The sequence below is a fragment of the Besnoitia besnoiti genome (genome assembly GCF_002563875.1).
Source record: "Besnoitia besnoiti strain Bb-Ger1 chromosome Unknown contig00007, whole genome shotgun sequence".
In the NCBI taxonomy this organism is placed as follows: Eukaryota; Apicomplexa; class Conoidasida; order Eucoccidiorida; family Sarcocystidae; genus Besnoitia; species Besnoitia besnoiti.
In genome coordinates this window covers 3,906,724-4,044,277 of record NW_021703915.1, presented here as the reverse complement: position 1 = coordinate 4,044,277, position 137,554 = coordinate 3,906,724, and the positions used below count along the sequence as shown (strand labels likewise).

The following is a 137,554-nucleotide window of genomic DNA, read 5'->3' as shown; positions in this document are numbered from 1 at the left end:
ACTGAATAGGGTACGGGCCGCGCGCTGCGGAGGTTTAATTCACGGCATACCACAGGGATATATTTTTGGTACGTTTGCCACACACGTCTGAGTCTCTGCGTGTCACCTCTCAGGAGCTCGGTGCGTTACCTACCAGAGATCATGCATCTGTGTTCACCGGAGGGTAAGCCAACTACACGGCTAAGCGGGCAAAATCAGACTTTCCGACGTATCTAATCGCTTAGCCGCCGGATGAATACAACTGCGCTATGGGCAGCTTTCTGTGTCTGAGGAGAAACTTCGTATGCGTTTTGAAGCGGCTACACGTCTCTAACGAGTCATTGTGCGTTCCGCGTCAACAGCGACAGCTGTTTTGCTTCTTTCCTTCTCGAGTCCCAGGAGGCTAGTCTCTCCAATCACGCTGGAAAAGGCCGCTCGCATACTTGAGTCTCTTTGCGGAACGTCCCGCCCCCTGGCCGCGTCTTGGAACCCTGTACACGTGGCACACGAGCGAATGCCGCGGGGCAGGAAATCTGACAAAACCCGCGGTACCTACAGTGCGTGATGAGGGCCAGTACCACCGACCTACGGCTCCCCACTCCGTGCGTGATTGCGTGGGCCTGCCTTTTGCTGCTCACTCTTGAGCAGGTATTATGTGCACGCCCCAGACCGAATGCAGCTTCAAGGCTCTCCCTTCGCTACCCCCTGCTCATCATGCAACAGAGATATGTTCTGGGCGAAGCGTGAGAACTTCGTCTTTGCCTTCGTAACCCTCTTAGCCACAGCCATCATAAGTGAAACTCTACATCAAGTTCGGGTCCGACGCGAGGTTCGGCGTCGCCAAAGAGGGGGCAGTGTCAGCTCATCGTCGAATTCGAGTCTGCCGTCGTGGCGCGATTGGCGGAGCCACCGACGCATCCATCCACATGACATCAGCCTCTACGCCCGTCGCATTGGAAGAGGGTTTCCCGACGACAGAAGCGACTACTATTACCGTGCGCGCAGTACGTCGGAGGACGAACTCGAATTACCCAGGCATCGATATAGGGGCAAGGCAAGAGTAACCCCTTTTTCACGGAGGTACAGAGCACCCTGGGCCGACCGAACCTATGACGCTTCGATAAAGGAGGAGGAAAAGGAACCTCACCATCCACACACCGGTGTTCCAGCTGCCGCTGCAACGAACGGTGGCATTCGCCGCGCGAGCGGTCCGTCGCGGCTGCATCAATTGCAAGACAGCTCCGCAAGAGTGCTGCTGACGTCCGCCGAGCGTGAACTAGCCTCGCCCTCTCATGGGAGCTCCGACGCAGTGGCTGTACCGCAAGTTGCACCTGACAAACAAACGTCCACCTCAGAAGGGAAGCTTGCTCGATCGCCAGTTTTAAGCGGCAGCGCAGGACAAACCAGCACCGCCGGTGCACTGACGCAGCAGAGCACTAAGCTGCCGGATCCAACGGGAGCTATTTCAGGATCCGTAGCCAGGCTCCCGTGTTCCTGCGAACATGCAAAGAAGGGTGTCTGAGCCGCTAGCCTCTCGCATTGGACAGGGGGGAGAAGTGCCATCAGGGAATCGCTGTCTCTGCGGCTTACGACCGCCGAACGCTACGGCACATCGACCATAAACCCTCGGAAAGGCGGGCACATGAGGTCACTAGCACCGTTCTCGTGCGCCGCGAAACACGCAGCGCCATGTTTATCGGGGTAGTGGGCATTGCCGTGAGACAAGGCCTCACAGCGCTAAAGCGTGAGACGATAAATGCTTCCTGAAGAAACGAAGCAGAGAAGTAGAATCTGGCGAAGACACCTCTTTAGCGTTCTGCAAATGGCTCGCGATCATCGTGTGAGGTCGGCGTTTTCTTGAAACGTGTGTGATATGAGCACCAGTAAGCGTCGAGGTGGTGCTCCCTTAGCGAGGTACACTGGTGACCGAGGGAGAAAGAGGTGTTACGCCGGCGGCGAAACCGACAGATGTGCATAATGCACTTGTAGCGGACTCTCTGAGACGGTGCAGAGAGTGTCTTCAGGCAGCAGGGACTGCCGCAGCACTGAAGAGTTATGAACGTGTCGGTGAAATTCACAGTGTAGATCTGGTCTGCAGCTTTGTCGCCATTTGACAGTTCTACGTCAGCAGAAAGTGACACAGGCGTTGCCGATGTGCTCACCAGGGCACGGTACCCCGTGATCTGGCAGGTCGAGAAAGGGCCGATGTGCAGTGGACGCTATTTGATTGCGGTCGCCTCGACGGCTGCTGTGGTGACGGTATCTCAAGAACGGAGGAACAAGCCGCTAGGGCGATGCACGAAGGCAAAGAGGAGAGAATGTTGTCTTGCAGCCGAACTTTTCGGCGACGTGACTACCACAGGTTGTGAAAGGTCTCATGCCCGGTCGCAGCCGATGTGCCTTCTGCTAATGCTGTAAACCCGACACGTGGGTCCGGATGAATGATTCGGCCTCCCACGTGATTTGAACGTGCGACTAGGGAAGAAAGGGAAACGAGTTGCATTCTTGTCCTGCTATTTTTAGGGCGGAACAGCCTTTTGGTGCAGTTGCATGTGACCCAGCGTAAACTCAGAAGAAGGCTGCGAGCTGCATGGCCACGGCATTCATAGCGCGCACTCTCACGTGGAGAACTTTCCGCGCATGCTTCAGAGACCACTTACCAACACCTTTTACATTCCTTTGTCGTGGGTTTTTTTACCTGCCCTGTGGTGAAGTAGTAGTAGACCTCTTCAGCCTCTGGTTGCGAACGCACACGCCGCCATATATACCCAAAGAGCTTACGCAAGGGTGCATTAGTAGCCCTACTCAGCACTCCGTACCCTAAAGAAAAGTTATAGACGAACACTGGGAAATGATGCCATGGTCTGCTAGAGGACGCGATTACTACACGGTCCTGCACGGCGCCCGATCACCGGGGCATACGTTCACGAACATTTCAACTCATTGCGCCGCTCTGTCTGAACTTCCCCTAGCATCCTGTTGGACCTGGTAGAACTTGAGCAGCGTGTGGATTCGAGCATTCGTGTTTGTCTGAATGATGGGAGACGGAGTTGTCAGTTCCCAAAACACCAAAGAGAACATCTATCTGGCCCAGTAGCTTGGACATGAACGTCACATGCAGTCAAAAATTTGGTGGCCACGGTGCCACCGTGGTAGCTCGCAGAAACACGATAGGTCATGCTTTGTGCATATCGGAAACCTACAGCTAAATCTCATGCGAATAGCTTCTACACTGCATCGATTTTCATCTTCCGCTTGCCCCCATCAACAAGAAGTCGAGCAGGCTGCTTCACGCCCTTTCACGATGCGCTGTAAGACGGCAGGCAATCCAATAAGTGCCACTCAGGCATCATCCTCAGAGCATGCCAGTTCACACACGACAGATTTAAGTAGCCTCTTGCCTGGGAAGAAACATCGTGGTGTGCTGCCTCGCACACAAACAGGGGTATTCGCAGGTGCGTGCCATTGCCGCTTGCCCTCCGACGCCCTCGAATGACGTGTCTCCCCTTGCTCCTTAAAGCTTAGCGATGGCGCTGCTCTCCGGTTTGAACGACGGATCTTTTCCAAGCAGTAAACGGCGCACCTCTCCCGGTGCCATCTGTTCTCCTCTGCTGCGGCCGTAAGACGCGTTATACAGCAGGCGGCATACGAAGGCTAATCCCTGCTGTACAGTGTCAATGGCCTTGAGAACTGAGGTGGTCACGTCTCGAGTGGCCTCGCCATCGTGTGCCGCTTCAGGGTCCGAGTTTTCTGGGACGACAGACATCGACTCGGTCGAGATTTCTTTTGGACTGCTGTCGTATAGATTCGAGGAGGCTTCTCGTTCTGTCTGTGCCATTGACAGCAGCGCCTCCATGGCCGTAGTCGTGCCGTGTAACTCAGGTCCCATGACGCGCGTTGTCGCGAGTAACGCGAGCGGGATCCTGCCAGGTAGCCCGCCCCTCGTCCGCGACGCCCGGCTGTTCCGAGGGCTGGCCGGCCCCGTCATCTTGTCCTCAGATACGAATTGAGGAGGGTGGCTGTCGTCAACAGCTCCCCGGTCGCTCCAAGTGGAATCGTCATCGTAATGTGCCGCCGCGGCGTGCAACGCACCGCCGACACGAGAGAGCATTGTGTAGGCCGATAACAAAGCTGGGACCGCCGCATGGAAAGATGATGCGGCTGCAGTGGAAGCAAGAGAAAGTGCTCTTCTGTTAGCGTTGTGAAGCGCGCGAGTATATTCACTGAGCAAGCTTTTTGACTTAAGACCCTCTCCATTTCTGTATCTGCGCGACCACGCAGATAAGACTTCCACTGCCACCTGCTGCGCCACTACGGCGAGGAGGAGCCGAGCTGCCCATCGAGAGCGTGCCTGCGAACTTTCACACTGCGGATCCCCGTCGGTCTCGCATCGCCCTGATCGTACCTTCCGGGAGTGGTTTCGGCTGTCACATGAGGCGATGACTTGACGGAGAACATCGGCCACGCGTGTTGAAGGAAATCCTCCTGATGTGCCAGACGCTGGCTTCAACATCCCTTTGGGTCCAGTGCTAGGCAGCATAGTGCTTTCCACAGCTCCACAAGCGGGTTCTTGTGTCTGGCACCCGTCGCAACCTGGAGTGAAGACTCCGCATTTGGGAGAACCTTGTCGCAAGTGTTGAAGTAAATGCTGTAGCACCAGAATGATTTGTGGAGGCGAAAGGCCGAGCAGCGTTGGCGTGTCCGGGGCCAATCCTGCTGCCGCCGTAAAAAGCAGCGAAACGCGATCCATCCCGAACATACGCTTGACGACGTACCTAGATGACTTCGTGACGCAGCAGAGTCCTTTGTGCCGTTGGTATTCATGAAAGAAAAATCGAAGCCGCTGGTTTTTGACTCTACCCTATCTTGCAAAGGGGTCCAACATCTCGTTGAACCCCCTCGGCCCAACGTGCTCCTCTTGCGGGTGCTGGTGGTAGGAGCTGGAGGAAATACTTCAGCAGCCAGCAGGTGTGCAGTGGCCTCGATCGGCGACACACGGCTTTCTTTCACCGTGTTGCGAGCAAATGGCTGGTGCCTTGCACAACAGCCGGGACACACTTGCGGCTCACTGACACCAAACCTGGGCCTGAACTATAAACACAACGAACGTTCTTTTGCCTTTGTTTCCAAAAAGCGGGTACAACTCTACGCTGCCCTTTCTCCCTTGCAATGCGTAAACACAATAATACGCTTTAACAACAGCGCACGAATGAACTGAACCAATCTTAGAGATATAAACCAAACAGGAATCGATAATAGTTTCCGCGTAATAACGCATCCGGCGAAAGGCCCGTTCACTTGTGGGCGAGTGCCAAAAATATCCGCGGCACTGGCGGAACGTTACAGAGGCTCTTTTCTGTCTGTATACTAGCAGTCTAGATGGAACTAATGCACCACAATGTTAGGCAGCCCGCACATCCCCTATTTATCAAATTTATGGCGAAAGTGAAATCCGGTGAGTCATGATTGACTCACCAGTTCTGTGATGGGGGTGGCGGAGATAGCAGAATTCGCGCCGCGTGCACTAAGCGCGATCTACGTATCCGATGTGCGCTGCTCTGTGGCTCGCCTGGATTGAGTGACTGTTTCGCTGGATTTCAGGGCAGATATCTTACAAGTGTGTTGACCCGCGGCCGACGCGAAAACCTGGTAGACAGTCCTTCGGATTTTCTGAAGAAGTCTTCACCACGGTCGTGGCAAAAACAGGTAAATCCCGCATGTTGCTACGGTTGGATTTCTGTTTCTCCGCGTTAGTGCTCGTGTGGGGTTGGCTATACTCCCTGAACTGGAAATGAGACTCTTAACGCTGCGAAGAATTCGACATGGCCGCTCCTAAAAGAGGGCGAGAAACCACGATGCCTCGGACAACACGCAGTGCAGTCGCTTCTCAGTTTCAGCGGGAAAGAAGAGGCCTGACAAACCAGCTGGTCGACTTGAAGCAGAGGAACAGAAACCATGCCACGTGCTTCTCGGATTGACAAGGGTTTAGGGTTCTTACAGCGTTGTGTTGGTGGGGCGCCCAGTTACGAGCTACAGACCGCATAAAATCCTGGCATAGCTTTCGGGCAAATCCACACCATTTAAGAACGTAAGTCGAACTCATAATGCAGACTCTCAAAACCCTGAGCTCCGTTGTGGTTCCCTGGCATCGTACACACATAATGACAGAGCATCGGTCCTCCTGTTGATCAACGGCGACTGCAGACCAGCACTGTGTTTATGAGTTACTTTAACAAATGCATCAGTCGATACCCACAACAGCCTCAATATCATGTGTTATCTCTCCCCTTCAATAGTGTAGTTTGTGAGCGCAGGCACTGGGAGATTTCACCGTACGATAGTACATGGCGACGGATGGATACTGCCGCAATAACAAGCGGACCCATCAAGAAAAGCACGAACTCAGGTTTCAATTTGAGATCGATTTCATCTATGGCGCCCGCTGGTTGGCTGTGAACGGAGATCACGGACCACTGTCTCGAATGCGAAGACCAAGGACACGGCTGAACTCGCTTTCCTTGCAGTGCGGTACAACGAGAATCATCTGTTTGTAATAGCAGGTGCAATGCCAACGGGGCAACTGACGATAGTTCGATTAGCTAAAAAGTGTGCACCTTTGACAGAGACGGCTCGAAAACATGTTTAGCAGACACGTTTGTACACTGCTTCATGCGCTGCGGAACCGTGCAGGGGAGAAATCAGGGTCGGGTCAGTCGTCTAGATATTTTCTGCAAGCCGTAGAGCACCTAGGCGCAGACAAACAGTTATCCCACAAGTTCCGAGACACGCCATCCTGACTGAGTGATACATCGCGCAGTGCGCCGATTGTCAATGGTGGAATTCCGTACGCCAGATTCACAATTGAGGCTACGGGTGGAGCGTGCCTCCGAGAAGAGAAGGTGTATGTCGTTGCCCAGAGTACGGCCTGAAAAAGTGCCTTGCATACTGCAGCCGAAAGAAAAATGCCGACCGCGGGAGAATGACAACGGCAGGCGAATTTTCAACTACCCATTCGTGTTGATACAGTTGTGGAGGCACTTCAACTCTCACCGTCCGAGTCAGTCCTGCCGACACAGCATTTTTGCATGCTGAAATCGTTGACGATCGACGAACAATAGAAGCGATGACCTGAGATACGCGCACAGGTGGCGGCGCGTGCGCCAACGTAGCTGGTGCGGAGTTCCTGGAGTGCCCGCCACTCCCTGCAGGGTGGCCACGCACATACAGACGACAAAACCAACATTTTTATGCTTGGCGCTTCCCAATAGCTAAGAGACTCCGCTCACGTGCTTTCGGACCACAACTTATCCTGTGGCCCTCCCGAATTCCCTGCAAATGCGCGGAGTACTTCCTGCATGTGGGGTCATTCCACCCATTTACCTGAGGATGCACAGTTGCCTAGGTTAACCCTCAGAGACACAGAGCTTCCAGACACGGGGCATACGATCGAAGACCACGCCGTGAAGTAGGCGACTCTCTCGCACAGGTGGATGCCTGCGTCAACTCGTCAGGCCTCGCTCTTCAGTGTTCGAACACGTGTCAGATGCTCGAAACTGCAATGTTTTTCTTGCACTCTAGACTACCCGGCACAGCCGAACATGCCATCCACGGGACTCCTGGAATACAATGTCCTCTAAACAGCGTGGCGGTGGAGAGCTCACAGGTGTTTGTAGGTTGCAACCTCGACCGCAGGCCGGAAGGAAAAGTGTCGAGAAGCGATAGGCGGAACGCATCAAGCCGCGACGAATCCAGCAGACAATCCTTAACCTGACAATGCCCGCGGCCGTCGAAAGATACACCGCTCAAAAATGAAAGGAGCGAATGGGCAGACGCACGAACAACGCGCCGTGCACAAGCATTGTTACACGCGCCCGCTCATCTCTGCGCTCAGTCGCGCAATCCGGAGAGAAATGTTGTCTCTTGTTGACCCGCGAAAGCACCTCCCAGCAACACAGTCAGCGGTGCGGCGCTGGCCGCTCCAGACACCGTGCCATCGCACAGATGACCCAGCATTGCACGTGCGATAGACATTTCGTCCAGAAACTACCGATTTCACACGCAAGCAGACAACAGGGGGGAATAAGGAGTGGGTATCTGCAACGAACAATCTTCTTGGTATCTACATAGTCCACCTATGGTCGGAACTTCAGTACTGCATAACACTGGAAGCGAGCGTGTTACAAAAAGTATGCACGCGGCAACGCAATGCCGAGGATGTAAATGAACTTCTCTTGGCATGACCGACTGACTGTTCACCGGCAGACTAAGCTGCGAGGTACACCTTGAGAACTTTGCGGCAGGCTGCGCAACCCTAATCCCTTACCTCAACAAGCATATTTCCGCTAAGAATTTCTGCGCATACACGCGTTGTCTCCGCTTCCATCCCGAGCCTGGCTTCGCCTGGCCGAGGCCATGGGGCCTGTGAATCTTCGGCCTTGCAGCCGTGAACCAAACTTGTATCAATTTCACTGCGTGACTCTCGTCGCACGCGGCGGTCGTATCTACCTGAGGTATCGACTTCAAGCAATCCAGCGGAGACGGCGTCAGGCCCGTCTGGATGCCACATGCGGCAGACCGCGGTGAGCTGCTCCGAACTAGTTTGTGTTAGCAGACGGAGTTCGGGAATGCGCGCTAGAAGAGGATAATATAGAGAGAAGAGCTGTACGGTCTGCCCAGACACCTGAAAAAAACTCCCCACCACAAGGTTGCTTGCACATGTTTTGTGCGTGCTCCAGGGAACAAGCAATCACAAGCGACAGCCGCACAAATGTGTGAACGTGCCGCATATGCACGTCGCCCCGAATGGAATGCATTTCCAGTTCTTTGGCACTGGCACGACTGCGCTCACGCACATCTTCTCTATGCAGTATCGTAAATGCACATGAATAATGCTGTATGTGCGCCGAGAGGCGTGCTTCTAGGGGGGGTGCGTCGCTACGCGGAACGATGTGTGCAGGTTTCAGAGTCCTGGTGCTGAGGCTAGACGCTTACTACTGCCTCCGGTCGGCTTCCACTAGTAACGAGCTTAGGGCCCACCGTATTGGGGCACCCCTCCCCTCTTCCCCTGTGGAACCGGTGCGTAGCGTTTCTCTTCGTGAGCCAAGAACGACACCAAACAACCGCGGGACTCGCGTTGCTAAAGGATGTGTACCGCCACAACTGACCAGGTTAGAGAGTTTCCGAGGGTTCTCCACAAAGGCCATACGAATATCTCCTGTACAGAATGAAACAAAGTACGCCAAACCCGACTGAGGCCACCCAGTGAGCCGTGCGCAGAGATATGAAAAGACAGTATTCTGAGGAGAGCGCAAGCGAAAGAATACATGAACCCAGATTGACTAATTCCGCTGTGCTGCAAAGTAAACGGCAGTCTCTTCTGGAGGGAGACCTAATCGCGATGGGATAAGGCAGCTCTAATCGATGATGCACTGCACTCACCTGTGTACGACAGACCACAAATTGCATGGAGGAGGTCTTTGAACGGAAACACAGATTTCGCCTGCAACAAAATCGCGGCGCGGAGCTGCAGAAGAGGAATGCCGGCGCACAGTAGCATTGCATGCACTCGAGAGTCTGACGGTGCCTTTAAGAGCAGTGGACTACACGACCAGGCGCAAGCACCGAGCAACCTCCAAACTACGCACGACAGTCCGTCTAGCACGACGTCATCGACCCCCCCCCTCCCCTTCCCCCCCGGGCTGCTCATATAGTTTGCGACGTTGAACCTCTGTTGCGCCATGCACAGTCCCGCTAATGGGAAATGACCAAACACACTTCTGTCCAGGAGGAAGTCGTACATTGAGGCTTACGGTGGAATGCGAGAACTAAGGAGTAATATACCTTGCCCCCTAGCTCACGAAAGGTCTGCACAGCTGCTGCAAAAGCTGCGCCGACAAAAAAGTGCTGTTGACATGCTGCCTGCGCGACGATAGACAAGGGCAGCAGTCACCCGCCATCTGGCAGCAGGGTGCTTCTTCGCTTCACTCTCTCATACATGCCGGCTACCCGTGACTAAACGCACTTTCACGTGGAAACGACGCTTACTGCGCTCAAGCGGTTTGCTTGCAAGTGATGCCAAAAGGGGGCCTCAGTCACCTGTAGGCCTTTCGAAGAGAAGAAGTGCACCTGCAGCACGTGTCACAGTGGGGTTCGGAAGCGGAAGGCATCTTACGAAAGTCACTTTTTGCTCAATGTGGTAGGCGAATTCTGGACACTTTCATTCATGGTGCGCCAGGGCGTTGTAACGCCTCCCAGTGGTCACAGCTTACTGAAGGCCACGGAATCGCGAGTGTTCGCCCGGAATAACACGGAAAGCAACCAGGGGGGGACGCCTGCGTACAGCAAGGACGATGCGGGCACTGTTGTGAAACAGCTGTGAAGTCGTGCCTTCACCTGCATGCGCGCGCGGCGTCTACACAGGGCAGAAAGTAACATGGTAGAACGGCCCTCGAACCTGTGAAAGAAAGAAGGGCAGTTCTTTTCGTGCCTGTATCACTCTGGCAGCTGTAGTGACGTCTCGTACCGGCTTGTGAAGCCTGCCGCTGAAAAACAGCGACGTCCAGTCCGTAAGCTCGTTCTGGATGTCCTCCACGGCTGCCACGCCATACTTGGCCAGCTGAATTGATGCACACAGAGAAGAGCGAGGGCGTCCTACATGTGGCGGATGTTGCTGCGACACGCGATAGAAAGTGCTGTACGCGCCGACAGCGGCCTCCATCCACTGTCGAGACATCATGCAGCAATACGTTATTTCAACGAGGAACTGTCTTGCCAGTGAATGCCCACACATATTCGCCTCTTCGCCCAGGGAAAGAATCTCCTGCACGTTCCAATTTCGTCGGAAATGTTGGCTAACCGAAGGTTCCTAGCAGTCTCGTTCGCTCCGGACGTCAGTTCAGTGGAGCGCGTCCGGCCGTTCCGCGTGATGAAGAATGCATAGACGGCTAAGGGTCCTGCACGCGGGAGTGCCCGACCACAGGGAATTCCTCGCGATAGCAGACATGCAAGGACTGCCCTTCGCAGTCCGGCTGGCTATGGTGTATTCACCTGTCCATCAGGAGGCAGCCGAACAAGTGTGTTGTAGAAAACCTCAACGCCCTGACCTAGTCGCTGGTAGCGCGCGACAGCTTCTGCGCCAGCCAGCCGGAAAGGCCACGAATAATGGTGTGGTTGAGTGCGGAGATTTTCGCGGTGGAATGCCTGGACGCCGGCCGCGGGGACCAGCAGCAGGTAATCACGGCACGACGGTGACAGAGGCTGGGCCGATGATGGGCAGTTGACGGCGGAAGAAGACAAGGGCCGCCCCGTTTTGGGACAGTGACCTGGCACGGGGGCGCAAGCTGGAGATGTAGGGGGTACGGAGCCGCCAGGAGGAAGAGTTCTAGATGAAGCAACCTTCGGCGAAAAGGAGCCGACCGCGCTCGCTTGACTGTGATGACCAGACAACGGCATCCCTGCGGGAGCTGACTGCAGCGAGCGAGGGCACTGCGAGAAGAAAGACGAACCGTAGGCGATCGCCCACTCGACATTGAGAGGGAAGACGTGCCACGGGAAGTTTGGTGGCGCTGGGGGGGGGCGCAGCAACATCCTCTCACGCAAAACTGAAACAAGTGCTTGAATACCGTCGTCTCTTGTTTCGCTTGCACACGAGCCAAAAACCAACAGCTGGCGCTACGTCCGTGCTCGAGATACCGTCACGTTATTGTCCAGCTAACGAGAAAGCAGTTCTTTACTCCACAAGGTCTCGGTTCAAACACACAACAACATCAACAACACACACACACACAAAGAAAAAACCCTTTCGGACGCGTACATGCAAACGCGCATGCGCAGTAAAACAGCTTTGCATGAGTGCGCTCATTCAGAATGGATCACGTCCATCGCTACCGCTGCCGATCCGGATGAGTTATCCACCCATACAGGCATACATCCACGACTCCTTCTCTGGATTTTCCGAGGGGCCGGGATTAAACTGAAACAGCCACACTAATTCTAACATTGATTTACTCAATTATCGTTCTACTGCGTCGTGCACCTGCGCGATGCCACTTGCAGATGCAGGGTCACACGCTGGGGCGGACTCTTCCCTCATGTTGCTTGCTTTTGCCCACTCGGCTTCCTTGCTTTTTTCATGCTCGCTTGTCCAATACCAATTCCTCATCCCAGCAACGGGACCCGCAAACCAAGTAGGACTGAGCATGCTACCTAGCGGCCGGGCACTAGCACTTTTACAGGGCGGTAGGCGGGGCTAAGGGGTTCAGCGAGAACTCTTCGAAGAGACCTTGTTGCAGGTATCTGCCAGTGTCGTTAACATTCAGGGAGCGGCTAGAGGAGGTCGAAGACTGCGTCTGTTGACAGCAGCTGTGAAGAACGCGCCTTCGAGGGCAGCTCCCGTGCAGCATTACGCGCGATGCACAACCGTCTTGAGCTGTCGACTATCAAATGGAAGGCGATCTATCCATCTCTTGGACAGAGACGTGATATAGCTGACGCCACATGTGGAACTCGGAAAGTTTATGAAGTTCCACACACTAGCAGCATGAAGGACCACCAGGAAATTACTTTACTGATCCTTTGCGTGGCTCAGTGCCTCGTGGGTCTCGTGGCAAGCACTGCACATCAAGTGGGGACTGTTACACTCTGTTACATAGGGCTGACCGAGGTTATCTTGTCCCGTTGAACATTCTCACATACCAACTGCAGAAAATTTCATCTTTCCCGAAAGCGACCTCGTGTTGGACCCTTCTCAGGGGATGCGAGATGTCAAAACGCGCTACGGGACTGCTTGCGCGAAAACTATGCCCAGTAGAGACCCAACAGTCGTATGTAGTGCATACTTGCCACCGTGTGAGACAATGTTGTGTTGCCCAAACAAGGCGGTAACAAGAGCCGCAAGATGTTTTGCGCCCACTGACCGCTGTCGCCCGACGGCGGCGCGTCGAAGTTTTTCGCGTCGGATGGTTTCTAGGGAATCTTGCAAGAGTGACCAGCTTGTGGCCGCTTGTAGGGCAGATGAAGTTGGTCTAGCTGCCGACCCGCAGTAAGGCGTGCTACACAGCAAACTCCTCGAGGGCATTAAAACGGCGGTGTACGGTACCAAGCTGAAGTAGACGCGGGCAAATCTACCCGTGTACCATTTTCAGGTGACGCGAGGTCGACACGACGGCAAAGACCACATATGGAAATGGTGCGAATACGGAGAACGAATGCCCAGCACTTCTGCGTTGGGCTGTTTTCTGACGCGCAGGGCAATACCACATGAGTAGTTCTGCCACTGTGCCCGCCACTGACCCAATGAGATTCGCGTTTCTTCTTTCCGGGTAATTTTCCAAAGCCTAAGTTGCGCTGAGAGCAACAAACACGCTTCATTGTACAAAACCGACGTCAGCGTGCCCACTGCAAAGGACAAGGCGGGTGTGCAACATTGCACGAGCCAAGTCGACGGAGATTCCCTGCGTTGGCAGTTTCCCAGCGCTGACTGTTGCTACCCGGCACGAACCCCTTCTGACCACTTGTCTCCCGTAAACCCGTCCCTATTTCTTACAGCGGGCTCCCTCGATGAAACATTGATTGTCTCGTGCGCCTCCTCTGAGAGGAAGACGCTGCATTAAGCACACGAATTACACCGCATCTCCAAAGGAATATGCATCATTCGCACGATGAACGCCATCATAAGAAGCGCAGCTGCCTCACGTAGTCGCACACACGATACCTGCTTCTACGTGGGAAGCTTCTCTGTGAGCTTTCGTTGCCGTTTTCCACAGAAAAGGCCATAAAATGCCTTTACTCATTCCATTTGAAGAGGCGCTTTCCCCGTTTCGCTGACCTTGCACTCAACCGAGTGCACCAAAACCAGTGCTGTCATTTGGATGACACCCCGTCCACCAACTCGCGCACACCCGAGTGAAACCACACTGGGACGCTGAAGACGAGAATACCTCTAACGCCAAGCGTGTTGAATACAAAAAAAACGTCAAAATGCCCGACTGCATAGAAGCTCCCGTACCACAAATATGCCAAGTGGGCTGCAGCACTTTTTCATACGTCCTTACAAACGAAAAGTGGATCGCACTGCACATTGACCGTGCATCTCGCGGCAAGCACGCACAATTCAAAAGCTGTTGCTACGACGACGGTGTGCTACTGGCGCCCGCCCAATCTCATAACGAGAAAGGCCGGGATGGCCTCTCTTCTCCGGGGAAAATGCGTCACACAGAAAAGGAACGGCAAATCCGCAGCAGCGTTGCTGCCTCCTGCGCACACATACTCTTCACCCACAGAGTCTGCAGAATAGCAAACTCTCCGGAAGGTAACCGTGAACCGTGGCTAGGCATATGCGTTGCGGCCCTAACTCCCCTCGTTACAACGCCATTAGTTCCATATACAGTGAACACAATGACCTCAGTCCTTGCGTAAGCTCACACCCGGAATCGCCATACTTTTCGGCGTTCGTCACGAACCAGTTCGGCGCACCGAACTTCAACGCACAGACACATGCGAGCCTCCAACTGTTCGCCGGTCCAGAGCTGCGCGTCCACAAGGACGATGGAGCGAGCGGCACCACTCTGATGCTAAGAGCACGGCAGCGGTTCCCCACTTCAATCCATTCGGACACTGGGAACAGGAGGACTGCTGTTCTCAAACGGCTCCAAAATCTGGCCACCACTTCCGCACGCCTTGCGCAGACGGCGGACCGAACGTGTAAATTCTTCTCTTCTCCTCTGCAGTGCACCGGGGCGTCCCCTAGGTGCTGAAACTGTTCAACTGACACTCCCGTTCAACCCACCAGACAACATCAGCTCGCGGGCATTCGACAGCTGTAACTCAGCCCGTTGCCTCCAGGGATCAACTCATTCCACACACATATACCAGAAAACTACCCTTCCCGTCCAATCAAGAAATAAATTCTTTCCGAATGTGAATGGCTCGCCACCCACCCAAACTCCAAGCTCCGTCGCAACGGAACACTCGCGGCAATTCAGCTTTCCCGCGACCTGTTCATTTCGCAACCCGCCACTTTCAGACGCTCGGTGGCTTGGATCATACGAAGAAACAGAGTTTCTAAATGCTGGCGAGGAACGCGATCTGCAGCGAGCTCGAAGTCTTCGTTCAGACGACGCGCTAATGTCGACCGTTTCTGATTACACATCCCGGACTGGACATCACTCTCAGAAAACTCTGCCGACGACCCTGGGTCGCGTGATGACCTGCTTTTCCTCCTCTTCCAAACCTCACTCCCGCAGTCCATCCGGCCGCATTTCATTACTTCGTCCAGCGGATCGCCCATGTTACGCTTGCGCTGTCCAAGGACACCATCGCTACTTCGTTTGCGCTGCCCATGTCCTTGCACCGGAAACGCTGAATGCCTTTCACCAACAACAAGTTCCCCGACGACAGATTCACGCGGACGAATCCCTAGAAGTCCCCCTCGAATTCTTTCTCCTTGGTTGATACGCAAACGCGACGCCCGGTGGCTCTCACAAGGGGCATGGCCCTTTGGGGGTGCGTAACTACTTATCGCCGCGTTCGTCTCACACGTCGAACCAGAATGCCTATCAGAAGAGTTAACGTGTGGGGTGGCGTTTATTGCTGCTTCCCAGTTCATGTTTTCCCCCAACGCTGCCTCTATCAAGGTCCGAACAGTCTTCACGATATCGACGTCTCCCACGTGTGCGAATCGCGATTTCAGGTTGCTGTACATCCCCTGCAGTTGACACATGCGGATCTTCTCCAGCTGATCCACGAGCTCTCCATTGCCATGCGACCTGTTTTCGAGCTGCGTCCCCCCACCCCTGGACCGTCGCCCGCTCTCACTCGCCAGCCATGAACTCCTTTCGAACGCTGCAGGCGTCCTCGTTCTCTGTGAGAGGTGGGGCTCATGCCGCATCGACCCACTTGCACTGCCTCCGTTACTCCCTACGATGCCAAAACCTTGCTCTGCCCCAGTTGTCCGACCACACTTTGCATCGAGCATGGCCTGCAGACCCGCGTCCGCTGGTGGTAAGGCCGTGCTGCCCCCAAAACGGCCCCGCTCTTTCCACAAGCGCATGGCCCCTTCAGATGTTCCGGAATGACGTGAAGGCGCGCTGGTCCTGAACTCGTGCACGAGATCCATTTTGCTAGGTAAACCCTCGTCATCCCTACGTGAGGAGGTCCCAAGCAATGGCACTGCGCCAATCGTCCTTGCCAACCACGATGAAACAGGCCCGTCACTCAGAAAAGCGTCGATGTTCCTGATGTCTTCGGAGTGCTGAAAAGAGTCTTCTTCTCGGCTTCGTCCAGGCGATACGCCTCGAACACACGAAACGGGAGACAGTAGTGATGGTGTGTAGTCTGCGGACGACGGATCCGACGGTGAACGCGTGGAAGCGCACGAGGCAGTACGATGTGGAAGCGGTCCGTCCACCATTTCTGCCTTGCTAAATTTAGCCGCAGCCTCATCGTAGGAGGCGCGACCGGCCGGCGCCACCACGGACGGGCACATGTCATCAGTGCGAATGTTCTCAAACCCATGGTCTATCGAACCCGTCTCGGCTACTACCGAACGACGACTCCACTTCAGCATCGACTGTTCGAGAGGTAGGGGCTTGACCCAGAGTAAAGACACACACGGACGCCACGAGGCAGCTCGACCTCCCTTCTCCGGCGGCACACCTTCTCGCATTCCCTCTGTGATTTCTTCCGATTCTGCCAGTCCTCCAGTCCGAGAAACAGTCTCGTCGATCAGTTTGCCACACGGTCCGAGCCTCTTGGAATCTGCATGTTGGCGGCTGCTGCGCCTCTTTTTTCGTGGAAAGTTGTCATTTACTGCGACCCCCGCAACATCCGAATGAACTGCTAAAAGCTCATCTGCTGTTACCTGCCTGAGCTGCTGTTCACAGTGCACCTCACAGCCAGCATTCACCTGTCCCGTCTGTGTTCGCGCGTTCTTGATGTTGCTTGCTTCCGGAGGGCTGTGTACGTGGAGACTCATAGACCAGACACGCAGCAGATGCTCAACCGTGTGAGACCTTTCTTCCTGAACCAGGGAACGATAAACCCTTACAAGGCGCTGCGGGTTGCTACTCCGGACAGTTCTGGTATGCGGAGCACGCGATGGGTGATAGTCGCCGGAATCTCCAGAACGTCGACCGTCTAAAAATAAAACAGGGTCCCCATTGTTCAAAAATTTCTTCACATCCGACGCTGGTGCCTCTTTCGGCGTAGACACTCCCACTCCCCTGCAGCCGGGGGACGCAGGACCTGTTGCTGCCGGGGAAGGACACGATATAAGCATGTCTGTCTGTCTCACAAGCTCCCTCACATCTGCAACAGCTTCCCACAGGCGCGCTTCCTCTTCTTCGGTCTTAGCAAGAGATTCTTCTGAACACGTCGAGATGTGTCTTTCCCGGCTCTCTGCCAACGGAGTAAGATGGCAGTCGAGTTTCGCAAAGTTCGCGAGCGGTTGTTTCGCAGCACATGCCTGTGAGCCGGGGTCACCAGATGCTCCACGTACTGTTTTCGCAGCCTCACACCCCGACGCGGTTTCGGAAGGTGAGCACCCGGTAGGCTGGGTAGTGCCTTCCGACGACGCCTGTCTAGTACCACCAGCGCACACCCTTCCGGCCGTATGCCTCCCGTTGAAAGCCACCGGCTTCAGAACTAGACAGAAAAGTAGTGTCTTCAAAAGGACAGGCGACTTGACACAACCCTGAGCTGTGTACTGGGCCAAATCATGCTTGTGGCATCCTATCACTCTGCCCTTGTGATCCTGGAAGTAGTACTTGCCTCCTCCACCCGACTCGAGGCGGCGTCCTGCGTCACCCAACGACAGTCACGAGAGCAAACACAATTCCACGGCATTAAAACAGTAAATTGTCGAGAGAAAAAGCAACACATGACGTAAATATGCTATGTGAGAGAGCGCCACACGACGGCACTGGTAGAGCCTCGGACAACATACGCCGCTGTCCGGTGCGTAATATGCATTTAGTACCACATTTCATCGCACCCACATTGGACGGCTGGTCGAGACATTCGAAACGGTGCCAGTGATTCTCGAAACAACAGCTTCGCCCGCAGTCCTCATCAGAAAGAAGGCTTACCCTGGGTACACAGCAAGAGGCCACCCTGAGAACGGAAAGAGGGAAAAAAATCCTCCAGCAAGCGCACCGCCTTCGCCTGTAAACAAATCCCGAAAAACGCGGGAGGAATGCACGGCAATTTGGATCTATTCTCCGACAGCAGCAAGCAGCATACGCACACACCAGCAAGCAGCATACGCACATACAAATTGTCAACAAATCAGACAGTTCGCTCCCCTGACGGACCGCGTGGCAACGTGGGAGTAAACAGCGCTGGCCCTTTTGCTCTTACGACTGTATATTTGTGCTTAACCGTTTCATACGTGCGCTGCTGCTGCCGAAAAATGCGATGTAGCAAAGATGCCAAAACAATTAGCTCCACCGACGGCCGCTCATCTACTCACTTGGTCTGTGTCATTGAACGCAGCACACGTTGGCAGCGGTGCCGCGAACGGTCTGCCCCAGCATCCCGTATCCGACTGGTGCAAAAACACGCGAATCAATGCCAAAACCTTCGGAACCAATACAGCAAAATTCGTTCGCCGTTTTCCGAATTCATCGATCAGCTCGCGGACCAGATCCCGGCCGTAATCTGCCACCGATTTGCCCTGCACAGGCCCACCAGGAGGAGTCCTCAGCGGAAGCGCCTCTTTGGTGTCACGGATTTCTTCATCTTCCCCTTCATCGGCCGTAGCATCTGCTGGACGCGGACCTGCGAGGTCCACCTCCTTCGAAACTTCACTGCAAGCTTCAGATACACGCTCATTTCTATCGACATACCCGCGGCCAGGGCTGCCGCTTCTCCTTGAACGGGGGATGTCACAGCTCCCACCAATTCGGAAACTGCTGTCCGGGCTTGTGGACGAAAAGTTATGCAGAGGCTCGTCCTGGGGCGTTGTCTGAACTGTGATATCAGCCCCCTGATAGCCTGCATACTGACTGATCAAAGCTCTATCCGTCGTTGGTTCGGCTGTATTGCTCCGAATGTCTCCCCCAGCACTGCCAGATACCGACACTCCCGCGCTGTTGGCAACAGAGGCGGCGCACACACTGCTCGCCTCCCCATCCACTGCCGAAGTCTCGGCAGTCTCTAGCGAGCCTCTCCGAGGAGGACTCGCTATGCCTGCAGAATCATCCTGAAGAGGAAGCGGCGTCTCCGTCTCCTCCGTGTAGGCTGGCTGGCAGTAGACATGTAGGAAAAAGCTGCCAGACACCTCCTGGGTTGAAGTCCCTGCATTTCTACGACATAGGCGAGAATCACTCAATTCGTCCGTGGAATGTCCGCATGATTTACTCTCCTCATCGGCACTCGCATTGCAGCTGTCGTCCAACTGTGCAGCCAGAACAGGTGCCGCGTGCCCCGGCACGTGCCGGTCTTGCTCGGAAAGGTCGACGGGCATCGTCACATGTTTTCTTTCTCAGCGCTCACGCACGGCATCCACCTGTTGCCTCCTGGTTGATGGCATCAAAATCCAACGTAAACTGGAGCTCGGCAGGCCAGCAACGATTGAAAACTTTTCAATCTGCTTGCTTCGCACGCACTACCGCTCGACCGACTTGCTAGGGGGGCGACGAGCGGCCGCGAGCGAGCGAGCCGTGTGGGCCTTCTCAGCCTGTACTTCACGGGGTCTAAAAACTGGAAAAGTCACAGACACCCTATCACAAGCGCGCAGAAAAACCACGGCCGGAACGACTGAACTGCTTGACAAGCGGCGACTACACGAAAGCACCACAGAGGGGAAAAAGCGACGACCACCCGCCTGGCAATGCGAACCGTGACGACCGCGTCGCAGAAATACAACCGTGGTATTCCCACGCCGAGCCACAGCAACGGCGGGGCAATGCCGCGACAGAGCGTTTATTTCCAACTTGGGACGGAATTAAGCATCCACGTCTGTTAAGGAAACAACAGCCGCTCCTGTGTTCAATACGCCTCCGGCCGGGACCGGACTGCTATCAGCTGCATTGTTTCGTCTGGGCCAACCCATCTGTCGACACTCTCTCCGAACACATTCGCGAGATGAGACGCACGCGTCCTGGACCACAAGCGGACAGAAGGAAACACCGTTTGCTTCTTTAAATGTAATCCTGAATAAGATGGTAGAAGTAAAGATCCGGGGAGCTACAACGATATCACGCAGGTCCTGCCCCCAGCCAAGCACGAGCGTACGTGGAACGCCTTCTGCTGTTGACAACGTTCTACGATCAGATCCAAGCAAGAAGACTTCACAGAGCTCGTGCGGCACCCGGTGGTCCTGGCGGATGACTGCATTGGAATGCATATCTGGAGTGTAAATTGTGCCCCTAGTTAGGTTCCTTAGCAGACACTGATGAGAAAACAGATGTAAACCGCGTCGGGTGTATGGTACGGAGAACCGTGTCGCGACCGGTTGGTGGTGTGCGGATGATGCTGGCGTCGGTGTTGGCGAGGGCCACCTCCCACGGCTGGCGTGGAAAGTGACAGCGTCGCCAACGCCGAAGAGGTAAGCGAGTCAGAAGCATGAGGACGTGTGTTCTAGTGGCCTGCACCACTCTCTTGGTACGGTTTCCCCTTCAAGGGCCTACTCATCCTAAGTAACTGTCGAAGGTGATCTTCGCAGGGAGTGTCCAGCGGCTTCGTCCGCAGTAGCCGTTAAGGTGCCATTCCAGTGAGGCAACAATGTCCTGCTGAAGTGCCACAGGCGCCTGGATTACACATAGCTACGGTATGGAATAACAGCACTGTAGTACTAATCGTGGCCTCTCAATCGAATACCTGTTTGGTTCACTGCTTCTAATCCCCAGCCACCGCCTCGCTGCTCGCGTCAAAAGAGGTGGTGACAGTCGTAGTGAAGCTCTGCACGCGGAGGTGCTTATCGAACTGTCTTCAGAGAGGCAGAAGGGGCGTCACAGATGAGGCAGCATGAAATGCATTTCTTTGTTGTTGAAGCGGACTCAGCTGGGAACATTGTTTCCGATGAGCTGCCGAAGGGCCACGCACTGAAGCACTCTGTGCCAGTCTCCTCATGCCTCCTTGTCCCTAATGAGCGGTACTCATTAGGCGTCTCCCAGTCCCAGCACACTGAACCTGATAAACATGTGCACCACCCTTGACGTGCATCGCTGTCTTAACACCAGAACGGGACAACAACAGACTTTTTTGAACAGTACAGTGCACTATACCTGAGATAGGACGGCGTGCCTAAGGCGGATGCCCAAGTTAACGTAATGGTAAGGAATGGCAACATCGTTCAACACCCCTGTATGATCCGTCACCATGCTCTTCGCTGACTAGACTGGCAACAGAGCTTGCGCCGTAGTGGACGGAGACAGTAACGATGTACCGGCGATACGAGGCAAACATTGAGGGGAGGCAGAGAGGGTGACCTTGAGGAGTTCCGCGCTTGTCCCCGAACCGGCTGGCATGGTTGATTTCCGTCTGTGTACTCTGCGCTGAACTATCAACAAGCGAGGTGATACTTGCAGACGAGCAGTGTGGGCTCAGCCTTGCACCTAACTCCCTCGGGTGGGCGGTCAGAAGCCTTCAACTGCTGCTCGTCGTGGCTGTACCCGATAGTGATTGCTTGCACTGGGTTCATTCTAAGACATGGTTTTCACGATCTGCTCGCACTACTGACCACTTCAAAAGTCGACGCCACGCCACGCACGGCTATGGCTCTTTCTCTCATCGGCCAATACCATCTATAAAGCCTCATCAGCACGCACGTTGAGCTCGGATTCATGACGTAACGCAATGCGGTATGGTAAGAGCGATGTGGAAACTCGTGGATGCTCCCTCACTCCCTCAAGGTTTCAACTCATTTTGCACGAGAGGCACACTTGTTTTGAACAGTATTCTGAAGCGCTGCCGTAGGATCACATGTCCGTCCGCTCTCCCTCCTCGAACGCGCTGGGCCCACCAAGTGAAAAACCAACCATCACTGCGCCGACTGAGTCGCCAGTGCCCGCAGATCCGTCACCTGGGACGTGGGAATGACTCGTCTCAAAGTGTTTCGGCAGACCTCTCACCCAGCTTCATCCATTCGTGAACCACAACAGAAATGCGTACCACTTGCTTCCTTCCACAAAATACTCCATACAGCGACCATACCACGGAAAGACTACGCACACTGAGGCAAGGCAATAGGAATGGCAAGAAAAAACAGGTAGCGTTTCTTGCGTAATATATCCTGGACACATCGTTGGGAACACTAGCGGATGCCCAACCAATTCGCGCCGCACGCTCTTTCTTCATTTCACGCGCTCCCCGATTGCATACATAACAGAACGTGGCCCCTGCGGGCCGGTATCTCATTACCAGCATGCGGATTGCAAAAGCTCAGGCTTTCAGCCGCGAGACGGTTCAACATAAGTAAAATACGCCGATTTGACCTGCTCCATGACGGCCATGACCACAGCGAAGTTTGCGCTATGAAACAAAACGCGAGCCCCGCTTGCCCTAAATATCCCGCGAGTGCCCTCCGTCCTATACATTTCTCCTAGGCCCTGGATCGTACACACAAGAAAATAAACGGCCACAAGAATTAGCATTTACCAGGCAGTTGACGACCCCACTACAGTGGGCACGCACGTCAACCACAAGCAACACATACAGTTACCAGGAAGTCTACCTTCAGCATTTCTCGGACCTAGACAAACGGCTCCTGCCAATTAAGACCAGCAAGCAGGGGAGGTGCTATTTTTTATGAAATCACGCATAGCTACAGGCAAACCGGTGGTGACAACGTGGGCGGGGGCCTAGGCTGGCACGTGCTGCACTGTGCGAAGGCTGTTGCCGTCGGAGTACGTCCCGTAGGGGTCCGTTGGGGAAAATTTCTCATCGGCATAGCTGAACGGGTTGTATGACTGAACAAGAGCCGCACCTTGCTTGTACATTAGCTCCCGTAGACGTGGCAAGCCATCCAAGTGGATCTATTGCCCTGATGGCTTTGACTGAGCGTGCGCGAGGGACCATATCAGGACTCTCACACCATAGCCTGGCCTTACGTGCATAACGTTGCGGTACAGGAAAGGAGTCGCACGAGGAGTCTTTCCCGTCTGGGCGCGTTGGATCTGGAGCCTGCAAACGAACCACAAAGAGCGAAACCACTGAAGGTGCGACGGCCCGGTGATGACGACTTGCTGACCACCGGCCGTATCCCGACTTGATAGTGATTCAGCCTTGTCTTTCCTACTGCATTCCTGAATCCTCTCACCCATGAAGGACGAATTCAACCTGCCTTCATCAGTCCGCGTCTGACCAACTTGGGTGTACAAAGCCACCGTTTGTAGTTGCAATTTTAGGAACTGACCTTGATATATTATACGCCGCCAGCGCTGCCACTCTCGACCATATCAACAACGTTTGATCCTTACCTAAGCTTCACTTTATCCAGGGGAACAGTTAACCAAGCTGCGGCTGCTGCCGCCAAAAGCGCACACCCGCCAGAGGCCAACGGCGACAAGGCACTCTCTTGATCTGGCGATGGCAGGCTCTCAGTAGATGCAGATGTCTCGCGCTGGAGGACCTCGGTGCTCCCTAACCGCGCCCGTAATTGCTGAAATTTGGCATCGCACACAGTTACAGCCACCGAGGGGACAGATGCGTGAAGCCTACAGGATCCGGGCAAGAACTGCGCTTGTCCGTAAGGAAAACACCCTGAAGTCTTCCGAACAGTAACTCTGAACGCCCAAAATCTCGACTGTGATGCACCCCGATTTCATAAAGACACATGCCTACAACCCGCTCCCGTCAGCCACCGCCAGAAAACATCGAAGATTGTATTGGATTGCTGCCGACGCAAAAACATATGCGCTCGCGTCAAGTTCTACTCTCATGAAGTATCTCGCAAGCTCGGTAAGACACCCCCACAACGCTGCACAAGACGTACATCCCGACGTATGTTTTGGCACCAAGGCTTGCAGGGGGTCAACAGCGTGCCACCCACCGGAAGAAAGCTGTAAAGCCTTTTTTCGGTGGGTGACACGTTTTCTTACCCATCCTTACATTGTCAAACATAAAGAATAACGCGCTCATTGGGCCAAATGACAGCAGGGTTGCCCCATACCCTTTGTAGAGCTGCCGAAGGCCTTCTCCTCTGTATATCTGGCACATACCGTCCCAGCTGCCCCGATAATAGCTGGTGCCCAGAACTCGCTGTGTCTGCATTCGGAAAACGACACAGAAACTATGGCTGCTCGTCTCAAATGGGATCACAAAGCAAACGGACGAGGAGAACGAAACTGTGAGTGAGGTGACTCCTCACGGGTTCGTCCAGGTGCGGCAGCCCTCGAGGACACACGCCCGCTACTGATGCTACCTCCGATGGCCACCATATTGAATACCGCTACCTTAAAGACGCATATGACTGCTGATTGTACTGCTGTACAACTATGCAGCAAACATAGTTTCCCAGGACCCAACCCTTCCCACCGAGCGCCCCGAAGCCACCCTACGAGTCACAGTCTTCCACTCCGATAGCGGATCAACGTGTTATACCTGTAGGCGCTCTTTGCAGACATCAATCGGTACCCAAAAGATACAAGAGATCGCCTCGGCGCCGAATCCCGCCGCCAGATCGATTACAGGCGGTGCCTTTGTCAGGAGGCCAGTCTCTCTCTTTTCAACATCCTGAACTTTCTCCGCTGTGCACAAATCTCCACCGTTGCCGTCCTGCTGGGTCCGGCAGACACGAACCAAAGAGGCTCGCAAAAGCTCGAAGGAGGTAAAATATAAGCATGTTGCTGGGACGGAGCCGAACCCGCAGATGCTGTGAAACAAGCATAGAGGCAATAATAAACAAAGAGGCAAATAAGACAGACATCCCATGTCTGAGAAAAAACCGAGGTACACTAGTTCATGGGAGACGTCCATGCTACCGACAAGACGACTACACACCACGGCTGACTCTACGTCTGCTGTGCCACAGGCTTTCGCGAAAATCGGTTAAAACGACCCGGACAGAACGCGAGTGACGGATTGATCAGACTTTAACTTGCATCTTAATCCTTCTGCCCCTCCGCCTCCCGCTCTTTCTTACGATTAATGCAAGAGCAGCGCTACGTGTACGTGTGCGGGCGGTAGGCCGCTCTGCTACTGCGTTAGATACCGGAGAATATTTTTCTTACGCGAATCCCCTGTATAAGCCAGTTAGACCCTCCCTGTTCCATACTGTCCTTAGCGTGTGCCATGTCGAGGCGAAAGGGGAGCGATAGTCTCCAGCTGTTTTCGTCTGCGCCTCCGCCGTGCTCGCTCTCATAGCGCGGCCTCTCGTCCCCGTGTTCCAAGAACCATTCAACGGCAGATCCGACGCAGTGAGAGCTGTAGGTTTCTTGGTACCCGGAAGAGAAGGGGCCGATTGTAGCCGGTGTCTTTCGGTTACCTGCGCTTGCATCATTGACTTCGCTGTGTCTATGGGATGGAATAGGCAACGGCTTAGGAAGCCGCCACACGCAGAGCCCAGCATCACAGCTCTAAGCTCACGCCAGTCACTCCACAAACCCTCTGTCCCTGCATTGGAACAGCCTTGTTCTGAAGAAACATTGCACGCACCTGTCCAGGGTGTGGCCCCTGCACTGCCATGTTCGCCGCCGCTCGCCATCTGGTAAACGGCTCGGGTCACTTGCGCGCCAAAGCGAACGGACGCGTCAATCAATACGCACACTGTGACCTCTAGCGAGTGGATGCCGGGACAAAGAACTCAGGAAAAGTCCTCTTAATGATAAATGGCGGCTTCGATCCCACAGTCCTTGCGGCGACCTCCATGAAATCACTCTTGGCTCGAGCACAGTGCGACAGCGCGGAAGTCAGCGGTCACCCTTGCAGCAGAATGCCGACTGGGCGCTCGGAGACTAAAAGTCCGGCATTTATTAAGGTTATATATCTATGAACAGTAGTCAGTGTCTATACACACAGTCGCAAAGCAAAAACAGCGTCAGCTGATGCGATCGAATGGGAGAAATGTCAAGCAAACACGAGGTAAAGGCTTTCTTACCTTCGGTTCTGCCCAGTGCATGCTCGAAAACTCTTGCATGCTGACGTGACCATGCAATCCAAATCGAGCGGCACAACACTTTCAACGACTCGCCTCTTCGTGTCCAAGTCTACACACACGGAACTTTTCTATGATGCGTTGTGGTCTCCTCTAGAAGGGACGCTATGATTCAGGCATGTCTGGGAGAAGCAAGGCTACGTGACCGCGGTGGAACCGTTGTCCGCCTCGCGTGCGTCGGTGTACCTACAGTTGGGAGCGCTCACCGAGGTCAACAACTCGAGCTGCGGAACCCAGTGCAGGGATCGAACCGTAGTTGCGTACCTGCGAGCGCCGGAGTCGCCGACAGCCAGTCTCAGTCACAAGGATGAAGTCCTCTGGTATAATTTTTCTCGCCATTGTTGGCTTGCTCCCCGGACCTACGGAAGCTTCGCCGCAACCTGTTCCGGAAGACGTATACGTACCACAGGAGGATTCGGAAGAGCCCGCGATCATCACCACCGCCGACTTGCAAAAAGACCACGCGTGAGCTGCAGTTTCCCACCGGTTTGATGTGTGAAGAAGTTACGGTCGGAATTGTACTAGGGATGCCACGCAGCGCATGGCTTCATCTATCAGCGCCGTTCATGCCGCGAGCGTCGAGGAAAAGGCTCGGGAAATAGCTGCAGACATTGGTTAGCCGGTCTAATGATGGACCATCGTTGCCACGAAGCTTCTTCATGAATCTTAGCTGCTGCGGCTCAAGCAATCAATAAACCTTCTGCGGAACTATCTCAAACTGGTACGGACTTTGCATCTATCCAGCCACCGACGTGTGTAACCTCCCCCAGAGCAATATCAGAGAGAAGCAACTGAGGCGGTAAAAGGTGCATAAAACACGTCTGCACCAACGTCTCCTCAAGTGGCCGGTGACACTAGGAAGCACGGGCGGAGGATCTGCACGCTGCACTGCGCCATGAAATGCGAAGGTCCGTTGCTTTTCACTGAGACACCTTGCCACCTTGCGGCACAGATTTTTCAGGCACGAACAGGCCCGCAAAGCCCAAGCAGTCCACAAACAGCGGCAGCTGGCACATATTCATGCAGAAGAACAACAGGTACGCATTTCATAGGTGACTGCTCTGCAATCACATTGCACACTTCCCGTTCTATATAGGTAGCCGGGGAACTACAGGCTCTTGAGGTGGGTACTGCACCGCCATTCGGGGACGTAGCTCTACAAATACTTCGACTGACTTCTCAGAGCACTGTCGACGAAAAAGCAACACAGTTGAAGGTGAATTCTACGCGACTGACGAAATGCGATATTCCTAATCACGTCCCCCGCAGAATAATCTCTCTCCACTCCTGGTCAGGAAATTTGGCAGTTCGGTTGGATCACTGTTCGCATGAGCCATTCTCTTTATCTACCATTGATTCGTATGACCAAGCGTATCTGTACCGCAACATGAGTAGGGAAAAAACTTCAACGTACATTGTCTGTGTTGATTGTGCCGTCCGTGTTGGCTGCTACGCCAGATGTACCATCGGACAATGGAGCCTTCAGCGCGTTCCACACCATTTTGGCCACTCCCTTGTTGCACACGCGGACCAGCGGCGCTCACCACCTTCCTGGCGTGTTCTCACTATGCATGAGACGCACAGTCGAGCGAAACCACATCCCCACTGCCACCGCCTGCTTAGGCATCAGTTTAGGGACATACAACCACGCCAGATCACAGGCCTTGTTATTCATCCCTAGGCCGGCCGACAGCGGTAGGACGGGCACTATTTGGGCTTTCCGGTTGATTGTGATACATCTGTGTTACACCGTATTGATGTGATTGCTTAGACCCCGTGGTCTGAAGGAAAGTTACTAAGTGAAGTTCTGAGTTTCCTGCAAGGAAACTGCGGGGAAGGGACCACGCCAACGCGACGGACAGGTGAGAATAGATCAGGTTATCGTATTCATTGGGCGAGTTGTGGTTGAAGCTCCTGTCACACTACATTTGCAGATCTTGAATCCTTGGGCGCCTGGCAGGCAGAACGCCTCCAGTAGCAGCACGGACCGTAGATATGGCCGACCAACACTGCAGATCTTCTCGCGCTGGACGCTGAGCCACTCCTGTCCACTGCTACACACGACGAACTCCTTGTTGACAGACGAACAGGCTGCGGGCTGCGGCGTGGTTGACACTTGGAAACGCGTGAAATGCAAGCCGCACAAAAGTTCAACAACGGTTGAACTTTTGTGGGGGGGGGGGGGGGGGTACCTTTGACTACTATGTTGCTTTGCTGTTTTACTACGAAACTCTGAGGTGACCACGCGCTGTAGTACAAAGCGGCAGCAGCGGCTTCTCACTTCTCACCCTCGCTTTCTGCGAAGTGACCCCTCGGTTGAAGACGGTGGACAACATCCGGCATGCCTGTCACACGTCTGCCGCAGAACAGATACGCTCGTCTACATTATCATAAAAGCATAAGTCTCTATTACCAGAACCGCCTGATGGATGCAAACTGTGCGGAGCACATGTCTGTGTCCGGCGGAGCGCATGCAGGATCTCATGCGCCTTGGCGTGCAAAGATAGATAGCCCTTCTCTAACGCCGTTTGCCTTCAGTTTAGCTAACACATTTGCTTTCGTGTGTGCTCCGTACTCGTGAGCTTGCCTTTTGGAGGTTCCTTTTTTTTGGGTCTGTATGACCTCTTGCTCCACGACCCCAAAGCCCCCTCCTCTTCGGCTGGCGACAAAGCACCACCATCCGTCCGGGCCGGCTAGTGCACATTCTGGCTCAGGAAGCTTCTCGTGCGCGCCTGACGGCAGCTTGATTTTTGTGTGCTGGAGGGGGTGGCACGCATGGCGTAGGATATCACACCTGGGTGGCATCACATCCCTTTCCTGCCCAGATGCTCCTATCCAAGCGCAACCGGATGCCCTTCTCTCCGACACGACGAAGACATAATGGCGGTGGCCTGTGTTTGCTTCGTTGGCAAACAAGTAAGGAAGCCAGCGGGTATATTGGGAAGCATTTTGCGATTTGCGTAAGCGGGACAGGAGGGGGGGAGGGCGGGTTCGGTGAAAACGAGCGTACCACACGGACGTCGGAGTACTTTAAGCTTTTCCGCTGGACTCATCGGGACTAGAGGCGGCCAGCCTCATATCGCCAGCGACCAGAGATACGCGCGTGTGTGTGATGTGGGGTCATTGCACTTACGGAGCCATGTAACGATTCAGCGATAACAAATACGATGATCCTTCGGCAGTTGCGGCAGGGTTTTCAGGCCTCTGTCGCGGTTGCAGAAGCACATACGTTCCCTTCCTCGCTGCCTCTTCCATCATGCGCTGACAGAATGAGCCTCTTTCCCTTCAAGTATTCAATCTGGAGGACGAGCTCTCGATGCAATTCGCCGCATATGCGGCCTTGGACATAGTGGAGGAGAAAAGTACGGACCCGTGGCACCGGCGCTTGCTCTGCGGCCTGTGTTCGTGTTGCCACATAGCAGCAGAGAGAGAGTCCTCTCAGGGGAAACGCGTTTCGTCTGCGAAAGGCGGAGAGGCTCTCAGGCCGACACGACATGTTTGAGGGGAACCGGTGCTCGTCCTCGAGTTCTGGCGGGCACGTCCGTTTTGCTGCTCCAAGGAAGGGTGATTTCTGCACAGCGCCAACTTAACCTCTGTACTTTGTTAGGCAGACAGGGACGTGGTACGTGGCTTTCTGGTTTGCAAGTGTATCCGTGGCGACGGAGCTTGTCTTTGTGATTTGTTTGTTCGCTGCGACTGTGCAGTCCAAGCGCAGCAATCGCCGTCGTCGTCGTACGGTCCGCCGGCTGGAGCAGCGGCTTCTGTGCCTCCGTCGGGCGACTGCTACCTTGGCGTGATCTGCCCTGCTCTCTGCCTGGGTCGCGACTACCTGTTCTACGCCTACGTGGGCACCACGGGAATCAAAATCTTGGTGGCCATTGAGCAGAGGAGCCAGTACCACCAACATGACGTTCGAAATGTGAGCACGATCCGCTCCTTCGCCTGTTAGAGCCGGTGCAGACGCCGCCACACAGCAACTCACCCACTCCTCTGTCTCCAGAGCCATTCACACTTCAGGTCACGGCAGGCGACGGGATGGACTGCGGGGCGGCAGCTCCGTGCAGAAAGGGGAGATATCCAACCGTTGTTTGCGCTTTCATGCCACCTGTGATCTCCTGTCTTCTCTCTGTTTCGCTGTGATGCACTACATCACGCGCTCCTGTGTGGGCTTTCAGCTCTTCCGAAGGCTTCACCGCTTGTACGCAGACAGTATCTGCAATCCGTTTCTGCTGGACACGATCGAAACCCCCAAGTTTCTTGGCGAGTTAGGTGAGAACGCCGGAGGCCGTGCGCATGGCTTGGGATGAGCATTTGAGTCGTCTGTGCCAAACTCTCCACGCTTCCGCAGCTACTGGTCTGGGTGTGGACTTCCTCAGCCGGTGTCTAGTGCGTTCAGTTAGGTGTGCGCATTCCTCAGTTTTTGTGCTTGTCATCTGCCGGCCATGCTCTGTCCGTGCTGTGCATAGCTAGCGGATCGGTGCCTCATGGACATAAACGACAGATCAAGCGTACACATGCCTGAAACTCTCGTCGGACGACGGAGACCGCGCCTGAAAAGGTTTTTGTCTCTCGAAAAAAGCATCCATACGCGCAACTGGGGCCTGCTAGAACTGCAGCTGCCGTTGCCGCAGGATCTCGCTCAGCCGCAGAGAAGAAAACTGTCCCAACTTGATGCCCCTCCCTGCTTGTGGTGGCGTCTGAGTCGCCGATCCGTGTCGGCCGTGGCGCTATCACGAGCCGCCGAGACATGGTGCTTCTCGTGCTCTATGTGCAACCGTGGACGGCTTTCTTTTCCTTTCCATTCATGTTTTCAGACGCGATCGTGGATTTCTACGGGAAGAAATTTGCGGGCAGAGATCACTGAAGATTGCAGCTTGCTTCTCGGCTACCGCATCAGACTTCTGAAGTGATCGTGGCAGTTGCCACTTTGGCTTGAGTTTGCCTTTTCAATAGTGTGCAGGTGGTTTTCTCGTTACGTCTCTTTATTTTTGACTCCTTTGCTAGTGTGCCGCCTGCCTCGTCGCGTGCACCTTTGCCCGGTTCTCTTCTCTTTCAATTGCATTTTCTGAACTTCTCTCTGCATGGCAACCGGCCACGCCGGCGCGCCACATACCGTTACAGTGGCCGCGGCGCTGTCAGACACTCTCGCACTGCCGTTCCTTCTGCAGGCTGCCGCAGCCGGGCCAGCGCCTGCCCGCCTGAGTCCCGTGCTTCAGGATATGCAGATACAAAAGCTGCCGCAGTTGAGGATGACTTAGTGGCAGTTTGGCGAGGCTATGCGAGGCTGTATAGCACCACGTGTGACGCTACCTGCACTGTAGACGACACTCGGGTGGTCGTAGCCGTGCACTCAGCACACACCTGGCCACTTGCCTCTGCCTAGAAGATCGTGAATAGCCCATAGCGATGCCTGTCCTACTCACGGACGCAAGTCTCCATCACGGCGTCCCCGCGGTCTGCGTGTCAGCGCTCGCCACAGCACAGCTCCGCGCGCGCCCCAGAGACACTAAGAGCCACCCATTTGCAGTCCTGCGTCAAATGAGTTTCGCATGTCTAACGTTGTCCTCTACTCGACGCGAGGTAGCCTCCTCCCTCGATACACGCGGCCCGGCTGCATGCCTATGTGCCCGTAAGACGCGAGACGCTCAGTTGAAACACGCGCAACGACAGCAGAATTCCAGGCCTCGGATCGAGGGCTTCGCCAGCGCGTCGCGTGCTCTCACGGATGCGTGTGCCGTTCTGCCCGCATATCGCGTCGTCCCACAGCTGAGACAACCCAGTGCTGAGACACAGTTTTCAGTGAAAGGTTGGTTAGGCATCTGAATCAAAAGCGAAGACCGAAACCACGGAAAAGCCACACTGCCGAGGGATGAGAACTTACAGCTCCACAGAAGGCTCCGAGCTGAGCGCAGTGGCTCAGCTCAGAAGGCGTCGTGTGTTTCCGCTGGCGCGACGAGGCTACCCCGCGCCAGCGGAGCGAGGCAGCACACGATATGCACATGCAGCACCACGAAGAGAGACAGCAGTCCAACGGCGCAGGCGCACACGAGAAGAAGCAGCGGGAGGAACTCGAAGCGCTTCACCACTCGGTGCGCTCTGAAGAGTGTCTGGTAGACAGGAGATGCAAGCGCCTCTCGCCACTTATGGAAGATCGAGCGCAACTGCGGCGCGTCTGGGCCCCACACGCCGTGCACTCGATTCATCTCCACTCCCTCCTCGCTCTCGCCTCCGCCTGCAACCTTGTGCGCCTCTCCCTCGACTCGCGAGGGCCTCTCTCGCTTGCCCTTCTGCTCCTCTTCCGGCGCCGCGGAGTGGCTCGCCGCAGAGGGAGCCGCGGGCATGGAGCCAGGCGACAAAACGAGCTCACTGAGGAACTGCCGCGCGGCCGCCCGCTGACGGTGGTCTTCCGCGCGCGCCGCGCCGTGGTAGTGCAGAATAAGAGCAAGCACGCCTCGAGCGGTCAGGCGGGACGAAGCGAGCGCGTCGGCGTCTTCGAGAGCCTCTTCAGCAGCACCTGGGCGCAGAGGGCCAGAGGGAGCCAGCGTTCCCACGGGCGCGGGCGAAGACAGCGAGGTCTCCGCCGCCGCAGAGGACATTTCGGTCTTGTAGAGCTGGAGGAGCAGGAGGTTGGGAACGACGTCCGATTGAAGGCCGTACAAGACCCCCACGCTCGCGAGACAGAGAGTCAAGAAAAGAAAGTAGCATCTGACGAGCTTTCGCAGAAGCGCCGGCCGCGCCCCACCAGCCGCCGCCACGCAGTTCGCCTCGAGAGCGCACAGAAATGAAAAGCACGCGCACGGAGGAGACCGGGGCGCCTGCGTTTGCCGCGACACACAGGAGGCCGCGACCCGCGCGGAGGACGGAGGAGGTCCGCCGAGCCAAGGCCACGAGCAGGGCACAGGAGACGTGAGGACACCGTCCACCAGCTGCGCAGACGCGCCCGCATGCATCGGCGTGTCGCGCCTAGCTCTGCGCTTCACCTCCTCCAGCGCGAGGAAGAGACAGATCGCCTCCAGCAGCGTTGCGAAGAGAAAAATCGTGAGCTTCAGAGGCGTCTCTGAGACGCAGCATGCACCGAAACACTCCAAACGACGGCTGACACACTCGCAAGTAGGCAAGCGGCCCGCAGAAAGCGAGCCAGCAGAGCGAGGACGCGAGTTCAGGCAAGAGGAACGCTCGTGCTGAACTCCGAGAGAGAGAGAAAGAGAGACTGGAGACGAGCTTTCTGGTGCGCCCCGCCGCGCCGCTCACAAAAAACTCAGGAACCACGAGGAGGGACTTACAACCTCGTCAAGAACGAAACTGCCTCCATGGGAAAACCCACATGCCCTTGCAGGCGAAGCAGTTTCTCCCTACGCCCTCTACTGGCCACCTGTGGCCCCAGCGACCTAGCGGAAACACCAAAAAAGCTGCGCGCATCGTCGTCGACTGACACAGGACGCATGGCAGCGAGACATAACCTGGGCACCAAAACAAAACCCTGGAGCAAATCCACGCGAGCAGCTCAAGACAGAGAGATAGAAACCAGTTGAACGGTGATAGCGCAAGCGATGCGCAGGCGTCATTTGAGAGACACCTGCCTCGGCTGTTGCGTGCACATCCGAACGGGCCCGTCAGACACTCACCATGGGCGCGAGGAAGCAACGGCAGGATCGCGAGGTTGCTCAAGGCGTTGAGAAGGAAAGAAACAACGAGGAGAAGAGGATTCAAATCCATCCACGCCGCGACCCTGCGCACCACCAACACGCACGAGAGGTGCGAGTCAGCGCGGACACACATGCAGACCGGAGGCAGGACTGCGGACTCGACAGAGAACCTAAAATGACGGCATCACGCTACGAGGTACCCGCCGTGCATAAGCACTGACCCAACATCTCCGCGCTTTGGAACCGTTTTCTTCGCCCTCGCACCTCCTCACTCGAGTATCTCTCGCTGCCTCTGTGCGGCTCTTTGTTCCTCGACGTCGACCTCTTCACCTCGATGCGGCGCTCTCCGCCTCTGCGAAGTACTCTCTCCCTTCATAGCCCTCTCGATGTCCACATAGCTCTCTCTATCTCTATGTGGCTCTCTCAATCTCCTTCTGTCTCTCAATCTTCTCTATCTCTGTGTACCACTATCTACATTTCCAGCGTGTGCCTGTCGAGGGCGCAGCTCACCCGAGCGGCAGGGAGACAAGGAAAATCGCTTTTTCGTGGACGTGCCAACCGGTGGCGAAGCAGACCGAGCCTCCCAGAGCGACGTAGACGGGAAACAGCCTCCGCGAGGGGGCCCGCCAGACGGCAGCGAGCAGCGGCTGAGGAAGACACAAGCGGCGACACCGCGGCCCGCGCGCCTTTCTACTCGTGTCCGCCCGGCTGCGAGCTTCTCTCGCCGGCACCAAAACCCATAGCTTTTCGAATTTAGGAGTGGAAGTGAGGAGATACGCTTGCGGCAAACTTAAATGAAAACGATCTCCCTGCACGTGAGCGCCCACGGAGCCCGAGGAGACTGGAGACCCCCACACGCGAAGCGGCTCTCGATTGGCCTGACAGCCGGCGCAGTGCGACTTTTCTCGGCAGAAGAAACGCGCTTGCTCACCGTGTAAAGCACCAGCGTGACGGTGGCAGCAGCGGCTGGCGAGACACTCGGCAAGACTTGGAACGCGCCGGCACCGACCAGGCCTGCGCGAGACACCGCGAAAGGGCCAGAGACAAAAATATGGCAGGCGCGTCCGTAGGGCGCCCCGAATTCGCGTTTCCCTCACTGCAAAGTGCCGCGCGCTTGCGCCAGCCGCAGGTTACGAGGGGTTCGCGAACGCCGGCAAAGAGCGCTCAGGATGCGCATCGCGAGCGACTGGAACGAAGAGAGACGACACGCAATCCGCTCTCCAGGCCAAAGGAGGTCCGCGCAGCACCTCGTGCCCGCAGCGTCGACAGGCAATCCAGGCAGAAGAGTCCTGCGAAGTATCCCTGACCGCGCGAGCGAGTATCTGAGGTGTCTCCGCGCCTACGGCGAGGGGTCGCGAGGATGCCAGTGCAGACCAAATGAGGCGCCAACAGAGTCAAAGGAGCTTCTCCGAGCGCAGGCTTTTCAGCGGGTCGCTCACCTCTCGTGGGGCCGCAGGGAGCGTCCAATGCCGCAAGAGAGACACGCGTCAGTTTCTCCCGAGCTGAAGAAAGATTGAAACAGATGCACACCAGGTTGGTACAGTCGGTGCCCGCAGTGGGACAACTGTGTGTAGGCAAGCTCACACATATTTTCACGCGGAATACACCCAAGGATACAGCGACGGGTGCCGCGCACTGCGCCCATAATACCGGTCACCGCCCTTCTCTCTGCTCCTCTCCCGGAAGTGTGTTGCGGCCTCGTCCGCCGCCAGAACTCGCGCGTCTTTCACTCGCGCCTCCCTCCCCCCGCCCCCGAGCCTCACCGAGCAGAAGCAGCCGGTCCGCGGCGGCGTACAGCGCCCAGACATTCGCGCTCCACTGCGCATGCAGCAAGCCACGCCCGAAGGGAAAGAGTCGCGAAAGCAAATCGCGCAGCTGCCCTGAACGAAACGGACACAACACAGGGCGCATTCCATCCCGCGACAAGCTCCGGAGGGAACGTACAGACACATCCGCCTCAGCAGCCGCCGTAGAGGGTCTCCCCCAGCCGCAGCAGTCGTCGCTTCGGTCTGCAGCGCGGCGCCTCTTTATCCGCTCGCCAGCCTGTCTGCCATGCGTGTGTGTTATGTGTCTGCACGCGGCATCCTCTCGCATGCGTTCCGCGGCACCCCACCCCTCCCCCACCAGCTTCACCACACATGTGCCGCGATCGAGTCTGCCTTGCGCTGTCCGCTCGCCGCGTTCACCACGCTAGCGCAGCCGCCCACGTGCGCTACCGGCTAAAGGCGCTCAAGAGAACTGTGAAGAAGCGATGTGTGCAGAGAGTCACGCGCGTCAGCGCGCTCTGCCTCGCGGTGTACCGGTGGTCACGAAGGGGGCAAGCACGAGGAGCGAGAAGGCGATGAGAAGCGCGGCGAGCTTCGCAACCCTCGCCAGCCAAGAAGCGACAGAACCTCGCAAAGACAGTCGGCGCGGACTTGAAGAGGAAGCGGAGGCGGAAAACTGGCGCGCGTCGCCGCTCGTGAAGGCCTCATCGGCTTCAGTGCCAGAGTGCTCGGCGGGCGCTGGAGCCGCGCCGTGCGACCGCAGCCAGCTGAGGAGGAAAACGAAGTACACTGGAGCCTAAAGAGGACACGCAGGATGCGGACGACGCGAGCCATGTGGTCGGCGCGCGGGAGGTTCGGACGCGCCGCTTCGAAGTATGAGAGACGCCGCCAGGGTGGACGCACAGCGGCTGCATGCGTCCCTTGGAGAAGCCAGGCCCTCGCACTGCACAGTATCGCTCGCTAAGATATTAAGTTGGACATGACACGAAATTTAAAAAAAACTATTTAGCAAGTTTGTTTTTCATACCACAGAAAGGTATGGATAGACTATTTCTTCAAAAATTGTATTTGTAAAGAAAAGATGAAATACCTCCTAGATGAAAAGCTGCCGCCACACTCGAGCCGAGATGCCGCATACCACGTAAAGAAAGATGTGTTTGAGCAACAGCAGCGCCGTGAAGAGAGTGCTACCTCGGTAATAGCGACCCTGAAAACACCCGAGAGAACCAACACACTGGATTCAACACGATGGAGCCGTGCGTGCCCGGTGTGTGTGTCTAGCGAGTTCACGCTGAGCTGCCTGTTTGCGTTCGTTAACTCTTCCACGTCACTCCGCCTCGCCGCACGTCTATCTCTCGAAATCTTTCATCTCTCTGTCCGCTCCACCACTTGCTCGCATTCAATATCTATACATCTGCATATTTAGTTTTGTATCAGCCTATACGACTGGGTATCTGAGTTTTGTCCTTCTGCGTAGATAGTAGCACTGGTCGACGGCTACAGCTCTTTTCAGTCTGGACAGCTTTCGTCGCAGACGAGTCTACATGCCTTCGCGCCGCTTCCCCACTTTTCCTAGTGGTGTTTTTTGTTTTCTAGTTTTTTTTGCATCTCTCCACCTTTAGTAGCGGTGCCTCGGATCCACGTCCCAGCGATGTACCATCCGTTTCGCGCAAGACCAGAGTATCTCTGATTAAAAGAGCAGAAGCCGCGTCTACAGACAACCGCTCTTCATGTCCACGGGCTACGATTGCTGTTCACCCTCCGCGCCCGTCGCATCGTGCCCGTGCCTGCGGTCTTTGCGCGCACAGAACGTCTCACCGTTTGAATATCTGCAATGGAGAGGAAGAGAACGCCGAGGAGGAAGCCATTGTACTGAAAGTGAATATCTGAGATAGCCAAGAAACGCAAAAAGCCAGAAAACGCCACTTGGGCCGGGGCTTCAGGCCGCGCACAAGCCGCACAGCAAGGAGGCCTGCTCGCCCTCGCCCGGTGAGTCTTCCGCGACTTTCCTGCCTCATGTCTCCGAGCCCGACTCGGCTCCACTTTTCTCCAGTTGCTGGTCCACCCTTTCGCGTCGGGAGGACGCAAGGGGAGAGAAGAGAGCGGAAACGCCAAACGGGAAGAAACTGGTCGAGTGGGCCGCGGCTGCCCAGAGGTGGCTCGGCTTATAGACGAAGCAGAGTTCCTCTTTGAAAATAAACCACCACACGGAGAGAATGCCGAGGAAGAAAGACTTGAGCGGTCGGAATGGGGAGAGACAGACAAGGAACCTCCGCGCGGGCTAGAACGAGTTAGCGACCTGCCTCTGTCTGCCGGGCGCTGCATGGAACTCACTGCGCGTGTGACGGCGCCGTGAACGGCGCGGCCCAGAGCCTCGTGGCGCCCCGACCGGGTGAGCTTACGGTCAACGATCAGCAGACCGGCGTTAAACAGGACAAGAAGAAGCGCGACAGCAGGCCAGCCGTCGTTTTCTCGTGCCTCTTCTTCGCCTTTTTCTCCGCACTCCTCTGTGGATCCCGTCTCGTCCTCTTTGCGGCACACGCCGCTGTGCGCATCTTGGCACCTCGAGCCGAAGCGCGGCGGGCGCGTCTCTTCTCGGCGTAGCGCCTGGGCAGCTGTGTACATGCTACGCACGCAGCACGGAGAGCCAGGCGCGAGCCAGATCCGCTTACCTACTTTAATGATGCGCGCGCAAACACGCATTCGCGTTCTACCACATGCGCGTGGAAAGCGTCGAGCTCTCGTGTTTTCGAGATGGCTGATTTTTCGGGTGTGGAATTCGCCTCGCAAACTCTCGAAGTCAGCACATACACATATGTGAAAAGGGACAGAAAAGCCCGTCCCTCGAGGAGGCGCCCACGCGGGTGCTGACACAAGTAGTTACACTTATGTACATATCTACATGCACACATAATACGCCTTCCGCATGCATATATATATATATATATATATATATATATATATATATATATATATATATATATATATATATATATATATGGATATATCTCCAGGTTAGCGGAGACGTCTTACCGCCACACCCCGACGACAAGCACCAGATCCGTAGCAACAACAGTGAAACGCTGGAACCTAACGCAGCTTGGACTTGCGTAGTCCTGATTTTCGACCTACAGAGAAATAATATTCAGCACAGGGGCGCTCTCGAATTCCAGATGGAAAAGCGAGGAACGCGAAAACTTTCGCCTCCGAGCCTTCCAATGTGCTCGTTGGTGAGAATTTCTCCGAGCGCAAAAGTTCGAATTGGCGTCACCTGCTCCCCCAGCTTTCCGTCGCTCGATTTCACGTGTACATACGCTGCAGAACATACCACGACGCAGTGTACGTACACCCCGGAAACACACCCACACACAGCAACTTCTTGCGGCACGGAAGCAGGAATCCTCGGGGGGCCGGGCAGGCTTTCTCGTTATGTTCAGCAGCTGAGTCGCTTTACCTGCAGCATTGCCGGGTCGATGAAGCGTGCGAAGAGCGAGAGAAAAAATTCAAAAAAAGCGAAAAGCGGAGGGTAGTCGAGGGTCCACTTCGAGGGCGACGACTCCTGCAGACATTCCCAAATCAGAGCAGGGGGGTAAAATTATATACGCGCGTCGCCGTTGCAGCTCCCCCGAAGACTGGCGCCAGCAGAGAAATCAAGGGTGACGCCACGCGCGATGCACTCGTAAACGCTCGAGTCTGTCCTCCAAACACGGAAACCCAGCATCACAAGCCACACCTTCCATCCGGTGCAGGAAACACGTCGGCACTTCTGTGCAGATAGATCCTGCATTCTCCCGTATCCCCCTGCGACAGCGAGTGCAGACAGCGTTGCGGCAACAGAGACGCACGCGGTGAGAGGAAACCAGTGCTACGCTCTGGATGAAGGAAACACAGGCCTTTGCAGCAGAGAGGCGGCCGAATCCCGACGGAGATGGCAGCTAAACCACAGGAACAAGACTTCGGACGCAGAGAATGTGTCCACAGAGGTACAGCCGTCAAAAAACACAAAGCAGAAAAAGCGGCCAACAAACGCAGCAGCACTCTCAATGGCGGCGCTCATGGCGGATGAAAACGAGAGCGAACCGCGACGATCGACACCTCAGGAGGCTAGCAACGTCAAGCCGCTGCCGCCACCGAGAGGACGCTCTCAAGGAGGCGGCTAAGAAATGCAAGAGGAGAGGCGAAGAACCGAGAGCGGAGCCGGGCGGCTGCGGCGGTGTGGAAAGCAGCAGCCTGGAGAGAGAGGCGCCAAGACACGCTGCGAAGGCCCAAACCGTCTGATTGGGGAACGCACTCCACATACCGGTCGATACCATGTCGAAAGAGGCTGTGACGCCGTGATCGCGAGCCAGTTTCGGTGGACCTCGAAGTCCGTGCTCCGGCTGTACAGACACCCGAGAGAAAAAAGCGCACCCGCGAAATAACCACAATCAAGAAACGCATCAACTAGGCTCACATAGCAGTGTGTAACTGTGCACCGGGGATGCACAGAGGAGGCAAAGAGACATCTACCAGCATATGCGCAGTCAGACGTCTGGGCGAGTTGTAAAGCGCGTATATCGGCGCCGGGAGACAAACGATTCTCGATGCGAGGGAGATCCATGTGCATGCTATGCTCTTAGGCGCTGGATTTGAAGGCGATGGCGTGCAGATTCTGAGGGAACAGACCTGGCAAAGACTCACTAGGCAGGAATGAGCAGGATCTTGAGAGCTGTGGCAGCTGCAACGACCCACGGCCACGCGGCCCCATTCGCCGTCTCCCTTCTCTCGCAGGTCGAGCCCTTCATCTTTCCTTCGCGAGAATGCGTCGCGGGCGTCCTCGCAGTCTAGAGAAACGACTTCCGCTCCATTATCGTCTCCGGGCGCTCGCCGGCTGCGCCTCGTGGTTCCTTCTTCCTCTGTGCAGAGACCCAGACGCGTAACCCTAGTTGCCCTCGCTCAGTTTCCGCCCCTCAATCTTTAGAAAGAAAGTTTTTTTCCGCCCTGTGTACCACCGACTCGGGGCACTCCGTCCGCGAAGCGAGGCAGCGGCGCGCGACTTTTCTCCGTCGCGTGTTGCCCCCTTGCTGCTTCTCTTCCCTTCTCCTCTTCGGCCTCGTGTGCGACGAGGCAAACAGCTGAGAGCAAGCGGCTCCTCAGAGGACTGCTTTGTGAAGATCGATGCCGCGCCGCGATGCGGCAAGACAAGAGCGGCGACGCTTCTTCGCTGCTTCGCGTCCCCACATGCGAGGCAACGATCTGCTAGAGAGACTCCAGACAAACTGCGTGCGTGGTTACACACACTTCAGCCGAAAAACATCTGTAAGCAGGCGGAGAGAGAGAAAGCCTCAGGCCCCCGATCCGCTTGCTACCGCGTCCAACCTTGGGGCAGCCGTTGCACAGCTAGATGGACCGGCCAGGGGCGAGCCGGTGGAAGCCGGCCGATTGCCGAGACAGAAACAGGGCTTACAACTGAAGAGCATTCGACGTACGAGCAGCGACGAGGCAGGCATTCCGGAGAGTTGCCAAATTAGAAAAAACGCGCGCGGGGGGCTCGCTGACAGGTTCACGCCTTGGGCTCGTGTGTGCGAGGGCTCCTGCGCATGCGCCAGACGAGGGAAGCAGCCAGCGAGTTCTCTGCATGTCTGACGTTGAGTCCTCCACAGAAAATCTAGAGAGAGATGGGCTAAAACCCGCGACCGTTTCACGGAATAGCCTAGTCACTTCAAACTGCTAGACTCGACACAAGACAAAGCTTCCAGTGCAGCGTGGCTGTTGCCCTGGAGAGTATGAGCATGCAGTCTCCGTCGCGGCTTATAGACGGGGGCAATTGGAGGAGAACACGCAGAGAAAAAAAGGACGAGCAACCGCTCTCAGAGTTCTTTTGCTCCCCTCCCCGAGTCTCTCCAGCGTCCAAACGTAGGGAAAAGCCTGCTCTTCTTGTTTTCTTTTTCTTTCTCTTCAGAGTCGGGGGTCTCTGTTCGTTTCGTTGCCTGCGCTTTGTCTCCCTCTCGTGCGGATTTTTCGGTAACAGGGACAGCCTCCGGGGAGCGACACTTTTCTACCTACGAGAGAGGCTTTTCCTGTCGCGGTTTTTCTGTTCCCTTGCTGACTTGTGTGTTTCTATGTAAGTACACTTGCTCCTTCCGTATTTTCCTCGGGTTTCCTTGCTTTCGAGATTGTTGGTCGCGAGCCTTCTCCTCTCCAGTCCTTTTTTCTGGTATCTCCCCGGCGTCGTGCGCCGGTCGGCTCGTTTCTACTTGGCTAGGTTCGAATTTATTCTGTTCCGGAGGCGTCCTTCAAGCTATAGACGATTTGCGACAGAGAGAGAGAGGGGAGACAGCAAAGAGTCCACACTTCCTTGCAGGCTCTTTGGCGCGGAGACGCGCGGCGCCTGTGAAGCGACGTCCCCGAAGCAAAGCCTTCAAGGAAGGCGCAGGCGAAGGACGCGGCCGAGAGTGACCGCGCCAACGAGGAGACGATGAGGAGGTAGAAGAGGCGTGGATCTTATGTCCTGTTTGGTGTGTTTGTTTGGGCCTTCTGTCTCTGTGCGTGCGCCGCATCGCCGCGTTTGTCTCTCTGCCCGTCCCCGAGGTGCTGTATTACTTCCTCCCCCTTCTCACTCCGCTCAACTGCGCGTCTGCCTCGCCACGCGTTTTCGATTGCTTCACGATGACTGCTGCAGGCAGCAACGCGTTGCCGGCTTCGAACGGGGCAGGCGAGTCCAACGGCGTGGCGTCCCCGCAGCCGCGCATGAACGATCTGCGCATGCAGAAACCGAGGGAAGTGCGCAGTCTGCTGAAGCTGTTGAAGCGGAAGAAGGCGCGGCAGAATAAGAGCCAAAAGCAGCTGCAGGCGGCCGTGGAGGCGGAGCGCGAGCAGCTGAGGAAGTGCGTCTCGCTGCAGTCCATGAACCCGCAAAATGCTCACATGATTGGCGGCCGCCGCCACGTGCGAGGCGGCGCCGCGGGCGCGGGCGGGGATGCGATTGCAGAGGAAGACGAGCAGACCGAGAGCGAGCAGGGTGACGAGGAGAGCGAAGACGCAGGAGGCAAGCCGAAGAAGAACTCGCGCGCCGGCGGGTTCGCCTCTACCGAGCCAGGGGAGAGCAGCGACGATGAGGACTCCGATGCGCCCAACGTGGACATCGAGTACCTCGTCGCAGACGAAACGGAGGGCCCCAACGCGGATCTCGCGCGCGAGTTTTTCGGCGAAGTCTTTGAGCGCTTCAAGCCCGCAGAGGACGAGCAGGAGGAAGAAGAAGAGGAAGAGGAAGAGGAAGAGGAGGAGAGCGCGAAGAAGGGACAGGACCTTACGCTCGAGGACGAAGAAGATGACGATGAGGACGACAAGAAGGAAAAGGGCGGGAAGAAGCTGACCAAAAAGCAAAAGAAACTGATGAGCCGGCCGTCCCTGGCCGAGTTGAAACAAAAAACCAGCCGCCCCGACATGGTGGAAGTCTGGGACACAACCAGTGCAGATCCCGAGTTCCTCGTCTACCTCAAGGGGCTTAGAAACACGGTTGCCGTGCCGCCGCACTGGTCGCAGAAACGCAGATATCTGCAGTGGAAGCGGGGCTTTGAAAAGCCTCCCTTCAAGCTGCCTCGTAAGTCTCATCGCTCGCCCGCCTGGCACAAAATGTGGGCTTCTCTTCTCCTCGTATTAGAGTAGGCACTCCTCGGTTCTTCCTCTGCGAAGCGTTATCTCCGCTCCGTCTCGTCTTGCTACGTGTATTTCAACCTGGAATGTAGCCGGCCTTTGTCCATGTCCTCCTTCTATGTTCGCGTCGGCTCCCCTGTCATTCCCTTTCTGCTTCTGTCTCGTTTTTCTTCATTCTCCTGGATGTTCTTCTCCGTGGCGGGCTTTGCGAGAGGCTGGATCCCGAAGCGGCTCTCCGTCAGCCATCTCGGCGTGAAACTGTTTCTTGATTCGCGTTCGATGCCCCGAACTCAAATAAGCGGAAGCGCTCATGTGTTTCGGTTCGCGGCTGATCTGGGGCGCACGTACAGCTCACATTGAGGCCACAAAGATCAGCGAGATCCGGTCGGCCCTGGTGGAGGCAGAGAGCCAAAAGAGCCTCCGGCAGAGAATGAGGGAGAAAGTTCGACCAAAGCAAAACCGCCTTGCAATCGACTACCAAGTGAGCATAAAAGGGATTCTTGCCCTCTCTCTCGTTGTCTCAGCTGGGATCCGTTTCATGCGTTCGTTTTCTTTGGGGTGGGGTGTCTGCTAACGTTGCGTCTGGCCCGATTTCGTGTCCGTATTGTGTGATTTTAAGCTAGGCTAATGAGAGAGGACATACATGCAGACAAATCGGAGTTTCTTTCTCACTTCTTTGCCGGGGTCTGCGTTCTGTGCATTTGGCTCGACGCCTCCTCTTCTCCCTCGGAGGTCTTGGACTTGACTTGTCTCTGCTCTCTCGATGTTCAGCGTTCGCTTCCTTTGGCGTCTCTCCGCGTTTGCATTTGATTTCGCGCGGTTGTTCTCCTGTGATCCTCGTGCCGCTGCCTCGCTCTGTTATCTGCGTCGTCTCTCCTTCTTCTGCCGTTGTCCTCTACTGGGGGGGTATCCCTCTTTGCATGCTCTCAGGTTTCTTCTCTCTTGCGGCTTCCTTCTCTCTCCAGGTCCTCCACGACTGCTTCTTCAAGCACGCAGTGAAGCCTGTGCTAACGGGCTTCGGCGATCTCTACTACGAAGGCAAGGAGTTCGAGAAGAAGAACCGAAACTTCACTCCGGGTCAGCTGTCTGACCGCCTCAAACAGGCGCTCGGCATGGGCCCCCTCGCGCCCTCGCCCTGGCTCATTAACATGCAGCGGTAAGCACACAGCCTCTTCTTGTGCTCGCTCTGCCGGCGCAGGACTTCGCACCCCTCTTCCCGCTGTATATGCATTCATATATGTATAGATGTATATGTATCCATATATATATGTATATATGTGTATACATATGTATATATATACGTACCTATAGGCGCATGACTGCACAGGGGTCGTGGAGAAGAATGCAGGGCGGGTGCTGGTCGCCGTTCTCGGAGATGCGGCGAAGTCTCTCGTTCACATGTCGCTCCGATGTGCTGCACGATGCGCCTTCGTTTCGGTGACTGGATGGACTCGATCTGTGGGCGGTCTCGCGGGTCCCCTGCAGCCTCTGGCTCGTATGGGCGTCGGGTCGGGTGTGCCCACCTCCGCTGCGCGTTCGACGGCTTGGCGCGATGACGCGAGCGTCTGGTTCCTCTGCTTTCGCTCTGTGCCGGCTAGATACGGGCCGCCGCCGGCGTATCCGCGGCTCAAGCTCCCCGGCCTGAACGCGCCGATCCCCGCAGGCTGCAGCTACGGCTACCACGCCGGCGGTTGGGGCAAGCCGCCAGTGAACGAGTTCGGTCAGCCGCTTTTCGAGACGCCTGAGGAAGGCGACACGGAAGAAGAGGAGCGTGAGCAGGTCGCTGGCCTCCTGTGGGGCGAGCTGCCTGACGCGGGCGAGGAAGACGAGGAGGAGGAAGAGGACGGTACGAACCAGACAGACAGCGCAGATGTGTGCGCGCCGCCGGAAACCAGAGAGACAGGGGGCCTCGTGAACACAGGGCGAGTCTGGAAAATCGCGGCGACGGCGCGCAGAGGCAGGCGCAGGAAAGACGAGGAACCCGTGCAGGGGGGGGAGGGGGGGGAGGACACACGAGAGAGCATCCAGCAGGCGGAGAGGAGCGGAGGGCCGCAGGGAGAGGAAATGTTGGACGAGGGGGGGTTTGCGTTTCACGTGTTTCCCACCGGTCTCGGGGGCGTTCCCGTATCGAGACTTCTTCACCAGTCAGAAATATACTTACATACATACAGGTCGTTCGTGTGTGTGTGTGTTTCCGTGGCGTCCTGCAGGTGAAGGCAAGGAAGGAGCCCAAGCAGGGGTAAGCTGTGTGTTTTGCTCGTCGGGACCGCGTTGGTGTAAATACAACGCGAAAAAGAAGTCGCGGCAGGAGGGGGGGGGGTGGGGACGGGGGAAAGAAGGGGACTCGGACTTTCTTTTCTTGTTTCTCTGCTACACAGACAGCGTTGTGTCGTTGCAGTTTTTCTGCGCACGTGAGCTTTGCGACCTCGTCCTTCACTGCTGGTCGCGGGCAGGCGTCTCCCTGGGGCAGCAGCTTGAGGTTCGTCTTTTCTTTTCTCATGCTGCGCGCTGCCCTTGGGGATGCTTCTGTCTGTCTCATGTGTCTCTTCTCCGTAATTTCTGCTGTCCGGTTTTTCTTTTTTTTTGCTCAGGCGCCTGGCGGCGAGACGCCGTTCATGGAGGGCATTTCGAGTCTGGGCGGCGTCACGTCGCTGGCCTCGGGTCTGGAGTCTCCCGCGTCCTCGTTCGACATCCGCAAGCGGCCAGAGGGCACGTCGTCTGTTGCCTCCTCGACTGCGAAGCCGTACACGATTCTGACTCCGCAGGAGGTCCCCGCGGGTCAGCAGCAGGGCCAGCTGTTTGGCGTGAAGCACACGTACCGCATTCCCTCGACCTTGCCCGGCGGCGGCGCGGGCAACGCGCCCGGCTCGGCCACACCCACGGGGCACATGACCCCGCGCAACCTCCTCTCCTCCGGGGTCGCGACTCCCTCGGGTGTACGTACTCCGTTCGGAGGCGCGCGGACGCCCCTCGTCGGGCCAGGAGGCTCCGCGGCCTTCGGCTCTGCGCCCGGCACGCCCTTCGTCCCCGGCACAGCCAGCGGCGCGCAGACCCCTGCGCGAACGACTGGCTTCCGCACGCCCGCCGGCGTCACTGTCAGCCTCAACCCCAACGAAATGGGTAAGATGCTGCAAGTACGCCTGCGAGCGCAGCGTCTCCACCCGAATATATATGCATTTACATCTATATATAGAGAGATATGTTTGTATTTCTTGTTCATGGATTGAGCGAGAGCAGGTCCTCTAAGCGGACGGGGTGGGGGCGATTCGCTAGTGGCATACTTCTAAAATGGATGGGCATATTCTTGCAGATTTGATTATATGGTGTATTTAGATCTTTGGCTTGGCAAGCCCCAGTGAGGCAAGATTTGACGCGCTCAATCGCAATCACACAGCGGAAAAGAGGGCTTATGTTAATAGGATACATATTTACAGGGGTAGATGTCGGAGGAACCCACACTTGGTCAAGGATGTGGAAATCCAAGGAGTTTCACTAGTTAAACGTAGACTGCGGGCATATTTATATCCGAGATATGAGATACATTCTATGTCTATGTATGGTTAGTGGTGCATGCGGCGTGACGTCTCACTGCGGGTCGGTGGGTGCTCGATTCTCAGTCACACTTCTCCTACGGTGTCCGGTTTTCTTCGTTTTTCTTTTCCCCAGAGCAAGAGGGTGTCTTCACTGCGGACGTCATCCGCCAGCAGCTGCGTCAACACGAAGAGGCTGCCGCGCGGGCCAAGCAGGCCGCCGGCCAGGTGGATCCGACAGACAGTAAGCGAGCAGTCGAGGATTGCATGCTTTCTCTGGCGTGAGAAGAGAGCTATAGGACCTTCAGAGTGCTTCCGGGTCCGAAGGATGATTCGCTTTTTTGTGTGGAGATGCGCCGCATGACTTCTTGAGCAAAGCGGGGCTGGCTGGTTGCGTTGCAGAGAGCCAGGGCAGGGCCAGCTGACCGCCATTCGGCCTGCCTGATGGGGTGTTGTTCCTTTTTTCTTGCGTGTGGCTCTGCAGCGCGCAAGCGGAAGGGAGACGAGATCCGAGGCACTCAGACTGTGGCGAAGTCGAAGAAGAAGAAGCAGTTCAAGTTCTGATGTGCCTACAGTTTTTCGGCACTCTAGTGTATGCGCACGTCGTCTCCAGCGAGGTTCGACGCGGCTCTCCATTGTCGTCTTCTCTCGAGGATTCTGCCTTTTGTCTCATATCTGGAACCACGTCTCTCGTTTGGCTCAGCTTTCTTCTGTTCTCTCAAAAAATCGCCCCCGACTTCCTGTCACGCGACACGTGTCTATCCGGCGTTCGCGTCTTCCCGTTTCTGGGGGTGATGTCGATAAAATAAAAAGGGAAAAATGCTAGCTTGTCGTCTCTCTGTTCAGTTGCCGTTTCTTTGTCCAACTGCCATTTTTACGCGCAGAGCGAGGCTGTTTATGCTGTCTCTTTTTCTTTTCTGCTCGCATGTGCATTCGCTTTTGCGTTCTCTCCAATCGGGTACCCCACAAGTGATTTTTGCGCTATCCACCAAGCGCAGGCGCTGTTGAGTCTCGCGACTCATCTCTCGTCTTCACGTGAAAAGGCGTGGGGAATTCCGTCCTTCTGTGTTTCGCGTTGAAACCAAAACCGCAGAAACTTTGCTGCCTTACCTCGTAAACTCCACTTTGCAAGTGTTCCGCATTCTTACGGCCAAAATGACGCGCCTTGCCGCCACTTCAACTCTTTCTGTACCTTTCGCCTTTCGCTCTCTCCCACGCTCCGCGAGTTGCGGTTAGTTTTATTTTTTAATGCTTTAATATATTTAAAAAATTTTTAAATTCGACTTTCTTTAAGCATCTCTATGTGGCTGTTTCCCCTCTCAAGGCAGCTACTGACTTTCGCCTTGGTAAAACTGTCTCTTCACCAACTAACTGACTAGATCATGAATCGCCCTGCGGGACTTGCGAGGGCACACGTAAGTCGCGAACACGGACTACTCTCGTGTCGCGCTCCGCTGCCGCGGCTAGGGTTTGACGCGTGTATACGCGTACTTGTTCGCGTACCACCGACTCAAATTCTGTGCTTCGAGAGTCACGCGAAAGTATAGAATGGTCAACAGAAAATCGGAGCCTGGCTAGCAACGCGTACAGCGTATGGCTCTCATCGGCTACCAGAATGTTTGCTTAGTCCAGCAGGCTGCCAAAGATGCCGAAACGTGTTCCCAATTCACTGCTACAGCTCCATATTGAGTTGTCCATCGACGTGTGTTTGGCTCTCACTGCATAACTCTGCACCTATCTTCTCTTCACAGATGTATGTATATGCACGTGCAGATACAAATAAATATGAATACTCATGAGTGCCAACGGGTGTACGTGCTCGAGGGACATTCTGAAAAAATGCTTTACCAGCACCAGACATATCTCACCCTTTTCACTGGCAGCATCAGGCTCCGTGTTTCCTCTCTTCATTAAGCATCTTTATTTCTCTACAAATCTATCTACCCATCTATCTATCATTATATATGTATATATATACATATACATAAACCCCGAAACCCGATGTAGGAAGATAGAGGGATATGCAGATGGATAGATGGATATATAGGCTAATATATATACATATATATTTATGTACGCGCAGTTGTTCTTGTCTGTGGTTCTCAGAGTGTTACATCCGCACCAAGAGGCGTGTTTCGCTAGCGAGGCAGCGTCTTGGAAGGGTTCAACAACGTCTCAAGGGACTCGAGTTTGGACAACATCGCGTGAGCAGACCTTGAGAATCTGCAGCTTGCAAAAAACGGCCGTTCGACGAAGAGACAAGCAAAGGAACGGGAGACAAATGGCCGCTGTAGAAGCGTCGCAATGCATGGAGAGACAGGAATGAAAGGAAAGTAAAAAAGCGGACCACGCTACGCACGCGGGAAGACCAGACACCGCTCACCCAGGAGCGACACCGACCGAAGAGACTCTAGAAAGACAGTTTAAAAATAAAAGCTAGCGAGGCCAGGGAGAATACGAAGCGAAAGAAACGAGACTCGAGCTAGAATTCGACAAAGGAATCGCCAACTGCTTTCCTCCGCGACAACGCAGAGGACGAGGAGAAAGACAAAACGCGCGATGCGAGCCCGAGGTGTTGACGCGGAGCGCCCGCCGGGCACGCACATCTCTACACAGCTACGTAGGCTTTACGTGCACCTCACTTTCAGCTTCTTTTTCGCTTGCGAGGCGCCAGCGGCGTCTGTGGATTTCCCCTTGACGTCCTGAGTCAGTTTCCTCTTCTTGCTCGCGACGTCACCCTCGTTGAGGCGCATCAGCGGCCGCGTCGCACGCGCCTTGCCGGTCTTTCCCGCAGTCTTCTCGTCCGCGGCCGCTTTCGCCTGCGCGGCCTTGGGGGGCGCCTTTGCTTCCTTGTCGGCTTTCGGCGCCGCCTTGTTGGTCTCCTTCGCCTTCGGCGGCGGCGCCGGGGCAGTGGCGGAGACGTAGTGCCGCGCGGCCTCTGCGTAGGACGCGTGCGAGTAGATGGGGAGAGCCGGGGCGTCCGTGGCCTGTACAGACACTGCGTGGATGGTGTTGCGGAACTTGGCGTCGTTCGCGAAGAAGGCGAACGCGGCCTCCAGCGCCTTCTTCGCGTTCTCAAACAAGCGGTCGGCCGGCATGTTCGCCTTGCCCACCTTCACCGCGACGCAGGGGCCTCGCGGCAGGAAGAAATACGTCGAGCGCAGCGCCTCCTCCAGCGCCGGCCGCACGTTCGAGGCAGACAGCTTCACGGGGAGAGGAAGCCTGAGCAAGAGGAGACAGAGGACGGGAGACACAGACATCGCGCGACGATTCCCGCTGCAAGGAAACATCCGTCTCCGATACAGCGTCTCAGATTCTCATCCCAGATTTCTGTAGACCTCCTGGCGCCTCCTCTCGCTGTCCGCCTGGAAGCACTACACAACTCTCCAGGCGCGGAAAAGACAGGAAGGAGGTCAACAGACGAATGAGAGGCGCCTCACTTCTTGGACTGAATGAAGGGTTTCCCCAGGACGGGTGTGAGTCTGTCGGCGATCTTTCTATCGCAAAGGAACATGTCGTAGGTGGCGCACAGCATGCGCTTGTCTTGAAAGGTAGGGAATTTCTTCTTCAGCTTGCTGATGCCCATCACACGAGTGAGACCCGGCAGCTTCTCCGGCGCGAGGATGTCCTTCCACTTGCGCTGCGGGTCCTTCACAAACAGACAGCACTCGCCCTCGCCCTTGGAGACGTCGTTCAGCGGGTGAGGAAGGACGCTGCAGACGCGAACAGAGAAGCAGAAAGAAAAAACGCGGATTCTCGAGGCTGCAGGCGCGCCCAACGAGGCTATGGACTGCGTACAGGCAAGCGTGAGGCCACGCACGCACAGCGTGCAAGAAAGAGTCGCGGCGGAAAGCCAGTGAAGACTGGAATGCAAACAAAATCCGGCGGTCGGATGCAGTCGCGCAGCGAAACTCGGTGCGCCGAAGAGCTTCGCAATGGCGGGACAATGCGCCGCACCGCAGAAAGACGTGAAGCGAGGGAGAAAAGAAAATCTCATAAGAAGCGAGAGACGGCAGACGGGCATGCCTTGCGAATGCCTCCCCGAGAGGAGAATCCAAACCACACACGCGAGAGAAGCAGAACAAACGAAGAGAGTCACGAGACCGTTGAAACAGGCAGGACACGACGGAAGAAGCGGACTTAAAGAGAGAAAGAAGAGAGGGTAAAAGAGGACAATGCGGCGAGAAAGTTAGCGGCGCGGGACAGCAGGAAGGTGCAGAGGAGAGAGGCGAAGAGGGAGAACACAGAAGATAGGCCACACGCGAGTGACATGTAGACGCCAAAAGCAACGCAAACAAACAGGAAATGAAAAACCGAGCAGGAGCCGACCAAGACGGGGGAGGGGAGGATCGCACGCACCGCCAACGAGGCAGAAAAGATATGAAGGATGCGGAGAGAAAAACCTCAGAAAAAAGGGTTAGGATGGGCCCTACACTCCAGATAGCTGCGATAGGAGGGACTCGGTTGACCGGAAGCCTCCAGGAAAGGCAGGAAAAGAAAGACGTAGGTGTGTAGTTGAAGAAGTGCACCCGACAAGAAACCAATATTGCATTCTCTTTGATTGGTACAGCCTGAGGCTGCTTCCAGAGACCAATCTTACATTTGCACGGGGTGTTTCCTGAAGGTTTGAGGGATATTTTTCAGAGAGAGCATGAGGGAGATTGTGGCAGAGCCCTTCTCCTGCAGCAAGTCCTCAGTCCCCTTTTCGCCGGCTTTCTTCATCACGTAGGCGGTGAGACCAGCCAGAGCTTTTCTCAGGAGCGCAGGCGAGACGTTGCAACCTGGGATCTTCTCTGCTTCGTTCGTCGCGTTCGCCGAAGACTGATAAGTTCTCTGCTTCTTCTTCTGGGGCAGACGGGTTTCCTCTGCGCCGCCCCTCCTCTTCTCCTCTCCCCCCACAACCTTCTTGCCCTGAGGCGCTGCAGGCTTCGCGGAGGCCTCTCGGCTCTTCTTCTGAGCCACAGACGCCGAAGACGCGGCGGCAAACGTGGGCGCCGACACAGCTCCTTTTTTCTTCTTCAGCGCATGCTTCGACGCCGCAGAGACACCCACGTGGTCTTCCTCGCGCGCGCGCTTCTTCCCTCCGGACGCAGCCGCAGCTGCGCCCGCCTGGCCCTTCACCATCTTAGCAGGAGAGAAAATACGGGAAAAAAGGGGGGGAAATGAAAAAAGAGCTCTCGGGACCCTTTGAAGAGAACAGATGCTGTGTCGAGCCAGAGAAAAAAATCCAACGAGTCGAGGGCCACCGCAGGAAGGGAGACGTACCGCAGGTTGAAATGTAGCCGGAAGAAAGAAGTGATACCGGAAACAAATAAAGCAAAGTGTAGCAGAGAAGACGAATACTTAAGAGGGATGGAAACGACGCAGAAATGCCGTATTTTGAAACCTCAATTTCGCTTGTGAAAAATCACTCGCTCGTCAGCAGGCGACTCTGTCGCAACGTTTTCACTTCCGCTGCGCCCCCCGGGAGATTCTCTCCCCGCAGAAACGAAGCGAGCGGCGACGAACACAGGCAGTTACTGCGGCTGAGACTTTTTCCGTTTTTTAAGACAGGTTTGTGAGGAAAGTCCGACAGAAGAAGGAACTCGCCAGCAAGTTTTGTGTTGTGGGGCCGAAGTCGTTCTGGCCCCTTCGCCGTCCTGGGGTTCCGGCCGAGGCCGCTCGCGATTTTCGCTCCGCATGCAACTGATGCGCATGCAGCCTTTAATTTTTTCTTCCACGCTCGGCAAAGTCGCAAGAAAGAACCCTCACGGACAGAGACGGGTAGAAAAAATCAACTCAGGATAAACTCCTCAACATTCGCTTTGGGCACTGTGTAATGAATCGTCCTCATCTCATGCAGCTCGCGTCGCTTTTCTCGCAGGTGTATATACACTGGGGCAGATGGCAGTATCACCTGTTGGCGAGTTCGCGTTGTCTTTGTTACGCCAAGCGGTTCCGAGAACAGCAGCCGATTCTGACTGAAAGCAGCACACCGTACTGTTCTCTTGGTCTTGCTCTTCTTCCTTCCCCTCTTGGGAAGGCACAGCTCCATACATCGTCTTTTCCGTCGTCCCTATCATGCTGGTGCGCCCTGCTACTCAGTCGCAGGGAGAGAGCAGAACTAGCCACCCGATGGCCTCTTCACCGAGTTGGTTCACCAGATTGAATCTGCGTGGGAGGAAGAGCGGTGTCACCTTCGTCTCCGCCTGGCGACACCAGCTTGGTTTTTTTTCGCTTGCGACAGGCACAAGGCGCGAGCGCCATGCCACCCACGGGGTGTTGCCTGTTTATAAAAAAGACCGTCTTTCGCGTGGTTACGGATCTGACACATCTGCGCCTCTCGATAGCTTGTGCAGCCCGACCACCTGTGCGCTGTCTCGAACGTGGTCAGGTTTCAGGTGTACATCCACCTTAGACGACCGCGCGACGCCATGGCGAGTTCACCGCCGTGCGTTGCTCGTGATTCGTCTTCTCTAGATCGGCGGAAAGCGGAAATTTTGGGCGCACTCGGGTCCCCGCCTTTTGCTGTTTCCTCGAATGCCGGTCCGTCTGCGTCTGACTCTTCTTGCGGGAGTTCTCCGGTCTCTGCTTCTCACTCGTCCTCTGCTGTGCCAACCGTGAGCCCGCCGGCATCAGACGCGATGTCTCTTCCTTCTTTCTCTTGTTCTTCTTCTCCTCCGCTGTCTGTGGCACCAGCCAAAGCGCCACACGCCGCGGGCGGTCTCAGCGAAAGCGCCGAGATGGAGGGTCATGCGAAGGCGACAACAGAGAGAGAAAACACGGCGCTTCTCAGCGGGACAGTTGAGGCGGGCACCGGCGGTGGCGCTGCGGAAGCGAAAGATGCAGACGGCGCTGGCGCAGATGGGAAGCGTCTGCCGAGATCGCAGAAAAAATGGCTGAAACGGGCAGAATATCGAGAGAAAAAGCGAGAAAAACGGCCGGAGGAGCGGCGAAGACGAAGAAAAGAGAGAAGAAATCAGATGCTTAAGGAAACGCAGCATCTCACCGAAGGTACTACGCCGCTCGACGCGTACCATTTCCCCTCCTACGCGTGTATATGCGCGTGAGCACGAGATGTGTATCCACGTGACCTTGGGCCGTCGTCCCTACCTGTTAAGACACCTCTCTCTGGGCATGCACTAAGCGAATCCACTCACACGCCAGATGAAAAACATTCCAAACCTGCGAACGGTATCTCTGTCCATCGTTATCCACAAGCATATGCACAGACTGCACTACTCACGGAGGCACGAGACAACCGAGCAACACAGCCATATACATCCGTCAATATGTATATGTATATATATGCATGTGTCTGCCAGGTGAATGTTCATAGCTTAACCATATATATGTATATACGTATGTGTAAAAACCGTCTCGGGATGGACGTATGGTATTCTTTTTGCTTCTGTGTCGTGGCGTGCGCATTTGGCTGCGTAGAGGAGAGAACCGCGTTCGTCAAGAAGCGCAAAGAGGAGTCCCGCACAGAGAGGGCGGCTTTGTTGGTAAGATCTCGTTGTTTCCTTCATTTGCTGTCTTCACATTCTCCGCACGAGGATATCTTTCGCTTCCTTGACTACTCCTTCGTTATGGCGCGTTTACAATGGGCGGTGTTCTTTGCTGTCGGGAGTCTAGTGCCTTCTCGGATGATTTCTTCGTTCTCTCTGGGTTCCTCTCTTTCTCCTCTTCGTGGTATAAGCTCGCGCGACCTTTTCGATTTGTTTTCAATTTTTCTGATTTTTGTGTATATTGTCGCGCGTTCCGATGGCCGCAGGAACACCTCCGGCGCTGCCACGCAGAGGGAGCTGGAGGCATGCCGCGCGTCTGCTTCAACTGCAGCTTCGAGAGCCTGATGAACGACAAGGTACAGAGTGAGACGGGATGCGAAAAAAACAGCGTCACGTTTTTCAGCTCTTGACCGAATTCCCCTCGCCGGCTTCTCCTGTGATAGCACGAAGCGTCTTCTTTCGTTGAAGGGCTTCGTCTCTCAGACGTGCTGTCCACACGAGGCCCTGGGTGCTTCCGACAGGCGGCTGGTGCATGGAGCGGCTTGTCCCTGCGGCGGAGCCCCTGCCGTGTGCGCACCTTGTTCATGGCGCTGCAGAAGTTCGCCTGCATCTTCTTACAAATAGTTCGCTATTCACATCTGTATGTGTATGCATATGTGTATGCACATATATAGATATGTGGGGCTTATTTATGGTACGACAGCGGTTCGCATTTATGCATACATATACATATATATATACATGTTTCAACATATGTATACAAATATATAGCGGTGTAACCTATTGTGTATTTTCGCAGGTTGCTTGGCTGCTTGTCGGAAACGGCGAGGTTCTGCATGTTTTTCAAGCCCTCGCGTTTTTCTAGGGATGCGCACGAGTTCTTTCCGAGGTCTGCTGAGGCTTTTCCTGCGTGAACGTGTATTCATCCCTCGGCGTACGCGACCCGCGTCTCTCTTGTGTTGTTGATGTCTCTCTGCTGCAGGAGGTTCGGAGCTTGGCCAAGCAGCTCTTCATTTCGTATCATCTGGTCCGGGGCGCCCCGCAGGTGCCGGTGAGCGATGCCTGGCGGCCTTCGCGAAATTTCAACTTCTTCCGGCTAAGAGCCGCTGTCGCCACGCCCACTGCAGGACTCAACATATATTATCATGGTTGTGTTGTCGAGGCGCGCGACTGACATGTATTTTGCGATAGCTGATCGCGCGTGTGAGGTCTTCCTACGCGCGTCGAAGTGTCGCTCAGTGGGACGCGTGTCTGGGCACGAGGTGCGTATCTACTTGTATGTGCAGACACAAGTCTAGCGGTGTGTTTAGCGTATTGAAGTGCCTATATCCCACTAGGTATCTGTCCACGCGAAAACAGAGACGCAAGTCATATTTCCCAGAGAGCCGTTGCCAACGTGATCAACGTGGACATGCGTGAGGAGCGGAGATTTCGGCAGTGAATTGGCCGCTTGGTGCTTGCCTGAGGCCCCCGTACGATTTTACATTTTGTAGGCGTCTGGCTCGTGGGAGATTTTGAGCTTTGTGCCTATATGTCTGACTTCAGATGCAGCTGCACTTCGCCTCCTTCACGGACGACAACGCGGTGTTCAAAGCCTGCCGCGATCTCTTCTCCTTCAGCTCCTGGGTCGTAAGTGCCCAACGGACTTTTTCCTATCATGCGCGGGCGGGCCTTCCCTGGACGGAAGTGCAGCAGCCGCGTCAGTGGGGGGATAGCAAACGCCGTGCACCGGCGACTTCGCAGTCACCAGGTGATAATGCATTAGTAGACGCTGCCTTCGGGGTCTCCACAAGTGAGGGAAACACTGCCGTGGTGTGCCACATCTACCGTTCTACTGATTCTATCTCCGGAAACCGTACACGTCTTGATGTGACCCTGTTTTTTCATGCAAGTTGTGTACCTCCATATCTCCAGCAAAGCGCACTCGGATACAGGTCTACCTCGCACACCGTGTGCTGCATCTCTCTCTCTGCGTATATATATATATATATATATATATATATATGCGAATATCGATGTCCATTTTGAGTGCAGGATCGAAGGGGCAAGCGGCGTGCGCAGCGCGCCGTCTTGTCGATGGGTTTGTCTCGGCTTGGCTGAGTCCTTTTCGTGCGTGCTGTCCTCTGCGTGCGCGTCTGTGCTGCGCCTGCAGGTCCGGCGCCACGAGCGGCCCTACTGGGAAGTTTTCTCGCAGGAGGAGGTCATCGTTCTCTCTCCCGACGCGGAAGAGGTGAGCCTGTGAAGCGCGAGCCGCGCACGCGGAGGCTACAGCAATGCGCGGGCGAGCGCGTGGAAAACACGTCAGAGCCACAGAGAGGCGAGGACGTCGAGGAAGAACAACACCGCCACACGGGGGGGGGGGGCGGGGCGGGAAGGGAGGGAGGTGCAGGCGGATGAAGCGCAGAACGGGCGCAGCGAGCTGTGGCCGCTCCCAAGGAGCGAGCGAAGCTCCGAGCGATGCCCTACCAGCTGCCCAGCCGATCTACACTTTGGACTCAGCTGTGTGTGAGGTCAACGAGGCGCCCATCAAGAGGAGGAAAGGCGTTTTCCCGCTCTCCACGAGTCCCTGAAGTTGTTCCCCTTCTGTGGGCCGATTCTAGGGTTTGCCACATCTGCTTCGGTCCGTCCGCGGGCTTTCCAGTTTCCGGTCTAGCCGTGCTGCTTCGTGTGTCCCACAGGAACTCCTCTCAGTGGAAGACGACAAAGTCTACATTATCGGCGGGCTCGTGGATCGGACAATAAGCCGAGTGAGTTCCAGAGTGTAAGGTTGTGGGCGAACTGTGTCTCTCCTGTCTCTTCTTTCCGCCGCCCAGGCGCGTCGCACAGATAATGCACATACTCACGCGCATTTCCCTGCACACGATCCATATATATATATATATATATATATATATATATATATATATATGTATATTTGTCGTTTGTGCGCGCACGCGCTTGTGTGTGGGGATTCTGCTGTCCCTGGGTAGGACGGAGGCGTGCGTCAAATCTCCTGCGCTCGCCTGCCTTTTACTGCTTATACCTGTGTACAGTCGCAAACGTGCGTCGCGCGTTGTTCTCTGTCTGTCTCTGCAGAGCGAGACGTACCGACAGGCTGAGGCGCATCGCTACGAGACGCGGAAGCTACCGTTCAACGTAAGCCACAGACTTTCCCCCCCCCCCCCCCCCCTCCCCCCTTTCCCCCACACCCCACAGCCACGATTGATGCTAGCGTGTGTTCATCAGCGCCAGGACTCTCGGGTGGGCGTTCCGTGTGGAGTAGCCGTGTCGAGTGCGGCTATGTCTGCGTAGACGTTCCTTCCGGACCAGCAGCGCCTCGTGCTGAACATCAACACCGTGGTGGAGATCCTGCTGCACTTCCGACAGCACCAAGACTGGACTGCGGCACTCCTCGCGGCGGTTCCCCAGCGCCTCCAAGGCACAGGCGGCCGGAAGAAGGCGAGGCTCGACAAAAAACGGTGCGCAAACACGTGAATGCCAGAGAGCGAGTCGCCAGGAGCGAGAGAGGGTACCCAGAACGGCGCGAGGCGACGGCATTCTTTATTCGATATGGACAGTCCACCGCAGACGTGAAGCGCATCTCTCGCCCGGCTGCGTCTTCTGAAGCATCTAGAGTACTTGCATCCGAACGTGCATGTGTACTGCACAAGCACGCCAGGCGTGGCGGCGATACATTGTTTGCGGGGGAAGACTCGGGTCTTGGCGGCTGTCAGCTGGCAATGGCGCAGACTCCTGCAGAGGCCAAAGGGAGCTCCGCGCTGCTTGTGTCGCGACCGCGTGTCAAACCGCAGCTCGATTCAAACGCTCTCGCGTCGGCCCTCTGCGGAGAGGCCCATTCTGGGTGTGGGGCTTTTTCGAGCGAGTTAGCACCTGTCCTCCGCGTCTGGCGTTGCACACGACTCCGTGAGTGGTGGCCTGCGTGCTGCTTCAGAGAACGCCGAGAAGAAATCTTCAACAGAGACCCGAACCTGCGCGAAGAAGCGGAGTCGCGGCAGGCGCGCGAGCGCCAGTGGTGCCACGGGAAGGGGCGGTGCGCGTCGTTTGACGACGCAGACCCCTTCGACAATCCAGACAGTCTCGCCGGTAGGGTGTATGCGAAAGAAGAGAGCTGCCGCTTGTGGTTCTGACGAGCAAGAGTGACTGTGTGGCCTTCGCCCCTAAAGTTCCCGTGTGGCGGGGGACGTCTGCACGTGGGCTACTGCGCCAATCGGTCGCCGTTGGAAGGCCCTGAGGAGCCGATGTGCTACTTAGTCGTTCATCAGCGTCTCCGCTGTCGCTGCTGTCCTCTCTGCCTGCAGCTCTCAGCATTTTCGGAGACGCAGACGGGAACGGCGCTGGCGAGGAACGCGGAGGTGAGAGCGCGGGAGGAGGCAAGCCATCAGAGGCTGATGGAACCGACGACGGCAAAACGTTAAATGCCTTGCTCGCCTGTTAGCAGTTATCTTACACTTGAGATGGGAGGCGTTCCCATCGGAAGCGCAGCAGGACTCGGTCTTCGCAGTCTTGCTCGTATTCTCGTCTCCACGTCCTGCGGGCGCGACCTTCCGTGCCCGTCCTACAGCGCGGGGTGGCGTTTATTCGTATCTTGTCTTCTAGTTTTCTTCTGTTCGTCACATCTTGACCTGTTCACCTTTGGCCTTCCCTTAACGCTGGGAACCTGGATACATCGACATAAGCTTATCTAACATCGCCCGCCAGGTGTTCGCTGCCGTGACGCTGCGGTGCTGACGGTGGACGTGCGGCTTCCGGACGTGAGGGAGCGGAAACGCAGCAAAACAGTGGCTCCGTAGAGAGGACGAGACGCAACACTTGGGGCCGCGAAGCGGGTCTCTCAGTGTCTCGCAACTATCGAACCTCTTGTAGCAATGATCTCTGCCGCCAGCCTCTTTGTGTCCCTGACCGCCGAGACTCTCCCGCAGTTCAGTCATGAGTGCGAATCTCAGCACCGTGTTCGGTCGGAAGACCGCACTACGCAGTCGTCTGTCAGAATAAATCGAAACAAGAAGGGGGAGAATCGTGGAAAAAGAGAGACGGACAGCGGGATCGCGAACAAATAGAAGACAGGGGCGTCAGCCGCGCAAGCTGAGGGAAGCACCCCGCGTTTTACGCCGAAAACGATGTGACAGTGCAAGACAGGAGGAATGAGGCCAAGTGCACGTATTGTGAGCTCCCGAAGAACGCGAGGCAATACGAGATGTCGCGACTAACCGGAAGTCACAGTTTGTGTGTCGAGCCCGCAGAAAGGAAAAAACAAAAGTATAAGTCGAACAACGTCGTCCGCTGCCACCTGAAACACGATAGCGAAGCCGCAGACAGAAATTGAGCATCAAAGAACTCTGCTGATTGCTCTCCCGGGGCTGTCAACAACAGTGTGCCTGACGGCGAAGGCAAGGGAGCGATAGAGACAACCACAGCTGCACATCTCCCTGGAAGAGCGTGACGACCACGTTCCTGATCCCGTCCCGATTCCGCAGAGTTCTAGCACTATATAAGCAAAGGTCTACGTCTACGCAGACCTCATAATCATTTATACGTTCGTCCTTCCGCTGCGCGGCTCGCTTCAGATTGGCATATGGACAGCTGCCGCAGCATCGCATATATATATATATATATATATATATATATAAATATACATATATATGTGCCGCGACCGCGCCACCCCATCCTCTAAACCCTGTGCTTGCTGGATCCGAAGTACTCGTTTCTCACCCGGGAGACGAATGCCTCAAGTCTTCGTTTGCCTGTCCGGGGGTCGTCGTAGCCCAGGAGCAGTCGATCGGGTGCGTCATTACGAGAATCCAAGGCAGCAACAAGCCAAAGCTGGAAATCAGCAGGAGACGCACAAATTCTCGTCACATAAGGCGTGTAGACAGCACTTGTAAGCGTAAATGGAACTTGCTTTCACAAGTAACTCTACACTCTTCAGTGACTCATCCCCGCAACAAACCTCTGCGTCTCACGCTGTGGTGCGGGTGGACGAATACGTGAGTTCCGAGCTAGTGGAAAGCGTCCAGCTACAGATACACCAACGTGCACGTGGCAAACCGCTTTCGCAGCACCCTAGCCACAACTGAGGCGACGCCTCAATCGGGGCCTCTTTTATTGCCAAAAGCGTTATTTGGCGCTCGCATGCGGTTGTCGATACAACCGAAACAGAAGAATAGAACACAAGGTGAAAGCGTCTGTCGAAATGAAAAAGGCTTGTTGGCTTGTCTGCGTATGTTGCCTATTCTTACGTTTTCCGGCTGAATGGTAAACACTCCTTTCTTGTCATCTTGTGCCTCCCCTCCCCGGGCGCCGTTTGTGATTACATCTTTCCGCGGGGGTCCGCGGCCGTCGAGATCCCCTGGTTCACCCCGTTCTTCTGTGTGCCTGCTTTCGCTGCTCTCCTGGGATTTCTGGTGTTGCCTCCCACGAGTGCCTTCTTCGCGCCCTTCCTCGCGTTTTTCTTCCAAAGATACCACGTGAGCGTGTGCTCCCGGATCAGGCGCCGACGCGATAGCAAGCCCCTCGTCATCGAACACTGTCGCAATATGGATTCCTTTTTGATTCACGGCAATCCACCAGCTTCCTGTGAGCGTGTAGACATCGTCTGGGTTCCGTTTCTGGCCTCTGTGCACATGCGAAAGCACCGCGTTAGAGCCAACTGACCCGTGGTCGACTCGACGGCAGAGCAGCGTCCTCCACAGCTGGCCCCTGCGGCTTGTTTTCTTCTGTCCGTGCGCTTGGTCTCCGTTTGGTGGTGCCTCGCCCTTGAGGTCGGCACTGAGAGCAGAGGCGTGCGTGGCGCGTGATTGCTCTCCCTTCTTCCGGTGTGTTCCCTTACGCCTGTTACTTAACGCACTGCAAATCCTCTGTATGCGTTCTCGATCCTCGCCGTCCCCCAAGACCGGCATCCACTGCTGCAGCAACGCCAGCGGCGTCCGACGTGTTTCCAGCAAGGCCGACAGCGACACTTCGGCCCCTGGAGTTGTCTGCTTGACCACTTCATGCAGACGCGCACTGCGCTTGAGGTCTGCCACGAAGAGAGGGAAGGCATCCGCTAGCCACACGGAGCCTCCGAATCCCTGAGACAGCAGACGAACACGACACATCTCGTTTGCCTCTCGCCTCATGCAGTGCAAAAGTGAAAAGACAGGCATATGCCATGGACTCCAGATGCGATCCGCTGTTGCCCTGGGAAGCCCGTGTTGGCGTGTGCGGGCTCTCTTTGTCTTTTCTCTAAGAGGCCAAACAGCAACAGTTGCCCGCTCCTCGTCAAGGCCAGTCCAGTCAGCTCAAGTCGTTCCGCGGCGGCACTTTCATATGGCGATTTGAAACCTACAGTTAGTTTCTGCATGAGCTTGAAAGCAGCGCTCATGGCCAGAAGATCCCCTTCCTCAGGGTCGAGACCTGCTGCCGCCTCCGAGACTGACGCTACCCAGGCCGCTTCGCTCTGCAACCAGTGAAGACGTTGAGGTATCGACCAACTGAGCGAAGGCCACGGCGGGACGCGAGGCGCAGACAGCTTCAAAAGACCTTCCACTTGGAGCAGGTGGGCGCTGCGCAATGAGAACGATCGCACGCGGTATTTTGCCAGCTATTTGCGGTCACACGCACCGCTAGTGCTATTCAGGCGCACCGGCATGACACTCGGCGGGGACGGCTGCACTTCACCGCCGAGGGTAGAACGCTTCCCGCGGCAAGCCCCAGGGTAGGCTCAACGGCGCTTTACTAAACGCGCTACGGTGCTGCAATCCTCACAAGATTCTTAACTGGAATAGATTACCATACGCCTAGAGGGTAGGGGACGATGCCGCAGGTCCGGTTTTTCTCAAAGGCATTTACCTGATATTCGAGAGGAGAATGGGATCCTCGTTGAACACGTGTTGCTGGTACTGCGTGACCGCCTGTCGATAAATTAGCGCTGCCGTCTCAGGGTGCAGGGGCAAAGCCTCGTCAACTCGGATGACGGGGCGACGCAGACACAGGTGGACCTACGGAACCCCACACGGAACGCAAGCTCGCGGCGCTGAACAACGAGTCTGTCTTGCGGGCATGAGTAGTCCACGGCTCTATCGATTGCCCATCTACCGCTTTCAGTATGTGAAAGAGTTGAGCGCACAGTCAGGCCGTGGGCGGCCGCATATGCAGGCTGCGAGCAGACACCTTCACCGGAGGACCCCGGCACAACTAGAAACGTTAAACACATGGACAGGTCCGCGTGAATAACAGCACGCATATAGGACAGTCGTTCGCCCGAGCGACTTCGGTATGAAAATGGAGCATGTGCGCATCGTTCTGCTCCTTGGCACCACGTAAAGCAAATGCATAATCATACTGGAGCGTTGGCCTGGGAAATGTAGGCTTGAACAGGTTGATCGTGGCGCAAAAGGCGGAAGGCTGCTGGGGGCGGGCCTCGTGCGGTCGTCTTTTTGACCTCATAGTCGGAAATCTCCTCCATGATAGCCTATATACACACCATTCCGAACAAGAGAGATGGGCACAAGCGTTTGGACTGCGCACAAAAAACATTTACATCAGCGTGATTGTTTGTGTGACACATGCACGAGCGGAGTGGGCTCGCTGCAGATCACCTCCTGCCGTGTGTAAGTTACTTCTCCATGATGCGCTCACCCAATCATCCACACCGACGAGATTCAGTTCGGTCACGAGGTCTACGCAGAGATCCCTGGGGCGCTCGCCTTCGACGAAGAGTCGCTGCCTAGATCCATCAGCCAAACGAATCTGAAGCACAACACGTTTTGAGCCGAAAGATTGGTTCAGATCTGCCAGCAACGTTCGTTTCATCTCATGAGGCGTATTACTCTGTCTCTGCGTCTCTATGCTGGGCACTTGAATTCTCTCTCGCATTGCGTGTTCCTCATCGTCGTCGCCTCCGAGCCGTCCTGCCGCGCACGCGTAGTCATTCCTGTCTCACCTGCACTTGCCTACTCCCTTCGCTGCCGCCGATCGCTCGTTTAGTCCTCTGTGTTGCATACTCCCCAACTTCTTCGCGTTTCCGGTCGCAGGTAAGCTCCAAATCTCGAAGCGCATGCCTGCATATTTGCTCTACGTCTTGTTGGAATTTGATGCCCGTGCCAGAGCCCCCGCCGCCAGTGGCACATACGCCTGACAAGTACTGGTGCAGGCTGTATCGGAGATAGGGCTCGAGCCTCGCCGAAGGCGGAAACGACTGACAGCAGGCCTGGAGTAGGCGTAGACCGGCGAGGGTGTTCCCTGCAGATGGATTGTTCCGGAGCTGCTTCAGGACTTGACAGTAGATTTCATCTCTCAAGTCGTCTGCATTCCTGCCCAACGTCAAGATTTCCTCGCTGAGGGCGCTGCGGCCCACGCAGAAGCGATCCCCCATGACGCCGAGAATGGAGCGGAAAACGTTCAGCGCTAGTGCACGAGCGTGCGGGTCAGGGGGGCGGAGCAGCGGCTCCGCAAGAGGTTCGCTCTGGTGGCTCAAAAGCTCCTCTCGGCGAAAAAGCAAGCGCTCTGCTTTACGCATGCTCTGAATGGCAGCGACGCATGAGAGAGGACACTAGACACCGCTCAGAAGCCGCGCGGCCGGTAGCGACCCGGAAGCCGGACCAGGGGACGAGACCAACAGTGAGCGAATGGAGGGAAAATCCGGAGACAAGTAAAATTCGCAGCGTTTTGACCTCTTGCCGATGTTTCCATAGTAAAACTGTCTATTGATCTGGGGCCTAGTGTTCGCTGTTCACTCTCTCTCGTTTCCATGGCCGTCCTCTCACTGCTGCTTCGTTCCGTCCCCCTGAAGTGCCTGCATTGATCTAAGCCCTCGTGACACTGGAATCTGCTGAACTCTGCTTTTATGCTTGCACCCTTCTTTTCCCTTGTGGTTGTCTTTCATCCCTTTATTTCTTGAAACATCAACTAGGGATGTAGCCCCGATCGTCTCGACTCACCTTTGTCTCCTGAATCTGGATATTGATTTGAAGCTTCGGATAGTCTTCGAACGGGAATGCTGTCCGAGCGCTTCCTCTTTCTCCTCGCTCACCAGCACTGCCTATGTGTTCGTCCTTCTCATCTCGTTCTCGCTCCCGTCCTTCTATGCGTCTTAGACTTTCAAGCGTTGCCATTGCCGAAGCTAGCACTTTTTCATCAATTCCGCCGTAAGAGGCGGGGGCAGCGTTTCGTCCGTAGGCGTGGTCCTGTTTTGTCTTTCCTTTGAACAACTGCGCCTGACGCACTAAGTTCCTTAGCTTCAGGAGATCTTCCTGGGTAGCTACCCCCCACGTGACCCCGACAACAGCCTCTTTCAACTCAGAATTCAGGAATGCAGGGTCGCCCAAATTCTCTAGCTGCACGCGGGCAAGCTGGAGCTCTCGCGGCCCTTTTCCAAGATTTGCTTCTTTCGCCCGTTCGAGGAGGAACGCTATCTGAGCCGGGTCGCATTCCCGTGTCGCCCTGGCCACCTCCCTCAGGAACTTCCGCAAGTAGTACGAGGGGGCGCGCGATTCGCCACCTTCCTCGTCTGGAAATCGGAAGCAGACGAAGGAGCACCCAGATAACGAAAAGTACGAGATGAAAAACGATATGAAGAAAACCTCAGGTCAGAGGGGATTGAAGAAGCTGTAACAAGGGCAAAGTATGGCTCTCAGCTGACCGGGTTACCCCCAGCCGGCGCACGCGTAACGGACTCGGAGTAGAGGATGACTTGCAAGCAAAAGAGGTAACACCTCACAAAGTATTATCATGCGCACACACCCTCCTTCGCATGCTTCCAACGAAGGGTAATGAGACTGAGAGATGAAAGGGAGTACGCGCGCATAGGAAATATAAGGCGCACATGAAGCTCTCTGTTGCATATGTGTCAGCCGCCAGAAAGCGCGCATGCATGTGTGCAGATGGATCTGGGTGATTCACGAGGCGGTTCTCCTTACCATCCAAGGCATAAGGAGCGTCAAAATCGTCAATGCTTTCCTCCTCGCTGCTGTCTGTCCAGTCTGACTCCGAAGTAGACGCTGTCTCGGCTTCCACCTCTCGCTCGATATGTAGGCGAGGTGCTTGCATAGATTCCATGCTTCTACGAGCTGAAGGCAGCCGCCAATACGCACGCGTACAGAACACGGTGGAGAACGGGAGAAGCATGGAAATCTATAGGACAGCCAAGTGTGAGCAACCATAGAGAGATGCGGAGGCCCGCTTGGCACCTGGTACCGGTTTGCCTCGGGCCATGCTCACGTATCCAGTTTCTGTTCCGATAGAGCTAGGACGTGCTGCGTTGGTCCGCCAGGCGACGTTCCTGTGACAATAATTGTTCGCTGTTTTCGTCCAGACACGACAAACTGGTGGGAAGAAGATATGTATCCAAAGAGCAATGTGCGGCCAGTGCACACAAACACCCGATCAGGATCCGTACCCTCCGTGAGTTACATGTATCATGTAGAGCCGTGGCGCACCTTTTTCGCCTTTCTGAGGCTTACCAAATAACTCCGAAGCAGCGGAAATGAGGGACATGCGTTCGCTGCGTCTCCTCTCCTCGACCGCATCCATCAGCAAGGCCTCCTGTTGTTGCCGCTCTTTTGCTTCCTTCCGCGATGCCTCCGCTTTCTCTCTTTCGCGCTTGAGTCTCTCCTCCTCTCGCAAATCGCTCGCCAGAAATGCCTCCGCAGATGCAACTAGCGAGGCAAGATATGTCGTCAAGAGACGAGGAGGGGTAGCTGCAGCCTGCATAGATGCGGGGGATACAGCAGGGAGGCGTACACTGTAGAGTGGTCAACACACACACTGAGAAAGCAAGAAACAACAGGGAATCTGACAGCAGTCAACTTTGAGAAGAGCATCAGTCCCTCGTCAAGCCTTTCCGGCGGGTGCGGATTCCCTCCAATCATGAACCCCTTCTCACGCAGGTAGCCCCCTAGGTGACGAAACGTGCATCGGAAGATACGAAAGCACTCGTTCCCGAAACAAGGCTGCGGCCACGGATACGCAAGAGAGACGACAGAGCCCGCGAGGTAAACGGAATCAGCGAGTGAAATTGTGCGAATGCGAAAAAAGTACGGCCTATCTTTCTCTTGCCGTCCCCATCACCACTTCGCTTCGTTCGGCGGTCAGAGTGGAAGGGGTTGAAACGAGACGGAAGCAAAGCGAAATGCGAGCTTGCATTCCCCAGCTATTTCCCCACCAAACCAACCTCGAGCTTCTTCGTGTCCTCAAGGAGGCGAGTCATCGCTGCTTTGTCCTTCGCATCAAGAGCCTGATCCAGCGCGTCGCCGAGCTGAGCTTCCGATTCCAGCTGGCGTAACCGCCTGGCAGCCTAGAGACAGAGTAAGAGCACACAAAAGTGGCAAACCAACACAGGCGCAGGCACACATGTGCGCTCATTCGCAGTCTCTCATACGGAGCTGGCTTGTCATTCATGGAACATATTTACATCTTTCCGAGCGTACATGTGGGCTGTTGAGAGGCGAGTGCCAAATCATCACACCACTGGGCTGATCGAAATGGTTTCACGTATTGAGTGACTCCTGAAGTTCACGCCTTATGCGTGCCGGAAGCTAAATATCGAGCAGATGAGGCCGGCGAAATTTATTCTCGGCGTATTCACAATCCCGCGCCAGCAGCCATACGCTGGAAGCTCAAGGCCCTCTGTTAACAGACGGCCACACGTGCCTGTATATGGCGACAGTCGCCAGCGTCTCTGTGAGCAGCACCCATTTCCTTTGAATTCTGAAAGCTGTCTCTGTCTGCCCCTGTGTATGTGCGCAGGTGCATATGTGGGTGCCTGTTTTTGCCTTTGACTGTGTACATCTTATTTGGTCCGCGCAAGTTTCCCTCTCCGTACTGCATCAATCCAAATGCCGGAAAGCTTCTGTTTGTCTGCCTTCTGAAGAGCCGCCTGAAGCATGGATGGTATGTTCGCCTCGTTCTCTTCTACCCGCCTCTCTATCAGATCCAGAACCCGCTCCAGTTCGCTGAGACAAGAGAAAACGCCAGGCACAAGCAGACGCTGTGTGAAGCCTCCCACCTCGTACAACAGCATATGTCTACGAGTTTTCCGAACCGTGTCTTCGAAATGGAGCTTTGAGTCCTTTCAAACTTACAGGCACACTTCAGCTTCCGCCGCCATTCTCATGTGGTATTTGGACACGCTAGGAAGACAGCCAGGCTGTAGCGCAGGGTCGAGCGCTTCCAACTTCGAGACCAAATCGCCCAGCAAGATAGCTCTGAGGAGAAAAGGAGGTAAACAAACGAAATACACGCAATCTCTAGTACCACTATTTGCCCCTCCGCTCCTCTCCACGATAATTCCTGTTCTTGCCCTCCCGTCCTCGCGGCGGACTAAACAATCCTTGCGTTAGTAGCCTACTTTTTCTGGAGATGCTTAGGTGTTGCTGCATTTGGAAATATCGGGTTTGTCGTCAAATAGCCGCCGCGCTTATACGCTTCTTCACCGGCAGTCAGGAACTCCTTGAGGCGGCCATAGACCTCGAACAGCACTCTGCATTGCTGACGAGTTCGAAAGCCCCGGTACACGGCCTGAATGTGAATGACTGGCTCCACCATAGCTTCTTCTCTACACCGCACAAAGAATCGCAGAAAGGATGAAACGACTCAACACGGGGAACGCAGCTAATTAGATCCGCTCTGCATCGAAGCATCAAACAGCGACGATGTTTCTGGAGATGGCGACTGGGTCTGTCTTCGCCTTGCCTGCGTCACCGTGGCACTCTACCGCAAGGAAAGCAGAACTGGAGGCAGGTTTCATCAGCGTCACGTGTGCAGACGCAGGCATGCTCGGGTCCGGAAAAGCATCGAATATTGCAGAACCAAACGTAGCCTGTGTTACGATGACAAACTAGAGAGTCCGCGGCAGCACAGCTTCTATTCCGTGGGAAAATATATGCAACGCCAGCCGCGCGACTCGGCCGCGAACGATGACATGCCTAACGGGGTACGCGTATCCCGTAGGTTTGATGGCATTTTTACACAGTATACAGAGCTAGAGGATACGCTCCGTTAGAAAGACGCAAGCACATGTCCATGGTGGACCCCAATCCGTATTTGGAGTCCAGACCGTGTGGGAGCTAATAGGTCTCCGTAAACATCATCGATGTGTATTAGACATCAGCCCCTACTGTGTATGTTTCGGGACCTGAATGGCCCTACACGTCGAGCCCTTACCGCGCACGCTCAAGTACATCTTGGACGTTGGATCGGGCAAACACTTTTGTCCGGCCGACGAGACACTCCTCGGACGATACGCCTTTACTAGCAATAAGCTGCTTCACCTTGGCACGCCCACACAACCGCAAAATGCAAATAGACGCATCAGTTGTAGTCGCTCTTGGGAACAACAGCGGAGCCGATCACGCACGAGGAGTGGGAGGATACGAGGAGAAGCAGAAACAGAAACAATGACTGTGTGCACCACAACGTACGCACTTTCCGCGCGGTCGTATACGTTTGTGTATGCTTGATGATACACGCACACATAGGAGAGCATAAACGGATCCGGCCGCGCACGAAGATGTAGAAATCTCAGCATGGCAGTGCAACCCTTGCCTCGCGTACACCAAAACAGGAGATTACCGGTATACCTAGCAAGACAAGTCCTAAGGACGCGCGCGCCTAATGGGATTTTCTATCTCCGTAAGGTGAGAGTTTCTCCTCGGACACCTGTGTCTCGAAGACAAATTGAGAGCAACGGTGGAGATAAAAGTTGACAGAAAGGCGCTGGTTACCAGCTCGCGAGCTGCATCTGTTGCGTCAAGGGCGCGGAGATCGACCGCGGCCTTGGAGCCCAATACGAGTCGGTAGCGGTCCACGAAGTCTTGGTGAAAAAGACGAAGGGCGAATCCCGATTTGCGAATCCGAATCGCCTCCATCACACCTAATGGCCAAAGAAAGAAAAAAGACAGCGGGTGTGGGTACCGCAAATAAGAAGAGCACGATGCGAGGGAGGCTGACGAAACGCGGAGGAAGAAAGACGAGCGCGCACACAGCGTTACGCAAAGGCTTGGCGGTGGACGGGGATAGACAAGCTAGACGTATGCGCGCGAAAACTTCGTGCGGAGGCGTCCCTGTCGAGGTATCATACATGCACATGTGCACAGTGCAGCTATTGCAGTGTCAGTCTCCTCTCGCGCTCGTACTACCGTGAGCTCGGTTTCCAGTTGTCACACTCGCCAAGCTCCACGCTTCGGCTCACCTGAGCATACAAGTTGATGAAGGATCTGTGCCGAGTGAAGCGCTCTCGGCTTATGAAATGGGTTGGGTTTTATGCACCGCACGTAGTGGCTATCAGTTCCGTTTATTTTCGCCATTAGTTCGTTCAGTTGCTTCTTGAAGACGGATCCTGAGTTAAAGGAGGAGGACCCACCCGAAGTCAGACAAAGAATACGGTGCATGGGAGCCCTGCACAGACCATGCCAAATGGAGACTGCTAACAGTGACAAAAAAAGTGATCGCTACAGCAACTGGCACCATGTTGTGGCCATTATAGTTATATTACCAGCCTTCTCAAAACCTTTTATCAGGTGGGCTGGGTCTAACAGCCTCGTTGTCTGCCAGTTTTGCTCTTCTCTAGTATCTTATGTCAGGAAACGACTTACCTACAGTACTCTTGCCCCCCCGTCCTGCTCCACCACCTGCGAGGCCTAATGCCGTCTCCAGCACCGCTTTGACAATTGCATTTTTAGAAGTATGAAGGCAGTCAGTCGCTTCCTGCGGAGGTGCATTCTGGTCCTTCACCAGCCAGCCGTCGACTGTATACGTCACGTCCCCCGCGTAGTGCCGAATGCCAAAAGACATTGATCCCTGGATTCTGTCGGAACGAAGCCACCCCAAACGAAGCACGACTCAACCGTACTGACTCGGCGAGGCAAATAGTAAAACGCGAAAATAAACGAGAGACGAGACCGTATGGCAATACAGGAAGCAAACTGCAAAACCGTAACGTGTACAGAACGGAAAGTGATGAGTCCTCTCTGTCTCGCGACAACACAAGCCAGAGACTCCACTCTCGCCTGCAGGTGCGTACTAAAAATTCAGGTTTAGCCCGCCTTCCACAATAATATTTGAACAGTGATATATAACGAAGCAATGTGTAGATGTAGAGTGGACACGCATTTTGAGGGCGAATATTTGTACACGTGCATGTGCCGCAGGACTCTGTAGGTTCATTCTACTTACTTGTTCTGAATAAAGCGTTTGCTGTTTGCTTGTGCCTTGTTTAACTTGTTCAGGAAGCCCTGGTCGGAGCCTTTGGGGACAAAAACCTCCTCATCTAGAGTCGCGATTATTCCTGAGAGCGGACGCCAAAAGAAGACCGATATACTCGCGGCACAGCTGTGTTGATGGTTTGTCAAATACCATGAAAGAATACATCCTGATGCAACGTCGCTTACCTTTCCCCTTCTACAACTGTCCCGAATGTAAAGCATACTGGTGTCTGTTAAGTCGAGGTTTTGAAAGCTCGCTTACCTCCTTTTCCAGCAATAAGCTGCAACACGTCTGCATTGTCTTCGAACGTTATAGATACTCCCTTTAATCCGTCTTTCTCATAGTCGCTGATTTCGTTGAGGAAAATATCTGCATTGAAGTGGTGCTGAAGTTCTTCGTTCGATAGGTTTATGCAGAGCTGCTCAAAGCCGTTGACCCGAAAGCTCTCAAACCCCGCGATATCCAACAGCCCCACGTAACGGTTAACCTACGGGGAACGTCAAACAGAATGTTCAGGACAATATATACAGTATGTACTTGAGCGCTTGTTCCCTTTCGTATTGCAGCCAGATCGCAAACAATAACTCTTGGGTGTGTCGCTGCACACGAAGAGTGCCAAGTGTGTCCTTCATCGCTCGTACGCGATAAACGTCTACACATCCAGTCTCTCTTTAGGTAACTTTTTCTAAGCCTCACTCAGCTGTACTTCGTAACGACGTGGAGACCGGATTTGGTGCACTCGATCACCAGAAAATAATAGTATCTACCTGCGAGTATCCACTCTGAAAACTACGTCGATATCCCCTCTTCCTTGAGGTCTGTGTTCAGGGGTGGGGTCTCTCACGTCAAAAATCTGTCCACGGCATGGAGCTAGGCTATCATTGATTTGCGCAATAAGCCAGTTGAACAGATAACCGTAGACAAGTTTGGAAAAGCTGTCGCGGGCCGCTCCAGCTTGGTCGACTTTCAAAGGAATGAGGATGCTTTCGTTTCCTGTCTTCATTTTCCGGCTCGTCAATGCTCCTTCCACCATCTGAGCAAGAATACCATCAAACACAAACGTGGCGAGCCTCAGTATCACAGATGCCCACCAGATGTTTAAAGATGGCGGTGCATGCGCGAGAGTAGTCAAAGCTAGCCATTCTGTCTTCCCGCTCGGTCTCTTGAGCAGCGTGGCACTCCCCGGGTGGGCAACCCTCGGTTGCAACCCTACTACCTTACACGTGCCTCATCATTCACGCTCACAGGCGAATACGTCGGCAGTTATTTATTGGTATTTATGTTAAGAGAAAGAAACATCCCCGCACTTTTACATATATATACAAATGCATATGAGTTTTTACTGGTGCATATAAATTTGTGTCCACATAAATGGAGGCGGGGAGACAGCAAAAAGGGGACGGGATATCGATTCTCCGTCAGAACACTGGCAGGTATGAAACGTAATTCTTCCCTCTGTTTGATTCTCTCTGCTTCTGTCAAGAGACGTCTCACTCCCGCTGTTAGGTAATATATAAAGTCACAGTTTCTGCCGAACCCTTCCAACCGTGTAATTCGGGAGGTTCGTTAGGTGACTATCCACAATAGAAGAGGTGGCCTGTAAGCTCCTTTTACCATTCCTGTGTTTGGCAAGGTGGGTGTTGCTTCACTGACTACAAGGGCGCCAGCCAACTCATTCAAAGATAGCACAAGCACGCCCCTGCAAGACGAAGAATCGACAGATATTCAACCAGCAATCTCACCGATACGTCTAGACCCAACAATTCGCTCGCCGTTGCGAGGTGGTCGCGTGTGGCTCCCAGCACAACACATTTCTCGCCTGCTGCATCCTGTATGTCACTCGCAATGAGGACACAAAGAAAAAAGAAAAAGAAGTCATGGAAGGGTGCGTTAAAGAAACAAGAAGACAGTTGCGTCGGTCGAACACTTGACAGAGAGCCTCCGCGACGGAACGGTCGGTTGTTTGGGCAGCTGCTAAAACACTAGAGACGGCAACGGAGGGATCTGATAGCTCATGGCGCGTCCATCCGTGTGGAAAGTAGAGAAGCAACGAAACCGTGCCTAGAGGCAATAGGGGCGAGTGCAGAGGGAGCTGGTACCAAATGGCATGACGGCAACGTTTTCAAGATTTGCACCCCCACGGTCACCCTCAAGAAACGGCAGACGAAGAAGTCATACGACCTGGAGGAAACGGGGGAGAGTCGAAGGCTCTGTTGACTCACACTTAGCAACCTACCGGATCAAACGCGACATTGCCGAGGTGGAGAATGGCAGCAACAATAGAAAAGATCGCATTCTGGGTCGAAGGAGTGAAGCCAAGAATCAGCAGGGCCCGCTTTAGCTCGGAGAAGCCAGCGAGATCGTCCACTGACGAAGCCGGAAAAAACAGTGAAAAGAGGCAGATATGCAAACACGAGTCGACACCTGGAAAGAAGACTGGCCAACAGACATACGAGCAGGAGCGCGTCAGCTAAAGAATCCTCCCGCATCAACGCGAGATGAAAGAACACAGGCTGTGAACGAAAGTAACAAATCCGAGATTCTTCTGCCCCCTCCGTCTTCTGTAAAGCTGGTTCTCGCAGCCTCCACTTGATACTGCCGCGAGATCAAGGTGAGTTGTCAGATCCCTGTTCCAGTGGCGGAGATGCACCGGCTACAAGTATACTGTATACTCAGCAAACCATCCGGTCTAGGAAGAAAAACCGAAGCGGATGGGATGTAGGATCCGACTCCACTTCGGTTTTTCCTCCTAGTTCGTGCACCACCACGTTCTCTCGTAGCTGTCTCTCGTCGATACCTTCATGCGCAGGAGGGTGGGATGCCGTCTTCTCTGCAGTTGCATTTTTCCCTGTCATGACCGGTTCTTGAGGCATTAGATAAGAAAAGGCCGACGGGTCCGTACCAAGCTGATACGCCTCCGCTACACCTACTAGATCGGATGTGCTGAGGCCGTGTACCAGCTGGTAGAACACATGATAGCTTCTCTCCCCTGTTATATGGCGTGTTACACGCGGGAGTTCGAGAAGATAAGAGGTTATTGTTGCGCCTGAAGGTATCAATAGAACGGAAGAACGTGAAATAAAGAGACCTACGGTGGGATTTAACCCAACGCGTGGAAAAAAAGGAAACCAATGTGAATGAGAGGAGAGGGTCGTGGAGCTCAGTGGAAGGAAAGAGAAATGGAGGAACCCTACTCCGCCGTAGATGCTCTTGGCATGTTCACTAAAAACGTCGCCATGAATACATGACGTGAGGCACCTGCTGCAAAAGATATTTCTTTGTTTCGAATTCGGTTGTTTTCCTGCTAGTTGCTTGAATCTAAGACCCACCTAGGACCTTTAGATTCTCCGCGAAATACACTTCAATCCACTTTCCAAATCGACTCGAATTGGGGTTTCGGCTTGTGGAGGCATTTCCGAAGCTCTCCAGCACCGGACTGATCTCCAAGATTCTCTGCTGCAGCGATGTTGCCTCGCGCCCTTGCGCTCCAGAGTTCATAAACGCAGGCGGTGTCACGGTGATCCCTATAGGGCGGTCCTTCTGTGAGGTACCGCTGCTGTCTTGTCCTGGGCCTGGCACCAGCCAAGTGCCCTGAGATACATTCTGCGCACCGGATGAAGACGACGAAGCCTCACTCACGTCAGCAAGGAACTGGAGAATGAGTTTCGTTGATTCCGTTTTTCCAGCGCCTACGAAAAAGAAGATGCAAACGGGGAAGAGAAAGACCACGGAGAAGGGCAATTGAACATATAGAGAACATGGGAAATATGCACGCTGCTAATGGCGTGTTACGGTATCAGTGGTAGCATGGTAGTCACGTGCGAGGAGATAGGCGGCAAAAGAGTCGCTCACGCGCTACGATACGCAGTTCAGCGCGCATAGCGCCGGTGGGTACCGTATCCACACGCCCCTTTCGCTACAGTATAGAAATCTTATCTATGCGCGTGCGCATGCAGGCGACATGTGGAGCTAACGCACCTGATTCACCGGTTATCAACGTGCTTTGCGGCTTCCCTCGCTCTGAAAGGCCTTTGACAGCAGCTGCCGCGACTTGAAAGAGGTGCGGCGCCAGATCAAAAGCGTGCGGGGCATGGAAATAATCCCGAACGAAATCAGGACCATATAGAGGGAGATATTTGAAGGGGTTGAGTGCTAACACAATGCGCCCCACATTCGTGTATATTTCATCCTTCTGATATCGTATGCGAACTGTGTGGAGAACGGACGCCTCAGAAACGTCACCTAGATCACACACGTTTCTGATCCCTAGGCGCAGCGCACAAAACCGTACAAAGCCGACCTAGTAAAAGAATGAAAGGTGGAGCGAACGCTAGTTTCCGTGACACCAGCTCCATAAGTTCACAAGCAAACAACCACAAAAAGCCGCTCTCAATAAAGTGAGAGAGATCGAAAATGGTCGCTCCACTGTATGGCTGATCTGAGATTGGAATAAGCTGCGACGTGTCGAGTGTTTTCATCTGGCTGTCGGGGCATTCATTGTCCTAAGAGTAACATTTTGTACAGCAGCAAACGTGTACGTAGGTATGCATGTACTCGCACACAGCTGGAGCTAACTCAAAACTTGACAGCATATCCGGTGTACCTTCGAGGGATCTCGAGTCTGTAATAGGAGCCACCTTAGCTAGATCTGAATTCGGTACCGTGACAGACAGATTTCCTCGATCTGTGCCTTCGTCCGTGACCTCAACGAGCCTGTACTTGTTATTGTCCGCCGCAGCTACTGCCACGCCCCAGACCTCCGTAGAGTGAGGAACCCACCATCGATCCCCCATGACTGCTGTCATCCACGCAAGTCCGAAGCCCGAAGGGGAACAAAAGGAAAAACGAGACGCGACGCAGGAGATAGGAGGCGGAAAACTAAAGGGCGCGACGTCTAATGAAGCAAAGGGAATGAAACGGAGTAGTAGAATGTAGTCAGTCCCAGCAAATACAAGGAGAATGAGAAACTGGAGGCCGGGTGGAACGAGGAGTTCGATGCAGTTATAAACGTCATTCCCGCTGCTTTCATTCTCTCACGAGGTCTCTATTCAGGACCATTCAGAACGCCCCGCACACAGTGTCTACGAATCTGAGATGGCCTTAAGCGAGGATCAGTGCGAAGGTTCAATGAATACAACCCAGGGATGCGTATCTTCGGAGGGGTGGGAATATAGCCATGAACGTGCCGCCCCTTTAGTGCCAGATTGACTCTCACGCACTGACAGTGAGGCAACTTCGAACTCGTGAGACTTGATTCTCCGCCTTCGTGATGTGGCTGGGAGTTCTTACACGCGGGGGTTCAGATGCAAAAATTGGTTTGACGAAAGATTAAAAACTCGATGGATGCGCAGACTTGAACGGGAGCGTTCTAGGCACTGGGCAGTGAGGCGTGGGTGCTCCAAGAAAGTAACGCGGAGTCAGGACGATCGAACAGGCGAAGTGAAAGAAGAGACAAACAGAAAGATGATGGCTTTCATTGTATGCGGCCGCCAATGTCCGAGGGTGCTCAAAGAATGTTGATTCCAGCAACGGGGACAGAGCACATGTGTTCCACAAGGAGGCGAGCTACGAACCGCCATGCAAGGTTTTACAAAAAGCCTGATTTTTATTAGTTCAGGAGATATGAACGACTACGTTTGCGACGATGAGATGGGTAGCGCATGTTGGAGGAACCGACTAGAAACAGAGACGAGCATGACGACCGAGCCACGGATTGTGCGATGACGATTTCGAGAACAACAAATGAAAGGGTGACCATGCTACGCAGTATGAGTAGGCATCTCTGTAACACGCTGGCATCTGAAACACAAGGGTGCTACATCCTTTCTGGATTTTCTACCCCCGTCGTGCTCGCGGGAGGCGAAATGAGTCGAGCGGTTGTCTTCTCGATAGCAGGTGAGCTCCGGGTCACCGCGAACAGCTACGGGGGACGATAGGCTAGCACAGAGTGAAAATTGGAAACGAAACCATTCTGTGTCGCCCTCCTCTTGTGAAGGAAGAATGGTGCCAGCTAATTACCTGGCTTGGACACTAAATGCGTACGCGGAACTGGCCCTTTCCACGCTAGCTCGGTCGCGGAGTGTGACGCCGTTCACTTGCGCTGTGCGCTGTTCTGTCGCGACGCACAGAGTCTCAGCGGCCGACTGAGAAGGTGTTGCCGCGTTGGCATTTACACCGTCATATTCGAAGCATGGTAACCAGGTTCTGCCAAAGAGTCTTGATGTTAACTCTCCATACCCGAAAACGGACACCCTGTTGCAATTTTGGAGCTTCATACTGTCTCGACCTTTCACAGGCCACAGTCGTCCGTGGATGAAGCTAATTGAAGACCGGCATGATCTTGTTCTTCACCGCACGCGGTTGTTGCTGGAATGGCCTTAACTTTCTCTTACTGTTAATCTCTCATCATTTCTTCATCATCATCAGGCCAAAGAAATATGTCAGAAGTGAGTACCCCGCCACTTTAATCTCTGACCATCCTTCACCCGTGTTCTTCTGTATACTCCGAAATTATACAGGTAATTGCATACCTGTGCTTTCCGACGCGTGCGAGAAGCCACATCGAAGGCGGCGCCTACCATCAAGACAGGACCGACGGCGGGACCCGCGACTTACTATCACGGTCTTGCTCTGTAGAGTACTGACGTGAATACATAACTATGTACGGTTCTTTATTTGATGCCAGCGGAATATCCAGCCTGAGTCCGGGTACGTGACTGTTGTTGTCCTTACTAGCAAGTCAACGATCCCCAGAGTCATGTGTTCCTCAAACTAGAAGACAGAGCAAGAAACGCGGGACCACTGTTAGTGAGGCCTCCTAGTGTGCGCGGAGGGGCGTTCATCGCATTTGCCCTGTTCTCTCCTCCGCCTCGTCTGTTTGTCTTTGTTGGTGTTAGCGGTCCGGTTCACGATTTTTGCAATGCCTCCCGTTCGCTGTCATCGGGGCTGTGGTAAACGGTATGGTCGTCACACCCCCATCCGGGGTTCTCTGTCTAGCTGACGCATGCCTCCGGGCTCGAAGCCGTGTACGTTAGTCGGAAGAGACGCTCGCAGGCATAGGACTGCTCCTGGTGAGTCTTGTGACGCTGTAAGCAAAGCGAATGCCCTGACGAGCTTTAAAATGTTCCGCACAGTTCTGTGATCCACAGTCAGGCACAATCCCAGTGGTCGCTAAACTACAGTGTATTCTGGTGCAGAGCCGGGGCTAAGTTCGGTTGCGCAAGCACCACAGTGATTTCTGCACTGAATTGGTATGCGGGTTTCTATGCAACTGCAGTCTTCGATTTCATCCTGAGAGCACGTACACTTCGTTGTCCTTTTAACTACACCCATCTGCAGTGCCGCTGCGTTCGCGATACCTCGCCGCGGCCGGAGGGCAACACGAGGTCTGAGCTGACACGGCATTGCGTGAAGCAGTCATTTGTGTCTTTGTCTGCCGGAGTCTTTGGTGTTAATGGGGCGGAGCCGCGTCTTCAACAAGGGTGGCCGCGGCTGTCCCTAGAAGCTGGCGATGTAGTCTGCTACTAAATTTAACTCCCTTGAGCCAAGTGTAATCTCTGGGATCAAACGCCGCATTGCTTGCGGAGGGAGAAGGTCTCTTTCGGACAACGCCCATTCAGGATCGATGCTTCAGACGACCCTTTGGTTTCCCCTGGTTTTCGTACTTACAGAATCTGGTATCAACGGCCTCGCGTATGTCCTCGATGTCGTTAATCTTGTGATATACGTGCGTGAGCTGCCGAGAGCCGGTCAAGGGAGATGCATGAATATATCGCCCAAGGTCGTCCCGTGCGCGTCTGCGCTCGTGCTCGTCTTGCCTTGATTTAGATTAGGCAGGTCTCTTATAGAAATGTCATTCGGCTTTAGTCTTTAGTGTATGTATGTTTGTTCGTACGTTCCGTTTGTACCCGCGTCTCCAGTTAGTTGTGCATTTGTTGTCTTGTGGGGCATAGTCTCCTTGGCGCCAGATAGTCCACGGGAGTATGGTCAGGTTCTTAGAATCCGTTTTTTTTTTGCGAGAGGCTATCCTGGGAACTGTTCGTTTGAGTGGTGCTTCGTTTCCTTAGACTTAGTCCGGTTTCACCACAGCCGGCGTGTGTGGTTTTCCTGATCTGTTTACGTGCTCGACTTGTATCTCCGCGTCCAGATCATGGTTGGGGGGTACCCAGGTGGTTTTGCCTATCCCCCCGCCTATCGTCCGGGCGTTAGTTCTTGTTTCCAGCTTCACCATTGACTTTTCTTAGCCTTTTCCGAGCAAGACGCTCGTTTGGTGGCTGCGCGGGAGCAAACGCATTCATCATTTTGCATCTGCATAGGGGTTTGCGTACCTTCTTTTATGGTTTTGCCTCCTGCTAAGGCGCGCACAGACCTCGTTGCACGGCTTTGCTTAGACCAAAGGCAAACGCAGACTGAAGCGAAAATGGGACCCCCTCTTCGAACCCTAGTTTTCCGCCTCCCCACCCCGCCTACATGTACCAGGAGCGACCATATCCGGTGGCTGCCCACCAAACATGGGTGTGTCATCCCTGCTATCTTCATCAGAAAGTAAGCACTCAAGTGACTGTCTTGTTCAGTGGAGCACGTCCGCTCGTGAGGGTGTCTTTGGCCAAGGGTGGCTCGAGACCGTTGCCCCTGTGGTCATAATTTCGTGCGTTTGAGCTTATGTAGACAACATTGTAGAAATCGTTGCACGATGCAAGAGAATACAGAGATACCATAGATCCACGAGAAAGATGCATTGTTTTAACGTGGTCTCCAAATCTCATGCGAATACATTTTTTGGCGTTGATATCCGTTTTCCTGTCCCAGTTGACACACTGTTTTTCTTTTACACACCTTATTCACAGGGACAGATTTTGGATTCAGGTCTATTACTACCATTTGCTCTCTTCTGCCCAAAGCAGAATCATCCCCTCCGTGTAAGTTGCTACTGCTCTTCAGGCATTCACCCCTCGTTATTTTGTACAGCCACGGTAATGCAGAAGATCTTGGTTGTTTGTTGCCAACGGTACAGCGCTGTGCCAGCAGCCGGAATGTCAGTGTCTTTTGCTACGATTACACTGGTACGAAGAAAAGACAAGGCTCTGTGGGTGTTGCTACACCTTTGCCAGAGAGATATCCCTTTTCGTCAAGCGTGAGGCATGCAACGAACGGCTGGTGTGTAAGAATACAGTAGTCGCGAGAAAAATGAGTTTCCATGAGTGTGCTGGTACAATCTCTTCATGGGGTCATGCTGTCTTCCGTCGTTTCTGTTGCGTTGCGCACAGGTTATGGGCTGAACTGGAGAAGTCAGAATCGGGAAGAAAAACCTTTACGGCGACGTTGAGGTTGCGTACATGTATCTCGTACGAGTGCTTGAATATTCACCATGTCAGAACATCGCGTTTTTGGAAAGAGCTTGGGCTCGGCACCCGCGACTCATCTGGCTTCGACAAAGCCCGCCTTAGGAGGGATGATTCTCCAAAGCGATGCGTCCGGCTGCCATCGTGAAAAGCGGTGAAGGGTGCCACAAAGGAGGAAATACGCAGCTTGCCTGTTCGAGTGTCTACGCGGGCAGACAAATCCAGTCGTGCACGCTTCATGGGTAGCGCTTGGTGCATTTGGCATCACTCAATCTCCTTATATTTGCCAGCAGATGCGTCCATGAGCGGATTTACGCAGGCGTGACGCCATTGTGCGCCTGGCGGCTGCTGGGGCTGGCTGGGTAAGCAGCGCATTATAAATAGCTCTCCGTCGCTATGTCTTTTTTTTTGGGTTCGTATGTGTCGGCAGCGTGTGTGTGCTCTGGTTAATACGTGCCTGGTGAAGTCATTCGTAACGTCGCGTTTCATTTTCCAACTAGTACAGCGAAACGCCCTATCTGCACCAGATGTTTTTGGTTTCCGTGTTTCCCTGCAGCCATTGCCTCTATATTCCGCATGAAACTCCCACACATTCCAGGCAAGTATCCGGGCGATTTCTGCTGTAACGTTGACAAAACCACCGTGTTCGCTGCCCCGTGCTCATCGTCCACGGGAGCGACGACGCACTTTGCGCATTATCTCACGCAAAGGTACGTTTGCGCCTGTCTTTATATCGCAGGAACACCCAAGCGGGAGAGATGGCCCCTCGTACATTTCAGGAGACCTTCGGGCACTCAGTGCCCAAGTTCCTTACTTCTAAGCTGTTGCTTTTTTTCAGGCAGGAAGATGTACGCGCCGTTGCGGCACAGCAGATGTGGGCTACCTTTACTTGCAACCGTAAAACGCTACTGTGTGCCTTCCGTTCCCCTGTTCATATTCATGCACCGCAGTTTCCACTCTTAGTTTGTGCGATTCTCTGTAATCTTCGTATGTGGCCTCATCTCTCCCTGCTTGTTTGGTGCGTCTGGGGGCTGTGCGTTAAATGCCCAGTAGCTCATCTCTCGTTGCCGGCTCCTGGTTTTTGTATCTGTCGTCTTTTAATATGTAATTACGTTATCAGGCTCTGGCCGCACGGCACGCAGGGTTGACCCTGACGTGCTATGTGGCTGGCGGCGGTCACGACGACCTCGACGGGGCACCGTTCTCTGCTCAAGTGGATGTCGCTGTCCGTGAGTTCTTGGACTGTGTGAGTCACTACTTCTGCACACTGGCGCCTTCCGGCGGCCATGATTGCTCGAGCGGCCGCAGAGGCAGCAGAGTTATCGGACCTAATGACCAAGACGGAAGCGGGCCAGAGGGCAATGGTACTGAACAGGCGCCGCGACCGCCCAGCCGAAGACCGTGAAAGGCGAGAGAAACAGACCATTTTAACACACTGTTGGTTTTGGCGGCGCTCCAGGAGAGAGTACGCAATTGCGCGTGAAGTCTGCGCAGAAGGTTCACGCGTCAAATGTCGAATCCCGGGGATCAGCGTCGCGCGCTCCAGCCGTGATTCAGCTTTCACGTTAGTCGGATCGGTTCAACAGGCTGTAACAAAGGGGCATTTGAGTTCCAACGCTTCTCTGGTGGAGGCCCTACTTTTGCGCGCCGTCTCAACAATGACTGGATCGTCAAGAGCGTCAGGTCAGTTCTCGGAGGCAGGCGAAACTGGCGTCTGAGGCCTGTCAAACACACTGTAATATAGAGGAATCACAACTCGAAAGTCCTTCCGTGCCCTCCGGCGTGGCAAACTGTACGAACGGGAAAACACTCGGCGAACAAGGGACTGTGTTTCCTTGAGGGAAGGTAGCTGGTTTCTACCGTCTGCTCGCTGGCTAATCAGATACCCGCAGTATTGCTGCAGCAGTGACCGTGTATTTAGGTTTTACGTTGGCCGTCATCTGCGTATGGTCACCCTCTCGGCCTTTTTCGCTGGTGTCCCTACTCAACCCTTGACAATGCGTGCGCGTGCTTGTACTTCGTTTGCGTACGCGAAGTGTGTCTATCGTAATGATGCAGTCCCCCCCGGAGCCACAAAGGCACGCGCAGCTGTGGCTCGATTTAGTTGTATTCGACATTCAAGGAAGAGCTTTTCAGAATGCGCTGCGGCTCCACAGCTTCCCGATCCCCCTAAGAATCTGTATTGGAGCGCCTTTTTTCATGTACCAGTCTCGCATGTGTCTTCCTGCCATTCTTTGGACGTTGAGTGTTGGGCGTATGCCGTGTAGACGTCGGCTGTGATGTTGGGCAAGTTCGTGGAATACAGTGTGTCACTCTGAGCCACGATCGCGGGGCACACATGGCTCGCGTCGTTGTAGGGGGCAGAAGTCATCGGTGACAGCGCTGTTGTCACAGTCAACTGAAGCCCGCTGGCCACTCCGTGCCGCCTACAACACAGAAATCCGGATTTTCGTCTGCATTCGCCCCGATGCGTCATCTGCTGCAGACCTCAGGACGCGAAGGGCGACCAGTTTGCCACACAAACTGCTTCCGCTGAATGTTTTTTTAACTCGAAGTATTTGCTGAGCCGCGTCTTCTCGTCTATGCCTCCATGCAACCCCGCCTCCCTTCTTCATGCTGCACGGGGAACTGTAGACATTCGGCGTCACCTTTCTTCCAGGCGCATAACTCACAATCGGCTTGCTCGTAGGGTAGTGAGGTGCCTCCCTGTCGCACGCTACAAAACCTAGAGGTTCTCAACTGTTTACGTGGTTGGTGTTGACAATGTCAGAAATAGTAGAGGAAGAGAATCAAACCAAGACAAGGAGCAAGAACAGCAGCGATCCCTGCAGGGAGCGCGGGAAGGAGCCACGCAGATTACAACAGACAGACTTTCGTGCGTCTGCGCACCCCGGCCTCGCATATGGGACCGCAGCCCCCCACTCGCCCGCACACGAAGCGCGCAAATCTTTCGATGCCGCGCCTACGGCGCAGCCGAACAAGGGGCGGATAAGGACTCGCTGTGACGAGGAAACCAATCCGACAACCGAGTTGCAGATGCATTGATGGGCTACCTTCGGCGATAGGGACGCGTCCTGCAGGCCTCGAAATCTCTGAATTGCCGGAAAACCCAGCGGGACGTGCTTCTTGCCTCTCGGACGACGTTGTAGCCCCCCTCGCCGACCACGAGAGTTCTTTCGAAGCGCTCACTCTGCACTTCAAAAACGTGCAACCCGCCGCGTCGTCTGCAGACAAAGCACATGTCACGGAACCACGGAGAACAAAATCGCGCAACGTCGCGTCCCTGTACGCAATGGTGCCTTCTCAGTCAACGTTACTTTGCTATTTGGTCGCCTATGTTGTTTTCTATGTTTTCTCTCTCTCGCTGCAACTTCGCTCCGTCTCTTCCTATCTCTCGTTCTCCTTCGCTGCCTCCTAGCTCCATTCCCTTCCCCCCTTTATACGCGCTGCTTTTCCTTAAGTCTTGTGTGCACATGCAGCGCGTCTTGCACGTGCTGCATATCCCGCGGTCCGATCACTCTCCCTGCCTGCACGCCATGACCCGATCTGCCCCCATGTCCCCCTCCTCCCTCCTGCCCCCCCCGCCCCCCCCCCCCCCCCCCCCCCGGCCGCTCGTTCTACGCCTGCAACTTCCGCGGCAGCACACGGGCCCAGCGCGGCTTCACAGCCGCGGTTCCCCAGTGTGCGACTGCCCTTCCCTGTCGCTTCTCTTTAATTTTTTTCACTCGTCTTCTCCGCTCGCCTGCGCCTGGCGTCTGCAGTTCACGTTTTTTTCGGCCGTTGCTTCTTTGCAGTTTTGCAAAGCTGCGGTGCGCGAGTGCTCACCAGGGTCGGACTTTGTCAAGGCACTCCCAGTACAGGATGGAGTTGCCACGGATGACAACGAAACCGATTTCATTCGTCTCCGTGCCGCCGCTGTTGGCGGGGGTCGCAGGGTTGCCTTTGACTTCAACTGTGTTCTCCAGCACGATGTTCATGAAGGTGTCGTAGCCGCGCAGCACGCCTACCACGCGTCGCCCGCCGCTCAGGTGAACTGGAAACAAACAAAAAACACTCCAGGGAGTGGCCCCAGATGCCGAGAAGGAAGCGCAATCCCGCAAGCCCTGCCGCATTGGGGAGACACGCCGCGGAACTGAAGCACGTCCCCCCGCGCGAGACCGCTGCGATGCCGCCAGACCGGAGGGCAAGGCACACGCGAAGTGCTCCGCCCGCTGCACCAGCGGGCCACGGACTGCAGAGAGACACTCGTGAATGAAACGGCGCTGAAATCGCGGCAGAGGCGAGAGGAGGGACCTGCAGGCCTCACGCACGCTCGGGGTGACGAGTCAAACTCGAGTCTGCGCAGGCCAGGAAACAGCTCAGCGAGCGCGCAACGCTTCAGCCTCACACGCGCACAAATGCCGCAGGCATCCCAACGACGACCTGGAAAGCAACCCGTACGCCGCGCGGGCGAAGAGGATGTAATGACGAAAGGAGCAAAAAGGCGGCTTCCGCAGGTGAAGTCCGCACGACTACCACGCTGATGAAGAAGAGAGAAAGAGCGAGAGCGCCAGCACAACATTTCCAGGTGGCCTTTTCTTCAGCATTTTTTCATCAATACAATTTACGATCCCTTTAGAGGCTCTTTTTAGCTGTATATTTTGTTTTAATTTCATTTATATATGATAGATATATTTTAGTTGCCCTCATGGCGTCTGGGCAACCGGAAGTCTTGACGAAAATATTCAAAGAGGAAAGACAGCTACGTCTTCCTCGGGTGCGAAGGCCGGCGAAGCACCGAGGAAACAAACAGAGAGCCGAGTGCGCTGCGCGTTGCGGAGGCTCGCTCTTTCTCGCTCTCTCAAGGTGCGCCAATCAGCGCACACCGACTGAGAGAGGGGATTCGATAGGGCGACAGACAGCACGAACGGGAGTCTAAAGAAGCCGCGTCTTGAATCGAGTGGCGATAAGAAACGAGTAAAGCAAGGGCTCGAGGCGTCAGCTCGGAGGCAAGGATTTCCATCTTACCGTCAAGGCGTTTTTCCATGAATCTGCGGAGATCCGCAGCGGGACCTGCCTTGCCCATGATCGCCGGCATTTTGAAGGTCAGGACAGGAAAAAGAAGAGAAAAACCGTGCAGCGCCGCAGCACACAAAGGCTCGAAGCAGGGGACGTCAGGTGCTCAAGGTGGGAGCACAGGGCAGTCTGCCGTCGCAGCTGAGCGCGAGGGCGCGGCCAAAACGCTTCTCTAGGCGCAAGCGCCGATGCAAAGAGCGCCACTAAGGAGAGAACGAGGTATGAGACCAAAATAAAGAGAAAGCTTCTCGGGTCGCGACCGGCAAAAAGCGTGAGGAGGGAGCGAGGGAAAAGAGAAGACGACGCGAGGGGAAATGTATACGGCACACGGACTTCTGCAAAGGCAAGATACCTCTCCGCTGAGAAGGCGAAACCAATGTTGCGTGCGATGAGAAAAAGTAGATTGGAGTCTCAGTTATGCTTTGGACGAAAAGAGAAATAGGCAGTAAAGCCAGGGAGGAGTGACGGGGAGACGAGCGTAGCAAGGAGACTGAAAACCGGGTTTGGCTTCAAATTTCCTCCTGGCAGACGAACACCGGAAGCAGAGAGTATCGCTTGTTAGCTTCACGGGTTTCGCTTTCCTTGCCTTTTCTCTTTTCACGCGAAAAAATCCGCACGCTCTCGCCCACAAAAAGAAAAGCGCCTCTGCTAGGTGTGCGTAACATGCTAAATTGAACTCCTTCTTCCACCGCACGCTGTTGTCTTCGGCTCCTTTTCCACTCCAAATATAGGGCGGCACCCGTCTCTCCTTTTCTCACCTCACGTACTCCGAGGCCCCGCTCTAATACGCTTGTATATAAGCCGCGTGCCTTACTTAAAAGTCATTGCCACTTCGAGCTCAACACGCGCCTTTGCCGGATCTGAAAGGGACTTCTGCGGGCGAACGTGACTCTGTAATATGGGGTCCGGGCGGGCAACATCCACGCATCAAGCGCTGCCGAAACTGGAAAAAAAAGAGATGTCTCTGCTTTCTGGTTTTACGTATTTCCTGGCTCGCCTTCACAACTTGCTTACCCGTGGCCTTCTGTCCGTGCGTCCATTTTTGTTTATTTTTCCCTGTTTTCTCGCCCGCCTCCCGTCGCGTGTCGCCTTTTCACTGTCGTCTCGAAGTCTTTTCTCCTCTCTCCATCCGCTGGGACGCGGCTTCACTCTTAAGGTCTGCTGAGCTCCTCGCCTTCGCAGGCGTCGCATCCTTTCTCGCCTTTTCTCTCTTCGGCGCAGCGTCACCGCACCGAGGCCTCCAAGTCCCTCTACGGCCGAGACGCCCGGTCGCGCGTGGCTTCTGCCTCGCGTCCCTTCTTGGAGACCAAAGCGCCCTGACTCTCCACGACTGGCGTTAAGCGCCGCAGCCTCCCCAAGTCACTTTGCCCTTCCGAATCTGCTTTTTTTTGGGCGCGTGCCGTCCGGCTAGAACGCGGTGACCTAGGTTTTCCAAAATGGGCAAGGGAAGCAACGCATGCGTAAGTGAATTCCAAGGTCTTTGTTTCTCCTCGCCCAGCAGTTGGCGGCTGAATTATACAGTTCTGGATCGCGGATCGTTTTGCGGAGACGATCGCTACTTGTAACGTGATTGACTGCGACTCTCAGCAGGGTGGCTGATCCTTAATACGCGGCTCAAGCCACCTGGCGGAGAAACTCGAAATGCGAGACATGAGTTCCGTCGAGTCGAGGCAAGTATGTCAAGTCTGAATGCGCTCGTCGCGCTGTGCTTCATTGCACGCACATGCCGCTAACATGGCGGCAAGTAGGTTGTACGGTTGAGGGCTATGCGCGTTGCTGTGCTCCCCTGTGTCTCTGTGTCAACTATTCTCAGAAGAAAAACACCGCGCGGGCGCGCGCTGACGAAGCCAAGGCCAAGGAGCCCAAGTCGCAGCTCAAGTCAAACCAGGCGGCTATGTCTATTAAGTGCAAGGTAAGGCTTCAGTTTCTGTCGCCTGCTTTCGGAGCGTATTCTCTTTACCTGCGTCGGACTCGTCATCCGCTCGCGAGGCCGGTGCTAAAAACTACAAGGTGTGCGCAGCTCCTCGTGTGGCATGAACGGCGCCACGAGTCGCCGTCTACGTATGAATGCAGTAGATACCTCTGTGTCTGTATCCTGCATCTGAGTGCTCGGGGGCTGTGTATGCGAAATATCGGCTTCTGCATGAGTGTGTCGCTTCTCGTTTCGGTAGTAACTGCGCTGAGGACGATTTCTCGGATTGCGTCTCACTCAGCTTTAGTGGGGCTGGGGCCTCGTGTTCCATATGCGCCCGTGTGCAGTCCTCTTCGGGGCTACATTTGTAGAGGCCTGCATGCGTTCATGCGGTCGGTGGTGGACTGTCGAACACCGGCTTTTTCATCTTTTATGTAGCGCATTCACTGAGGTTGTCCCCTGTGTCTGTGCGATCGTTTGCAGATTTGCATGCAGCCCTTCATGAAGACGCAGAGCGTGTCGCAGCTGAACGAGCATGCGACAAACAAGCACAGCAAGACCGTCGCAGAGTGCTTCCCCGACATGGCGAGTTGAGCAGCTCGTCGCTGCTGGTGTGTGACCTCATCCTCGTGGGGGGGGGAGGGGGATAGCGAGGTCTCGCCGTCGTATCGCATCCTGGTTTTTGAAGGCAGCCTCAAACGCGGCAGCAGATGCCAAGGGTCCTCTCCTTTTTTCTCGCCCTTCGCGCATGCGGCGCCCTCGCCTCCTTCCGCGGGCAGAAGCCAGAGCGACAACGGCCAGGAGAGTCGCGTCTCCGTAGGCTGTCCGCGTGCGTTGCAATCCGTGGGCCGAGGTGTGGTTTGTGAGGCGGGCGGGGATCCCACGCGGGGCGAGCGCTTTTTACCGATGCACGCACAAGGCGGGGAACAAACGTTTTCTTTTTTAAGCGGCGAGTCGCGGATGGTTAACGCCGCGACTGTGGGAAGTCGAAATCGATTGGCATCCTCCCCAGAGGCGACGGCCCGCGAAGCGAAGGAGAGGAGTGGGCTCGACCGTCCGGAAGTCCGCTGAGAAGGAGATGTGAACAGGGCGCTTGGCTCTGCGGCGGCTCGGCAGTTGTGTATGCGCTCTGGACGCTCGAGACATCTGCTCCACTCCCAGTCATCTGTATGTTTTCCTAGCTCATTTCTTGAACACCAACCGCAAGTCATTGCGTGCTGTTGACGCAACAGGCCGTGCCCGGTGGGGTCGCCCGCCTGCGGCAGCTGTCGCAGCGTCATTACCGCCTCCCTCAACACTTCTTCAGATACCAATGTGAAAGTATGCACTCGCACATACTCGTACGCACCTATATCCAGGGTTGCGGGATAATGCCAGGTAGAAATCCTGTCACGTCGCGGGGCGCGTGCCCTGGCTCTCGAGTAGGTAGAGACTCACGCAGAAGTTTGGAAACGCGACAAGCTGTCGCGCAGAGATGCAGCTACTCAGAAGGCTGAGCAACGCGTGAACGGCTGAGCAATCCCGCGTATTCTGTGCTTCCTGTCGATCGCTGGACGTCTGTGAACCTGCGGGCATGAACGGTTTATGGGTCACGAGAACAGAGCCACGTGAAAGCTCTCGCGTGGGTCCACACGCGCACTGCGACAAGCATGCACATCTTGCAAATATCTGCAGGACTGTAGCTGGTTGTGTGTGTCAGTGAACGTAGAGAGAGGGCCCGACGACAGTTATTAGATAAGCGGACACTCGACCGGCGTCTGCGACTGTGGACGCTGGTCGAGACGATTTCCCACACATGTCCTACTCCGCATGTCGGAGCTGGAGACACGTACGAGTTGGGCATTGGAGCATCTGCTGAAGGGCGTGCTGAGCACTTCCCCAGGCACACAGCGCCCGGATGCTCTGTTTAGGCAATGGGCTGTCGTGCTTCGATATCTGCAGGCCTTCGGCCTTTATCGGGGGCAGTGCTGCCTTTCTCGTCGCTCAGAACGCGCAAGGACGGAGTTGGACACGGATTCGCCGTGTTTAGCGATTGCAGAGAGCGTCGGGAGCCTGTTCATGTTTACGTTTGCTTCACCCCGTTAGCACGGCGTTTACTCGTAGCATCTCGCAGTGCGGAATCTATTTTTTGAGGCAAGCCCGGTCCCTTTAGGTCATGCCGAGCTTCTCACCTGTGCCTGCGTTAGCTCCACGGAATAAACGTATTCGGGGGCCAGGGTGTACGATAGATGGAAGTATACGGATTTAAGAATCTTGGAAACGCATAGAGTCCGTTCCTGTTGTGCATGGCTTGCATCCTTGCTCTATCCCATGATCCTTGCCATATCCGCATCGCGTCACCCCTCAAGTTAGGGACATGTTGCAGTCAGAGAGGGAGTGACGCCAGTGCCAGACCGAGAGAACAATTTTGTATCTAAAACAGCGAGCCGGCGCGGCCCTAGCAGTGTATACTTGCCAGTCGCTGCGGCAGCCGGCAGGACGTGACTCCGTGTGAACGTGTATTGCTAGTTGATGTCGTTTCCAGAACGACTGAAGGCTGAGGCACGACAAAATCATATATAGAGGGTGGTCTACAGATGGCGGTGCGCAGCTTCATTCAAGCAAAAAACTGAAGAGCTGCTCGCTTTCTAAGTCTCCAGAAGGCACATGCCATTGTTCGGCTTTCCCCGATTCTGACCTAAGTGCCCGAAGCCGTGAGATTTCTTCCCTCAGGGGCCCTTTGCTTTCGTTTGGACGGGGCTGGACAGCGGCGATGGTCTCGATTGTGTGTGTCGGTTGAACAATGTAGAAAAAAAAGAACAGCCCCACAAACTGCAGCGTCAAACGTATGGGACACAAAAAAAAGGCGTATGGTGTTTGCTCCGGTATCTGCGAAACGATCACCGAATGTGGCTGCGTTGGAATAGCTAATTCAGTCCGAAATCTCAGGGCCCCAAAGGGTGCCCGCGCTTGTGGAGAGGCGTCTCTCATTGTGATCCTGCTGCGCAATCGTCTGCCTCTGGGTGTCTGTCGCTTTCTCTGATGGCGCCGTTTGCGGGGAAAAAAATGCTTCTTCTGCATGCGCATACACACGAGCACGCGTGTCCCCTGCGTTGAGAGGCGAATATGCCATGCTGTTGGAGTTGATTAACCTCGCGCCCCATCCGTCGTTTTTCTTCATCTTTTTCTGCGCTTTCTGCTTCCCTCCGTTCCGACACTTCGTATTTTGTCGCCTTTTCTTCGCACAATGGCGGTAAGTCCCTTTTTTGTTGGCAAATTGTACGCGATTACGATGGGGAAGGACCCATTTTTCCGCGCAGGCGACGGCGCCCGACGGCGGCCCATGGGACGAAGAAGAAATCGTGTTCTTTAAGCTTTGTGTAAAGGAACCGGACTCGTTGATCCAACATAGACATCGGATGCACTTTTCTGGGCTATTTTGGGGAGGGAAATGGCTTTTTTACGGGGGAGCGGAGTGTGCGGAGAGGGCCTTGCTGCGGTGTAGGGAGTCTCCCCCCACAGTGGTAATTTCGCCGCGGGTCTCTCCCTTCGCTTCTGGGCCCAGAAACGAATCCGGCTTCTTGTTTCCTGGTTGTCCGCCTTTTCGTCAATTTATGTCTTTAATTCAAAGGGAGCTTCTCTTTTCTATCGGCCGCAGGATGGTGTCTTTCCCGTAATCCTGCTCGTTCGTGTATAACGCGTTCGCCGCGGTCGATGCATGTGAACCGCGAGCGGACGTACTGTGCCTCGAATCTGGGAAAGACAGACGGGGGAGGCGCATAGTTTGTTCCTTCGCCCGCCCGCCGGAAGCGTTCCAGAGCGTGACCGCGAATTTTGGCTTTGTCTTCTCGCCGTTAGGGAGCGCGGGTCGAGCTGGCGCCCATGCTTGCTGGGCGTGCAGGCATATCTATGGGATCGTGTCAAACTGCTGCGAGGACCCTCTGCTGACCGCCACGGTTTTTTGCGTCGGCGCGTACTATGTAGAGTGGTTGATTTCACGGTTGCTAACCGTCTTTTATATCTCCCTGCAAGCTGCGTGGCAGTGCTTTGCTGCAGGCTCTTGCATCTGTCTGCTCATTCGAACTTCCCTCGCGATTGTATGCGCTCTCTCAGGAACGGTACTCTGTGAAGCTGCTGCGTCCCATGGAGGGCGCGCCCGTTGCCGAGCGGACCAAGGTCAAGATCGCCCGCGACGAGAAGCTCCTCGAGAAGATGAAGAAGGCGAAGGAAGTCCGAGTGAAGGTAAAAAATGCAACGCCGCCAGCTAGCAATCACAGTCGAAACCGCAGTAACATGTGGCGCTCTTCATTTTGTTTTGATAGATTCGCTGCTCTTCAGATGTCGCTTGACGTTCGTGTCTTTTCGTGTCAGTATCTTTTGCAGACAATCATATCCCAGCCTGGTTGAGTCAAAGTTTACCTGGTACCTGCGAGCTGCATGCACGTGTATAAATGTGTATATCGGGTCCGTGGAACTATGGAGCAAGGATGTGAGAGGGTATATGGCGTATATTTGAATATCGGCGTATCTGTGCAAGACGCGCAGCTGTCGTGACAGTCGCACCGCTGTTAATTGCTTCGCTCTGGAGCACAGAATGGTACTGGTCCCTAGGAGCGGATGGTATAACCGGGCTCCTTCGCTGCGTTTTTGCTTTTTGTTTCCAGAAGCTGCGCGAACAGCGCCATGCGCTCAAGCTGAGGACCTACAAGTATGTCAGCGAATATAGGAAGGAGAAGGAGAACCTCATCAAGCTGAAGCGCGAGGCCAAGGCACAGGGTAAGTCGTGGAAAGTCTCCGGGGGTCGATTTCCCACTCTCCTGGCCGTCTGGCTTTCCCCAGAAGCACTGTCTCGGTGACAGGGCTGCGTGCGCGATACGGGCAACTCTAAACCCTAAACCCTAGTTCTGGCGGCGAGGATCTTGTAGAGAGGTAGCTTGGCGGTTTCGGCTTGCGAGAGGATCGTCGGGATGACAAATTCCAATTTTTCTGAGCGCTTTGGCGCGTTGCAGAAATTTATCCCAATCGCTTACTGACGTGCGGTCTCCTTGCGGTGATATTATGCGTGCACGGTGGAATCGACTGTTTCTCGCTGTGCCTCGTTCAAGGGCCTCGCATAACAACTTTTCCTTTCCCTGAGTTCCCGGGAGCTTTGCGGAGACTTCATCTCAATCGCCTCCTGATGTGTGGTCACCTTTGCGCGCAGAGCGCGCGTTCACATTCACCCGTCCTGTATACGTCGGCGCAGTTTCGTGTTTCAATGTGCGTGCCCCAGCGATGCGGCGTTTGCATGTATATTCGGATGGGTTTGTCTGTCGTTCCGGTTGACTCGGGGTGTGGTGATTGTGAATATTCTTACCGTGTTGTGCGGTTGCGGCGTGTTTGCTGCTGGGCAATCGTCTGTGTCTGCACTCTTTGTGGTATTTTGTCTGTTTTCCCCTTTTCAGGTGGCTTCTACAAGGAGCCCGAGGCGAAGGTCATCCTCGCGACCCGCATCAAGGGTATCAACAAGCTGGCGCCGAAGCCCAAGATGATTCTTCGTCTGTTCCGTCTTCGCCAGCTCCACAACGCCGTCTTCATCAAAGTGAACAAGGCCACCATCGAAATGCTGAAGGCTGTCCAGCCCTTCATCACCTACGGCTACCCGTCTCTTAAGACCATCCGCCAGCTCGTCTACAAGCGCGGCTACGGTGAGCGACCCCGCCCCTCCCTCGCGTGACCGATGTGGCTCGAGGCAGCTTGCAAACATGTTTTTTCCAGATTTTTCCCGCGCAGGAGCTCGAGTTTCTGGGTGGCAGATAATAGAGGCTGTGTGTTTGTATGTGTCGCGTTGTGTGTGCAGCGAAGGTCGGGAAGCCCGGCGCTCACTCGCGCGTGCGCCTCCAGTGTAACGACATCATCTCGGAAAACCTGGGCAAGTACGGCATCCACGGCATTGAGGACCTCGTCCACGAAATCTACACGTGCGGTCCGTACTTCAAGCAGGCGAACAACTTCCTGTGGCCATTCAAGCTCAGCTCGCCTCGCAAGGGCTTCACCAGCAAGCGCCACGGCTACAACGAGCCGCGCAAGGGTGACTGGGGCAACAGAGAGGAAATGATCAACGAGTTGGTGCAGCGCATGATCTAAAGTGTGCGGAGTGGTAGAAGGGCTCGACGGGGGGTATGTGCGGCGCGCCCGCGACCACCTTGCCGCCTCAAAAGTCCTTGTCTGTCTTTTCTGGTTCTGTGAAGAAACTGTGCGCAGGAGTCGCCTTCCACCAACTCTCTACTACACGTAACAGTGACTCTAGAGAGCTCACCGATGCGGGAAACAGGCAAACGCCACTCGCCACCGAAAACACAGACACCGCAAACTGAGCTCGGCGCCCAGCGTGGCGAGAGCAATACACACACGGCTTGACCGCCCGCCCGCGTGGCCTCAGGCATCGACACCTGACTTGACACTCACATGTATGCATATATAGGCAGTTTCGATGAATAGATACGATAGATGCTGCACGCCAGGCAACCGAAGAGCCGTGAAGACGATACGCGGCTCCAGTCGATGTCCCTAGCTGCACGTAGAGTTTTGCTCATGGCTGCGAGGGATGCAGATGAATCCGCCAGCCGCATCGAGGTGCACCAATCTCCACACCCATCTACTTCGTAGCTGTCGATAGACCTGCGATTTCCGCATATTGCGAGAATCAGAGAGCGCCCTTGTGGAAAGCAAACAGGGCACGCGGCTCGCGCATGGATCTCGTCAAGCTCGCAGCAGTCGGTCAACCAAGAGGCCAATGCATTCGCAGACACGTCTCTGCGTATGAATAGAAGGTCTGAACAGGACTTTTCTCGACACTGTCACTGACGGACTCGCAGGTAGGCTGGAGCAAGGCTAGTCGTACTGGCAGCGTGCACGTGCGCACTAGGCTAGCCCTTCACCTCCGTTGTTCCAACGCCTTTTCTCTTGAAGACGATATTAATTAGGATGCGCCGCGAGGCCACCGAAGAAGACATGAATCGAAGCAAACGCAGGTGACGAGGAGCGCATCTGCATTACGGTATCTTCCGTAAGCGCAACCGTCGCACACAGAAAAAGTGCAAAATTTTCAGAGTCCTTCAATACTGCTGGCCATTGGCGTCGCACGCGCACGCGTGCTGTGTAAAACCCCTGGTGTGTAGACTGGTAGTTTCTCTTAGGGCTATCCTGATTCACTTATTCAGGCTTCAGGCATTCAACGTGGTGGTTTCCTCCGATGGACACGTGCTGAACAGAGTTTTTCTTTTTTTTTCGTAGTGTGATACTCGTGAACACACAGATACTTGTTACATGTTGCCACCTCTAACGGTCAGCTTCGCCTAAAAGTATACGAGAATATCTCAACTGTGCTACGGTTCTGTACCTGGGGAATTTCCCGAGTCTCTTCGAGCCAGTGTTTCTTCAACAGAAACCATAGACCCAGTTCTCGCGGAATTGTCCTTACTCTACGTCTCTACCCTGTTGGAGTACACGAGTATCCCCTGAGCAAGGCAGAAGCTGTCACCGACGTGACCGTCTCTTCATGACAAACTCGCGTGCTAAAATATTCCCGAAGTTGGTGTTCCGCGTTCCTGAGCCGAGCCAACCCCTAGCGCCGATTCCTTGACGTCACATCGGACGACGAAATATTCCTACCTCGGGATCTATTTCCCTATGGATGTAGATGTGTAACCACAGCTCGTATACTCGACGGATTCTATCAAACTCTAGTAGGCACGGTTTGTACAGATGCCGTGACTATACGCACATGTCCTGCTCATAATGTTGCGTGTGTGGCTACACATACACCCTACATCGTCAACGCACAGTCCAACTTCGAGCCCACAAATGTTTATTTTCACCCTTGACTCCGCTCTCATGCTCCATAGTGCATCTCCTTCTCTACGCCTATCGCTTCTGTGCATTCGGTCACACCGTCTCCTCTTCTCGACACCATCGTTTTTGACGCGACGTGTGTTTCGCAGCCGCAGCGTGCCAAGGCGAAAAAAAATAATGGGACACTTCAGGAAATGTGTCTGGAAGCACGAGATGACATTATGAGTTTGCCGGCTTCACGAAACTCCCGCATCGGTGAGACGTCAGCGGAGCTCTCTCTACGGTGTTATGCCAACTCACAGCACTGACGCGTGCGGCCCTCAAAACTGAACCTCGTCGTACTCAAACAAGCACTCTCCACATAAACATTCAAGAGGACGAGCGCGGAAGCGGGGAACGCTGAGAGAGAAGCGAACCAGCGACGATGCTCGTTTATTTGTCGCCTCCTTGCTTGCCTGCAGCTTCAAATGCCTTCTTGATGTCGTTGAAGGTCTCTGCAAGAACAGGGCACATAAAAGTGCAACAGCCGTCATAGTAAACGAGCATGTATACATTACATATATATATATATATATATATATATATATATATATATATATATACGTACACCTGCACATCTGTATAAAAACAGCCATTTGTGTTTACGATTCCCACGCACACGCATCTACGAATAAATGTACCTGGTATTGCGAAAAAGATAAATTTCAGGGTCTACATGCATATATATATATATATACACGCATACTTCACTGAGGCTGTGAATGCATTCCCCTGTAATTCTTTCTGATCAACGTAGCAACTACAGTCAAACTTCGAGGCTTTTCCAGGGACACTTGTGCGGCACGGCCTAACTTGAGACTACCAGAGGTGAACGCGCACAGACAGAGTAAGTATAAATCACGTGAGAAGACTTCCAGAACGCGTGGGCGCCTCTCTGCGTGCCTTAGTCTCCACCCGTCGCCATCGATGCGGCATACAGGAGCACAGAGTAGATGCATGGCGGCTGATTAAAAATGTCAGAGCACCATGTTTCTCCCTTCAGAAGTCGCCACTCTGCGCGGCTCACCTCGGTTAAGCACTTGGCCGTTCTGGAATACGGTTTCCTTTAGGTGGATCTGATTTCGCTGCTTCGCCTGTGTACGGTAGGGCTCCTTGAGGCACCTGGCACAAACATAGACGTACATCGGACATAAAGGTCTACGCCATGAGAACCAAGATTCGACCAGATAGTGGCTGCGGCACCGCGGAGTTGTGTTTTGCGAAACAAATCTCGCCATCGCCACGGGTCGGCGGCTCGGGTCGAGATGATTCTTTTGTGTGAACAACGGACCCGACGGCGAACGCTCGTTCCACTGAGGCCCGTCCCACGGTTCAGGATGAACCAGGATCTACAATCTCCTCCTTTCTGATACAAATTTCTTACAAGAAGTAGAGGAGTGCCGGCTTATTGCGCGGCTTTTTAATCCTAAGGAAACGCGGAGAGGCGCGAGAAGCACGGCGACACGAGCCCCGAAACGGAACTCCATCCTAAGCCGGCAACAAAGATCGCGCGCATGGACTCGACTCTAAAGATCTGTCACGTATCTCTGTGCTGCCAACTCAATATTTATCGCCTCGCCCGCACATTCCGTCGCCGACAGGCGTGTGGAGTATGAAGTTCAATGTCGCCCGGCCTCCCTTCTTGAATCGCAGGGCGCCTCTTACTGTCTCAGCAGCGCAGCCATCTCCGCGGCGTAACGGGTGAAAGAAACTCCGCTGCTTCGCCACATCATCTTGGAAATCGGAACACAGAAGACGAAAAGAAACGAAAGAGTCGCGCGAAAAATCTATCAGCTATGAGGTTGTGTCCGCTATCCCGCGGTCGGGGTGTATGTACAGAGGAGATAGGAAGAAGATGCTCGAGATGTTTGCAGGATTTTGAAGATTGTTTTATTCGATGGAACTTGAGGGGCGACAAGGGTTATCGTCGCGTTGCGAAATTGGGTGAGAATCGTGGAGAAAACTGCGTATTGAACTTTCGGGGAAAGCACTTCAGAAAACATAAATCGCACATGGCGAAGAAATATAAGTCGTTCTGATCGCCAGAGCACGTCGTGCTCAGAGGAGTTCACGAGCGAACTTCGATTTTTCTCTGCAAAAACCGCAGAAACGACGGCGTTTCAGTGTCTCAGCAGAAGGGCCTGGCAACCACAGGGGGGAGACAGCAAGGAACCGGCAAAGTTACCGTCTGTAAGTTCGCGGGTGCATGTCCACTCCACCGCGTATGCAAAGCGAGATTCCTCCTGTGTGGCACGGCACACAACCCTGAGCCGACTGTCTTGTCTGCTATGTATTTACGATCCCTTTCACGAACTTCCTTTTCTCGACATCCCGTCTCGCCTTCCCTTATGTAGAGATATCCGCTGCGAACCGGCTTCACCGTCTAAGAAGGCAAGACTATCGAAAGTGCACCGACTGCCCTTCTTGAGAGGCACATGCATGCGGTTGACCTTTTTTGCAGGGAGAAACGTTGCGCTCGTGTTGTGATCTGCCTATCGGCTGTGCACGAGGCCGGAGATGTGACATGGGGACGCGAAAACTCTGTGGAAGAAACAAGACGGCAGGAGAGGCTCGCGCGAACTGGATTTCCGTGCTGGGTGTGACAGCGGCTCGTCTGTTGTTTTTCCGTCCCCGCCGTCTGCTCGCAGAGAACACTGGGGGGACATGTCAAAAGAACTGTGTTTCTTTACGTTTGCTAGGAAGAAAGAGCTTTCCGTCAAAGCATGCCTACAGTACCGTGGATCGTGGGCATTCGCTGCTAGGTAGAAGTTTCTCCGCGACAGCTCCGTCGTCGAGTCGCGCCGCCGGTCTTCCAAGCCTTTTCAAAGGAGACTTCCCGTTTTTCTGCGGGGGCCTCGCGTCCAGTCTTGTCTTTTCCGCCCTCCCCCTCTGCTCGCGTCTTCAAATTGTCTCCTTTCCTTCTCGTTGCTTTCGCCGTTGATGGCGCGTGTTTCCTTACTCGGGCTCTCTAGCACCTCATTTTCCTCTTCTTCAGTTGCCGCCGGTACGGTATCTCCTTAGCTTTTGCAGCTCGTCCCTTCAGTCCGTTATCCTCTCTTCTATCGCTCCTTCGCAGCCCGGTCGTCTGCCATACGCGTTTTGGAATCTCGTGGCTCGTCGTTTCTCTCGCCGGTTCGGTCGGCAGTGTTCGGGGGAAGCACCGCGCGAAACTTCTTGACTGCGGGCGGACAGACACAAGGAGTGTTCCTGTTTCTCTAGTTTTCAACTTCCGGCGATTTCCTCACGATGGCGGGCTACGACAGATTCAGCATTCAAGTCCAGCTTCAGCATCTGCAGAGCAAATACCAGGGCACTGGCAACGCTCAAACGACGAAACTGTAGGTGGACTTTCATGCTCCATCCCGTATTGCTTCCCACTTCCGTGTTGCCCGCCTGAAAAGCCCGCCCTGTTTTTTTCTCACATGCCGAAAGATGAGTGGATCACTGCAGAGGCAACGTTGCCCGCCCCCCTCTCCGCTTGCGTACATAGAGCATGCGCCGCCGTCGACAGAAGAGAGCGCTGAGGCTCGATTTGCATTTTCTCTCCTCGTTTTCCGTCCTAGACACGATGCGCAGGAACGTTCCAGAATGGCGCGCGCGTCCCTGCAGCGCCGCACCACACAGAGTCGTTCTCACGTCAATCCTTTATCCCCTCATAGATACACGCGTGCATGGGCTGGGTGGTTGCAAGTTTTTGAGTTCGGGTATGTTTTTTCGGGGCACGAAGGGAGCGAGTGTCTCAGAACGCAGAGACAAGTCTCGGGTCGAAGGCAGAGGGCCGAGGTTCCCTGGGGCTGCGAAGAAAGAGGAAAGAGAGAGAGTCCTCCCGCGGGCGTCTGACGCGAGCGTGCGGACAGCAGGTCGCGCCGTTTGTTGCTTCTGTATCTTTTTCCTCGCGCTGCGTTTTTTCTTTCCATCAGCGAGTGGGCCACAAGCATCCAGCGCGACACTTTGGCGTCGCACGTCGGGCACTATCCGCGACTTGCGTACTTTGCCGTCGTGGAGAACGAAAACATCAAGAGGCTGCGCTACCGCTTCCTCAACGTGAGTCTGAGCCTCTTCCAAGAGGTCTCGCCGCCGGTGCCGGCGAACTGTCCCTCTCTTTTGGGGGATAAGTACTGCGATGGGTGTCTTTCGACTTTGGGCTACTCGCCCTGCAGACTCGCCTCCTTGTGCCTCCCCCGCCCTGCTTTCTCTCTGCGCGGCGTAGCTGCTTCTAGCGAGTGCCTGTCGTTTCTGTGCGGCGGGCCTTCCTGTCTTTATTTCTCACTCTCGAGACCCGTCTGCGAATTTTCCAGACGCCGTCTGCCTTATTTTTCCGCGGTGTGTCAAGCTCGTGTGCTTTTTCTCCCCGGTCATGCGTCTGACGCGTGTCTGCTCTCTCACTCTCGATTTTTTTTTCTTGATCTTTTCTTCTCTGCACTCCCACTCTCGATGATGGATTTTTTCTCTGTGTGGCATGCTCCGTGCTGTGTGGCTCTTCAGCAACTTGCGCGGCCGGTGGCGTTTCCAGCCGACGAGGCAGACAAGGAGGAAGGTGTAGAGAAGAAAAACGGCGAAGAGAAGGAGGACCGCATGAAAGAAGATGAAAACTGAATTCGGCCGCGTGCCTCGCCGCCTCAATCTATCCTGCCTCCTACCGGGGCACATTCGAGACCTGGCACTAGAAAGTCTGCAAACTTCTGCATAGATGCAGATTTTGTTGCAGGAATCGTCTCGCATTGTTTTGCTTGGAATTCGTCAGAGTGTGTCGCGTCTTAGGCGCTGCCGAGCGATGAGGCCCATGGCACGGCCCTCTCGCCTGTCCGCGGCGATGGCGAGTCCTATATGTATATGCAGAAATTCTTGCAGGAATCGTCTTGTTTATTTCTTTTCCGGCCGTGGCGGAGAGTGGACTCGTTTTTTCTTTTGAGAGCCGCACCGAGTGAAGTTTTGGAAACGTCGAACAATGGGATGCTTTTTCTCCTCAGTCTGATACCTGGTTGATCAACCACATACTCGAACTCGATCAAAAATACTGGAGCTTTGTATGCATTTGCATGGCTGCTCTCATAGAAATTCAAACGTGTAACACGTCTACGGTGGGGCCTGCTACACACTCGGAGGAGAGTGTGTCCAGTGGAGCATACGTCCTTCTGCAGTTAGCAGGCGTTGTCTCACAGCAGGAAACCCTGCACTCCACATTGGAGACGCGAGCGACGCGGCGCCCTGCGTAATGAGTGAGAAAGTCAGGGGGAGATTCACATAATTGGGTTCCAACAGGATATATATATACATATATGCATGTGTAGCTATGTCAGCGGAGCCACGGATTCGGGCTGGGAGAAGTCTCGCGGGTTCCAAAAGTAATATCGTTTGCTCCCAGTTCCAGCCGAGCGCCTGCGGCTCAGATTCCAAACCGACCGCTACGCCTGGGTGCATTTTCTAACACGCGGTAGGCGCTGTGCATTGTTCTGCACAGCCTAGATCTTTGTTTGTAGTAACACAGCCCCGCAGCATTCCGAATGGCCACGAGCTGCATCCTCGTTCAGCTTCCACACTGGAGCGGCACGCTCCGGCTTTCGACTTCCCAAGCAGAGGGCCAAAAGAATTTCAAATTACACCAGTCGCGACCGTCTCTTCACGGCTTCCTCACACGCGAGAGCTCTCCAGAGAGTGGCGCCGAGGGGCTCGGCTGCCGAGAGTGCGGCTGGGCGTTTTCGCGGTAGCGCGAGAACGGTGCATAACTCTTTCCACCGAGGGAGAAGGCTTTCTAATCTGTGCGACCAAACAGGTGTGTGGACGTGCAGCGGCAAGGCGAGAGGCTATTCTGTTCGCGAAGTGGGCAGAAACTGCGATCGGCGGCGAAATGCGCTGGCTGCATCTTCTCATAAGGTAAATGACTAACTCAGGACGCTTTGTGAGCTATCGCTCTCGCTGTGATCGCTGCATGTTGCCTCAGTGAACTGCAGCAAATCCTGCCGGGTTATACTTGAATTACGTCGCGTCGAGGAGGACTTCGTACAAGTTACATCGGGTGATCCAAGCACTGACAGTTCCGTACACGCAAAAGAGACGCCTACCAGCGTCAGCAGGCACATGCGTCTGCAAAGGAAGTCATCTTTCTCTATTTTCTGTTTCTTCCCACAGCTTTGCTCACACGCACAAAAACCGCGTAGGCCTGTCACATCAAGGCACGAGCGTGAGGTCATCATCAGTCCTGCGACTCGCACGCCCGCTTTTCTCCGTCGTCATTTGTTTACTACTACTTCGGTCTCTGCCGAAGGACTTTCTTACTCGTTGGTCTCTCAGACGTATCGTGGCTGCGTGCCTCGTGCGCACCGCCGACGAGGGCCAGGCAGCATCAGAATCTACTAAACTGTGGGTGAAGACGGAGAGCAGAGCACCACCTGTCTGCGCCAAAATCTCCAGTCTCCTCCAGTGCGCCGCGCGTGCGCCTCCAGCGCGTGGAACAGAGAGGAACAACGCACGCAGGTCAGCTATAAGCAGCGCATCGCCTCCGCTGTGGAGGACGCTGTCTTCTTCCCCGCAGAGATCTGCCGTCGGTCGAAAAATTGCAAGGCTTTCTTCTTCTGGCGCGTTCCACACGCCAAGTCGAGCTTTTTCCTTGCGCCTTGCTCTCGTCTACTTTTACACTCGCCTTCGCCACATGCAGAGACTCACGGCGGCAGCGAAGACACCTATCCATCTGAGAGTGGAGATGGAATGTACGCGGGGAGGGGGGGGGAGAGGGGGGGGTCTAGTCCATGATGATCCGCCGAAGACGCCGCGCTCGCCGGCTCTCGTTGAGTTTTCCTATCGGCGCCCTGCCTGGCCGGCTGGAGGCATCTTCGTCTGTTGCACCCGCGAAAGTCTTGATGCTGTCGTCAACATCAGAGTCATCCAGAAACTCTGAGGCAGAATAGACTTCCCTCACTTGCAAGTGTCCCCCGCCTTCCTGGACGCCTGAGCCGCCTCCTGGATTTGTCTCTGCTCCCCACGCAGTCCCGGGTTTCTCTTCTTCGCACGCTTTCCCGCGCCACGCGGGGTGAGCGTCAGCTTCGTCCACTCGCCCTTGCTGCAACCGCGACCGCCTCCGGCTCGCGCTGCTCCCTGCTGGAGCCCAGCAGCCCTCGCTTGCCCGCGGGGGCGTCCCTCCACCAGCCTCCTTGGAGACCCGCGACCGCCGGGGCCCGCTGCTGTAGCCCCACGCCGTGCGGGCTTTGAGGTCTCGGGCGGGTGCTGGCTCTGCCGCCGCACATGCGACACTGTGGCCTTTATGCTGCGTGTCGGTGACGGCGGCGAAAGCCATCTCCTCCTTGGCGGGTTTCGTGCGTGGGCGCTTGCAGGCGCGCCCCGCGCGCTCGCCCTGATCCAAGCCGGCGGCGGAAGCGAGCGCAGACTCCCCAGCGGCGTGCTCGGAGGCGCCTGCGCGCGTCCGCTTCGCGGATCGCCCGCCACGCTGTGGAGCCCCGGCGACTCCACTCGAGGCAGGAGGCCGGCTAGACACGCCGGAGGGCGCGGAGGCTGCTGCACTGTCACGAGACGCGACCGCTCCGGGGTCCGGGACACGCCGCAAGCGGCACACGTCTGCCGGCCGCCGCCGCTCATAGAGCAAAATGTACGCCTGACTCTGCCGAACGCGGTCCCAGGTCGTTCTCGTGACTTCCGCGTCGTTCACTTCCCACCACGTGCCTTCGTCCTCTTCCTCCTCCCCGGGTGTAGAGTCTTCCTCGGGATCTTCGATCAGAATGGGCTGCGGCTTCGTCTGGTCGAAAGCCACCACGCCTTCCTCTTCGAAAATACGGTCGACTTCCTGCTGCGACATGCTCCACGTGCCTCTTTCTCCCGTTAGCGGGAACGCAAAGGGTCGATCTTCGCTCTTCTCGCCTCGGCCGCTTCTGTGCGCGTCCTCCGAGGCGGCACCTCCTCCATCCAAGTCGTCGCAGGGCGCACCTCGGCGGAAGCAGACGTAGTGCCCGCCCACGCCGCTGCGTCCTTGGTGTTCGATCACCGCGCGGAGAACGTACTCGCCTACGTCGCCGGCTCTCTGGAGCGTGTCTGGAAGGCCTCCAAGGCTTTCCTTCTCCGCGTCTCCTGGTGCAGCGACTGTTGTCGTGTCTGCCGCAGACGCAAGACAAGGAGACGGATAAGGCGAGGCGCTGGTTCGACCCCGGCGCTGTCTCTGGGCCCCTTGCTGAGCGCGGCCCGTCTGGCTGAACGCTTCCTCTTTCGCGACAGACGCCTCGAGCCTCCGTCGCTTCCTGCACTGAAAGGCCGCCTCAGTCCCAAGCGGATCTCCAGCCTCGTCCGCGGAGCCGCCGCCCCCCGCCGCGCTCCCGCCGCCGGGGTGGAGCAGCTCGTCGCACGCGCCGTTGAAGGCAGGCGAAGCGACGCAATGAGGCTTGATCACCGCCCCGAGTCGCTGCGGGAAGTCGACGTGGGCTTTGATTTTGAATCCGCCGCCAGCCGCCGCCGCGGCCAATGCCTTGAGCGCACCGCTTCCGAAGGTCCCAGGAGGCGTGATGCTGCTGCGCGGAAGCTGGAGGACGAGGATTTCGGGTAGCGTCTTAAGGAACGTGCGCGTGTGAACTTGCTTGCATCGCTGGCACACGAGCCTGGCTGTAGGTGGTGGAGACGCAGACACTTCTCGCTGGCGCTTCCGCCGCCACGAATGCGGAGTAGACGCGCCGGCGGGGCTTGATTCTTCACTGAGAGGCCGCTCGTCGGTTGCTGGCATACACCTACGTGGGGAAACCGACGGAGTTCGACTGTTGCGTCTGCCGCGCTCTCCTGCGGCGCCTCCAGAGTTGTTCTCCGCCGCGTTCTCAGGCGCTCGCGCCGACCGCGGGGACGCCTCGACTGAAAAGCTCCGCCGAGGCGCCCGCAGCTTGCCGCACCTGTCGCAGAACTTGGAGGAGGACCGGACTGCCACCTCTTGGCTTCCTGCAGCAGAGTCGTCTGGAGAGCAAGAAGGCTCGTTGCCATCTTCGCTCCCGACTTTGGAGGCGATCTCCTGCTTGTCCTGATTCGCGGCGGCCGCGCCTCTCCTCCGTTTGGGTCTGCGGCCGCCGCGCCGGCGAAGCTTCGCAGCGCCCTCGGGTTTCCTCACGCGCCGCGCCGCGGCGCCGGCATCGGGCGTGGTCGGCGACGGGCCTGCACACGTGTGCTGGAAGGCCAGAGAGACACACTCGTCCAGCGTGATGGGCTGCTGCGACGCGGAGACTGCCCTCAGTTTGCGACCAGAGGCCTCACTCGTCGAGGCGGCCGCGGCGGCGGCGGACGGTGCACGAGCGCGCGAGGGTGCGGCGGCCGCGCGGCAGGGAGACGACAAAGAGGAGAGGGAGGCGCTGCTGGAGTTGATTCGTGTCCTGCTCGACTGCCAGCGGCTGCGTTCCGGCAAGCGAAGGGGAAGGACGCCGCAGAAGACTTCTTCAGACACGAGGGACGCGAGCGCGTTGTGTCCCCCGGCGCGCACGCCATCGCCCTGGTCCCCGTGCACGTCCTCCGCGCCCTCTGTTCCACACGGTACCGGCGGACTCGACAGACCCGGAGAGCGCAGCGTGGGGAACCGGCCACACACGGAGCTGCCGAAGCTCGACGAAAAAACAGAGGGCGAAGCAGAGACAAACGGAGAGGCAAACACGGAACCTGCAGAAACAACTGGCAGATCCGAGGACGCGTTGACCTGACGGGGATGCGGGCTCTTCACGCTGCTGTCTCGACCTGATTCTCTGGAGGCGCGACCCCCTGGAACGGGAGGCGAGTCCACCGCGGAGGCCCTGGGGGAGGCCAAGCGAGAACTCGCCGACCCTGCGCTCCGCGAATCCCCTCCGCAGAGAGAGAGACAGGCGCCGCCCGGTGCGCGGCGCGCAGATTCGAGGAACGTGGGACTGGAACGGGGCGACGCGCGGCGAGATGCAGACCGCGAGCGAGCACTATCCACGGCGCCAGTCTCATGCCTTTGCACCTTTTCAGCCGGAGAAAGATTTTCGCCTCCATCTCTTGGTCCAGTCAACCGCCGTTCCCCCTTCCGGGGCGACGAAAGGTTCCTCCTCGTCCTCCTACCTTCTGGACTAGTAGACCGTTCCTCACGCGCGCGCCTGGAGCCCTGAGGCCTGCGGGTCGCCGCAGTGGCTTTCTCGGCGCCACACTGGCAGCAGCATCCGCAGGGGACAGGCACATGGACGAGGCGCCCCAAGACCGCTTGCTCGAGTTTGCGAAGAAGCAGCTTGATGCTTTGCTTGCGCGCAAGCGCAGCCAATTTCCTGTCAGTATCCTCGCCGTTCTCCACTTCGCTCTTGACTTCGTTCGGTTCCGCGATAGCCTTGGCTTCCGGTGCGGCCGCGGCAGAGTCCGGAAGCGCCGACTCCGACTTTACGCCGGCACAGACTCGTGAGGAAGGGTCACCGGCGTGCGGACTATCGTCCGCGAAGGTCGGTGCAGACGCCAGGCAAGGCGCAGTCTCGTCACGCGGCGTGAGGAAGCTGTGGCCTCCACCGCAGGGGTGAAGCGACCGGCTTGTGAGGTCAGGCTGCACTCCAGAAGAGGAACCATGAGAGGGAACACGCGGAGGCGCCTGCGAGCTGCGGCGGCCCGTTGGCAACCCCATCGCCATCGCGTCGGCGCTTTTAGGCGCCGCGACAGCAAAGCGTAAATCTTCTTCGAGCAGTGATTGGAACGCCAAATGCCCTTCTTCGTCCCGCCGCCGGGGCGAGTGGCCCTGAGACCTTGCCAGAAAGAACGGGGAGGTGAACCGCGACAACATGGAGACGGGCGAGGACGACGGTTGGGACACCGTCCCGCCTCTTTGTCTCTCGTCTGCCCTCCGCCTCAGGGACGCGGAAGGCGTGGCGAACAGCACCCCGGGACCGTCCTTTTTCCCAGCCTCCGCCTCCCTCCACAGACTTGCCACTTCCTGCAGACACGCCGAAGAGCGCTTGGAGGCAGGCGAGCTTCCGAGGCCTTCTCGCGTCTTCCGCCTTCGATCACAACTCTCGCTGAGAGCCCCCTTCTCGTCGCTCACCTTCCTCGAAGGGGGAGACATATGGAGCGTAGGGCCCCTGGAGGAGGAGACGCTGTACCCACCCACGAGGGAAGCCGCGTCCACTGCACGCCGTGACGCAGGGTCGCTCGCGCCTCCGCGTCGTATGCTGTGAGAAGGGGAAGACGTGCACGGACCCAGAGCCGGGGCGGAGAGGAGGAGAGAGCCGCTGGAGCGCGCAGACAGCGCGGGTAGAGACCCCGTCTGAAACAGACACGCAGGACCTCCGCCCCCCTGGCCGTCGCTAGAGGCATGCGAGGGCGTTCGCCCATCTTCGCTGCTACGAGGAAACGACGCACAGCTTCTGGGCGCCAGCCCAAGGCCTCGGGAGGATACCGAGAGCGAAGCGGAGGAGACGCAGGGCGAACATGACCGGTCGGTGGTGCGGCGACCGCTGCTGGTCGCGCGGCGCGCAGGAGACTGGCGAGATCTTGCAGTAGACGCCAGCAGAGACGCTGATCGCGCCGCCTCGTCATCGGCCTTCTCATCGGCCTGCGTGGGCGAAGAGGGACTGGGAAAGAAGTTGTTGCGCGGCGACGACGTCTCCCACACAGGCGCGAGAGAGTGGGCAGACATAACTGCCTCAGCAGCCGCAGCTGCCGGCGCCAGCTCCTCATCCTTGCTCGGCGAAGAGGTGTCTACAGGCAGAGGCGAGGCGACGGCAACGGGCGAGGCGACGGCAACGGGCGAGGCGACGGCACCGGGCGAGGCGACGGCACCGGGCGAGGCGGCGGCACCGGGCGAGGCTGCCCGGACCGGCGAGAGAGAGGCGCGGATGGAAGGGAAAAACGCGCAGCTGCTTGACGACCGAGGCGAATCCTGCTGCTCACGCTGCACCTCCGTGAAGACTTGGTCGATTAAAAACCTCCACACTTCTTCGACGTCCTGGCAGCAGCGATTAAAAAAAACGAGAGGCGACAAATCTATTGAAGAAGACACACCTGACTCAGCCCGGCGACGCCCGACTCACACGTGAACGCACCCTCGCCATCATCTGCGGTCTCGCTCACCGAACCCAGATCTTTGTTGGGGCGCGACGACACACACCGAGAAAAAACTGCGGCCTCCTGCGCTGTGCGCCGACCTTCAATGACCCTTTCGAGAGACGAGAGCCTCGCACGCCCCCTCGGGAGGCAAGCCCGCACCCAGGGAAGGCCTCACCACCGTGGACCGACGGCACTCACCAGTTCGACGTCTTGTTCAAAATCGATGTTGAGCATGCGCATCTGGGCGACAAAGTCGAAGGGGGAAAGAACCTCGCGCTCTTGCTTGATCCACCAGCGCTTTGTCTGCAGCTGTCTCTGTATACGTCTCTGCCGGCGCATTAGGTGCTTCTCCTCGGCGCACTCGTGACTCGCGGCGCCCTCTTCCTCCCCTCCAACAGAAGGCTTGCTGCTAGTTGCTCCCGCCGCCGGCGCTTCCTTCTCTCTCTCCTCGGATTTGGTCACAGAGACGCATGAAGGCGCGGGCGAGGCGAAGGCCGCTCCCTCCTGGAGCGGCGAAGTCCTGTCGCCCGACGCTCCCGGCCCCCCCGCAGACACGCTGCCTCGCATGCGCCCTAAAATCTCAGCCATGTAGTAGTTGAGAGGTCTGCAAACACACATCCACACTGGCGCACGTGCACGCATGGAAGCAAATGCAGGGGGGACCGAGCGGACATATCTACCCCTCAAACCCTCCCCCAGCCCCCCCCCCCCCCCTCCCCGCGTCCGCTAAGACGCCGCAAATCGCGTTATCCAGCAAGAGCCTTGCCGCCGCCTGTGCCTTCTTACGTCCTCGCAGCGCTGAGTGCAGGCGCGGCCGCTCTGCCGACAGCCGCCGCCTCGTCTGCCACTGCCGTCCTCCGTCCCCATCTTCGCAACGCGCCACCCTTCGGAGACCCGCCAGCGCTTGCGCTCCTCCTTCTACCTATGCCTCGCCGTCCTTCGGATTCCTCCGCGGACGGCTGCTGCAGCAGCGCCTGTTGCCTGGCCACGAGCTCTTCAAGGTGCGACGCCGATGGACTGCCGCTGCGCTGCTGTTCTTGCCAGAGCGCGCCGTATAGACTGGAGAAAGTCCGTGTCGACGCGAGGGCTTGCAGAAGCACGTTGAAGCTGCAGGTCTTCCCCAGGTTGAGCAGGCCTGGGGGCGAGCGCTCACATGCGCACGAAATGGCGCCGTCGTTCATCTCGTTTTCCATCGTTTTGGTTTCCGGAAGCCCAGCTGTGGAGATAAATTCGGAAATCGATGTCACAGACTGTCGCTCGCCCCTGGCGCTTGGGAAAACACACGTACCACAGCGCCTGGCACAGCTGCGCTCGAACGCCGACAACGCAAAGGATGATACAGAAAAGTCCGCAGTCCGCGACAGAGTTTCCAGAGTCCGACACGGAGAGAGCAGAAATAGACAGTTGGGTTGGAGCCGAATCGCCAATCGCGATCACGCCCCGTAGCCACTGTGAAGAATCCGAGTTTGGAGACTGGAGAGACGTCCGTCCTCTGCCGACACAACAACATGCGCACGCGACCCATGAGAGAAACCAGGAGCCGATGCCTCGGACACAAACGGTTGGAGCGGCCCCATTTGACCGCGCAAGCGTCACACTCAAGCGCTGGAACACGCAGAGAACTCGTCCCTCGAAAGCCTCCTCGGCACTATGGGCGCCGACACAACCTGCACGCGCCGCCCCTCACAGCCGCAAAGACAGCTCTCTCACGCGCAGCCGTTCCCTGTCTGCCCTAGGCTGTCAGATCCGCAGGCATGAGCGACTCGGCGGCTGGCGGACTCGGCGCATGGCTCGTAGCAAGCTACGCATGACGCGCTCGACTCGAGCGGAAAGCATGAAGACAAAGGACACGGCAGAGTAGTGAACGCAGCGCACCAGTCAAAGCAAAGCTTGCCGGCCGGTCGAACAGCCCAGGCCACGTGATGGAAACCGTGGCGCGCCGCTCGGGACCGCTCCAGGGGGGGAAAAATCCGACGGGACTGTGCACGAAGACTGCGGCGGCCGAGTGCGCCAGGCAGAACGAGTCAAGAGAAGAGATAGGGCGCCCCCGTGGACAACCAGTACGACGGGTACGGGAGACACAGGGCGACAGTCGATCTTTAGAACGAAATTAGCAAGCCACGTCCTGTCTGAAAAATCGCAGGGATCACCACCAACAGCGCTGGCCCGTGGAGGAGACGCGTGGGCTTGATTCGCTGACAGCGCGCGATTTCGACAAACAGCAGACACCGCGCAGGTGCCCGCTGCCGCGAGCGCAGAACTCTCGCTCAAAAGAACTTCAGATGGCAGGCGCCGAATGAGGGGTATGAGGTAGCAACTAGGACCGGACAACATCTTGACTCGGCCAAGTCTGCAGTTAACCCCCCACCCCCTCCAGCAAAACACACAGGCTACCACGATGCTCTTGGGGGGGAGCTAGCTATGTCCGTTAGGAAGCGAGGCATCGACCACTGAGTATCGCCAAAATGCAGACAAGTGGAAACGACAGGACACTGCGTCCTGAAAAACCCCCATTCTTACAAGCAATATCCGCGCAACGGGACTCCTTTGTCTGCTGCCGTAGCGACTTCCTGAGAAAGAGATCCGTTGGCGGAATACAGCACGGAAGCTCGCGGAAAGTGGCACAGAGATATCGAATATAGAGAAAAATACAACGTATGTACGTCAGGGCTTTCCACTCTACAGCAAGAAATGGTAAGCCGCAAGACGAGGCAGAACCGAGATCCCCCAGCTCACTGTCAACGTGGCTCGACGGAGCCTGCTGAACAGCGGTCTGAAGCAATCGCGTTTGCCTTGATAGGAAAAAAAGTAAGAACGCCTGAACTCAGACAGTTATACAGCCGTTCAAAGGATCGCGCGGTTCCAAGGATGGGTGTGCCGACCCAAAGACGCGGCCCCTTTTCAACTGCGCAAAAGTCGAGCCCGGCAGCGTAGCAGGCGGAGACACTGGGGGGAGAAAATCGTACAGGAAGCTCGGGATAGTCTTACTATGACACAGATCGAAAATAGAGCGTGCGTTTATTTTATACATACAAGAGAACGAATCCAGTACGCAAAAGCCGGGCGTGCAACAGCTGGCAGACAGCTTGAAGACACGCGCCGGTGGTAGCGACGGAACTCAGAGACAGGTCCAGGAGCGGAAAGGCGCAAACAAGATGCTTGACGATGCTTTATGAATTGCAAGATGGCGTACGCTGAAATCTGTCTCGAGAAAAAAATGGGTGCAAGATGTACAGGGTCAGCCACAGCTTTGTTCGCGCCGACGGAGGCAGGCGACACACGAGCATCGCGGACAGCACAGCCTGGCTTGGCGGGAAAACAAACGGGCGTTGTTATTGGAACAGGCAAGCCCGCCGGCTTAAGCCGAACGCTGAAGGGAACAAAGGCACCGAAACCATGTTATAATGGAAGACATCGCCGACCATCCACGGCTGACGTCAATGACAACTCGACTCGACGCCTTGTTTTTGAATGACTGGCGCCCAGGGGAGAACGCGATATGCACGTCCCTCGTGGGGGCTCCTGATGGGAACTCGCGCAGTGAGCGGCTGTTCCACGCTCCGCCACATGAAAACGCACGCGAAACTGGACATACAAAAAATGCGGCAAGCAGCTGACGGATCGGCCAGAAGACTACACCGTATCAGCCTACCACACTCTAATGACAGCTCTCCCTGCTTTTATCTAGACGCTCCACTACTCTAAAGTGGCAAGTTTTTCGACAAGATGCATGTCCACGCCGCCTGCTCTCCATCACTATCGCGCGTCAGCTGTCGCACAGGATGAACAGTTGCGGTTGTGGCGGGAGGAATTGGCGCAACGCGGAGATTCGCGCGCACGAGCACTAGAAACAGAGACATTCACGATGCCTCAGCTCCTTTCTGTTTTCTGTCTGAGCTTACCTCAAAACCAAAGAGAAGCTGTTCGATGGACTGGCTCGTATGCCCTCGTCCGAGTTTTTCTATTGGTCAAGAGGATACGGAAACACCGGCGAGGCGCTCGCCAACCAACCGCCTACGCTTGAGTGGAGGGTTACCGCCTTATACTCTGAACTGCGCACGGGTACTCGCCTAAAGATAACCACCAGCCGAGAGTGGAATCAGCAACGGAACCAAGGCTTTGCTTCAACAGCAAGAATACGCTGAATTTTTTAACAGGTTGGTGAAAGATGCCTTCACACAGGCGTGGAGCCACTCGACCGTTCACAGGTCCAGTAGCGAAACACGCGTTTTTCAAATCACAGGTGACTGGTGCGGACAACTTCGAGTTGAGTTCGCCTTGACCCCAGAGTACTAGAGATAGCGATCTGAGGCATTTGTAGCTGCCCTCACTCACTTTTGCACGCGACAGCACGCTTCACGTCTCCGAATTATAAGTGCCTTTTTCGGCATATGCGGAAAATATGTACACCGCGTGCCTGCGCAGAGGCGCTGAGGGCTAGTCGGAATGGGAGGGCTACTGCAGGAACACGGAATTTCCCACCGATAGATTTAGTCCTCGCGTTAGATTTATCGACTTACAGAACGCTCGTTCGAGGATGCACTGTATATTGCGATGAGCTGAATACGCCGTAAAAAAGATATTCATCTTTTGTGCGGCGCCCATGTTCAACCCGCCAACCGTCGTAGTGCCAGTCAACTCGTGGCACCTGCCTGCCACGGGTGGCTTATACAACCATACGCCTTTTAAAAGTCCGTATAGCGGCTACCCAGCAGCTGCAACGGCTAGCCCTGGTGTGGCGGCGTGGCGCTCTTCAGCCAAACATACCGCTTGGTTTAAAGCTCTCAGGTCTCATGGATGGTGCCGCGTCTTCAGGTCACACCCTAGGGCATCTGCCCGTGCGGCGCTTGTGTTGCCTCTGCTTGAGCTGCCACCATGCAGAGTTCCATGTAGCGCCTTTCACTGAAGTTGGTTTCGCTATTGTCTCTCAGCGTCGGGAATCCCGAGGTCTAGCAGCCCATGCGCCACATTTTTGAACTGCCGGATTTCATAGGGTGTGTATATACGTACAGAGAACAAGTTTTCACCTCTGCGTCTTTCTCAGCTCGCAAGAGTCATATGCTGCTTGTGTGTGAGTGCGGCCGTGACTCTCGATTGCTCACGACAATCAAACATTAAACCGGCTGTGTGGCTGACCGCCCTCGGTCAGGACCCACAGAGGCTGTCCCATTTCGAACGGGCCCCGACATGTATGTTTGTACTCGTTTCGAGGGCGAGCCAAGCAGGGCACAAAGTTTGAGATGGGTACTTTCCGAATGCAATGCCCATCATTGAGTGTTTTTTATAGCGCGTCACCAGTAGTCTAGTCACTAGGATCCAGCTCCTGCATCCCGATGAAATCCATTGTCAAGTGAAGCCCACTGCCACATGTGACGCACACAAGTTACCCTGTTGTTACTCACACACATTACCGTAAGATTTTGCCGAAAACCTAGCATTCTCAGGCAGGTGAACAGCTTTCTTTTTCACAAAGTATCGAACGCAACTCGACACCCGTCAGCCTCCCCTGGAGGAAGGGCCGTCCGCTCGCCCCCTTGCCGTCACTTCTCCTTCACAAACCATGGCATCCGTCGCACGTTAGCCCCTGACTCTAGTGACGACCTGGTCGACCGATTCAGTTCCAAGCTTGACTCAAAACACCTTTCGACTTCCGCCGTAGCGGCGCCTCCACATTTATCATCGACATTCGCTGACTACAAACGGAGAGCCTGTTGTGCAACCGAAAGTCTTCAATTGCGAGCACAGGTGTCGCGCGTTTTCGCGAACGATTCGCTAAACACTGTAGCAGTACTGCGGGATGCGCTGCACAACTACTTCTGAGGGCTCCACAGAATCTACGACGGAAATTCGTCGTTGAATTGTTAACTTATAGGGCACCTCTACTGCAGGCAAGGAGATGCCTTTGCACTACCTTCTGTATAGTAGAGGAGAACCTAGAGAATATGATTTCGTAGCGGCCTTGCGAAAGTCCTTGACACTTTCGACATCCACCCAGCTATTTCGCAGTCGCCAGAGAGGATTCGAGCTGCCTCCTGTTTCGAGCTGCACGCAGGCAACATCCCTACACAGCTGAGGAATGAGACACGCGCTTGAACTCCAAGTCCCACATCGCGCGTATGCCGTCGTCTCTGCGAAAGCAACCATGGGACGCGAAAGAAAAAGCTGATTCAGCACAGCCCTGACAACTCGGTAGAGAACGCGAAGAGGCGGCTACGGACTACCAGTTTGCGGCGGACCCCACCAGCGCCTGCGCCGAAGAATGGACGGGGGCTCTCTGTCGCCCAGCGGAGAGGAGGAGGAGGCATGGCAAAGCATGTGAATGACGCATAATGCTTCTTCTAGCTCTTCGCCGGTCATCCCCAGCACCTTTTCCCCTCCCCCCCTCCCCCCCCCCCCTTGCTTACAGTGGTCATATCCGGCATGCTGCGGTCAAGGTAGTAGTCTTCCGTGTGCGCACAGGTCTCAGATCCCGCCGTGAGCATTCCGCCGATGCCGTCCGTGGCGCCAGGTTCGCGCTTGAAGCCCTCGTCATCAAGCAGCGTGGGCGAGTCGCTTAGCTCGATGAGCAGCCACGGAGCTAGGATCACGAAATTGAGGAGAAAGTCCTGTGCGTCTTCCAGCGTCAAACCTCTGCAGCGCACTCCACACAAAATAATTGAAGCAGTGAGGCGGCTGTCGCACGGCAGACCGAGCGTGGCCGCGATCTCGTGACACACTGTTCCAGTCTCTCGCCACAAAGCGGCAGCAGAAGATAGGTTCCTTGCGACGCTGATGACAAAAAGCGTGCCGAGGGGTATGGAGAACACAACGAGACCTGCGCGTCTCTCAAGTTATTCAACTCTGCTCCGCTCGCGCGCGCGACGTTCTCTCCTATTGGAAGTCAGGTCTCTCTTCCTTCACTTTCCAACCTGGGAAAGCGGATGCAGTTCCCCCCGGATCTTCATCGCTAGACGAGTGAGACCCTTACTGGATGTGTCGTGCGACCTGTTCACGTCGCGCAAAGAGGTAACTTCTCCTTCGGATTTCATGGACAAACATCTGTACGTCGGCCGGGATAAACGGTCTTCCTCTGAAGACGTCACCCTTCGGTCCACGCTCTCCACCACCGCGCGGCTTGTCTTCTGTGTGAGAATATTCCCTGTCTTCTTCCTGGGGCGCCTCGCGGGTGGGATCGCGCCCTGCAGAGCCGACGCTCGCACTTTTTCGTGCTCTCCGGCGCCGCCGCTGCACATGTTCAGCCTCCCACGGGTAGAGCATGAGCAGCGCGCTTTCGGCGGTGTCTTTGGCTTTTTGAAACCTTTCTGGATCCATGAGGGCAAAAAAGCCCGGCTCGCCGAATCCGCGGTGTTGTCGGGGATCAAAGGCGGCAGCCAAGAAGGAAGCATCGGAGCGGAAGAGGTCCTCGGCGCGCTCGGCTTGTGGCGAGAGACCGGCGCCCGCAGGCGGCGCACGTGCTCCGTGCGACGAGCCCGCTGGAGAGGAATTTCGTGTTTCTCCCGAGGCCTCCGCTGCCCTCCATCTCCCCTCTGCCCCCCCCGGGACGCTCGTGGCAAGCGCACCCAGAGGGCCTGCGCTGAAGGCGATTCCTGTCGCTGCAGTTGGAGGAAAAGCGGGCGGCGCGGGCACGTTGCGCCTTGTGCCGCTACCCTGGCGCTGCGTACGTTCACTGCGTTCGTCTCTCCTTCCCGCCGCCGCTTCTTCCCTCTCTGTTCTTGACGACGCTGGCGGATATCCTTGCTCGCCGGCGACCGCGCCAGCTGCCTGGCTGTGCGAGTAGTAAGTCTTGAAGAAATCTCTCCTCAGCAAAACCGTCTCCCCGTCGGCCGGATACGTCGCGCCCTCCCCCGCGGACGCGCTCTCCGGCTCCAGCCCCGAGGCCCGCCAAAGAGACGCCGGCGGAGCGCCGCGCGACGACGAAAACGCCGAAGGCTCAAGCGTCGCAGACACCCCCCGCGAATAAATGCCCGCCTGCGTAAAGAGCCACGCTTCGGCGCGCTCGACCGCAATGCACGCCGGCATATCATAGGCTCGCAGCTCCAAGCGAAAGTAGCTGACGCCTGCAGCCTGGACACACCACACAGCGACGACCGCAGAAAAGACACGTCGAGACGACGCAAGCGAGACAGGAAAGCAGTGTAGCAGATGCGTATCGTTCTCGAATACAGGGCCGCGCGACACAGCGGATGTGCCCACCGCTCGCGCTCCCCGCTTGCAGAGACAAGCGCCTGAGTCAAGGGGGGGTGCTCCACGGGGCAGCCTAGCGCGGCTACACTCTCGTGAGGTAGCCGAAAGGCATGCGCACACACAGCAGCAGCCTCGCGTCTGCTCGGTTCGAAGGTGACAACGGAGCTACGCGTCACGAACGGGGGTTTCTTTGTAAAAGGAAGCCATCTTCTTCGCTCGTCCTCACCTCCTGATGCAAAGAAAAAGAAAGAGAGTGGCAGGCTCCCTCCAGCGCGCAGACGTGCCGGTACATCGGGTAGGCTAAGAGAACTTCGAGAATCGTTGCCATCGCGAGCTGCGCGTCCGTTAGCTTTCCCAGCTGAAGAGCCGCGCAGGCACATGGGACAAGGCAGCAGACGGAAACTCGGCGACTGAAGAAGAAAGCCACATGACTCGATGAACAAAACAGCGGAGGCGCGCGCACGGCACACCCCCAGGCAACGCGTCACGCAATCACACACTACACCTCATTCAGAAGCGAATCACCAAGAAAGCGAGGAAAGCGAATATGCATATCTGTACGGTGCTACCGCATTCTTGACGCTAAGACAAACACATATATGTATACGTATATATACATATATATACGCGTATACCAGCACTGATATGAATGTGCTGGCACGGAGACACGCGGGGGAATATGCAGTCACGTGGAAGCAGAGCAGGTTAATGCGCTGGCTGTCTGTCGCTGCGCCTGTTCGCAGGCTCCAGCAGCTGTTTTCGGTTTTTCCAGGTGTGCGGCGCACCTCGATGCGCAGCGTCGATATCCGAAGAAAAAGGCCCGACAGCCCGTCCTCGCCGCGAGGGTCTGCGGCGCCGTGCCGGGGTCCGTCGTCTCCGCTCTTGTTCTTGCCTCCTCTTTTCGTTTGCTTCGTCTCCTCTCGCCGGCGGAGCGGTTCCTCTCGGGAGTCGTGCTGACGCGCGTTGAGTGGGGTTTTCCTGTCTCTCTCCTCGCCGCGAAGCGTCCGCCCCGCCGTAGAGGCCGCAGGGAGCAGCGCCGTACACAGGTTGCTTTCCGGCGCGCTGTCATAAACCAGCCGCCAGCGGTAGCGCGGCAGTGCGGGCAAGGCGCGCGAGCCTCGCACACGGAGTTGGCGCTGGAGGAAGGCGGGGAACGCCATGTGCTGCATCGAAATGACAGGCTCGGAGGTCAACTCCTCGATCGCAGGCGCACGCGAGAGCTGCAGGCGCGTCGCCACGCGCGCGACCAGACCCTTCGCCGCTGCGGCGCTTATGTCGCCCTGCACGAAGAAAAGACATTCACAAGTCAGTGGCGTTGCAGGGCACCAGGAGAAGCGAAAGCCCGTATGCTGTCACCCTCCCCCTCTCCGTCCAACCCCCTCCCTCCCCCCCAAGCGCATGCGCGCTCACGTGCACCAAGACTGCTGGCGCTGCGGCTGACCGGCTGAAAGAGTGAAAGCCAAGAAGGCAACACAGAGCGGCACGGCGCCGAGCGAGCACAGGCAGACAGATACATGCGCACATATCTCTGCAAAAAGCAGCACGCACATATGTAAGGCACATAAGTGTATGTGGTGGGTATGACTACGTCTCGTCGCGTCCTCACAGTCACGAGTGCCTGCAGGAACACCTTGCCCTTGAGCATTGCGCCGGCATCCTCGACTTCGGAGATCCCCGCGTGCTTGACGAGCTCGAATTGCCTTCGTCGGCTCAGAGGGACTCGCGAGCGCAGCAGCGCATCGCTGACGACGTCGCTGAGGCAGGTTGGGAGGTCTGACGAGCCCTGGCGGATCTCTTCGAGCTTCTCGTGCTTCACTCGGCTGAACGCGGCGATGTCGAGGAACTGCGCACAGGCGTCTCGGCGCTCGTCGCGGCACGCGAAGGAGCTGGGCAGTGGCGGCAGACCCTCAGAGGGGACAGACCACGACGGCGACGCGTCGGCGGGCTCGGCCGGCGACGCGGCGTCACTCAACTCCACGGGAGGGCCGGGGGAACCCTCCACGAGGCCCTTGACGATGAGCTCCGTCAGCGCCGGCAGCACTGCGGACACGCCTTCTACGTGCACCTGCAAACAGAAACGCCAGAGAGGGGCCCACAGAGGTGCTCTGACGGTCGCCCGGGCGAGCAGGCGGAAGAAAAAACGCGCATATAGTGAATGCACTGACGGCAGTCGCGCGACCAGGAAACGCGGAAACAAGGCAGACACCGAATTCACGCGGCATCGGCTTGGCGCGGAGAGCGCGCACAGAAAAACGATGGGAGGGCGAAGTCAGTTATGCAGCAGCAGCAGCAGAAAAAAACTGAGAAAACGAGAAGATACAGAGACGAAAATGATGGAACGGTAAGCAGCGCGCGGGGGAGACGCCGCAGCGCAAAGCTTTCTTTGCAGAAAGCACGCTGCACACAGACAGACGTACCTCGACACGGGGCGCGCTTGGATCTGCTTCGACAGAGAAGGAGATTTCCGCCATCGAGGCGTACACAGTAACCTGAGAAAGCAACAAGACGAGACACACCGAACGGAGGCGAATGGCGTGCGAAAACAGAGAGACATATTGCCGAATACAGACGGAGAGGGTGCCCCGTTGCGGAGACGCACACAGCAGGACCTGTCTCAGACCACGAACGTCTTCGAAAAGACGCGAGGCGCTTGCCGCTCCATGCCGCCGCTGCTCTGTCCCCCTGGAGACATTTCTCCCACTTTCTTGCCAAGTATTTTCAACTGCGTGCTCTGCGTTCTCTCTCCGTGTTCCCTACCTCGTGTAGCATCTCCTTGACGGTGGCGACGTAGAGGCCCATGAGTCCGAGAGCTTTTTCTCGAAACTCCGCCGCGGACAGAAGCCGGTCGTGCCGCGCGTCGCTGCTAGCCGGCGCGCCCCCCTGTCGCGCGTCTTCTCGCGTCTCCGCGAGCTCTCGCGGGTCGTCGAAGGGTTTAGGGTTAGGCTGCGCGTAGTTGAGGAGGAGCGTGACCGACGCGCGCGGCGGATCCTGCTTCTCCACGCGGTACGGGAGGTGAAACAGCTCGCAGCGTCCTCTGCATCTCTCCGCGCCGAGAGGTTGACCCGCCTCCTCTGCGTCGTCTGCGTCGAACGACAGCAGCCGCGGCACGGGCCGCGCGAAGAAGAGCGCCCGCGCCTCCTCCTCCTCCGCTTCGGCTGAGGCCGAGGAGGACAAAACGGCTTCGCCGGTCTCCGCGCGCGCCGACGGAGGCCCTGCGCGCCTCGCCGCGTCCTCTTCGTCTGCGTTGAGGTGGTGCCCCGCGGTGAGGCGGGCGTCTGGCGGAAGAAAGAAGGAGACGAGCGGCAACGAGAAACCCGTGCGCCGCCCGAGAAGCAGCGCGCGGTCTGCGGGCAGCGACGCTAGGGCCGACCATGTGAGCTCCTGTGTCGCGTCCAGCGGATTGACGGCGAACGGAATCCCGAAAAAGGACGAAACCAACGTGCAGAGCGGCACGACGAGCGGAGACGAGATCTGAGGCACACAGACACACTCCCATTTGAGATGAGTGCAGATGCAGCGGTGGCGCAAAGCTCGCCGAAAACGAGCAGGAGAGCGACCTAGGACAAAAACAGGAAGTCCACCAGGGTAACCTGCGGGTTTGAGAGCTCGGGAGGAAGAAATGGACTGACTGCACACCAATCTCGGCAGGAGGACGCGGGAAAGTCGCAAAAGGGATCGGCGCAAAAATTCAGAAAACTGTTTACGTAATCCTAATACAGCCACACGCAAGTCGGTGTGCCAGCGTTCTTTCCAATCAAAGATACATCTACAGGGGACTGTTCAGAGTCACGCGCACCGCGACTCGCTACCTCAACTCCCGAGTCCCTCGTACGAAAAACATTCGCTGCACACGCACTGCGCGTGAGCAACGATTTGAGAGTATCGCGCATCTCCTCAGCACAGACCAGACGTGTCGACATGATGCGCATGTACGCACTATCGTGTGCGTGGTAAATTGTCACTTTGGAGGCCGCACCATGAGGATGAGGTTGTCGGGTTTGAGCTGGTCGATGTAGCGCTCGAGCGACGGCTTTTTGACGTTTTCAAACAGCCACTGCTCCGTGAAGACGCGATCCGGACTCGAGACTTCTTGGAGATCGGCCGCGAGATACGCCGCTTCTTCCTGCGGAGAGAAGCGCGCGCCAGCCTGACCGGGCGACGAGGCAGGGTTGCTGGCGTGTGAAGCCAGGAGAGGGCGCGCCGTCCCCAGCGCGGAGGGCAGCGGCGGCCGCGGAGGCAGTGGAGGCACGTGCGCGTCGAATGCGAGGCGGTACATGCGCACGCGACTCTCGACGAATGCGCGATCCAACGGAGACTCTCGAATAAATCTGAAAACCGAAAAAATGAAGAAATACCGAGGGACGCACGCACTATCCGCGGCACGTCGCCGATCGACCAGCGGGAATCCGATGGGGCTCAAACGGGAGGTGCAAATGCGCGCGAAAGACGCGCGGACACAATACATGCGAATGAAAGCACGAAACACTGACGCAGCTTCTCACACACGCTGCACGCACCCGAGAAGTCCTCTGTCCAGAACAGCACGTAAGCAGCTTGTACGTATATATACATATAAACCGATAAAGACATATTTGAATAGACCGACACATTTCGTGAGCAAATAGGCAGTGAAGGCGTACGACAAGGACGGTCCCGGCGTCTCTCTCTCTGAATACCCGAAGGTGAGCGGGCATGCATGCATATATGCAGGCATTTATAGCCGCCGCTTGCAGCTATAATGCACTTATTTGTTTGAGAAGAGGGATCCGGACCTTAGGTACGAAAAGAGCGCAGAACCAATTAAGGTGAGGGCCGTGTGGTTGACGTTGTAGTCTTTGATTTCCACCGAAACGCGAAGAGTGGAGTAGCACCGACTCTCCTCCGCCTCGACATCAATCGCGTCCGCCAACCCCTGCTGCCTCAGCTGCGAAATGAGCGAGCCGGGGCCTTCCGAGCCCAGCACGTCGACGACGTATCTAAAAAGGAAAACAAGTTGACGCAGAAAAAACGAACAAAAGGCGTTCTCCCCTCGTTGTGAGGCACGAGCCGAGCCAAAAGATGAAACACTATGGCACCGTGGCTCTTATCTTTATGCCCATCACGCGTTGTAACTATGAAACAGATGCAGGCACATATATATATATATATATATATATATATATATATATGTGTATGATACGCAAAACTTCCTACACATAGCGGCCGTGCCTTAGAGGCCCGTGCGCAAACACATAAGAAGCCGAGCAGGAAGAAAGAAAGACTGTCGAGAAGACGGGGTCGCCCTAGGCTCTATGCCGCCTGGAGAAGGGGCGCGGAGACGGCACAGACACGCACAGACACGTTTCATCAAGGATTTGCGCGCAGCCTCTGCGGCGGGCGCGGACACAAGCGCTGGAGTCGAGGCCGTAGAAGATGAAGCAGAAACAAAGAAAAGGTGTTTTCAAGAAGCACCCTCAGCACTCGCTCCGGATCCGCGCGGACGGGGGCGCGGCAGCTGCCTCTCATCACGTTGGTGCGGAAAGACTGACTACGGTCGACGACGGAGGAGAGACAGGAGAGATGATCACTCACTTCGCATCGAAGACGTTCCACTCCGGATGAGGTTTTTCGAAGACAAAGACAAAGTCCACGCTGTGTTCGTGGTCCGTCGCAGGCTCCATCAGGACTTCTTTCTTCAGGTCGCAGTGCCTGGCCACGGGGACTGCCCTGGGGTCGTCGCGCTTCCTTCTGCTGTCTTCTTCCGGCGGCACACCGCTGTCTGGGGCGTTCCCTTTCCGCGGCGTCTTTTCTTTCTCTGCAGCAGCGCCTGAGTCTGCGTGGGTCGCGCTGTTTCCTGTGCTCGCTTCGCGTGAGCCGGCTGCGCTGCCTGTCTGGTCGGCGCACGTCTCGCTCGCTCCTTCGCCGAGAGTCGCGGAAGGTGTCGCGAGGCACGCGACCTGCGGCACGCGCGTCGGCTGAAAGAAGGGCGCCCCAGCGGAATTTCGTCCTTTTCTGCCCTCGGTTCTGCGCGACCCCCAGTCCTCCGCTCCAGCTCCTGCGCGGCGGTAGTCTCCCTCCTGGCGCATCGGCCGGTCCTGCGCGTCTCGCGCCCTCCGCAGGTCTCCGTCGTCGCGGCGGGCCTGCATCACGGCGCGGAGCGCTTCGGCTTCCTCCCTGGCGACGCGCTCGGCTTCCTTCGCCGAGGAGAAGAACGGCGTGTCGGCGTGCGCGTCGCAGGTGAAGGCCTGCGCCAGCTCCGGATTCGACCTGAAGGAACCGAAGAGTCGCTGGATGCGCCGCGTGAGGCGGTCCAAGTCCTCGACGGACCCCGGAGTCGAGATGACCAGTTTAAACGCGTTCGCGACATAAAACTGATCGTGCCAGTCCCACACGAGCGACGGGATGTGCTCGTTCCGCAGCCACACACTCAAGTGCTGCACCATGGGCAGCGCCACGCGCTCAAACTGCGCCGGCGGCTGCCGCGACGACGCACCACCCCCTCTCTCTCGCCCCTCCGACCCCCGCCACGCACCGCTGAACCCGTCCTCTCCCCCCTCATGGACGCCTTCTCCTTCCTCTCGCGCGGTTGCAACCTCGTCTTCACTCGCGTCGTCTTTAGCCGCAGGCCCTGCGGGCGCCGAGCCAGGCGACGACGACGCGGAAGAAGAGGCGTCGCGCGCTCCGCCTGCGCCTTCCGGCCGCGGCCGCCGCAGCGTCGCCGTCTGCTGCTGGTGGTGAAGCAGGAGAAACAGCAGGTCGGTCGACCCCACGTGGAAGCGCGAGGTCGTGTGCGCCGGATTGAACTGAAGAAAAACCCAAGCGACGAGGAGACGCGGTCGCGCAGCAAAACACTCCGCCGATGGCACATACACGCCACCGGACCGGATGGGGGGACCCGCGATCAAGGACTGCTCAAACCGAATAAGCAAAGACAGTATAGTTCCAAGAATGTGGAAGACCACTCTGGCATTCTTGAGAAACAGATGACCAAGTTCTTTATAAGTGTAATACACGACCACTCTGCTGGACTGCTTGAGACAGCTAAGAGCGCAGAGCCAGGAGCATCAGGGCGGCCAGGAAAAACACCCGCACGATCCTGACACATGCGCAGCCGTAAATCGCTCTGCGCGTCGCCGCAGAGGAGACACACAGAGCTGCTTACGGAGCCAGGCACGTGGACCTCCGGGCGACGCTGCGCGAAGCGAGGCTCCAAGTGACGCCCGAGCTGCGCAAGTACCCCGGTACTCTGTTCTCGAAGGGGCGCATGAACTCAGATTCATAGATACGCCAGGGATTTCACAAACTCGGCGCAAACACCCGTGTAGAGGCGCCGGCCTCACTCGGCGCCCGTCTGTCGTCTCCTTCTCTAAAGCATTGAGAGGTGGCGTTGCGCAGTGCACCGCGTATCGACGCATGTCCAGGCACGCGGACTACATGCATGATCTATGCTTCATTCATGTACGACTATAACTACATATACAGATACCTCATATACAGATGACTATACTATATATTGACAACCTACACAGATATAGCGCACTTATATGCAGAAGCATCAGTAGTCGCCTTCTTGATATTTGTATGTACGGAGGACGCGGATCGGATTCTTGTTGGCCTGCCAACCGGGTAGTAAGATATACGATAGGAGCTAATCGACCACTTAAGATAAGGCGCCTGTATAATAGAGCTGCTACTAATTAAAAAGATCAAACTGTATATATACAGACATGGACGGAGACACGTGGAGGCGGTGCGGCGCCGGTGTTGTGAGCGTACCACGTGATTTTTGAGAATGGAGGCCTTTCGCCAGTACGGTTCGCTTCTTCGTTTGCGAACTTGCTTCTGCTGCTGCTGGAGGAGCTGGATGACGCCTACGCCGACGCTCGCCTCGGTGATGTTGGGGTGTAGAAGCACGTGTCTCAGCTGCCTGAGCGACGCAGACAGCGCGGGCGCGGGCACCGAGTAGGACAGCGACGACGCGAACTCGCCAGTCGAGAAGTGGAGCGGCTCCGCGGCGTTGTTAGCGAATAAAAACGCATCCAGAGATGGATAAAATCCTTGGAGTTCGTCTTCTTCGCAGCACTCCCCACCACGTCTCTCGTCGCGCCTTCGTCGCTCCGGCCCCTCCTCCGCCCGCCCGGCCTCGCGCATTCCGTCCTCCTCGCGCGTGTCTGGGGGCAGCGTCTCAGTGTCGCCCTCATGTTCCGCGTCGGCCTGCTCCGCTTCTGCCTCCTTGGTGTCGCGGCTCCGCGCGTGTGTCGTCGGGAAGTGCTCAGAGGCCGCGTGCGCGCGCGAAGAGGCAGAGGAAGAAAACAGACCATAGGACGGCGGCGAAGAGACGGGCACGTAGTTGTTGAAGACTAAATGACCCGCCAGCGTGGCGAGGCCAGGGAGATGCGCCGGGTCGTGCAGGAAGCCGCCAGCGACCGACAGTGAGACGTGCGAGGGCGCAGAGCGAAGCTGCAGAGGGTCGGCGAGCAGCAGGATCTCCATCCCATTCGCCAGCCTGCAGCACACAACCCCCCAAACCGACAGACGGCGAGGAGTCCCAGCAGATCGGCGGAAGCGAACGGCGCGAAGCGCCGGCAGAGCGAGAGAAGCAGTGCGAAGTAGAAGCGACCCGGGAGACGAACAGCTGCGCACGGCGGACAAAAAAGACACCACGAGGAGTTCGGAACGAAGCGAGACGCAAGCGAGCTGTGCAAACGCAGCACAGGCGCCATGCCAGACAGCAGGCGGCGGAACAAGGGAGCGTCTCCGCCTCGGCCAGCCTTCCACGCGCCGCAGCGCACGCGCAGGGGGGGAGGGCGGAGGGGAGGGGACGACGGAGAAAGACGCGAGGGGGAGAGAGAAGGATTCAGCGCCGAGACCCGAGGAAAACGCGGAGCGAACAGGAAAGCGGAGGCGTGCACTCGTAGGCCACGCTGAGCCTGGACACATGCCCTGCCCTCGCACTGCCCTCACCTGGGTTCCGCAGTCGCGAGAGACAACCAGCGGCAGATGCTTCCACACCTTCCCCCCCTCCCTCCTCATTCCCGTGTGCCCGTCGAGGCACGGGCTGGAGCTCGGAGTCCTGCCATGACTCGCTGTCCTCTGCCTTGGGCCTACCTGACAAAGCGCCGATGCCTATGGTCGCTCTTCGGAGCGGGCACGGCATCGCCTTCCAGCACGAGTGGGAGCGGCAGAGCGTGGGGAGTCCGGTCCTTCGCCGCGCGCTCGCTGCCCTCGCGTCTTGAGCTCTCTGCGCGGTTTTCGCCCCAGCGTTCGCCGCCGCCCTTCTCCGCCGCGCCACGGCTGCCGCTCAGCGTGGCTGCCACAGCCCCTTGGAGGAAGGGAAGCTGAACGTCCTCAGCAGCGATCCCCCGCGCCAGACGCGAAGGCGCAGGCGCGCAGGAAGCAAGAGGCGGCGGACGGGAGGAAGGCGACACGGAGCCAAAGAACGGGGGCGTCCACGAGAAGAAGGTGAGGCCGTGAAGCACGAGGAGCCCAGCGAAGGCCCAAGGCGTGAGGCGCAGCGCGGAGTCGCGACGCTCCAGCGCGCCGGCGGAAGGGCGAGAGCTGCTGCCGCGCTTGCCCGCGACGCAGAGAAACGAGGAGAAAGTGGGCGAGGGAGGGAACAGGGAAGCAGACGGCCCCACGGCCAACGAGGCGAGCAGCGACGCCGCGGCAAGCAGAGGCGCGAGCGAGGCAGAGGTCCGCACGCCCTGATCCGGCACGGAGGGGAGACCTGCCTCTGTCCCCCCCCCAGGAAGGCCCCCTCGCGCGAGGGCGAGGCCGAGGGCGCAGGCGCGAGGTAAGCCGAAGGCCAAGGAGCGAATGAGGATGCAGAAAAGACAGAACGAGACGAAGACGACGACAGCAGTGTCCATAGCAGGGCCACCACATCCAGCGCGCCGACTATCGGGAGAACGAGCCGGAAAAAACACAGGGCGAAAATCGACCAACCGCCCACATGTCCTCGCCGCGCAGAAGGGGCTCGGCGCTGGCCTCCTGGCGGCCGGCGCAGCTGACCCTCCACAGCGACGCCCAAAAGAAGCGCGCGAAGCACGGCCGCCGAAGGCCAGCGCCGCGTGCGCGGAGTCGGAGCCGCCATGGCTCGGGCGGCGCCGAGGAACTCAGAATGGAGGTGCTTCCGACGACCGCAGTCCAAGCTTGTGGAGCTGAAGATGGCGGAAACGATTTTGGCGGCTTCCACCCGCCTCTCGGGTGCGCTTCAGCGTCAGTTCTGCGCGTCTGCCTGACGACAAGGAGCTCGTCAGAGAAAGAGACAGCTCCGCAGACAGCTACGCCGTTCAGTGAGGCCGTGCGGGGCAGCACGCCACCAGAGGCGGACACGTGGAGCGCTCCGCAGACACCGACCGTCGCATTCTTTTTCAGGACGCACGGGACATGTGCGGCCCCGCGGGGGAGAGGGGGTAGTGGAAGTGCAGGTGTCTGTCTGCGTTGCCTTCCTTGCGTGCGGAACCCCGGGGAAGCAGGCCAGAGGTCACTCGCGCAGAGAAAGCTCCTTTCCGCTTCGCCGGTGGAGCTTACTCTGTGCTCGTTTTGTTTGGGTTCGTGTCTCCTGTGATGGTGAAGACGAATTGCGCCTCTGTTCCCCGCCTGAGGCAGCCACGCAAGACATAGCGACTCCTATCGGCAGCAGCGAAAAGCAAAGAAGGACAGCGGCCTCTGTCTAGTATTCAGAAAAGGAACTGAGCGGTCTCGAGCGAAAGGCCGGAGCACCGAGGACGCGGAAGGACACACCCAAGTTAAATCCTCATCGCTGCTTTTTTCTGCCCTTGGAAGCCCCACTCCGCGGAGAGAGGTCCTGCCCCCCTTGCCCTTCCACGGCTGCGGCTAGAAGGACTTTTGGCGCATGTGCAGAGCAATGGCAGATCGAACGTTTTCCGGCGTTTCTTCTTGTGTTCGGACGCTGCGATGAAGTAAATGTCTTTGCCCCCATAGGCCGCGCGTCCGTGCTCCTTCCCCCTAAACTGGGTCGGTCCGAGCCTCCAAGTGAAAGAGAAGGCAAAGCAGCGCCCGTAGGACCAACTGATTTTCTCCAGATGCCAGACAAACCTCTCGCGAAAAAGGGACAGGGCAGCTCTAGGCCACGGGGCAGTCTTTGCTGTCGTGACGAAGACGACACAAAGGGCAAGTGCGCCAAGAACAGACGGAAGAAGCTGCCTCGATGGAAGCAGCGGGAGCGAAGCGTCTGCAGAAAAGGAACTGGAGGAAAAGGAAGGCGCGGAGCCTAAGAAACAAAGCAAAGGACCACAAAAGTCACACACTTGCAAGCCACGTTATGTACCTGAGATGCGACTACGGGCCAGCTTTGCGCAAGCGCATCTCTCTCCTTCATGCAGTCTCGTAAGTCGAACTTGAGTCTCCCAGCCAAAGTTCCTCGGTGCATCAGACGCACACTCACTTGCTGAACGCTGCGATGTCTGACGGCTTAACACACTGGAGAGGGACGCGGCAAAGTGCCGCTTGGCGAAGGCCGACTGCGTATACGCTCTGCAAATTCTCCCCCAAGGTAACAAGCGCGTCTCCCGGACTGCTTGCAGAGTGAAACAGTCCTCCACTAAGCCCCACATGGAAGGCAGCATACTTTTCCGGACACAGATTATGAAGTTTGAAGACGCCGAAGGCCTTGTTCCTCGTTTGGGCACAGCACAATCGGCTTCCTGAAACCTCTGCGGGCTGACTATAGCTGTTTGACCGTTGCTAGTTTGTTGTGTGCTGGTCGCGAATACAACGGAATGCCGCCAGACACGCAACCTCAGCTCCTCGGATCATATCTATGAAGCTGAGTCATCTCCTACACCTCAGCTGGACTCTCAATTTGCCCTTGGGCTAGGCAATGCGGGCCCTCGCAGCATCGATGCAAGGTATCGTTGCCCTACGGCGAGCTGAGGGCAGAAACTTGTCTTCGCTCCCCAAGGAACCACAGGTTCGGCTTGCTTTCGAGTTGTTAAATTCACTCTTGCTAGACGACCTCTACGGGCCCTTCTTACAACTTGGCTTTGAACTTTTGTATGCAGGTTGGGAATAACACCGACCGAGAGGCACACAAACCCGACAGAAAAACACGTCGCTCCGTGGCGGTTAGGATAGGTGGAGGGCGAGTTTGATATTGCGTTTTTCTGTGGAGTCGACACATCGGTGCCACAGCATTTGCGTCCAGCATCGACGGTAGATAGCACGTGTGATATGTAGCTAGCGTGCTGGTCCACGGCGGATTTTTCGAAATAACGCACTGAGTATTACTGAATATTACAATGGGTTATTAAGGGCGCGAGTGCAGTCTCCTGCCTTATTTGCACCTCTCTGCTGCAGAACAGCGTGCCACCGACAGCTGTCGCGGATTTCCCCAACTCGGAGAATGGATTCAGTCTCCGCAGATCCAGAATGCATTATTCAGACATCCAAACCGAACCGTCCCGATCTGGGTGAGCGGGTGAAGACGGAACCTCCATGGCTTCCCATCCGCTCTCTGATTTTTGCCGTTGTCAGTCGTGGGGAGCTGCGCTTCCATGAACGTTCCAGAAACCCCTGATAGATGCGTCGCGTGCATACAAAACAGCAACGAGGACACCGTGGCTGTGAACCCTGTTGTCGGGAGGGCCGTACATAAGGGCATGCAGCACTGCTAGATCAATCGCGGACTGGCTTGCGTAGCGCCGACCACAGCGAAGGGGTGGCGTGATATCTTCAGTAGTTCCACCCACCTTGTCGGCGAACGAAACCGATTTTGCCTCACATACGGTATCACCGACGAAGCTAGCACGCTTGGTTCTGTTCCCGCTCCCTCGAAGCCATCCACAAAATGGAAGAATGGTTCGACAGCGATCAAATAATGAAGAGTCACGTTGTTGCGCGCCTCTCTCACAGCCGTGAGTGCTTTCTGTACCGATGCAAGCTGACATACACAGTCTTGGAAAAAGAGGGGAACTGGCTGGACGCGTGACCGAGGACTGTACGCACGGTACAAGGAGCGCTGTCTTCATCGTGCCTCCCTCAATTCCTCCATGGACAGTAGCTGCTTCGCTGGGTTGGGCGCTTCATTTCACTGAAGCCCTGATTCCTTTTTTGCCTAGTGCACCTCCTCTGAGTTCCGTGATGCTGCCTAAAAAAAATCGGAGGCCTTAAATCACAACTCGTGACGCCAGTGACACGCTGCTTTCGGACCGGAAAGCGGTGGCTAAGCATGCATTCGCCTGCGTTGTCCGCAACGTGTGATGACAATACCCGTCCCGGGGCGAGGCGTGCTGTGTCCGCCAGCACCATGTGTGTTCGGCGATCTGAACTGCGAGTAACAGCCGTAGTGTCATGAGTTTGGCAGCGGCCCCTGCACTAACTCGCGAAGGCGGGCGAGCATCCATAGAGAAGAATAAAAGTGACTGGACAGACAGCCTAAAGCAAATTTTGCGACGCAGAACCTCTACGCTTCCCTGGGTGACGCCTCTCCTCGGCCGGGGCAAAGCGGGTGACGCCACGCCCTCTTACGAGCGTAGCAAGGCTGTCGGGTCTATAAGTCGCACGATCATGGCTCGCGGAGGAAAGGTCGTCAAGTTCGGGGTTATCTCCGCGAATGAGCATCATAAAAACCGTCGTTGCCCTTACTACAGAAAGCGACGGAAGGGGGGCAATAGCCAGTCAACAATCACATTAGGAGTTTGCACTCAGCGGTCTCGGCCTTGGCGGGCGAGTTCGCAGCTATGGTGCACGGAAAAATGAGTCCGTGTAGATCAGGCCAGATCCTGTGTGCCCGTTGACAAGGAACGAGCAAGCGGTGTTTTTCCTGAGCTTCTCTCATCAGCATCCGCATCCTCAAGGAGGACTACCTTCGTAGGCAAGAGGACTAAATCTCCGTCAGCGTTCTGCTTTCCAGTTTCCAGACACGTTGAGAGGCGACAAGCAAAAACGCGCATGCGTTTGCGCAGCGTGTTGTGCTTCTTTTCGCTGAAGGCCACCGCTCGGTCGACGTGCCGGCATGCCAAGTCGGCGGCTTGCGACATGCCTTTTTGTAGTTTCTTGTTCGACACTCCGCTGTGGGTTGTTTTTCTCTACTGTCCTAGAATCTCGTCTTGCTTTGGTGTCTCTTCTGTCTAATAGGAGCGGTATGCTACAGCGTCGTCTCTGGCCTCTCCCAGGTGCCTGCAGAGCTGAGTTCGGTTCGCGAGCGTAGAGAGCATGCTCAAGCCCGACGACTGAGCGTTCTGCATGGGCTCTCATTTCTCTGATACCTTTGCTGTCTGGTGTCTTGTCGCTTTTCGTGTCCGCTACAACTGCCAAAGTTGGTCTGTGGAAGCTCTTTTCTCATGTCTGCGAAGAAACGGGCTGATGCAGGCATGCATCTCCGGCGGACGTGGTGTCTGGATGCCGTCTCCCTTTGCGAGAGTCCTCGTCGCTACCACCGATTTTCTTTGTTTTTGTGCGTTTAGACGGACTGTCCTGCTCCTAATGCTGTGCGAAATCCGGACAGGAAGGTAGTGGCGGCGGTGCTGGCGCTGAGGTTGATTGCTCGTCGTGTTCTCTTCATTTGCCGTGAGACCGTCCCGACAAGAAGTTCGGCTTTTTAGTCTTTCCGTGTAATATCTACGTATGCGCATGTAGGCGCATCAACATGTAAGGTACCTGTGCTTATGGTGAGGCTCCATTTTTCACCTGGATAGGTGTGGCGTTCGTCCTCTCCACCCGCACCCTTCAGTTTTTGTAAGCCTTCGCAGCTAGCCTTATTCGTTTTCATTATCTATCGTTCTCCCTTTTCAACTTGTCCTTCTGCGGCGTTGCTGTGTATTTTTAGTATCCTTTCGTCCCGGTCTACGTCCGCTCGCGCGGCTCCTTTCTCACAACATTTCGCATTCTTCATTTTCTTTGCTCGTGTCGTCTTTGTTGGCTGCGTCTCTGCCGCGAGTTCTCGCTTTGCTCGCCGCCAGGTTTGTGCTTTGCCGTCGGTTTTAACCTTGCTTCATTCAGTGCCTTTCCTATCAAAATGTCGATGGAGCAACTGATGGCGCTGGTGCCGCTGGAGGCGGCGCTTGCGGGCAAGGAGAAGGGCGGCAGAAAATCTCGATGGGAGAGGCCGAAACCAAAAAAAAAGGGTGTTTCCAAGTGGGGCCCTGTGGACGTAAGTTCCAGCATCCCGGGCTTCCTCCCCCTCAGATAAAAGCATCTCCGCGACGGGTCTCCTACGCGTTTCAGCGTGGTCTCCTGTCTTATCTGTCGAATCTTTTTGTTTCGCTACCCTCAAGCACACCCTCCACACACAGTCTTGTGTTTGTCCTGTTGCGCTTCCTGATATCCTCGGGCGTCGCACAGGCTCTTTTCTTTTGTCTGTGCTTCCTTCTGGGCATGTACGCCGCGTGCACACCCCTCTCTGGGTGCTTCGTTGTGCGCCTAAGGCCGTCGTTTTGTCGCTTCCGCCTTCATTGCGCCTACGCCCCGCAGTTCTGCACCTTGTATGTCCCTCGTGGGGCGCCTTTACTCTTGTGAAAGTTTAGCTCCGACGTGCAGCTTTTTTTCATCTCGCTTGCATCCTTGCGTCTCTGCTGGTGTGTGTATCGCCTCCGCAGCTCCACCCTTCTCCAATTTGTCGCTCTCTCTGTCTCTCTCGTCTCTGCAGGCTGGCGCCGCGCGACGTGTTTCACGCAGTGCTCGACTCATCGTGTGTGCCTGGTTTGGCGGTGTTTTTTCGTCGCACTGCGTCTTGGCGTTACGTGGCTTGGGCTGCCAGGTGTCTCGCTGGCGGGTCCTGCTCCGGTCCTGTTGCCTCACGCTATTTCGCGTGTCTGCTGCGCGTCGGGTCTCTGCTTTTGCCAGGACAAGGACTTCCTTCCGCCGCCGTATGTGGATCTCCCCGTGGGCATGACGGCTCCGCAGATGGACCGTTTTCTCCGCGAACAGCGCTTCGATGAGCTGCAGAGGAAACTCGCCGCGGGTGATTACGAGTTCGGCGACCCAGACATCCGACCACCGTCGCCTCCGCCCATCTACGACCGGAACGGAAGTCGTATCAACACGCGCGACGTCAGGTAAGGCACGCGACGCATCAAACGGCGGAGAAGAGGAGGATGAATTCCCGCGTGGTGTCTAAAACTGTGCATGCGTTTGTATGCACATACGGGCGTCGCCATCGGCGCGACGCAGGTGTGCGAAGAGCCGCGGCCGGGTCGAGAGTGAATGCACGTAGACAGAAGAGTCGAGGCGGTCTACCTATGTAGGTACGTCTATGCGCCGAGGTATATATGTATATGTATGCATATATGTATGATGTTTTTTTTTCCTACGCTCGTACGGGGACAGCGACACTAATGCGCAGGTAGGTTTGTAGGTATATATATGAATGCGTCTGGTAGAGGCCTTGCATGGCATAAACGCGCACATGGTCTCAGACACAGAGTCGCCAAAATGGACACTCGCATGTGGAGAGCACAGCTTCCAAACGCTGGCGGTCTGCGTTGCTTGTGGGTTCAGAGTGAAGTCTGCAATGCAGGCCGAGCAGCAGCGCCTGACGGAGTTCATGGTCAAGCACCTTCCAGGCTTCGTCCCGCCGCCCGACTGGAAGCCGGCGAAGAAGGTTCGCCGCATCGAGATCCCCCTCGACAAGGTGAGACGCGGGCGAATTCAAGTGCAAAGCCGTGCAGAGCGGGCCCGCGAAGGGCTCAGCAGCTGAGTCCGCCAAAAACCTGAAGGGAACCAGCCAGAAGGAAACAGCTGGAAGGACGGGTGGGATGGTAGGGCGGGGGGTGGGGAAAGGGAGGGGCGGCCGCAGACTGCCATTGGGGGGGCGGAGAAGCGGGGACAAAGGAAAAGAGACGAAGCTTTTTTGGCGAGGTCTGAGGCAGGACCCGAAGAAATAACTAAAGCCTCGCTGCATGCACAGAGCGTGGACGAGCACAGCGAGCAGCCGTTAGGCGCGCGCTGTGAGTAGACATGCGGGCGAGAGGGTTTGATTCGTCATGCGATTGGAAGGCGAGGAAGGCGCAGGTATCAACGCGGAGCGCCGAGAGGGCGGGTTTCTTGAGGGTCCTCTGCGTGTGTGTTGCGCATGTTTTCTGTCCAGTATCCAGACTACAACTTCATGGGAATTATTATTGGGCCGCGAGGCTGCAACCACAAGCGCCTGGAGGCTGAGAGCGGCACGACGATTTCCGTCAGAGGACGAGGCACGCAGGTAAGTTTTCGATCTGCTTGTCTCGTCGCCTTCTCCGCCTCTTAGCTATCTGTGCTACAGAAGGGGCGGCAGCCTGAGCATGGCAACTCCACCCTTGTCTCTTGCCAGGCGCTTCTATCATTAGGCTCAGCACGCTTCGTTCTCTGAGTGCGGCGTCTCGTTTTCGTGTCTGTCCGCGGCGAATCTTCCTTCGTGACGAGTGTCGTGGGTGTGGGCGTTTCGGTGCGATTCCTAGTTGTGAAAAAGGGGGTAGGGCCTTGCGGGCTCAATTCGCGGGTCTTTCATCTTCTTGACTTCTCTGTCTTCTCTGTCCTTCCTTGCTTTTGGAAATACCTCCATCCAGCAGAGACCTCGCTGTCAAGTGTCGACTTTCCTGTGTTGTTTTGCATGTTTGGCGACTACTCGTCCCCTTTGCTGCTTCGTTTTCGTGGATGCGTGTGAGTGTGTGTGTCAGTAGGCGGGTGTGTGCTTTGCAATGTGTCTGCGTGCGTGTCTTTGGCGACGTCGCTCGCGGGCTCCTTGCCTCACGCGTTTTCTCTGTGTCATGCCGATTTCCTTTTCCCCGCGTGGCTGTGTTTTTTCGCTCTTCAGAAAGAAGGCAAGCGCGACCACCAGACGGAGGAGGAGGCGTCGATGCCGATGCACGTCCACATCTGCGGAGACACAGAGGAGGCGGTGGAGGTGAGCGTCCCTGACTCGTTTTTTTCCCTCTTCTGTTTTCGTCGCATGTGTTTCTTTCGTGTCGCTCTGCATCACTCTCTGGGCCGTGCCTGTGCCGAGGGGCCCGCTGTTTCGCATCGCTCACTCTCCTCTGCGTGGTCTGAGCTGCTGTCTGTCGTGCATTGTGCATTTTCCCTCAGAAAGCCCTCGCGCTGATTGAGCCTCTCTTGGATCCTCTCCACCCTGCCCACGAGGAATTCAAGAAGCGCGGCCTGGAGCAGCTCGCGCTGGTTAACGGTGTGAACTACTCCGATCTCGAGGCGCGCCGCTGCCCCGTTTGCCAGGGGGCTGGACACACAGGTAAGGGGAGGCAGATGCACTCGGCTCATTGCCTCTGCGCCTGTGGGCCTGCAGTCTATATTCTACCTGCTTTCCGCGTATTATCTCAGACACTATCTCCATCTGGCTCCGGTCGACAGTGCATGATCTTCGCTATGGGTCGTCTTCTTATTCTAGGTTCCTTAGTATCTTTTCTGGCCTCTCTGCCGATGCGTGGGGGCTTGCGTTGACCTGTCACGTCGCGGGGGGAACGCCCGCGCCTGACGCCCGCGCCTGACCCGGCAGTGTGCAGAAGCGTTGGACTGCCTCACTGCTGCACGGACGAGGCTACAGGATCTCGTGGAGGTTGCACAAGACAAAGCTTATGGAGACGGAGTTCGCACAGGCGCCTTTCCGTCTCACTCGCTTGAGAAAGCACTGCTCTCCATGGATTCCGGTGTTTTTTTCGCGGTGCTTTTCTTCAGCCCAAGACTGTCCGGACGCGCAGGAGCTGCAGCCGTTCAAGAAACCCGAGGTGGTGAGTGGACTTTTTGTCTCCCGCCGCGTATTTGGGCGCCTAGTTATATGTATTTGCAGACATGTGTAGTTGGACAGGGAGGCGAGTACATGAATAGCTGAATACGTCGTTTACAATGTTTCGCATGCCGTGATGCGGGCTTCGATGGCGAGGTGCTGCCGTTTTTTTCTCGATCTCTATGCCCTGAGCAACACGCTCGTGTGTACCTTTCTCCGCCTACACGCTTTGTCGACGGCCCCCGTTTAGGGTTTAGGTTTATGCCTGCGGATATGGAACACATTTTTAGCGTGTCTAACATCTATTTGAACATGACTTACTTATACACGTATATATGTTGGTGTCGAACTATATGTGGAGGAACACGACTTGTTGTGCGGACGGCTTGAAGGTGGTCTGGGTCGCGTTTTTGATGGCTTTGCTTGGAGACTTGTGTCGCCCTGCGAATCCATTTTCCCTTTTCCAGCGCTGTGCACTCTGTGGAGACTTTGGCCACGTCACGATGGACTGCAAGCTGCGTCGCAACGGACCTGCAGGGGCCCCGGGAGGGCCTCCCCCCCTCCGCCTCCAGCAGGCGGCAGAAGCCGTGAAGAGCAAATGAAAATGGATGCGGTAAGCTGACGCGGACGGCGGGGCATAGGCCGTACACCATGGGTTTTTGTGGGGTGTGCGCCTTTTTCTGCATCTGACTCGAGGGGGCCTATTCACCGGCCGATGATGCACGCTTGTTCGCGAACAAGGGTCCAGAAGCCGGCGCGTGTGTGGTAGATCCCCTTCGTTAGCCGATCTGCGCACCTGCGTGGCGAGGACACTTGGCACTGTCATCCAGTTCGTTTTCGCCTCGTGCATTGACGGTCTTCCCGTGCTTTTAGGAGTACCGCAAAATGATGAGCGAGTTGACCGGTGACTCGACTCTGGATGGCTTGGACGACCCGTCGCTGGCGCGGAGCCCAGAGGACCCAGGGTCGCAGCTGCGCGGGTCTCCGTACGCCTCCTCGACGCCGAATGCGCCCAACGCTGCGACACCTCCTCCAGGCGTCTCTCCTCCCTCGTCCTACGACCGGCACTCGTCTTCGCCCTCGCCCTACTCGGCTCACGGAATGCGCGGGCCTGGGGGTCGCATAGGCGGACCCAGCGGGGTCCCGCCGCCGCCGCCCATGTCCGGCGCGGGAGACAGCAGGCCAGGGGGCTTCGGCGTCGGGCCCGTGCGGGGCAGGCCCGGGCTGGGATACAGCGGTCGAGGTGCGGGCGGCCGAGGAGGCAGAGACGAAGAGGGCGACAAAGAGGCCTTCATGCGGAGGGGCGGAAACGAGTTCTGGAGAGACAACCTCAGAGGAGGAGAGGGCGACTTTGGAGGAAACGGGCCGAGGCCTTGGGGCAGAGGGGGAGGAGCCGGAGGACCGGTTGGACGTGGCATGGGCGTCTATCCCGAGGTGATAATGCCTCCGATGGGGATGCCGGGTAAGTGCGCGGCAATGTGTCTTGGAGGCGTTATGTTCGCGAGTGGGTCCTTTATGCCCTCGCTGACACACGTAGCGCCGATTCGAACGTGCGTTGGTCCTTCTGGAACCCTTCGGGGTTTGTCCGTTCCGCTATTTTGCTTGCGCGTGCAACTCCCTCTCTCCGCTCTCTCTGGCCTGTCTTGCCGCTTCAGTGGCTCTTCACGAGAGGCTTCAGCCTTTTGTTTCTCCTTCCGCTCGTGCCTGCACACGTTATGAGCGCGCTTACCACAGCAGCAGCTGCGAAGTCACTCGTGTGCTTGATCCCAGGTCTCGCAGCGTCGTTCGCGCCCGTCGCGGAAGGTGTGTCGACTTATGCGTCTTCACGCGTACAGGTGACTTCCGCTCGCTGTGGTGTCGCGTCTGACAGGAATGCATCCGCCGTGGGGAGGCATGCCCCCCCCGGGCATGATGGGGCCACCCATGGGCCCCCCTGGTGGACCCGACGGTGGCGGACCAGGAGGCGCCTGCCGGAGTCGAAGTAAGATTGGTCGCGCGAAGATGAAACGTCGCGCGCATCTGCTGCTGTGCCGACATGCTCCTGAGACTGCTACAAATATGCCCGTTTTCGTTCATACATGTATATATAAATGTATATACATATGTGTAACAACCCCGTGCGGGCATCCTGAGACGTGCACACCCGCGTGGGCGTGGTTGACACGTCTCTTACGTTTTGTGACGGTGGGTGCGGTCGCTTTGTGCCTGTGAGGTAAATTTGTTTTGTCCTATTTTAGCTGTTTCGTAAAGCCGATTGGTTGTTTGGTGTGTCGTGTTCATTCTTGTATACTTAGCGGCCTTCTGTGCATCGTACATACGGGTAGACTTGCACCGCTGCGTGTAGGTGGGTGTGATTGTCGACGTCATTCGCTCTGTTGTTTCAGTCCGCGTCTCGGGCGCGTCTCGATTCACCTGCCTGCCGACCCCAATGCTGCCTGTCTTCATCCCCGCTTTGTCGTGTGCTGTGTTCCTCTTGTATTCTGCGCAGTGGGTAGCGCCACGGGCGGGAATGTTCCGCCAAACTTTGCTTGGGGTTCGGGCCCGTTTTCAGGCCACTTTCCGCCCCCAATGTGGGGGCCAGGATCGTCAGGGGGGCAGATGGGGCCCTCGGGTTCATCTGCAGGAGGTGGGTTCCCGATGAACGGAGTGGGTGCGTTGTCGAGCAGCGCAAGCGACGCCGGTGGCAGCACCGGCGCGGCGAGCCAGGGCCCCGGAGGACCGTTCATGAGTCCGTGGGGGTTCGGCGCTCCGGGCGCGGGTCCTGGTGGCGGCGCAAGTGGCGCAGGCACGGGGGCACCTCTCCCGATGGCGCCGGCTGGGGCTCCACCTCCCGCACCCGATGTTGACGATAGAGATGACGACAACATGGACATGAATGACTGAGGAAGGAACTACGTAGGCACGAGGCGGCCTCGGAGGATGCGAATGAGAGAAGGCATATATGTGCTCAGTGCGCCATGCAACAAGGTCCTCGTTCCACGGACAACAATGGGACGTGGCAGGTGAGCGGCCCGCCTCGGGAGCGTGACGTGCAGGGACGGTGCAGGCACGCAGACGCCTCTCGTGTCTTCCCGTGTTTTTTCCGTGACCCTCTCGAGCTTCTCTTTATTGGCGCACGCGGCGGCGAAGGGAGAAGAGCAGAAGAAGACGACCTGTGAATAAGAAACAAGCTGGGGGGGGGGGGGGGGCGGGACGGTAGATTGTGTGGTCGATTGGCTCCAGGTGCGGGATGCTGCCTAGCTGAACGAGATACCATACGGAGGTTAGGGTGTCCTTTGTGCTTCGCGTCGCACTGCCCCTTGCAGAAAGCGAGATACAGTTTTAGTTTTGTGGGCGGGTGCCAGCAACACCACGCGGAGCTGCGCGAGGAATCGTAAAAAAGAGGCAAATTCACGCGAGAGAGGTGTTGCTGCGTCTCCAGCGGCTTCTCACGTATGTAAGGCCACTGCGTCCTCAGGAACGATTGCGCGTCCGAGGCTGGCGTCCCTACTACATGGCTATAGCTATATACACACGTATCGTTACGAGTCGAGAAGTTGACGTATGGGTATAGGGCTATCGATACGCGCGCAGATGCCCTCTTGAAATTTATACGTTTTTCGATTACGTCAAAACGCTGCGCCCAGGGTTTGGCGGGCACACACCGTGAGACGCACGCTCAGGTCCTCGAGCGAGGGACAAAGAACGCCTCAGCTGGTGTGTCTATGCGTGTGCATGCGCCCGTTCACCGCGACGTTAACAACACGATGGGCGCTGGCCTGTCCATGCTTGGCTGCAGCTTTCCTCGTGCGACCGGTGGGAAGGGTATCATGCGGGTCTGGGCTCTGTAGGTTGTGTAGACTCCGTAAGGGACTGAGTGTGCAGGAAATACATTTCCAGTTGCCTGGCGCGCCGTGGCGTCGCTGCGCAGATGCGCTGGCCTGGCGCGGTCTGGTAACCTTGCTTTGAAATTCGGTGAGAAACCGCGGGTCCAACTGCTTAGAGCTGAGGAACACCTGGTGCGCAAACTGAAGCGCATCGCAGATTATGGGCCGCTTCTGAACGCATCGCTGTCGCTCGATTCAACTGTTCTCCCCATTTGTCTCGTCTCGTTTACCTGACGTTTCTGTCCTTCCTCCTGGTCTGCCCGCACTCTTCTTTGCAGTCAGTCCGTCGTCGCCCTACCGCTTCCTGTTCTGATTCCACCTGATTATTTCTCGTGCCTCACCTTCACTGGTTGCTACCCGCTCCCGG

General features: G+C 56.2%; 18 protein-coding genes across 18 annotated transcripts; 7 read left to right on the top strand and 11 right to left on the bottom strand.

Annotated features, from left to right (window-relative positions):
- Positions 1-3,493: 3,493 nt before the first annotated feature.
- Positions 3,494-4,729, bottom strand: BESB_075550 (uncharacterized protein; the record flags this gene model as incomplete). The annotated part of the gene is made up of 1 exon (XM_029365928.1): positions 3,494-4,729. One exon carries the CDS (start codon positions 4,727-4,729, stop codon positions 3,494-3,496), a length of 1,236 nt encoding a protein of 411 aa, XP_029218412.1.
- Positions 4,730-8,111: 3,382 nt separating this feature from the next.
- BESB_075540 (uncharacterized protein) lies at positions 8,112-11,565 on the bottom strand (the record flags this gene model as incomplete). The annotated part of the gene is made up of 8 exons (XM_029365927.1): positions 8,112-8,131; positions 8,485-8,659; positions 9,144-9,193; positions 9,418-9,502; positions 10,024-10,104; positions 10,502-10,594; positions 11,026-11,318; positions 11,418-11,565. The coding sequence occupies 8 exons, from the start codon at positions 11,563-11,565 to the stop codon at positions 8,112-8,114; spliced, it is 945 nt and encodes a 314-aa protein (XP_029218411.1).
- A 3,391-nt stretch (positions 11,566-14,956) lies between these two features.
- Positions 14,957-19,441, bottom strand: BESB_075530 (uncharacterized protein; the record flags this gene model as incomplete). The annotated part of the gene is made up of 3 exons (XM_029365926.1): positions 14,957-17,772; positions 18,063-18,138; positions 18,446-19,441. 3 exons carry the CDS (start codon positions 19,439-19,441, stop codon positions 14,957-14,959), a joined length of 3,888 nt encoding a protein of 1,295 aa, XP_029218410.1.
- Positions 19,442-22,367: 2,926 nt separating this feature from the next.
- Positions 22,368-25,621, bottom strand: BESB_075520 (carrier superfamily protein; the record flags this gene model as incomplete). Its single annotated transcript, XM_029365925.1, has 6 exons — positions 22,368-22,526; positions 23,028-23,100; positions 23,397-23,578; positions 24,028-24,183; positions 24,520-24,790; positions 25,149-25,621. 6 exons carry the CDS (start codon positions 25,619-25,621, stop codon positions 22,368-22,370), a joined length of 1,314 nt encoding a protein of 437 aa, XP_029218409.1.
- Positions 25,622-28,951: 3,330 nt separating this feature from the next.
- On the top strand, positions 28,952-30,935 carry BESB_075510 (putative Sedlin protein; the record flags this gene model as incomplete). Its single annotated transcript, XM_029365924.1, has 5 exons — positions 28,952-28,987; positions 29,340-29,433; positions 29,776-29,990; positions 30,247-30,340; positions 30,886-30,935. 5 exons carry the CDS (start codon positions 28,952-28,954, stop codon positions 30,933-30,935), a joined length of 489 nt encoding a protein of 162 aa, XP_029218408.1.
- Positions 30,936-31,992: 1,057 nt separating this feature from the next.
- BESB_075500 (ALG6, ALG8 glycosyltransferase family protein) lies at positions 31,993-40,267 on the bottom strand (the record flags this gene model as incomplete). Its single annotated transcript, XM_029365923.1, has 14 exons — positions 31,993-33,128; positions 33,697-33,800; positions 34,228-34,364; positions 34,649-34,731; positions 35,157-35,219; positions 35,481-35,597; positions 36,018-36,279; positions 36,622-36,690; positions 37,302-37,369; positions 37,886-38,109; positions 38,517-38,611; positions 38,938-39,042; positions 39,784-39,862; positions 40,164-40,267. 14 exons carry the CDS (start codon positions 40,265-40,267, stop codon positions 31,993-31,995), a joined length of 2,646 nt encoding a protein of 881 aa, XP_029218407.1.
- Positions 40,268-42,131: 1,864 nt separating this feature from the next.
- BESB_075490 (PSP protein) lies at positions 42,132-47,212 on the top strand (the record flags this gene model as incomplete). The annotated part of the gene is made up of 8 exons (XM_029365922.1): positions 42,132-43,065; positions 43,469-43,599; positions 44,084-44,274; positions 44,717-44,964; positions 45,329-45,357; positions 45,710-46,238; positions 46,785-46,892; positions 47,133-47,212. 8 exons carry the CDS (start codon positions 42,132-42,134, stop codon positions 47,210-47,212), a joined length of 2,250 nt encoding a protein of 749 aa, XP_029218406.1.
- Positions 47,213-49,275: 2,063 nt separating this feature from the next.
- BESB_075480 (uncharacterized protein) lies at positions 49,276-51,772 on the bottom strand (the record flags this gene model as incomplete). Its single annotated transcript, XM_029365921.1, has 3 exons — positions 49,276-49,870; positions 50,089-50,361; positions 51,249-51,772. The coding sequence occupies 3 exons, from the start codon at positions 51,770-51,772 to the stop codon at positions 49,276-49,278; spliced, it is 1,392 nt and encodes a 463-aa protein (XP_029218405.1).
- Positions 51,773-53,061: 1,289 nt separating this feature from the next.
- Positions 53,062-58,573, top strand: BESB_075470 (tRNA (guanine-N1)-methyltransferase; the record flags this gene model as incomplete). The annotated part of the gene is made up of 11 exons (XM_029365920.1): positions 53,062-53,641; positions 54,071-54,145; positions 54,436-54,494; positions 55,121-55,189; positions 55,684-55,767; positions 56,291-56,368; positions 56,817-56,885; positions 57,214-57,273; positions 57,430-57,596; positions 58,070-58,221; positions 58,437-58,573. 11 exons carry the CDS (start codon positions 53,062-53,064, stop codon positions 58,571-58,573), a joined length of 1,530 nt encoding a protein of 509 aa, XP_029218404.1.
- A 1,232-nt stretch (positions 58,574-59,805) lies between these two features.
- BESB_075460 (myosin G) lies at positions 59,806-75,110 on the bottom strand (the record flags this gene model as incomplete). The annotated part of the gene is made up of 28 exons (XM_029365919.1): positions 59,806-59,958; positions 60,375-61,205; positions 61,463-61,679; positions 61,966-62,114; positions 62,459-62,587; positions 62,755-62,838; positions 63,059-63,637; positions 64,056-64,624; positions 65,034-65,183; positions 65,577-65,820; positions 66,287-66,409; positions 66,938-67,067; positions 67,197-67,319; positions 67,463-67,669; positions 68,278-68,384; positions 68,838-68,986; positions 69,305-69,451; positions 69,708-69,919; positions 70,288-70,399; positions 70,579-70,804; positions 71,162-71,350; positions 72,060-72,146; positions 72,554-72,684; positions 73,115-73,363; positions 73,647-73,802; positions 73,953-74,006; positions 74,296-74,583; positions 74,921-75,110. 28 exons carry the CDS (start codon positions 75,108-75,110, stop codon positions 59,806-59,808), a joined length of 5,985 nt encoding a protein of 1,994 aa, XP_029218403.1.
- Positions 75,111-83,479: 8,369 nt separating this feature from the next.
- On the bottom strand, positions 83,480-84,735 carry BESB_075450 (putative small nuclear ribonucleoprotein G; the record flags this gene model as incomplete). The annotated part of the gene is made up of 2 exons (XM_029365918.1): positions 83,480-83,691; positions 84,666-84,735. 2 exons carry the CDS (start codon positions 84,733-84,735, stop codon positions 83,480-83,482), a joined length of 282 nt encoding a protein of 93 aa, XP_029218402.1.
- A 1,414-nt stretch (positions 84,736-86,149) lies between these two features.
- Positions 86,150-87,219, top strand: BESB_075440 (uncharacterized protein; the record flags this gene model as incomplete). Its single annotated transcript, XM_029365917.1, has 3 exons — positions 86,150-86,173; positions 86,527-86,625; positions 87,109-87,219. 3 exons carry the CDS (start codon positions 86,150-86,152, stop codon positions 87,217-87,219), a joined length of 234 nt encoding a protein of 77 aa, XP_029218401.1.
- Positions 87,220-90,747: 3,528 nt separating this feature from the next.
- On the top strand, positions 90,748-92,730 carry BESB_075430 (ribosomal protein RPL7; the record flags this gene model as incomplete). The annotated part of the gene is made up of 4 exons (XM_029365916.1): positions 90,748-90,846; positions 91,269-91,380; positions 92,049-92,291; positions 92,444-92,730. The coding sequence occupies 4 exons, from the start codon at positions 90,748-90,750 to the stop codon at positions 92,728-92,730; spliced, it is 741 nt and encodes a 246-aa protein (XP_029218400.1).
- Positions 92,731-94,869: 2,139 nt separating this feature from the next.
- On the bottom strand, positions 94,870-96,209 carry BESB_075420 (putative atp synthase F1, epsilon subunit; the record flags this gene model as incomplete). Its single annotated transcript, XM_029365915.1, has 3 exons — positions 94,870-94,931; positions 95,504-95,598; positions 96,142-96,209. The coding sequence occupies 3 exons, from the start codon at positions 96,207-96,209 to the stop codon at positions 94,870-94,872; spliced, it is 225 nt and encodes a 74-aa protein (XP_029218399.1).
- Positions 96,210-97,722: 1,513 nt separating this feature from the next.
- Positions 97,723-99,072, top strand: BESB_075410 (putative pre-mRNA splicing factor subunit; the record flags this gene model as incomplete). The annotated part of the gene is made up of 3 exons (XM_029365914.1): positions 97,723-97,814; positions 98,397-98,520; positions 98,962-99,072. 3 exons carry the CDS (start codon positions 97,723-97,725, stop codon positions 99,070-99,072), a joined length of 327 nt encoding a protein of 108 aa, XP_029218398.1.
- Positions 99,073-101,215: 2,143 nt separating this feature from the next.
- On the bottom strand, positions 101,216-107,678 carry BESB_075400 (uncharacterized protein; the record flags this gene model as incomplete). The annotated part of the gene is made up of 4 exons (XM_029365913.1): positions 101,216-106,384; positions 106,684-107,018; positions 107,046-107,089; positions 107,272-107,678. The coding sequence occupies 4 exons, from the start codon at positions 107,676-107,678 to the stop codon at positions 101,216-101,218; spliced, it is 5,955 nt and encodes a 1,984-aa protein (XP_029218397.1).
- A 4,109-nt stretch (positions 107,679-111,787) lies between these two features.
- BESB_075390 (uncharacterized protein) lies at positions 111,788-123,154 on the bottom strand (the record flags this gene model as incomplete). Its single annotated transcript, XM_029365912.1, has 13 exons — positions 111,788-111,845; positions 112,397-112,527; positions 112,890-113,115; positions 113,453-114,549; positions 114,896-115,027; positions 115,455-115,949; positions 116,276-116,734; positions 117,087-117,158; positions 117,427-118,140; positions 118,646-118,997; positions 119,442-119,645; positions 120,241-121,451; positions 122,425-123,154. Coding segments are annotated over 13 exons (5,881 nt in total), but the record flags the coding sequence as incomplete, so codon positions are not given.
- A 6,474-nt stretch (positions 123,155-129,628) lies between these two features.
- BESB_075380 (zinc knuckle domain-containing protein) lies at positions 129,629-136,204 on the top strand (the record flags this gene model as incomplete). The annotated part of the gene is made up of 10 exons (XM_029365911.1): positions 129,629-129,763; positions 130,456-130,667; positions 131,110-131,242; positions 131,699-131,809; positions 132,401-132,490; positions 132,670-132,829; positions 133,273-133,325; positions 134,195-134,783; positions 135,192-135,302; positions 135,810-136,204. The coding sequence occupies 10 exons, from the start codon at positions 129,629-129,631 to the stop codon at positions 136,202-136,204; spliced, it is 1,989 nt and encodes a 662-aa protein (XP_029218395.1).
- Positions 136,205-137,554: the final 1,350 nt, after the last annotated feature.